Source organism: Mustela nivalis (assembly GCF_964662115.1).
Source record: "Mustela nivalis genome assembly, chromosome: 2".
Classification (NCBI taxonomy): Eukaryota; Metazoa; Chordata; class Mammalia; order Carnivora; family Mustelidae; genus Mustela; species Mustela nivalis.
This window is the reverse complement of record NC_139021.1, coordinates 64,728,663-64,872,841: the sequence shown is the minus strand read 5'-3', so window position 1 is coordinate 64,872,841 and position 144,179 is coordinate 64,728,663.

Genomic DNA, 144,179 nt, shown 5'->3' with positions numbered 1-144,179 from the left:
CTCTCTGCTTGGTGGGAAGCCTGCCTCACCATCTCTCTCTGCCTGCTTCTCTGCCTACTTGTGATCTCTGTCTGTCATATAAATAAATAAAATCTTAAAAAAAAAAAGTCTTGCCCTAAGTGGGGCACCTGCCTGTCTCAGTTGGTGAAGCATGTAATGTTGACCTTGGCATCATGAGTTCAAGCCCTACACTGGGTGTAGAAACGACTTGAATAAATAAACTTAAAAAATTAATAAATGAAATAAAATAGTGCCCTAAGTACCATAATACAGGTAAGGACTGAGTGCTTTAAATGCCTCCCCACTTCCAAGAGAGAGGTATTTAGAGTGGGGAAGTGATCAGCAGCTTCAAAAGAAAGACTTTGTGAGTCTGTTAGATGGATGACAAAGGTCATCTCATTCCTTAGCCACTCAGCCCTCCAGATTTTTCACTACTCAGAGATTTTCTCCAACTAATTCCTTTCCAGTGACACTGATCACCCTGTTAAGATTCTCAGAGAAGTTCCAAAGTGAGGAAGCCTTGTGAAGGTTTCTCTCTCTCTCTGGGCAACCATGCAGCTACTGCTCAGATGAGATATAACTTTATTTGTGCCCACACTTGCACTCAGATTGTTACCGCTTCAGTATATTTCACTGTTTTTTAGGGGGAGATTTATTCCTCCCGTGGGCTTTCTTTTCAGAGAGGTCAGTAAAGAACCAGCTTCCCAGAGAAAAATACTGTACGGCAGTTCCATAATGTGAAGCCCAGGTCTGATTATGCCCTTATTTGAAATAATCTCCAGTGCCTGGAGGAGAAAATCCAGGGTCTTTAATCTGGCATACAGGACCTTCATGGTGAGCACCTGTGTACTCTGCAGCATCCCTTATCAAGAGGACCCCATGCATCAGAGGCCACCAGGCAAGGTGGCCTGTGACCAGAGAAGTCATTGAAGGAGTCAGTGGAAAAGTGATAAGAGCTAATCTACATTTTTCGAAGTTTGTTCTACATTCCCTGAATGGAGCAACTATTGCAGCAAAATCCATGTATACCTCAACGTGCTTCCTTAATACTTTCCTGGAATGAGACAGACCACCAATTAGGAAGCAAAAAAACAGGGAAAGAGAATAAGTAACAACAACAACAAAATGCATATTGTACTTCAAAAAATATACCAAAGAGGGTTCCAGGGTATTTCCTATTACTTCTGTAAAAATGTCAATCTAAAGGTTTGCTATCAGTCTCCTGAGTTACTCCAGTGCCAATCCATTACGTATTCTCTCGACAAATGCTAAATTGGCCAATAGTTTGTAAACATAGCCCTCTCTGTGTCATTGTGCACAGGAGCACCTGGGTGAAAATGTGAATCACTGTAAGTGTTTAGTTATTTCATACTTGTCTGCACCTACTTAAGAAGGGTGCCTTGAAATCGGGGTTTGCTATCATTTTTTTCTCCTTCTGAAAAAAGTTCAGAAAGGCAGCGTGTCGCATGTCACATGTCACATGTCACACACTTAGCTTTTAGGTATCTGGACTACCCCTAGCTAGGTCCCTCCCTCCGTAATCAAGTTCATCAATACCTCTCAAGCCATATGTATGACTATTCACACTCAGGGGGATCAACAGATATGATAAGTAGTCTCGTGTCCATTCAGATCAGATCAGGTCTTGCCATTCAATGAATTAGGAAAAATATTGGGACTTTTCAGAGTCATCTAGATTTGGGAACTGCAGAATAGGGACTATCACTGTTCTACTCACCAGGGCACTTGGCATGGATGTAGCTCCCCCTGGCAAGATAGAGATTCAATGCCAGGGGTCCCTCTCACAGTTCAGCAAGGGAGGTTGGATGGGACAGCATGGGAGGGCAGCTTAGAGGAGGAGCAGGGCTTTACTTCCCATTCCCAAGTTCTGCAATATTAGCAAACACTTTTATAAGAGACTAGTCTTCCTGGCATCAGAACTAGTCCTTTGCCTGTTTCTCTCTGATCCAATTCAGGCTCCTTCCCCTGCGCTGCAGCCTTCCTGCATGGCAGGAAGCTGAGCCCAAGTCCCATTCCCAGGCTCCCTGGCCAACTGACTTCCAGTTAGGGTCAATCAATGGGAATGGCAGGCAGGAGACAGGAAGAAAGGGAGGGGGTTAGAAACTAGGGTATCTATCTCCCTCTATCCCTCTCTTTCTGCTTCAAGGTGGCATCCTGCGCAGCGGCCCAGTCTCCTCGATGGATCCCACCCAGCCCTGTGTGGGACCTGCTCCCACCATGCAGCCCCAATTCCCAGGCTCTGGGAACAGTACCCCTTCCCTTTGTGCCTCTAACTCCAGAAGGAGCTTCCCACTGCTGTTCCATCCCACTCTCAGCTCTTCAGACACGTGTGTGATTCTATGAAAATTTTCCTTGTAGTTTCCTGTATTAAATTCCTTCTATTAGGCTACCTGGTATGTGTCTCTTGACACAGCGCTCACTGACACAGTGTCTACTGTTAACATTGTTACGTTCTGCTTGGATGTCCCAGTGGTGTGGCTGGGTTTTGAGGTGTGCTCAGGGACAGCACCCAGAGACACTCTCCCCTTGCCCCCAAAACACAATGGTTGGCAGAGTTTCCATCTTTAAGTTGTAATTTTAAACCAACTGCAGACAACCCATGAAGGGAACAATCACCCAGCTAAAATACCTACATTACCAGGGAACTGGGCAAAGAGCTGATAAGGTCCACCTCCTGACTATTCCCCCAAATAGAAATAACACATGAAAGAGGGAATAAAGCATATTTCAGCAACTGTGCAAGATCACACTACAAAACTTTAAGCTGGGAGCCCTTTTGTGGTTGTTGATTTCATGCAATTTCTTTGATTTGGTGAAAGGGGAAGGACAAAACAAAACAAACAAACAAACAAACAAAGGAAGCAAGGTAAAGGAGGGAAGGAGAGAGGACAGGGCAGGAAATGCACAGTTTGGGCATAAAAGGAGCCAAGGACTGGTCCCAAAAGGAAACACTGAAAATTACAAGAGAAAGCTCTTATTTTGTTTCCAAGGTTCAAAATAGTTCATGAAAGGGAGGACAATCTTCTCTCTACTGCAAAGTAACCTTGGTAGGCATTATAAATCAGAAGAAGCAAGAATTTAGGGTGAACTTCCTGGAAAAGCTAAGCCTCTGAGGCATGGAAGACAAGTCGACAGGGCCCTGGAGAAACTCTCAATCTTTAGAGGAATCCAGAGAAACAGACATGGAGCAGAACAGCATAGGACATAATGAAGTATGGTGTTTAATAGAGTTTGAGGTTCCAGAAGCCTGAGAACGATACACATGCCTAGGAAAGGCAGGCACAGGGAGGCATCAAACTTGGCTGAGCCTATGCTGAATGACTCATGTATTTTTGTTTTTAAAAAAGGACAATGTCAATCCATTCTCCCAACCCCCTTCCTCTCAGCCACATTAACTTATGGCTACTGGAATCAAGACCTCTCTCTCCACTGAAACATTTGGAGCAGTCAAATGTATACAAAATGATATCTGACCTCACTCCTATGAACCCAGGGAGAGCAAAGAGAAAATATGGAGTGATATTAGGGTAACCAAGTGATCAGCTTCTCCTTCCTGTAATTTTGCCTTAAAATGACACCCTTTTTTACATCAACCTAAATAAGTATGACTTGCATTATCTTCACCCCAGAAAATACAATGAAACATGATGGCATAATGTGAGAAAGAGGAGAAAGGTACCCCAATAAGCAAGGAGAGAAGAAAAATTTGAAACTTTATCCACACGAATATCCTAGGCATATTCCGGGAGAGAAACGAGTATCCCCTCTAGCTCCTAAAATATAAATAATATTTGAATGGGAAAAATATTACTGGGAGTGAGTTTATGAAAGAGTTAATAACATAAAGAATTCCGAGGGGCACCTGGGTGGCTCAGTGGGTTAAACCTCTGCCTTCAGCTCAGGTCATGGTCTCACAATCAAATCCCACATCAGGCTCTCTGTTCAGTGGGAAGCCTGCTTCCGCGCCCCCCCCCCCCAACCTGCCTGCCTCTCTGCCTACTTGTGATCTCTCTCTCTGTCAAATAAATGAATAAAATCTGAAATTAAAAAAAAAAAAAGAATTTCAGAGAAAGACATAGAGAGACAGCAACAGAGAGAGAAGGATAGCAATCGACAAATAATCATCATCCCTTGGGCCATAGGTAGACGTCTGTCCTGCTGTCCCCATTTTTGCAGATATGTTACAATGTCTGTGCATAATGGTGATTCCTCATATAGAAAAATGCTTCAGTCTTTCACATGTTCAACACAATATACTTGAGGATGGTAAGTCAACGTGGGGAGGTGGGAAGAATACCGACATGGGTACAGGAGACCTGGATCTCTATTCCTGCTCAACTTGATGACCTGAAATGCCTTTTCACTTACAGATCCAGATTACAAAACAAAACAAAAATGAAACAAAAAAAGTTTTCAAGATCTCTGATCACAAAGAATTTCAATACTGTTAACGAAAAATAATTACTTTTCCCCAATCTCTGTTACCACGTGAACTTAATATACCCCATGAGAGTGCACACATTTAGTTCAATTCAATTCAGCAGAAATTTATTGAGCATCTACTGCATTCTGAAAACTGTTAAAAGGAGAAGCCATAGTTCCTTCTTCTGAAGAGCTTATAAATGAATTTTATTCCAGGAACAGAACAACAATTCCTGGACAGAACAACAATTTCTTTATTATCTCTGTACTGACAAGCTAGAAACTGAATGAGAATTCAAAGGAATTCTTTGTCTTCTAAAAAGAATATTCAAAAGAATTATATGGAATCATAAACACCAAATATAAGACGGTGGTTACCTCTGGCAGAAGGGAAGGAGATATGATCAGGGAAAGGAGACTTCAACTGTATTTACATGGCTCTATTTCTTAAGCTGAGTGTTCTCAGCTTTTTTGGGTTGCTTTTTTTTCTTCTTTAATCAACTTTTACTCTATTTTTATACTTTTTTGTATGTCTCACATATACTATACTACATTTCAAATCACACATATTACTTTTATGATAAGATTAACTCCTTTTGGGGTGCCTGGGTGGCTCAGTAGGTTAAAGCCTCTGCCTTCAGCTCAGGTCATGATCACAGGGTCCTGGAATTCAGCCCCACATCGGGCTCCCTGCTCGGCGGGGAGCCTGCTTCCAACCACCCCCCCCCCAACCTGCCTCTCTGTCTACTTGTGATCTCTGTCAAATAAATAAATAAAATATTTTTAAAAAATCAACTCCTTTTTGTAAAAATCCTAATTGATTTACCTACAAACATATTCCCCACTCTATCTCATAAGACACTTTTTAAAAAGGGATTCTTGAAATGAGAGGGTCTCTGGCAAGTAAGTTTAGAAGATCTTAATGATTTCAATGAGCTTCCTTGCTTGCTTGCTTTTACTTCTTACTGAAGTTTTAATGTCAGTAAATACCATGTCTTAGCAAGAGTGTGTTATGTTTTTCAATGCTTTTCAAACTTTGGGGGGCACAGAACATTTTCCTTCTGTATGTTCTTTCTTTTAAAATACTCATAACCATCTTGGGGAACCCTAGTGTTCCTTGGAACACAATCTGGAAAATGCTGTATAAAATAATCCATTTCAGTCACATATTGTACACTACAACCACACCCAACTTTGCCTGTCTCCAAACCAATGATGAACCTTCATGCCCACCTATCTTTGCCCACAGTTCTCCCGGTCTGGATCCCTTCAAGACCTGAGAAATTCTTGGTCAACCTTCAGCTTCCAGCTGAAAGGCAATCTCTTCTTTGAAGCTTCCCCCTCCTTTTCCTTTCTTTAGACATAATAAATTACTCTTCTGGAAGCTTCTAGTGCCATGCAGATATTTCCTGTACCGTATCTCACACTGTGGCAGTAATTTATGCGTGAGGCAGAGTGCCTAGATGGCAGAGACGACACCCTTGCTCATGGTACTGTTCATAATGCCAGGCACAAAGCCAGAGCCAGACACAAACTAGGTGCTCAGGCAAGTATGTGTTAAATGGGCATGGAAGTAATGTCTATGCGCATTCCCTGAGTTAGCTTCCTCCATTTCCCAGATAGTCTCAAAGACATATTTGTAACTTTTCAGTCTTTACTAGCAAAAGTGACACTAACAAGAAGAGATACAAACCAATTCAAAGACTGAAAGAGAGACAAACTCTGAGACAAAAACAAGAAGAGGAAAAGAGGGGGAAAGGAAGACTAACTGATGGACCAACAGATCACAGTTGTCCAGTCAAGAACCAGAGACACTGACCAACAGCAAGAGTCAGAAATTGAATCTTGGAGCCAATATACCAAGTTGACTATTTTGCAAGGCTCACTGTAGGTGGTCGACAGGGACTGGGGTTCACCTTGAATGGCCTCATCTGTCTGGGACTGCCCTCCTCTCATTTTTACCCCCTAAACTAAACAACCCATCTTAGCCATCACAAAACTTGTATCATTTTGGCTGTGAGTTGCTCTATTCAGCAAAAATTTTATTTCTGTTTTCCTTTCTCTTTATGAGAATCCCCCACTGGCATTGTAGATTGGTTATATGTTGGGTTCAAATAAAAAAAAAAAAAAATAATAATAATAATAATAAAAACAAGCTGGCAATTTCTCTCCAATAGCATATGCTGCATATTTCATGAAATAGAAACCGGAGGAGTTTTAATGATTCCTGAACCAAAACCTTCCCATATCTGAGAACTAAGTGGAAGAAAAACACAAAGAGCATCTCACAGAAAAAGAAACCCAATCATTTGTTCATTTGCTCTCCAACCTAAGGGAGGTGTTCAAGTCATCAACTGCTGTGTGTGTGTGTGTGTGTATGTTTAACATGGGTTCATATCCTGATATGCATTTCATAGATTGAGTTTAGTGCCAGTTTTCATGGATATAAGTGTACTTATAAGAGGAGGGGTTTTCTTTTCCTATTGGACACATTTTCTTTTCCTATTGGACACATTTTCTTTTCCTATTGGACACATGTTTCAGTACCGAACATCTGACTGGCTCCTGCTCCCAGTCTGGCAACATTCCCCTTGCTTCAAGGTTTGTTTATATTTCAGGCTACTTCCCTATCCTGGTATGGGAGGCAATCTGGCCCAGAGGAAAAAACAGTGGAAGAGGAACCCAAGAATTCTGGGTTCCAATGGTGTCTCTCAGCCATTATGTTTACATGCTTCCTTCAATCTGACTTGTTTTCCAATCTGTAAATGGGGAGAATTGACTATTCTACTACTAGAATCCAATCAATCCAACAGTCATTTTATTTTCCTCAAAACAGTTTCTGAAAAGAGCAATTCCATGGAGAGTTTAGCATTATGTATACTTCCCAATTCTCTTCACAAAGAATGTAAATGTTCAAGGTAATATTTCCAATAAACTAAAAAGACAAAAAAATAACCAACAACAATAAAACCTTTCTCTGAAATCCTGAACTATATCTCTTTCTCCCTATCTTCTGTTTAGGAAAAAAATAAAAATAATAACAGATACTGTTAGGATATTTAGGCCTTGGGATATCAATGACAGAGACCTTTGTATTATGAAAAGGAAGAATCTGGCTTTCATTTGAAGGGTAACACATAGATAAGTAACATTACGTACTCACTGCTGTTCTAAGCACTTGGTGTTAATTCCTATAATGGTCTCCACAGTCATAGGTGGTGGGTACTGTTGTTTTATTATCAAGGACACTAAAGCATGGAGAAGTCAGAGAGGTTGGTCAAGTCCACACCGCTGGCAGGGCTGGAGGAACTAGGGTCTGAACTCAGGCAGTCTAGCACCCAAGTCCAGACTTCTAACTACCTGTTATGCCACCATTCAATTTTAAGAATCTCTGCTTATCACAGTTGGTAACAGACAACCGTAGTAATGCAATTTCTGAATACCTACTTAAAGAATACTTTGACAGCACAGACAGATGTGAACATACTGACCAATACCTATCATGAAGTCCCAAGTGTTCAAAATGTCTATCATCAGCCCAATGCCCTATTGATAACACAATACTCATTTTGTTTTAGCATCTGAACCTTGAGAAAAATCTATAACTTGCTCCTGCCAGAAGTCTATTCCATTGTTCCCTGTTAAGTTTTACAACCACCGCGAGAGATAGCTGGGATCACCCCCCACACAGAGGCAGCAGTGTGCTGCCACACAGGCCCAGGAACCAGAAAGCTTGGATTTAAATCCCAGTTCTAGGGGCACCTGGGTGGCTCAGTTGGTTACCTATCAACTCTTGACTCAGGTCATGATCTCCAGATTGTGAAGATGAGGCCCACATGGGGCTCCATGCTGATAATGGAGCCTGCTTAGGATTGTCTCCTCCTCCCTTGCCCTCTGCCCCTCCCTGCTCATGGGCACTCTAAATAAATAAATAAATAAATAAATAAACAAACAAACAGACCCTAGTTCTATAACTTATTGGCTTTGTGACCTTGGACCAGTTACCACCTCTGTGAGCCCCAGTCTCTTTATCAATCCAAGGGGAACAAAAATACAACTATCAACCTATGGTTACTCAAAGATTATTCATGGTTATTTAAAGATTAAATAAACTAATGCATGCAAAGTGCTTAAAAGGGTACCTGACTCTTAGTAAGTGATCCAAAAAGGTAAACTATTCTTTTTTTTTTTATTTTTTATTAATAGAAGAGGTGATTTACCAAACATCACATAGTCAGGATTCCATCATGGCCTTCCAACGCCAAATATCCTCTCTCCTTAGCAGGACTCCATCCTCTGACCAAAAACTACCATTCCCATGAAGTCCTGTTATCTGTCAAAGGGCCCAGAGAGATAGTTTTCCCTATCAAATTGTTGGAAGAACATACAAAGTAGATAATACTGTCCTTGCTTTGCAAATAACAAAACGGAAGTTCTGAGAGGTCAAGAGATTTATCCTCAATTAACTCACCCAGTGCATGTGCTTCACAGTAAGCCCTAAATAATTCTGAAAGTTCCTGACAACAGCTTTCAATGTGGGCAATTTTTTAAAGTGCCATCTAAAAGATATAAACTGTGATGTTCTTGCTTTGTTAGTTTTAGTAGTTTGAGAGAGGGATTAAATTCCTGCAAAAACCAAAATGTTTGACTTGAGTGAATTATCAAAATGAAATGCTGCTTCAATTAGATTCTTCATCTGCCTGGAGGGTGGCTCCAGGCATCCATATATCCACCAAATGCAATTTTTAGGAAGGGTCCTATCAGGTACCAAGCCAACCCCCATCCCTTTAAGGGAAATGACTTTGGAGGGCAGAGGGGAGTGAAGTAGCAGATTCCTCTCTGGCCTGGGGAAGAGAACAGAACAGTAAGTGATGGCATCTCTTCCCTGCAGCCTCCTACAGTGGTGTGTCTTGCAAATGAAACATACTGTGAAACAGCTTGTGAGATGAGCTTCATCAACAATAAGTAATTTTTATCCAGATTCTATTGTTGAATACAATGAACATGATTAAATGTTTCAAATATGCCTACTCAGACCTTAAGCAAACCATCAAGAAAAGAAAAAAGAAAAAAAAAAACCTAGTAAAAATCATCCCCTAAATCTGCTTTAGGAGGAGATTTAATTGCCAACTTGATGCTTAGAACTGAATTCCTACTTGACAGTGGCACTGCTCCCAAGAAAACTGTAGCAACACATTTGCACTTCTCACCGTGGCCTCTGCTCTCATCCCTGCCAATCCCCTGAGAGTCAGCAAATAGTTACAATGTCAGTCTTTCAAATCACTGCATTTAGAACTTCCCAAACCTTTAAGAGGGCCTCTGTGTATGGAAAAGAACAATAGCACTTCAAAAGCTATGTCTGCGAGTTCTTCAATACTCCATTTGAATGCTGGGGTTTCAATCAAGGACATCAGCAGACAATTTCTGATTGTTAAGAAGTTGACTTTTACACAGTTCTGATTAGGTTGCCGCGGGCGAAAGGGAAAGGGTCAAAGCTTTCAGCCTTGGCTTTCACAAAGTAGCCAGTGTTTTTCTTACCCGCCCAGCGCCCGGACAGAAAAGCTCTTCCTAAAGGATCTAAGTCCAGGCGTGCCTGAGTCTCCAAACTTACCCGCCAGGCACCGACCCACGTGGGCACGCAACCACGCTCGCCTACAGTTGCCGGAGCTCACGGATGCCGGCGCTGGGTCGGCGCCCGTTCGCTGAGCGCCCCCGGCCTCCCCACCCGCATCCCATTCCTTCAGACTCTCCCAACCCAGGCAGACGTGCCCTGGCAGACCCCCAACAATGAGGACTTGTGTGGTGCAGTTGGGGGTGGCGGGTAGTTTAGAGTGAAACATACACAATCTGGCGGGTCCCGGAGCAAGCAACGCAGGAGCCAAGTGGCATCAGCCTCTCCATGCAGATTTCCCTTGCGCCGACTAGCTCTTCCCCCACCCGGTCAGGTCACCAGCACCACCAAGGGAGGGGGGCGGGGAGGGACGGGCGCCTTAAAAAGTGCAGAGAAAAGACTCGCCCTCCCACCAAGGGTCACAATAATACTCTGCCAGACGGGGACGGAATCAGCCGGGGAAGGAGGGTCCCGGCAGCAGCAACCACCTCCGTTTTGAAATTTACTTTGTACACTCATCCCAAGGCTCCCTTCCGACGAACGACACAATCTCCCCCATCTCTGTCTCCCTGCGTCCAGATTCTCTCGGCGGTTGAGCCCTCCGATAGCGCTTTTTAGGAGCCGAACCACGGGGATTTTAAAGTTTCCCCAGTAGGAGAAAAAAAAGAAAAAGAAAGAAAGCAAAAACAAAACAAAAGCCCTGAGTTCTGGTTCCCAGGCACAGCATCCAGTCTGGAACCTAAACCAAGGGGGCGGGCCAGGGAGGAGAGCCATCGGGGCTGCGGGGAGCCTGGGGAATGGGACAGGGGGGAGCAGCACAGAACGGAGTCCACGGAGGACTCGGGAACGGCTTGGGTCCGGGGAGACGCGGGGTCCAGCTCTGAGGGTGTTTGCGAAAAGGTAGGGGTTATAGGAGAAACCCGCTTGTTCGACGGTTGCGGGCAGAGCCGTAGCTCTACAGATGAGTGGGGAAGAGGGTCCGGCCGCGGGAAGCCGCTCGAGAGGCCGGGAGATGGGCTCCGGAGCAATGGGGAGGTTTTGGAGTGGAAGGGAGGGCTCAAAGGTGGATAGAACCGGGTTCGCGGCAGGGAGGAGGGAGCAGCCGGTCTCGGAGAGAGACGAGTGTTTGGGGTGAGGACGTCTGGAAAGAAGACGCGCGCGGTCAGAAGGAGACTAGGGGTGGTCAGGGAGAGCCAAAAGGAAGGAGGAGAGGTCGCTCCTTTTCTCCCAGCAGAAAGAGGGAGCGGGCGGAAAACTGCTGTCGCCATCCCCGCAACACCCCAGCCAAACTCCCACGACGGGCGCGCCCAGGAGCCCTCTTCTGCGCCCGGAGCCCCAAGCGGTGGCGTCTGGCACCCGGTTCCCCTCTCCCCCCGGCACCTGCTGGCGCTGAACTCAGAGCTGCGCCGGGCCCCACCGCGACTCACCTCCGCTCGCGGACAGCATCCTCCTCCGCTGTCGCAGCCGCGCTGGAAGCGGCTCCCCATGCACGGCGGGCGACACACTCAGGCGCGCTCTCCAGCCTGGGAAAGCCCCGGCGAGCGCCGCGCAGGGTCCATTCTCCCCAGGAGCCACCAGCCTGCGTCAGCGCCGGGGGAGGAGACGGCCGCCCGCGCAGCCCCGACTCCTCCCGCGGCCTCCGCCCCATCCGCCCCCGCGCCCGCCCAGCGCAGGGCAACCTAGCTCACCTGCTGGCTCCCCTCGCTGCCTCTCCGCCGCCTGGCCGCCGGGCCGCTCGCCTGCGGCGCGCCCTCGCCCGGGGCCTTGCCTCTCCGGCTCCGGCTGCGGCTCCGGCACTCGCCCCCGCTCTCGCCCGGACGCTGTCCGCGGCGCCTGAGCGCGCTCCGCGAGCTTAGCCGAGTCATGGCGGCGGCGGGGTGGAGGAGGCAGAAGGAGCGAACAAGCGAGCGGGTGCGCCTCGATTCGCGGTCGCGCCTCTGGAGCCCCTGCGCTCACTCCGCATCCCGGTGCGGAAGGAGGCGAGCGGAGCCGAGGGCTTGGGGTCCCCTACAGGGCTTGGGGTCTCCCCCCCAGCCGCATCGCGCCGAGCGGGGGAGGGAGGGAAAGGGTCAAAGCTTTCAGCCTCGGCTGAAAGTAGCCAGTGTTTTTCGCCACCGTCCCCACCGACCACAGCGCCCTCCCGACCTGCCTCATTTTTCCCTAGGGTCTACTCTTATCCAAGCCTCCAAACTTCTCACGCATTCCCAAGGGTAGAGCGACCGCGGGTGAGAGCCAGAGGCGGGTTCGGCGAGGGCCCGCTGCCCCCTCGCTCCTTCGCGGGAGGGGCCGCTAGCTCCCAGCGGCCAACCCTGGTTAGGCAGACCCGCGTCTCCACTGAGGCTCCACTGGGCGAGAAGGGAGAAGGCTTGCATCGCTCCCGTGGCCCTCAGTCCTAGGAAGGGGCTCAAGCCCCTGAAGGTATGCGGGCTGGTCTGCTCGCCCACTCGCGTTCTTAGAATGCTCGGCAGAAGACAATCTGCAGATTCAGTTCGAACACGCGGCCTGCAAGGGAGAAGGCCCCAGCCAGTAAACAGTTGCTCCCTCCTTCTGGTCCTAGTTGCACAGAAGACTGTTTTGGTCTGAAAGTCTTGTATCCTGAGATTGGGTTTAACTCCAGTAAATGTCTGGTATGGTATAACCTGTCTCCAGACGCCGGAATGCCAGGTGTGGGAGAGAGAAAAAAACCCGATCAAGGGCTGCCCATGGGAACAGGGCCAAGAAAGGAAGAAAAGACAGGGAACAGTTCCTCAAAAAATTGATTTTTTTATTCTTTTGAGGGGCCACACTCCTGTCCTCCAGCTGTATAATAAAAAAGCTAATGTGGCAGATTTGGGTTTTGGGGTTTTTTTCCCCTCATAGCTTCTGTCACTCACCCATGAAAATTTAATGAAGCATTTAGGATCATTACCCCCAGGGTCAATGGGCTAAAAATATTTAGCCTAATGCACTCCTTGTGGAGCCAATACGTCCATTGCTGGTACATACAAAGTCATCGAGAAACCCTCGCTTTCTGCATAAAATTCACGACCCATTAAACTTATTCCGTAATAACAGCTTCTGTACAAATGGAAGTTTGAAGGGAATGCAGGACGCTGAGTTGGCCAAGTAATAGAAATGGAAGAGGTTCATGTAAAACTCTCTCTATATTCAATGTTGAATAAGGTCAACTACAGAAACTGGGCAAATCCCCATTACATCCAACAGGGGCAATAAGCCACAGCTGTTCCCAAGTCCAGGCTAGAAGAAAGTGTAACAGAAAGACAGTAAGTGCACACAAGCTGCTCACCAAGAACTTGGTGAAGACACTAATATTCTTCTGGGTTAAACCCCAAACCAAGTCTTAAAGCACTATTTTGAGTTATTGTAGTAAACATATCAAGAAAGAACATACCTAAGTAGGTGTTGTTTTTCTTCTCTTTACATAACAATGTCCTTTCTACTAAGTGTGGCATAAAGAAAAAAATCAATAAACATTTCTTTACCATCTACTCTGAGAAACCGCAAAGCAAAGATGTATGCATTTTGTATTATGTTCCAGGCACTGTGCTGGGTGCTTTCCATACATTAACTCATTTAATCTTCATGGCAGCCCAGTGAGAGAAGTATAGCTTTTAACATATACTGGATAGACTGCCCACTTTGAAATCTGATGGGCCTGAATCACCTTCGACAAGCTACTCACCTTTCTGCACTCCAACATTCCTTACTCTGCTATGGTGTTAGCTTCATGAGACACCTGCTTCATGAGATCAGAGCAGGTCTTAAGAGAGATAATGCAGTAGACATAGCTAGCACCAAAGGAATCACCTAGTAAACATTGGTTGTCCTCCTAGAATAATGCCAAAATAGTTCATTTTTTTTAAAGATTTTATTTATTTATTTGACAGAGAGAAATCACAAGTAGACGGAGAGGCAGGCAGAGAGAGAGAGAGAGAGGGAAGGAGGCTCCTGCTGAGCAGAGAGCCCGATGCGGGACCTGATCCCAGGACCCTGAGATCATGACCTGAGCCGAAGGCAGCAGCTTAACCCACTGAGCCACCCAGGCGCCCCCAAAATAGTTCATTTTAAATCAACAAGCATCTATGCCATTCCTTTTATATATCAGACTCTGTGCTATGCAATGGGAATGATGATAAATCAGAAACAGACTCTGCCTTTCAGGAGCTGTGAGTCAACTGAATAAAAAAGCAAGGGCATGGGCAGGTGGATGGGCACAAAGGAGTTTTATTGAACTTCACATAATTCATCCTGATGCACCTGATTCTCGAGCTAAACAGAGGAGCAGCCTGTATGAGTTACTGTTTGAAACTGACCTAGGATTAAAAGTAAAACCAAATGTCAAAAATCATCAATTCAGTTACCAGAAATTACTCCTCCTGTGAAAGAAATGGAAAGTAGCTCATTTTGTGTAGTATATATTATTTAAAACTAAGTTTATTCCTGCAATTTTTTCTAATAAATAAATAAATTCGGGCCATAAGCTCTGAGGGTTTCAAACACAAATTATTACATAGCCACTGTTTATTAAATGGTTTCTAGTGCTTGCATATGCCAGGAATACACTAATATTCTATATACATAAAGCTCTCAAATTAATAAGATTTTGACTAATGCTCAGTAGGAACATTTCCACCCAGCTTACTAGAGACATCATGTGTTCAAAGTATACCAGTATATAGAATGCACAAAATTTCGAAGGTTAATACCTAAAGTAAATGAGCCTTGCACAGGCCCTTTCATTCAAGTTCATGTTAACACTCCGATTCTATTCCTTTACTCAAAAAGTGTTTGCTGATTGTTTACTCCATACCAGGCACAATGCTTGGCATTGACAAAGAAAGAAAACAAAAAGCAAACAAAACTCATTCTCAAACAACTCAGAGGCACACGAAGGCCATACATCATTATGCTGCATTCTGATCCATGCTATGGTAGTGTTAAGTACAGCATGCTAGGGGAAGATCAGATAGGGGCATTTAACACAGAGTTGGACATTAGGAAGACTTCAGGAAGGAAGTGATATCATCTCGAAAGATGACCAAATGAAGCAGGGAAAGGTATTTCAGGACAAGAAAAGAGAATGGACAAATACCCTCATGGAGGTAGAGGGTAGATATAGTTAACTATATAGAGGGAAGCAATGTAAACAAATTTTAAAGGGTCTTGTTTGCCATATTAAGGACTTTGGAATTTACTGTGAAAGGGCTCAGATTTTTTAAAAAGCAAGAAAAAATATTTTGCAATCCTTACATTAGCCACATTTCAGATATGTTTCTTACACACCCTGGACTCAAGCAAGATTTTCAATTGCTATTTCTCTTCTGAAGGTTAAAAAAGACAAGAAATTTCTGTAAGTCTTCATCAAAACAGAAGCTCCTTTCTTTTATGATGCTGGCCTTTCTTGATTCCAGGGAAACGTTGTGTGGCAGTATTATGACTAAACTTGACTCTGGTTTACAGTTGCTATAAATAGCCCTCCTTTTATTTCTCCAAGGAGGCTGTGGAGGGGACTAGTGGCACTACAATTGTATTTATGCTACCAATCTGCTCTTTTTGGCTAAATGCATAGTAGAAACAAAGTGCAGAGCTGAAACAATCATCAAAAGGCTCTTATGGGGACGCCTGGGTGGCTCAGTTGGTTGGACAACTGCCTTCGGCTCAGGTCATGATCCTGGAGTCCCGGGATCAAGTCCAGCATCAGGCTCCCAGCTCCATGGGGAGTCTGCTTCTCTCTCTGACCTTCTCCTCATTAATGCTCTCTCTCACTGTCTCTCTCTCAAGTAAATAAATAAAATCTTAAAAAAAAAAAAAGGCTCTTATGTTCCAACACAAATCCCAATTTTTTTTTTCAATCATAAAATGGAGCATAAGTGGATGTTAGTGATTGAAAATAGGAGGAGCCTGGACGCTATCAGAAAGACCAAGTTTCCGGAGCCTATGGAGTATGAGATCAGGGAAGAATCAGAATGCTAAAAGATACAATGCCATGTAGCTTGTGGCTACAATATTCAAGTTATGACAGATGCTTGGTTTTTTGGCCTCTCTGCAGCCATTGCCCCTTCATTAGTAAACACCACCCAAATTTTGTTGGGGAACCATTTCCTACACTCAGTGATTTGGTTTCCATTTAATTTTGGGAGAGTTGACCCAACCTTGAACTCCAGGGAGAAACAGGTGCAACACATCAATGGCCACAATTCAGGGATGGTCCAATAGACCTGTGTACTTTTGCTAGAGCAACTAGGGAAAATGCTTTCTCCTTACTGCTATTCTAAACTGGAAAGATGGTAAGCCTGTAGCTCTAAGAACCCATTTCATAAGAAAAGCCTTCAGAGATCAGGAAAACACAGATCAAAACCACAATGAGATACCACCTCACATGAGTCAGAATGGCTAAAATGAACAAGTCAGGAAAAAAACAGGTATTGGTGAGGATGTAGAGAAAGAGGAACCCTCGTACACTGTTGGTGGGAACATAAACCGGTGCAGCCACTCTTGAAAACAGTATGGAGTTTCCTTAAAAATTTAAAAATAGGCTCACTCTATGACCCAGCAAATGCACTACTAGGTATTTGCCCAAAGGATACAAACATAGTGATTCAAAGGGGCACTTGCACTCCAATATTTATAGCAGCAATGTCCATAAGGGCCAAAATATGCAAAGAGCCCAGATGTTCATCAAAGGGTGAAGAGATAAAGAAAATGTGGGATATAAATACAAAGGAATATTACTCAGCCATCAAAAAGAATGAAAACTTGCCATTTGCAACAGTGTGGATAGAGCTAGAGGATATTATGCAAAGTGTGATAAGTCAGTCACTCATATGTAGAACTGAGGAAACAAAACAGATAACATAGTCAAAGGAAGGAAAAATAACGTGAAAATAGAGAGGAAGGCAAACCATAAGAGACTCTGAAATCTAGGAAACAAACTGATGGTTGCTAAAGGGAAGGTTGGGGGGGTAACTGGGCAATGGGCATTAAGGAGGGCACTTGATGGAATGAGCTCTGGGCGTTATATGCAACTAAAGAATCACTAAATTCTAAGCAGGGAACTGGTGATGCAGTGTATGTGAACTACTTAAATGAAGTACTGAACTACTACTTAAATGAAGAATTAAAAAAAAAAAAAGAAAAGAAAAGAAAAAGAAAATCCTTAACAAAGAAGAAAACAGACTAAGGTGATAAAAATAGAGATGTATGAGGAAACTCGAAGAATGTTTGGTTTAGTCATGCCTAAAGCTAACTATCATCCCCCCATCCAGATTTTTCAATATGAGCCAAAATACCCCCTCTATTACTTAAGTCAGTTTGGGTTAGTTTTTTTTTTTTTTTCACTTTTGACGAAAAGAATACTAATATACCATGTATTGTATTAGGAACTTTCTATATTTAAATCCAATTTAATACTTAAAGAATACCAAAAAGCTATTTGTATATTTTTATACTTAGCCTTGTTCTGAGAAATACATGAATTTACATTTTATAGGTTAAAATAAACTCAGGTTAAATCATTCCCAAAGTTACATAGTTAGACCATTGGAAAATTAAAAATTTAAATGTTATTTATAAAAGCATGTCTCAAAGTAGGAGTAAATTGAACAAAAGTCATCCAAGATTTCGGCCCAAAACAGAAATTTTTGATGAAAACAATTAAAGAAAACCCAAATAAATGGAGAACCGTACCATGTTCACGGTTTACAAAACTCAACATTGAGGTCAATTCTCCCCCAAATTTAACTACACATTTAGTACCAATCCCAAAAAATCCCACCCTTTTTTTTTTTTTTCAAGAAATTGACAAGATAAATCTAAAATGTATGTGAGAATGCAAAGAGACTTAGAATAGCCAAAACAATCCTGAGGAAGAAAAGCAAAATTAGAGAGCTTATCCTACCTTATTTCAAGAATTACTACAAAGCTACAATAATCAAGACAGTACAGTCTTAGCATTAGGGATAGATAAAGTGATCAATGGAACAGAATAGAGAAACAGAAATAGGCCAACATATATGTGGCCAATTGATACACACACACACACACACACACATATATATATATATATATATATATATATATATATATATATACATATATATATTTTACAAAGTTGTCATCACAATGCCTTGAGGAAAGAAATGTCTTTAAAGTATGGTTTTGCAACAAATGGACAAAGATATGGAAAAAAATTAACCTCAGTCCCTTCCTTCCACCATGTATAGAACAATATACAATCACTAAAATAGTAAAGATTTTAGAAAAGAACTATAAAAGGATCCTCTTAGGTTTTAGGTATGCACAGATTTCTCAGAAAAAAAATTCATTGAACATAAAAGAAAATATAATAAATTAGACTTTATAAAAATTTAAGACATGTGATGATCATAAGACAGTATTAAGGAAATTAATGGTAAACTAAAAGCCCAGAGAAAATATTCAAAATACATATCTGACAAAGGGCTTAAATCCAGAAAATATAAACAAATCCTATCAATTAATAATAAAAAGATAAGCAACCTAATCAAAATGGACAAAATGGTTGAACAGACACTTTGCTAAAAATAAAAAAGAAAGAAAGATATATTGAATATAGCCAATAGGCACACGAGAAGGTGTGTGTCATCTCTGATCATAAAGAATATGCAAATAAACCATAATGAGATATCACTTCACACCCATTAAAATTTCTAAAATTTTGGAAGCCTGACAACATTCAATTTTGGTGAGGACATAGAACTCTCATATGTTTCCAGTGGAAGTGTACAATGGTGTGGTCATGTTGAAAAACTTATCAAGTTAAAGATACATCTACTCTTTGGGCATTTATAGATGTTGCACTCCTAAGTATTTACCTCTGAGAAATAAAATAAGTACATACACGCACACTTAATACACACACATACACACAAACACATATGCTAGAAAGTTATATACTTCTAATAGGTCCAAGTGGAAACCACACAAATGTCTTTCCACAGGAGGATAAGTCATACAGTGGAATACTACTATACTAATATGCAAGAAACAAAATAGACTACTCATGAGTACAGCAACATGGACCAATCTTTAAAAAATATTAAATGAAAGAAACCAGACATTATTATGATTCCTTCTATAGGAAGATCAAGAACATTATTATGATTCCTTCTATAAGAAGATCAATAACATTATTATGGTTCCTTCTATAGGAGGATCAAGAACAGGGAAATTAAATGTATGATAAGAAAAATCAGAACACTGGCTGCCTCTGTGGAGAGGGATTGTCTGGAAAGGGGCACAAGGCACTTCCTGGATTAATAGAATATACTCTTTCTTTAATGTAGTGTTGGTTACATAGGCAAATACATTTGCCAAAATTGGCCAAATTACTCTTAATATCTATGCATTGCAGGTAAAAAAAAAAAAACCTATGCATTGCAATATAAGTTAATTTCATCCTTTTAAAAATTTAAGAGATCAAGTGCAGAGAAAGTGGAGCAGCCCATCAGACCCCACAGTCCTCATGGGGACCACTCCATGATGGCCCAACACAGATGTTTGTGATAATGTTGCAAGTTCTAAATGAAATTTTATACCTCAACAAAAAGAGTGCTCTATGTTATGTAAGGCACAACCAAAGCAATGAATGAGAGAGAGAGAGAGAGAGAGAGAGAGAGTGTGTGTGTGTGTGTGTGTTTTAAGTATGCCTTTTTTAAAATGGACATATAATGTAGTATTTGTTTCAGGGGCACAGATCTGTGATTCATCAGTCTTACCCAATTCACAGCACTCAGCACAGCACCTACCCTCCCCAATGTGCATCCACCAACCACCCCATCCCCTCCAGGAACCCTCAGTTTGTTTCCTGAGATTAAGAGTCTCTTATGGTTTGTCTCCCTCTCTTGTTTCATCTAAGTATCCTTTAAAGTACATTAATGAAAGAATGGTTAGGCCAAAATAGAGTACCTTCACCACCACTGCCCCCTACATACACAGAATGAAAGTACTGTCCAGCAATGCTGTGGGTGTCACCAAAAGGTAAAGGATTTCCTGCCAGAGGAGTTAAGCAAACGTAGGTTGGATGATGGTTTAGCAGAAATGGGATAGGCACATTTAAGCTTCGGATTGTGGAAGTGAATGGAGGAATGGAATCTTGAGCCATAAGACTTTTAAGTTGACCTTTGAAACCCCAACAGTTGATGATTCCTTGAAGAGTTCTCAAAAAACTCAGAAACCACAGTTATACTTCAAATGGTTCTCTTCTCTCCTGTCCCAGAAAGACGATAAAGGCTATATAAAACTCTCTACTGGAAGGTCTATGCTGTGTGGTTGAATTTGTATGAAAACCTCACAAGGAAAAAGTCACCACTCTTTCCTGGAAACTTACTGATGGAAATCACACTTTATAAAATATATTTTTTAAATAAAAAGAATGTAATTGCTCACTGAATTGTAATATGAATGCAAATTAACTTACTGTAATTATACTGTGCAATCTTCTACTTTAAAAACTTAGAAAATGGAAGAGACCTGATAAGTAATTTGAGCTGTAATTCTTCATTGTGGTCCTTCATTATGCAATGGTTACCATAAGCAATTTGTTCTGTTTTAATGTAAAATGTTTTTCTTCATACCTTCACACTGGCAGGACTCAAATGAGTCCATTCAGTACAGACAGATACCCATCCCGCCCCCCACAAGTACATTGTAGAAATAAATGAGATAAAATTAATATAGCACAAGGGAATTTATGAAAGATTCTTAATATATTTTCCCTTGGAACCTTTAGCACGTTAAGTGTCTCTCCATCCTATGTCCTCCATGTGTTTTAAACAATCAGGGAATTCCTAACTAAATAGGAGTCAGATGACCAGCATTCATGCTTTAATGGCAAGGCTTGGGTAGAGAAATAAAGAAATTGGGTTTAGTCTCAGCTCTGCCACTAATTAATTGTGTCACCTTCCTCATGCTGACCCTCATTTTGCTCATATGTAAATCAGAAGGCTGGACTAGGTGATTTCCAGCTTCCATCCCAGCCCTTATAATCTAAGACGGCCCTGTAGTCGTTCTTTGCTTTGCATTGTTTAAGCAACATGAGTGACAGTAAATGAATTTCTTATTTAAAATGAATGACTGTCTGGATGAACCACAAGCCCTGTGGTGCAGTCATTCATTGCTAAAGGATATCTAATGCAAAGATCATCTGTGATGATGCAAATGTAAAAAAATAATAATTACCTGTTTTCATGCTAATAATAATTTGCATGTGTAGTTCTTTCAGTGTGGTTCCTGTTATCTGCAAGGTGAAAAGATAGAGAGCTGGGGATCTCATTAAGCAGCAGCACAGTATAGTGGAAAGAGAGGCAGATAGAACTTGGAATCACGAGACTTTGGTTTGGCATTTCCTTTGGCTAATAACCATACCAGGCCCCAGGAATTTCATCTCTTAGAATGGATGCCCTCAGCTAATTTCTTGGGCATTGTTAAGATAAAGCACACAATGAATGGGAAAGTCATTTGGTCACCTGTATTTGTAAATGTCTTATTTAATCCTTCCAGCAACCGTGTGAAGTAGGTGCTCCTCTCATCTCTATTTTTCAGCATACATACACATACACACTCACACATATACACATTCACACACACACACATCTCTCTCTCTCTCTCTCTCTCTCTCTCACACACACACACACACACACAAAAGTAAAAGAAAGAGAAGTTAAATAACTTGTTCAGGGTCATACAATCCATGACACGTGTCTGTCCTTTCTATTCAGAAGGGATAGTAATATACTTTCATCTATGAATTCCCATAGACAGGTAACTTTGTTTTGTCTCAACATACATGATCCTCTTACAGAAAGGGAACAAGTACATCTTTGTGCAACCAACAGTACTGTGAACCTCTATTCCTCAGCTATAAAATGGCAATGAAAGTACCTATGTTTCTCTAAAGGATACTCTTTAGTTCCTTCTTTGGCTCTCATCCCACCCATACCCAGACCATTTCTCCCTTCCTGAAAACCCAGTTCCAATTTGGAGAAGTGTGTGATTTCTCAGAAGCTGTCTTCAGCTTCAGCTCTGGATAAGAGCATGTGACCTGAGACCAAAAAAAAAAAAAAAAAAATCCTGTAGACCAGGACACAGCAGTGTATGCTTCTAAAGGGAATGGGTCGTATAATTAAGCTGGATCCAAAGAGCTCAAAGCAGAGAGACCAAAAAGAACTCATCCTGTCATATCATGGAGTCACTCTCTAAAGTCAGCACTGCATTAACAATAGCAGGAGCCACAATGTCCTTTTGATTATCTAAGCCAACATTGTTTATAGTTTCTGTTACTTCTGCCCAAACCACATCATCAATGTAATGAGGTAGTGAATGATAAATTGCAAAGGCTACACAATCATAAAATTTAGCAATGGTGATTATGACAACAATGACATGATGACTGGGAGAAGAGGAACACCTTTCAACAAACATGGCTCTGGAATTTCCCATAGATCAGAAATTTCCTTCAGGGGTTAAAGACAAAAGTAGTTCATTTTTCTACGTTTCAATCTAGATTCATTTTATAATCTTCTTCTAGCAGGGCACTCCTATATATTCCTGATCAAACCACAAAGATGATGGGTCTCTTCCTGACCACACCTTCTCCATGCTTGCCTCCATTCCCTCACTCAGGCTGCTTCTTACTCCTGGATGACTCCTCCCTATTCCCACGGACTGAAATCCTTCCCAATGTGTAGGACCTAGTCTAAACGAAGCCTCCCCCCATCATTCTCTCTTCTGCTTCCTTTATATATTGTTCCTACTTAAATCCTGGTCCCTACCATGCGTTATGGGATAACCCATAAGGACTATAATCTCTTAGAGTAGATGCTAAGCTCCTTATAAACAGCAGAGAGAGAGAGAGAGAGAGAGAGAGAGATGTATGTGACACCTGTCACTGCACAAATTTCAAGGGTGATTCAGCTGGTGTGGTTGTAATTCCACCATTGAACAATCATCAATCAAAACCATATAAACAGCACCTTATGAAGAGATGGAAAGTCTTTATAATTAGGAATGCTTAGACTTCAATCTAACTGGAAGTTACAAAAAAAAAAAAAGACAGGAGAGTGGATAACAGAGGAAGGAAGGGAAGAAGGAAGGAAGGAAGGAAGGAAGGAAGGAAGGAAGGAAGACAGGCAGGCATGCATCCCTGTCTGGTTCCAGGTACTGTCACTTGTCTCATCTCCATTATTGAATCCCATTAAGAATCCCTCTCCTATGGGCATCTGTTTAATGCCTGTTCCCCCAACAGACTAAAAGCCATCACTATACCTTCCCTGTGCCTCATTGAACTATAACCAGCCCTTTCCCCATCCTTGTCAATGTACATCCAACATGTAACTCAAATCCCTTCACTTCCATCATCTCTCCTGCTATCATCCTGGACCCAGCCGCATCCATCTCTGGCCTCGAACCATCCTTTGCCCTGTTTTTACTCTTGCTTCCCTGAAACACAAATATTAGCTGCAGTAACATTCTAAAAATATAATTCAGGTATTCTTTCTTAAAACACATTAATGATGCCAAGACTTTTCAGAAGTCTTGATAAAGGCTTTCAAATCCCTCCATCATATGACCTAGCCTCAACTCACTCCACTCTGCCCCTGCTCATTATACTCCAGCAACAGTGGGCTTCATTCACTTCTACAAACCCCCATATAAAGGCCTTTCCAAGTAATGTTCTGTCTGCTTGGAATGGTATCTCCCCATGTCGCCAACAGCTTCTACCTAGGCCTCACCTCCTACATATTCACCAGTGCTAGCTTAACTGTCCCTTGTTTAATGGTCTGACCTTACTCCCAGCCGTAATGAGTTTCCTTGGTTAAAATCTTTCAAGGCACCTGTAATTTCCCTCCACAGACCTAATTACAATGTAAAACTATTAATGTACAACAATATAGAAAGTATAATTACATTTTATAATAATATTATGGCTTAATGTCTATTTCCCCTCATAGACTATAAGCTCCATAAGGATAGAATGACGCTTTTATTTGTTGTTTTTGTGTTTGGTCACTGTAGTGGGTTGGATGGTGGCTCCCCAAGATATATGTCCGTGACTCAGTCCCCAGATCTATGAGTGTTACCTTATTTGGAAAAAATCTTTGCTGTCTTTGTATCTCAAGTTAGGATGTTGAGATGAGAAGAGAATCCAGGACAAGGGTGCCTGGGTGGCTCAGTCAGTTAAGTGTCTGGCTCTTAATTTCAGCTCAGGTCGTGATCTCAGGGTTGTGAGATGGAGCCCCATTTGACTCTGCACTCTGCAGGAAGTCTGCTTCTTTCCTTTTCTCTGCCCTGTCCCTTGCTTGTGATCATTCTTTCTCACTCCCTAATACGTAAATTAATAAATCTTAAAAAAAAAAAAAAGATAATCCAGGATTATACAGGTGGGTCCTAAATCAAATTAAAAGTATCCTTGTAAGACACACACAATGGAGACATAGAGGAGAGGAGGCAATGTGACCAGACGGTCAAGGACGGGAGTGATGCGGCAATAAGCTGAGAAACAGCTAACAGCAGAAGAAACTGGAAGAGGCAAGGAACGGATTCCTCCCTAAAGACTTCATAGGGAGCCCAGCTGTGTGGAGACCTCCATGTTAGACTTTGGGCTCCAGAACTAGGAGAGGATAAACACCTGTTGTTCTAAGTTACCAAATTTGTGGCACCTTGTTATAGCAGCTCTATGGCACTAATATTTTTGTATTTCTAGGACACAGATAATTCTGTATTGGATATATTGCTGAGGGCTGATCGGGGAGTACATGCAGAATGAACAAGCGAGTTTTCATAGAGCAAAAGTTATAAATGTCCAGCATTATATACCAGATTTTTCCACAGTGAACAGAGCACACTTGGTGCTCAAATTATTTATTAAATTTCATTTAATTTGATTTCATTTTATAAGAAATACAGGTGTATGAAATTTTTAAAGCTTAAATATGCAAGAGAAACAAAGATATACTAGGCAATATTCTCATTTTTATAAATGAAAACTATAGAATTGAGGAAGATTATCTGACTTACACGAGGTCACACAGCAGGTTCAGGCTGAAGGAAATGGCATTTATTTATATAATTCCTATACCATTCCTATTCCTATATACTAGACTATCTTTCTTAAGTACAATTATATTATTCTAATTAAAATCATTTGCTATGTTGCTGCTGTCTTTAGTCAAAGACCCCAGCATTCATTGTCCTTAAACTAGTTAGTATGTGTAGGTCTGCACTGATAATGAAATAAATGTTGAACTAAATCCCAAGAATTATAAGATAAAATTTTTATCCATTCAAATTCCAAGGAATCCATGAGGGAATAGCAACATTAGATAGACATTTACTATTACATTTTACTTGATTTAATTATGATTTCATTATTGGCATTCAAATATTTAAGCGGCTTATCAGGCATTATCTCTTCATTTAAGAATTTACCCCAAAATATATTAAAATGCATAGAGTAAACCAATGCACTTGAATACTAAGGTTTTTCCCACTTAATTTCTGACTTAGGGGTAACTCCACTCAAGGAGTCTCTAATGATTACAGTTTAATGCTTTCTCATATTTTATGTATGCATGACAGAAAAGACCTCATATATTTCTGTTAATACAAAAAGAGTATCTTGAATCACTTCTAGTGGTTCCCACTATGTGGGAACCCAAAATAGAGCTCTGGAAATCAGCATTGCTGGATTTATTTCATTGGTCTAATTGTATGATCTTGGGCAACTGACATGACCTTTGTGCGTATCACTCACTGACCATTCGCTATCTAGCTACTCAGGCTCTAATTCCATTACTGTTAATGCCACATCATTTAATTCCCAAACACATGCTCTTTTTAGTCACTGTGTCCCCAGTTGTTCTGTCCTCCCTGACATGCCATGAATATCCGTCTATACCTGTCAGGAAAACTGCACAATGATTGTGAGAACCTGGTGTGTTCTTTCCTTTGGATTTACCATATGTGACTAAATTTGGAGACTCCTGTCATAGTCGGAGGACTCCCCAAGGTCATTTACCAAAGGTCCAGCTGCAAATTGATTTTTAATTACACACACCTATGTAAGTTTTAACCATTATACTTTTAAGTATCCTTGGAACTGGAGCCCACATCTTCTCTGGAATATATTTTTCTGAACGATCATGTCTGTTTTCATTTATAAAGCTCATATTTTTATTCATTCGTATGTTCATTTGTCTAAAAACAAAACAAAACCCAAGTATTTTTTCCCTGTGAATGATGCGCTGTGCTAGGCGCCGATGGTAAGGAAATGAAAGACTAGTTCCATTCCCAAGTAACTCACAGAACAATGGGACAGAAAGATAAGTAAACAGGTAGTTTTTTAAAATCTTGCCCTAACCTCTGCCTTTGGCTCGGGTCATGATCTCAGTGTCCTGGGATTGAGCCCCGCATAGGGCTCTCTGCTTGGTGGGAAGCCTGCCTCACCATCTCTCTCTGCCTGCTTCTCTGCCTACTTGTGATCTCTGTCTGTCATATAAATAAATAAAATCTTAAAAAAAAAAAGTCTTGCCCTAAGTGGGGCACCTGCCTGTCTCAGTTGGTGAAGCATGTAATGTTGACCTTGGCATCATGAGTTCAAGCCCTACACTGGGTGTAGAAACGACTTGAATAAATAAACTTAAAAAATTAATAAATGAAATAAAATAGTGCCCTAAGTACCATAATACAGGTAAGGACTGAGTGCTTTAAATGCCTCCCCACTTCCAAGAGAGAGGTATTTAGAGTGGGGAAGTGATCAGCAGCTTCAAAAGAAAGACTTTGTGAGTCTGTTAGATGGATGACAAAGGTCATCTCATTCCTTAGCCACTCAGCCCTCCAGATTTTTCACTACTCAGAGATTTTCTCCAACTAATTCCTTTCCAGTGACACTGATCACCCTGTTAAGATTCTCAGAGAAGTTCCAAAGTGAGGAAGCCTTGTGAAGGTTTCTCTCTCTCTCTGGGCAACCATGCAGCTACTGCTCAGATGAGATATAACTTTATTTGTGCCCACACTTGCACTCAGATTGTTACCGCTTCAGTATATTTCACTGTTTTTTAGGGGGAGATTTATTCCTCCCGTGGGCTTTCTTTTCAGAGAGGTCAGTAAAGAACCAGCTTCCCAGAGAAAAATACTGTACGGCAGTTCCATAATGTGAAGCCCAGGTCTGATTATGCCCTTATTTGAAATAATCTCCAGTGCCTGGAGGAGAAAATCCAGGGTCTTTAATCTGGCATACAGGACCTTCATGGTGAGCACCTGTGTACTCTGCAGCATCCCTTATCAAGAGGACCCCATGCATCAGAGGCCACCAGGCAAGGTGGCCTGTGACCAGAGAAGTCATTGAAGGAGTCAGTGGAAAAGTGATAAGAGCTAATCTACATTTTTCGAAGTTTGTTCTACATTCCCTGAATGGAGCAACTATTGCAGCAAAATCCATGTATACCTCAACGTGCTTCCTTAATACTTTCCTGGAATGAGACAGACCACCAATTAGGAAGCAAAAAAACAGGGAAAGAGAATAAGTAACAACAACAACAAAATGCATATTGTACTTCAAAAAATATACCAAAGAGGGTTCCAGGGTATTTCCTATTACTTCTGTAAAAATGTCAATCTAAAGGTTTGCTATCAGTCTCCTGAGTTACTCCAGTGCCAATCCATTACGTATTCTCTCGACAAATGCTAAATTGGCCAATAGTTTGTAAACATAGCCCTCTCTGTGTCATTGTGCACAGGAGCACCTGGGTGAAAATGTGAATCACTGTAAGTGTTTAGTTATTTCATACTTGTCTGCACCTACTTAAGAAGGGTGCCTTGAAATCGGGGTTTGCTATCATTTTTTTCTCCTTCTGAAAAAAGTTCAGAAAGGCAGCGTGTCGCATGTCACATGTCACATGTCACACACTTAGCTTTTAGGTATCTGGACTACCCCTAGCTAGGTCCCTCCCTCCGTAATCAAGTTCATCAATACCTCTCAAGCCATATGTATGACTATTCACACTCAGGGGGATCAACAGATATGATAAGTAGTCTCGTGTCCATTCAGATCAGATCAGGTCTTGCCATTCAATGAATTAGGAAAAATATTGGGACTTTTCAGAGTCATCTAGATTTGGGAACTGCAGAATAGGGACTATCACTGTTCTACTCACCAGGGCACTTGGCATGGATGTAGCTCCCCCTGGCAAGATAGAGATTCAATGCCAGGGGTCCCTCTCACAGTTCAGCAAGGGAGGTTGGATGGGACAGCATGGGAGGGCAGCTTAGAGGAGGAGCAGGGCTTTACTTCCCATTCCCAAGTTCTGCAATATTAGCAAACACTTTTATAAGAGACTAGTCTTCCTGGCATCAGAACTAGTCCTTTGCCTGTTTCTCTCTGATCCAATTCAGGCTCCTTCCCCTGCGCTGCAGCCTTCCTGCATGGCAGGAAGCTGAGCCCAAGTCCCATTCCCAGGCTCCCTGGCCAACTGACTTCCAGTTAGGGTCAATCAATGGGAATGGCAGGCAGGAGACAGGAAGAAAGGGAGGGGGTTAGAAACTAGGGTATCTATCTCCCTCTATCCCTCTCTTTCTGCTTCAAGGTGGCATCCTGCGCAGCGGCCCAGTCTCCTCGATGGATCCCACCCAGCCCTGTGTGGGACCTGCTCCCACCATGCAGCCCCAATTCCCAGGCTCTGGGAACAGTACCCCTTCCCTTTGTGCCTCTAACTCCAGAAGGAGCTTCCCACTGCTGTTCCATCCCACTCTCAGCTCTTCAGACACGTGTGTGATTCTATGAAAATTTTCCTTGTAGTTTCCTGTATTAAATTCCTTCTATTAGGCTACCTGGTATGTGTCTCTTGACACAGCGCTCACTGACACAGTGTCTACTGTTAACATTGTTACGTTCTGCTTGGATGTCCCAGTGGTGTGGCTGGGTTTTGAGGTGTGCTCAGGGACAGCACCCAGAGACACTCTCCCCTTGCCCCCAAAACACAATGGTTGGCAGAGTTTCCATCTTTAAGTTGTAATTTTAAACCAACTGCAGACAACCCATGAAGGGAACAATCACCCAGCTAAAATACCTACATTACCAGGGAACTGGGCAAAGAGCTGATAAGGTCCACCTCCTGACTATTCCCCCAAATAGAAATAACACATGAAAGAGGGAATAAAGCATATTTCAGCAACTGTGCAAGATCACACTACAAAACTTTAAGCTGGGAGCCCTTTTGTGGTTGTTGATTTCATGCAATTTCTTTGATTTGGTGAAAGGGGAAGGACAAAACAAAACAAACAAACAAACAAACAAAGGAAGCAAGGTAAAGGAGGGAAGGAGAGAGGACAGGGCAGGAAATGCACAGTTTGGGCATAAAAGGAGCCAAGGACTGGTCCCAAAAGGAAACACTGAAAATTACAAGAGAAAGCTCTTATTTTGTTTCCAAGGTTCAAAATAGTTCATGAAAGGGAGGACAATCTTCTCTCTACTGCAAAGTAACCTTGGTAGGCATTATAAATCAGAAGAAGCAAGAATTTAGGGTGAACTTCCTGGAAAAGCTAAGCCTCTGAGGCATGGAAGACAAGTCGACAGGGCCCTGGAGAAACTCTCAATCTTTAGAGGAATCCAGAGAAACAGACATGGAGCAGAACAGCATAGGACATAATGAAGTATGGTGTTTAATAGAGTTTGAGGTTCCAGAAGCCTGAGAACGATACACATGCCTAGGAAAGGCAGGCACAGGGAGGCATCAAACTTGGCTGAGCCTATGCTGAATGACTCATGTATTTTTGTTTTTAAAAAAGGACAATGTCAATCCATTCTCCCAACCCCCTTCCTCTCAGCCACATTAACTTATGGCTACTGGAATCAAGACCTCTCTCTCCACTGAAACATTTGGAGCAGTCAAATGTATACAAAATGATATCTGACCTCACTCCTATGAACCCAGGGAGAGCAAAGAGAAAATATGGAGTGATATTAGGGTAACCAAGTGATCAGCTTCTCCTTCCTGTAATTTTGCCTTAAAATGACACCCTTTTTTACATCAACCTAAATAAGTATGACTTGCATTATCTTCACCCCAGAAAATACAATGAAACATGATGGCATAATGTGAGAAAGAGGAGAAAGGTACCCCAATAAGCAAGGAGAGAAGAAAAATTTGAAACTTTATCCACACGAATATCCTAGGCATATTCCGGGAGAGAAACGAGTATCCCCTCTAGCTCCTAAAATATAAATAATATTTGAATGGGAAAAATATTACTGGGAGTGAGTTTATGAAAGAGTTAATAACATAAAGAATTCCGAGGGGCACCTGGGTGGCTCAGTGGGTTAAACCTCTGCCTTCAGCTCAGGTCATGGTCTCACAATCAAATCCCACATCAGGCTCTCTGTTCAGTGGGAAGCCTGCTTCCGCGCCCCCCCCCCAACCTGCCTGCCTCTCTGCCTACTTGTGATCTCTCTCTCTGTCAAATAAATGAATAAAATCTGAAATTAAAAAAAAAAAAAGAATTTCAGAGAAAGACATAGAGAGACAGCAACAGAGAGAGAAGGATAGCAATCGACAAATAATCATCATCCCTTGGGCCATAGGTAGACGTCTGTCCTGCTGTCCCCATTTTTGCAGATATGTTACAATGTCTGTGCATAATGGTGATTCCTCATATAGAAAAATGCTTCAGTCTTTCACATGTTCAACACAATATACTTGAGGATGGTAAGTCAACGTGGGGAGGTGGGAAGAATACCGACATGGGTACAGGAGACCTGGATCTCTATTCCTGCTCAACTTGATGACCTGAAATGCCTTTTCACTTACAGATCCAGATTACAAAACAAAACAAAAATGAAACAAAAAAAGTTTTCAAGATCTCTGATCACAAAGAATTTCAATACTGTTAACGAAAAATAATTACTTTTCCCCAATCTCTGTTACCACGTGAACTTAATATACCCCATGAGAGTGCACACATTTAGTTCAATTCAATTCAGCAGAAATTTATTGAGCATCTACTGCATTCTGAAAACTGTTAAAAGGAGAAGCCATAGTTCCTTCTTCTGAAGAGCTTATAAATGAATTTTATTCCAGGAACAGAACAACAATTCCTGGACAGAACAACAATTTCTTTATTATCTCTGTACTGACAAGCTAGAAACTGAATGAGAATTCAAAGGAATTCTTTGTCTTCTAAAAAGAATATTCAAAAGAATTATATGGAATCATAAACACCAAATATAAGACGGTGGTTACCTCTGGCAGAAGGGAAGGAGATATGATCAGGGAAAGGAGACTTCAACTGTATTTACATGGCTCTATTTCTTAAGCTGAGTGTTCTCAGCTTTTTTGGGTTGCTTTTTTTTCTTCTTTAATCAACTTTTACTCTATTTTTATACTTTTTTGTATGTCTCACATATACTATACTACATTTCAAATCACACATATTACTTTTATGATAAGATTACTCCTTTTGGGGCGCCTGGGTGGCTCAGTAGGTTAAAGCCTCTGCCTTCAGCTCAGGTCATGATCACAGGGTCCTGGAATTCAGCCCCACATCGGGCTCCCTGCTCGGCGGGGAGCCTGCTTCCAACCACCCCCCCCCAACCTGCCTCTCTGTCTACTTGTGATCTCTGTCAAATAAATAAATAAAATATTTTTAAAAAATCAACTCCTTTTTGTAAAAATCCTAATTGATTTACCTACAAACACATTCCCCACTCTATCTCATAAGACACTTTTTAAAAAGGGATTCTTGAAATGAGAGGGTCTCTGGCAAGTAAGTTTAGAAGATCTTAATGATTTCAATGAGCTTCCTTGCTTGCTTGCTTTTACTTCTTACTGAAGTTTTAATGTCAGTAAATACCATGTCTTAGCAAGAGTGTGTTATGTTTTTCAATGCTTTTCAAACTTTGGGGGGCACAGAACATTTTCCTTCTGTATGTTCTTTCTTTTAAAATACTCATAACCATCTTGGGGAACCCTAGTGTTCCTTGGAACACAATCTGGAAAATGCTGTATAAAATAATCCATTTCAGTCACATATTGTACACTACAACCACACCCAACTTTGCCTGTCTCCAAACCAATGATGAACCTTCATGCCCACCTATCTTTGCCCACAGTTCTCCCGGTCTGGATCCCTTCAAGACCTGAGAAATTCTTGGTCAACCTTCAGCTTCCAGCTGAAAGGCAATCTCTTCTTTGAAGCTTCCCCCTCCTTTTCCTTTCTTTAGACATAATAAATTACTCTTCTGGAAGCTTCTAGTGCCATGCAGATATTTCCTGTACCGTATCTCACACTGTGGCAGTAATTTATGCGTGAGGCAGAGTGCCTAGATGGCAGAGACGACACCCTTGCTCATGGTACTGTTCATAATGCCAGGCACAAAGCCAGAGCCAGACACAAACTAGGTGCTCAGGCAAGTATGTGTTAAATGGGCATGGAAGTAATGTCTATGCGCATTCCCTGAGTTAGCTTCCTCCATTTCCCAGATAGTCTCAAAGACATATTTGTAACTTTTCAGTCTTTACTAGCAAAAGTGACACTAACAAGAAGAGATACAAACCAATTCAAAGACTGAAAGAGAGACAAACTCTGAGACAAAAACAAGAAGAGGAAAAGAGGGGGAAAGGAAGACTAACTGATGGACCAACAGATCACAGTTGTCCAGTCAAGAACCAGAGACACTGACCAACAGCAAGAGTCAGAAATTGAATCTTGGAGCCAATATACCAAGTTGACTATTTTGCAAGGCTCACTGTAGGTGGTCGACAGGGACTGGGGTTCACCTTGAATGGCCTCATCTGTCTGGGACTGCCCTCCTCTCATTTTTACCCCCTAAACTAAACAACCCATCTTAGCCATCACAAAACTTGTATCATTTTGGCTGTGAGTTGCTCTATTCAGCAAAAATTTTATTTCTGTTTTCCTTTCTCTTTATGAGAATCCCCCACTGGCATTGTAGATTGGTTATATGTTGGGTTCAAATAAAAAAAAAAATAATAATAATAATAATAATAATAATAATAATAAAAACAAGCTGGCAATTTCTCTCCAATAGCATATGCTGCATATTTCATGAAATAGAAACCGGAGGAGTTTTAATGATTCCTGAACCAAAACCTTCCCATATCTGAGAACTAAGTGGAAGAAAAACACAAAGAGCATCTCACAGAAAAAGAAACCCAATCATTTGTTCATTTGCTCTCCAACCTAAGGGAGGTGTTCAAGTCATCAACTGCTGTGTGTGTGTGTGTGTGTATGTTTAACATGGGTTCATATCCTGATATGCATTTCATAGATTGAGTTTAGTGCCAGTTTTCATGGATATAAGTGTACTTATAAGAGGAGGGGTTTTCTTTTCCTATTGGACACATTTTCTTTTCCTATTGGACACATGTTTCAGTACCGAACATCTGACTGGCTCCTGCTCCCAGTCTGGCAACATTCCCCTTGCTTCAAGGTTTGTTTATATTTCAGGCTACTTCCCTATCCTGGTATGGGAGGCAATCTGGCCCAGAGGAAAAAACAGTGGAAGAGGAACCCAAGAATTCTGGGTTCCAATGGTGTCTCTCAGCCATTATGTTTACATGCTTCCTTCAATCTGACTTGTTTTCCAATCTGTAAATGGGGAGAATTGACTATTCTACTACTAGAATCCAATCAATCCAACAGTCATTTTATTTTCCTCAAAACAGTTTCTGAAAAGAGCAATTCCATGGAGAGTTTAGCATTATGTATACTTCCCAATTCTCTTCACAAAGAATGTAAATGTTCAAGGTAATATTTCCAATAAACTAAAAAGACAAAAAAATAACCAACAACAATAAAACCTTTCTCTGAAATCCTGAACTATATCTCTTTCTCCCTATCTTCTGTTTAGGAAAAAAATAAAAATAATAACAGATACTGTTAGGATATTTAGGCCTTGGGATATCAATGACAGAGACCTTTGTATTATGAAAAGGAAGAATCTGGCTTTCATTTGAAGGGTAACACATAGATAAGTAACATTACGTACTCACTGCTGTTCTAAGCACTTGGTGTTAATTCCTATAATGGTCTCCACAGTCATAGGTGGTGGGTACTGTTGTTTTATTATCAAGGACACTAAAGCATGGAGAAGTCAGAGAGGTTGGTCAAGTCCACACCGCTGGCAGGGCTGGAGGAACTAGGGTCTGAACTCAGGCAGTCTAGCACCCAAGTCCAGACTTCTAACTACCTGTTATGCCACCATTCAATTTTAAGAATCTCTGCTTATCACAGTTGGTAACAGACAACCGTAGTAATGCAATTTCTGAATACCTACTTAAAGAATACTTTGACAGCACAGACAGATGTGAACATACTGACCAATACCTATCATGAAGTCCCAAGTGTTCAAAATGTCTATCATCAGCCCAATGCCCTATTGATAACACAATACTCATTTTGTTTTAGCATCTGAACCTTGAGAAAAATCTATAACTTGCTCCTGCCAGAAGTCTATTCCATTGTTCCCTGTTAAGTTTTACAACCACCGCGAGAGATAGCTGGGATCACCCCCCACACAGAGGCAGCAGTGTGCTGCCACACAGGCCCAGGAACCAGAAAGCTTGGATTTAAATCCCAGTTCTAGGGGCACCTGGGTGGCTCAGTTGGTTACCTATCAACTCTTGACTCAGGTCATGATCTCCAGATTGTGAAGATGAGGCCCACATGGGGCTCCATGCTGATAATGGAGCCTGCTTAGGATTGTCTCCTCCTCCCTTGCCCTCTGCCCCTCCCTGCTCATGGGCACTCTAAATAAATAAATAAATAAATAAATAAACAAACAAACAGACCCTAGTTCTATAACTTATTGGCTTTGTGACCTTGGACCAGTTACCACCTCTGTGAGCCCCAGTCTCTTTATCAATCCAAGGGGAACAAAAATACAACTATCAACCTATGGTTACTCAAAGATTATTCATGGTTATTTAAAGATTAAATAAACTAATGCATGCAAAGTGCTTAAAAGGGTACCTGACTCTTAGTAAGTGATCCAAAAAGGTAAACTATTCTTTTTTTTTTTTATTTTTTATTAATAGAAGAGGTGATTTACCAAACATCACATAGTCAGGATTCCATCATGGCCTTCCAACGCCAAATATCCTCTCTCCTTAGCAGGACTCCATCCTCTGACCAAAAACTACCATTCCCATGAAGTCCTGTTATCTGTCAAAGGGCCCAGAGAGATAGTTTTCCCTATCAAATTGTTGGAAGAACATACAAAGTAGATAATACTGTCCTTGCTTTGCAAATAACAAAACGGAAGTTCTGAGAGGTCAAGAGATTTATCCTCAATTAACTCACCCAGTGCATGTGCTTCACAGTAAGCCCTAAATAATTCTGAAAGTTCCTGACAACAGCTTTCAATGTGGGCAATTTTTTAAAGTGCCATCTAAAAGATATAAACTGTGATGTTCTTGCTTTGTTAGTTTTAGTAGTTTGAGAGAGGGATTAAATTCCTGCAAAAACCAAAATGTTTGACTTGAGTGAATTATCAAAATGAAATGCTGCTTCAATTAGATTCTTCATCTGCCTGGAGGGTGGCTCCAGGCATCCATATATCCACCAAATGCAATTTTTAGGAAGGGTCCTATCAGGTACCAAGCCAACCCCCATCCCTTTAAGGGAAATGACTTTGGAGGGCAGAGGGGAGTGAAGTAGCAGATTCCTCTCTGGCCTGGGGAAGAGAACAGAACAGTAAGTGATGGCATCTCTTCCCTGCAGCCTCCTACAGTGGTGTGTCTTGCAAATGAAACATACTGTGAAACAGCTTGTGAGATGAGCTTCATCAACAATAAGTAATTTTTATCCAGATTCTATTGTTGAATACAATGAACATGATTAAATGTTTCAAATATGCCTACTCAGACCTTAAGCAAACCATCAAGAAAAGAAAAAAGAAAAAAAAAAACCTAGTAAAAATCATCCCCTAAATCTGCTTTAGGAGGAGATTTAATTGCCAACTTGATGCTTAGAACTGAATTCCTACTTGACAGTGGCACTGCTCCCAAGAAAACTGTAGCAACACATTTGCACTTCTCACCGTGGCCTCTGCTCTCATCCCTGCCAATCCCCTGAGAGTCAGCAAATAGTTACAATGTCAGTCTTTCAAATCACTGCATTTAGAACTTCCCAAACCTTTAAGAGGGCCTCTGTGTATGGAAAAGAACAATAGCACTTCAAAAGCTATGTCTGCGAGTTCTTCAATACTCCATTTGAATGCTGGGGTTTCAATCAAGGACATCAGCAGACAATTTCTGATTGTTAAGAAGTTGACTTTTACACAGTTCTGATTAGGTTGCCGCGGGCGAAAGGGAAAGGGTCAAAGCTTTCAGCCTTGGCTTTCACAAAGTAGCCAGTGTTTTTCTTACCCGCCCAGCGCCCGGACAGAAAAGCTCTTCCTAAAGGATCTAAGTCCAGGCGTGCCTGAGTCTCCAAACTTACCCGCCAGGCACCGACCCACGTGGGCACGCAACCACGCTCGCCTACAGTTGCCGGAGCTCACGGATGCCGGCGCTGGGTCGGCGCCCGTTCGCTGAGCGCCCCCGGCCTCCCCACCCGCATCCCATTCCTTCAGACTCTCCCAACCCAGGCAGACGTGCCCTGGCAGACCCCCAACAATGAGGACTTGTGTGGTGCAGTTGGGGGTGGCGGGTAGTTTAGAGTGAAACATACACAATCTGGCGGGTCCCGGAGCAAGCAACGCAGGAGCCAAGTGGCATCAGCCTCTCCATGCAGATTTCCCTTGCGCCGACTAGCTCTTCCCCCACCCGGTCAGGTCACCAGCACCACCAAGGGAGGGGGGCGGGGAGGGACGGGCGCCTTAAAAAGTGCAGAGAAAAGACTCGCCCTCCCACCAAGGGTCACAATAATACTCTGCCAGACGGGGACGGAATCAGCCGGGGAAGGAGGGTCCCGGCAGCAGCAACCACCTCCGTTTTGAAATTTACTTTGTACACTCATCCCAAGGCTCCCTTCCGACGAACGACACAATCTCCCCCATCTCTGTCTCCCTGCGTCCAGATTCTCTCGGCGGTTGAGCCCTCCGATAGCGCTTTTTAGGAGCCGAACCACGGGGATTTTAAAGTTTCCCCAGTAGGAGAAAAAAAAGAAAAAGAAAGAAAGCAAAAACAAAACAAAAGCCCTGAGTTCTGGTTCCCAGGCACAGCATCCAGTCTGGAACCTAAACCAAGGGGGCGGGCCAGGGAGGAGAGCCATCGGGGCTGCGGGGAGCCTGGGGAATGGGACAGGGGGGAGCAGCACAGAACGGAGTCCACGGAGGACTCGGGAACGGCTTGGGTCCGGGGAGACGCGGGGTCCAGCTCTGAGGGTGTTTGCGAAAAGGTAGGGGTTATAGGAGAAACCCGCTTGTTCGACGGTTGCGGGCAGAGCCGTAGCTCTACAGATGAGTGGGGAAGAGGGTCCGGCCGCGGGAAGCCGCTCGAGAGGCCGGGAGATGGGCTCCGGAGCAATGGGGAGGTTTTGGAGTGGAAGGGAGGGCTCAAAGGTGGATAGAACCGGGTTCGCGGCAGGGAGGAGGGAGCAGCCGGTCTCGGAGAGAGACGAGTGTTTGGGGTGAGGACGTCTGGAAAGAAGACGCGCGCGGTCAGAAGGAGACTAGGGGTGGTCAGGGAGAGCCAAAAGGAAGGAGGAGAGGTCGCTCCTTTTCTCCCAGCAGAAAGAGGGAGCGGGCGGAAAACTGCTGTCGCCATCCCCGCAACACCCCAGCCAAACTCCCACGACGGGCGCGCCCAGGAGCCCTCTTCTGCGCCCGGAGCCCCAAGCGGTGGCGTCTGGCACCCGGTTCCCCTCTCCCCCCGGCACCTGCTGGCGCTGAACTCAGAGCTGCGCCGGGCCCCACCGCGACTCACCTCCGCTCGCGGACAGCATCCTCCTCCGCTGTCGCAGCCGCGCTGGAAGCGGCTCCCCATGCACGGCGGGCGACACACTCAGGCGCGCTCTCCAGCCTGGGAAAGCCCCGGCGAGCGCCGCGCAGGGTCCATTCTCCCCAGGAGCCACCAGCCTGCGTCAGCGCCGGGGGAGGAGACGGCCGCCCGCGCAGCCCCGACTCCTCCCGCGGCCTCCGCCCCATCCGCCCCCGCGCCCGCCCAGCGCAGGGCAACCTAGCTCACCTGCTGGCTCCCCTCCCTGCCTCTCCGCCGCCTGGCCGCCGGGCCGCTCGCCTGCGGCGCGCCCTCGCCCGGGGCCTTGCCTCTCCGGCTCCGGCTGCGGCTCCGGCACTCGCCCCCGCTCTCGCCCGGACGCTGTCCGCGGCGCCTGAGCGCGCTCCGCGAGCTTAGCCGAGTCATAGCGGCGGCGGGGTGGAGGAGGCAGAAGGAGCGAACAAGCGAGCGGGTGCGCCTCGATTCGCGGTCGCGCCTCTGGAGCCCCTGCGCTCACTCCGCATCCCGGTGCGGAAGGAGGCGAGCGGAGCCGAGGGCTTGGGGTCCCCTACAGGGCTTGGGGTCTCCCCCCCAGCCGCATCGCGCCGAGCGGGGGAGGGAGGGAAAGGGTCAAAGCTTTCAGCCTCGGCTGAAAGTAGCCAGTGTTTTTCGCCACCGTCCCCACCGACCACAGCGCCCTCCCGACCTGCCTCATTTTTCCCTAGGGTCTACTCTTATCCAAGCCTCCAAACTTCTCACGCATTCCCAAGGGTAGAGCGACCGCGGGTGAGAGCCAGAGGCGGGTTCGGCGAGGGCCCGCTGCCCCCTCGCTCCTTCGCGGGAGGGGCCGCTAGCTCCCAGCGGCCAACCCTGGTTAGGCAGACCCGCGTCTCCACTGAGGCTCCACTGGGCGAGAAGGGAGAAGGCTTGCATCGCTCCCGTGGCCCTCAGTCCTAGGAAGGGGCTCAAGCCCCTGAAGGTATGCGGGCTGGTCTGCTCGCCCACTCGCGTTCTTAGAATGCTCGGCAGAAGACAATCTGCAGATTCAGTTCGAACACGCGGCCTGCAAGGGAGAAGGCCCCAGCCAGTAAACAGTTGCTCCCTCCTTCTGGTCCTAGTTGCACAGAAGACTGTTTTGGTCTGAAAGTCTTGTATCCTGAGATTGGGTTTAACTCCAGTAAATGTCTGGTATGGTATAACCTGTCTCCAGACGCCGGAATGCCAGGTGTGGGAGAGAGAAAAAAACCCGATCAAGGGCTGCCCATGGGAACAGGGCCAAGAAAGGAAGAAAAGACAGGGAACAGTTCCTCAAAAAATTGAATTTTTTATTCTTTTGAGGGGCCACACTCCTGTCCTCCAGCTGTATAATAAAAAAGCTAATGTGGCAGATTTGGGTTTTGGGGTTTTTTTCCCCTCATAGCTTCTGTCACTCACCCTTGAAAATTTAATGAAGCATTTAGGATCATTACCCCCAGGGTCAATGGGCTAAAAATATTTAGCCTAATGCACTCCTTGTGGAGCCAATACGTCCATTGCTGGTACATACAAAGTCATCGAGAAACCCTCGCTTTCTGCATAAAATTCACGACCCATTAAACTTATTCCGTAATAACAGCTTCTGTACAAATGGAAGTTTGAAGGGAATGCAGGACGCTGAGTTGGCCAAGTAATAGAAATGGAAGAGGTTCATGTAAAACTCTCTCTATATTCAATGTTGAATAAGGTCAACTACAGAAACTGGGCAAATCCCCATTACATCCAACAGGGGCAATAAGCCACAGCTGTTCCCAAGTCCAGGCTAGAAGAAAGTGTAACAGAAAGACAGTAAGTGCACACAAGCTGCTCACCAAGAACTTGGTGAAGACACTAATATTCTTCTGGGTTAAACCCCAAACCAAGTCTTAAAGCACTATTTTGAGTTATTGTAGTAAACATATCAAGAAAGAACATACCTAAGTAGGTGTTGTTTTTCTTCTCTTTACATAACAATGTCCTTTCTACTAAGTGTGGCATAAAGAAAAAAAATCAATAAACATTTCTTTACCATCTACTCTGAGAAACCGCAAAGCAAAGATGTATGCATTTTGTATTATGTTCCAGGCACTGTGCTGGGTGCTTTCCATACATTAACTCATTTAATCTTCATGGCAGCCCAGTGAGAGAAGTATAGCTTTTAACATATACTGGATAGACTGCCCACTTTGAAATCTGATGGGCCTGAATCACCTTCGACAAGCTACTCACCTTTCTGCACTCCAACATTCCTTACTCTGCTATGGTGTTAGCTTCATGAGACACCTGCTTCATGAGATCAGAGCAGGTCTTAAGAGAGATAATGCAGTAGACATAGCTAGCACCAAAGGAATCACCTAGTAAACATTGGTTGTCCTCCTAGAATAATGCCAAAATAGTTCATTTTTTTTAAAGATTTTATTTATTTATTTGACAGAGAGAAATCACAAGTAGACGGAGAGGCAGGCAGAGAGAGAGAGAGAGAGGGAAGGAGGCTCCTGCTGAGCAGAGAGCCCGATGCGGGACCTGATCCCAGGACCCTGAGATCATGACCTGAGCCGAAGGCAGCAGCTTAACCCACTGAGCCACCCAGGCGCCCCCAAAATAGTTCATTTTAAATCAACAAGCATCTATGCCATTCCTTTTATATATCAGACTCTGTGCTATGCAATGGGAATGATGATAAATCAGAAACAGACTCTGCCTTTCAGGAGCTGTGAGTCAACTGAATAAAAAAGCAAGGGCATGGGCAGGTGGATGGGCACAAAGGAGTTTTATTGAACTTCACATAATTCATCCTGATGCACCTGATTCTCGAGCTAAACAGAGGAGCAGCCTGTATGAGTTACTGTTTGAAACTGACCTAGGATTAAAAGTAAAACCAAATGTCAAAAATCATCAATTCAGTTACCAGAAATTACTCCTCCTGTGAAAGAAATGGAAAGTAGCTCATTTTGTGTAGTATATATTATTTAAAACTAAGTTTATTCCTGCAATTTTTTCTAATAAATAAATAAATTCGGGCCATAAGCTCTGAGGGTTTCAAACACAAATTATTACATAGCCACTGTTTATTAAATGGTTTCTAGTGCTTGCATATGCCAGGAATACACTAATATTCTATATACATAAAGCTCTCAAATTAATAAGATTTTGACTAATGCTCAGTAGGAACATTTCCACCCAGCTTACTAGAGACATCATGTGTTCAAAGTATACCAGTATATAGAATGCACAAAATTTCGAAGGTTAATACCTAAAGTAAATGAGCCTTGCACAGGCCCTTTCATTCAAGTTCATGTTAACACTCCGATTCTATTCCTTTACTCAAAAAGTGTTTGCTGATTGTTTACTCCATACCAGGCACAATGCTTGGCATTGACAAAGAAAGAAAACAAAAAGCAAACAAAACTCATTCTCAAACAACTCAGAGGCACACGAAGGCCATACATCATTATGCTGCATTCTGATCCATGCTATGGTAGTGTTAAGTACAGCATGCTAGGGGAAGATCAGATAGGGGCATTTAACACAGAGTTGGACATTAGGAAGACTTCAGGAAGGAAGTGATATCATCTCGAAAGATGACCAAATGAAGCAGGGAAAGGTATTTCAGGACAAGAAAAGAGAATGGACAAATACCCTCATGGAGGTAGAGGGTAGATATAGTTAACTATATAGAGGGAAGCAATGTAAACAAATTTTAAAGGGTCTTGTTTGCCATATTAAGGACTTTGGAATTTACTGTGAAAGGGCTCAGATTTTTTAAAAAGCAAGAAAAAATATTTTGCAATCCTTACATTAGCCACATTTCAGATATGTTTCTTACACACCCTGGACTCAAGCAAGATTTTCAATTGCTATTTCTCTTCTGAAGGTTAAAAAAGACAAGAAATTTCTGTAAGTCTTCATCAAAACAGAAGCTCCTTTCTTTTATGATGCTGGCCTTTCTTGATTCCAGGGAAACGTTGTGTGGCAGTATTATGACTAAACTTGACTCTGGTTTACAGTTGCTATAAATAGCCCTCCTTTTATTTCTCCAAGGAGGCTGTGGAGGGGACTAGTGGCACTACAATTGTATTTATGCTACCAATCTGCTCTTTTTGGCTAAATGCATAGTAGAAACAAAGTGCAGAGCTGAAACAATCATCAAAAGGCTCTTATGGGGACGCCTGGGTGGCTCAGTTGGTTGGACAACTGCCTTCGGCTCAGGTCATGATCCTGGAGTCCCGGGATCAAGTCCAGCATCAGGCTCCCAGCTCCATGGGGAGTCTGCTTCTCTCTCTGACCTTCTCCTCATTAATGCTCTCTCTCACTGTCTCTCTCTCAAGTAAATAAATAAAATCTTAAAAAAAAAAAAGGCTCTTATGTTCCAACACAAATCCCAATTTTTTTTTTCAATCATAAAATGGAGCATAAGTGGATGTTAGTGATTGAAAATAGGAGGAGCCTGGACGCTATCAGAAAGACCAAGTTTCCGGAGCCTATGGAGTATGAGATCAGGGAAGAATCAGAATGCTAAAAGATACAATGCCATGTAGCTTGTGGCTACAATATTCAAGTTATGACAGATGCTTGGTTTTTTGGCCTCTCTGCAGCCATTGCCCCTTCATTAGTAAACACCACCCAAATTTTGTTGGGGAACCATTTCCTACACTCAGTGATTTGGTTTCCATTTAATTTTGGGAGAGTTGACCCAAACTTGAACTCCAGGGAGAAACAGGTGCAACACATCAATGGCCACAATTCAGGGATGGTCCAATAGACCTGTGTACTTTTGCTAGAGCAACTAGGGAAAATGCTTTCTCCTTACTGCTATTCTAAACTGGAAAGATGGTAAGCCTGTAGCTCTAAGAACCCATTTCATAAGAAAAGCCTTCAGAGATCAGGAAAACACAGATCAAAACCACAATGAGATACCACCTCACATGAGTCAGAATGGCTAAAATGAACAAGTCAGGAAAAAAACAGGTATTGGTGAGGATGTAGAGAAAGAGGAACCCTCGTACACTGTTGGTGGGAACATAAACCGGTGCAGCCACTCTTGAAAACAGTATGGAGTTTCCTTAAAAATTTAAAAATAGGCTCACTCTATGACCCAGCAAATGCACTACTAGGTATTTGCCCAAAGGATACAAACATAGTGATTCAAAGGGGCACTTGCACTCCAATATTTATAGCAGCAATGTCCATAAGGGCCAAAATATGCAAAGAGCCCAGATGTTCATCAAAGGGTGAAGAGATAAAGAAAATGTGGGATATAAATACAAAGGAATATTACTCAGCCATCAAAAAGAATGAAAACTTGCCATTTGCAACAGTGTGGATAGAGCTAGAGGATATTATGCAAAGTGTGATAAGTCAGTCACTCATATGTAGAACTGAGGAAACAAAACAGATAACATAGTCAAAGGAAGGAAAAATAACGTGAAAATAGAGAGGAAGGCAAACCATAAGAGACTCTGAAATCTAGGAAACAAACTGATGGTTGCTAAAGGGAAGGTTGGGGGGGTAACTGGGCAATGGGCATTAAGGAGGGCACTTGATGGAATGAGCTCTGGGCGTTATATGCAACTAAAGAATCACTAAATTCTAAGCAGGGAACTGGTGATGCAGTGTATGTGAACTACTTAAATGAAGTACTGAACTACTACTTAAATGAAGAATTAAAAAAAAAAAAGAAAAGAAAAGAAAAAGAAAATCCTTAACAAAGAAGAAAACAGACTAAGGTGATAAAAATAGAGATGTATGAGGAAACTCGAAGAATGTTTGGTTTAGTCATGCCTAAAGCTAACTATCATCCCCCCATCCAGATTTTTCAATATGAGCCAAAATACCCCCTCTATTACTTAAGTCAGTTTGGGTTAGTTTTTTTTTTTTTTTCACTTTTGACGAAAAGAATACTAATATACCATGTATTGTATTAGGAACTTTCTATATTTAAATCCAATTTAATACTTAAAGAATACCAAAAAGCTATTTGTATATTTTTATACTTAGCCTTGTTCTGAGAAATACATGAATTTACATTTTATAGGTTAAAATAAACTCAGGTTAAATCATTCCCAAAGTTACATAGTTAGACCATTGGAAAATTAAAAATTTAAATGTTATTTATAAAAGCATGTCTCAAAGTAGGAGTAAATTGAACAAAAGTCATCCAAGATTTCGGCCCAAAACAGAAATTTTTGATGAAAACAATTAAAGAAAACCCAAATAAATGGAGAACCGTACCATGTTCACGGTTTACAAAACTCAACATTGAGGTCAATTCTCCCCCAAATTTAACTACACATTTAGTACAAATCCCAAAAAATCCCACCCTTTTTTTTTTCAAGAAATTGACAAGATAAATCTAAAATGTATGTGAGAATGCAAAGAGACTTAGAATAGCCAAAACAATCCTGAGGAAGAAAAGCAAAATTAGAGAGCTTATCCTACCTTATTTCAAGAATTACTACAAAGCTACAATAATCAAGACAGTACAGTCTTAGCATTAGGGATAGATAAAGTGATCAATGGAACAGAATAGAGAAACAGAAATAGGCCAACATATATGTGGCCAATTGATACACACACACACACACACACACACACACATATATATATATATATATATATATATATATACATATATATATTTTACAAAGTTGTCATCACAATGCCTTGAGGAAAGAAATGTCTTTAAAGTATGGTTTTGCAACAAATGGACAAAGATATGGAAAAAAATTAACCTCAGTCCCTTCCTTCCACCATGTATAGAACAATATACAATCACTAAAATAGTAAAGATTTTAGAAAAGAACTATAAAAGGATCCTCTTAGGTTTTAGGTATGCACAGATTTCTCAGAAAAAAAATTCATTGAACATAAAAGAAAATATAATAAATTAGACTTTATAAAAATTTAAGACATGTGATGATCATAAGACAGTATTAAGGAAATTAATGGTAAACTAAAAGCCCAGAGAAAATATTCAAAATACATATCTGACAAAGGGCTTAAATCCAGAAAATATAAACAAATCCTATCAATTAATAATAAAAAGATAAGCAACCTAATCAAAATGGACAAAATGGTTGAACAGACACTTTGCTAAAAATAAAAAAGAAAGAAAGATATATTGAATATAGCCAATAGGCACACGAGAAGGTGTGTGTCATCTCTGATCATAAAGAATATGCAAATAAACCATAATGAGATATCACTTCACACCCATTAAAATTTCTAAAATTTTGGAAGCCTGACAACATTCAATTTTGGTGAGGACATAGAACTCTCATATGTTTCCAGTGGAAGTGTACAATGGTGTGGTCATGTTGAAAAACTTATCAAGTTAAAGATACATCTACTCTTTGGGCATTTATAGATGTTGCACTCCTAAGTATTTACCTCTGAGAAATAAAATAAGTACATACACGCACACTTAATACACACACATACACACAAACACATATGCTAGAAAGTTATATACTTCTAATAGGTCCAAGTGGAAACCACACAAATGTCTTTCCACAGGAGGATAAGTCATACAGTGGAATACTACTATACTAATATGCAAGAAACAAAATAGACTACTCATGAGTACAGCAACATGGACCAATCTTTAAAAAATATTAAATGAAAGAAACCAGACATTATTATGATTCCTTCTATAGGAAGATCAAGAACATTATTATGATTCCTTCTATAAGAAGATCAATAACATTATTATGGTTCCTTCTATAGGAGGATCAAGAACAGGGAAATTAAATGTATGATAAGAAAAATCAGAACACTGGCTGCCTCTGTGGAGAGGGATTGTCTGGAAAGGGGCACAAGGCACTTCCTGGATTAATAGAATATACTCTTTCTTTAATGTAGTGTTGGTTACATAGGCAAATACATTTGCCAAAATTGGCCAAATTACTCTTAATATCTATGCATTGCAGGTAAAAAAAAAAAAACCTATGCATTGCAATATAAGTTAATTTCATCCTTTTAAAAATTTAAGAGATCAAGTGCAGAGAAAGTGGAGCAGCCCATCAGACCCCACAGTCCTCATGGGGACCACTCCATGATGGCCCAACACAGATGTTTGTGATAATGTTGCAAGTTCTAAATGAAATTTTATACCTCAACAAAAAGAGTGCTCTATGTTATGTAAGGCACAACCAAAGCAATGAATGAGAGAGAGAGAGAGAGAGAGAGAGAGAGTGTGTGTGTGTGTGTGTGTGTTTTAAGTATGCCTTTTTTAAAATGGACATATAATGTAGTATTTGTTTCAGGGGCACAGATCTGTGATTCATCAGTCTTACCCAATTCACAGCACTCAGCACAGCACCTACCCTCCCCAATGTGCATCCACCAACCACCCCATCCCCTCCAGGAACCCTCAGTTTGTTTCCTGAGATTAAGAGTCTCTTATGGTTTGTCTCCCTCTCTTGTTTCATCTAAGTATCCTTTAAAGTACATTAATGAAAGAATGGTTAGGCCAAAATAGAGTACCTTCACCACCACTGCCCCCTACATACACAGAATGAAAGTACTGTCCAGCAATGCTGTGGGTGTCACCAAAAGGTAAAGGATTTCCTGCCAGAGGAGTTAAGCAAACGTAGGTTGGATGATGGTTTAGCAGAAATGGGATAGGCACATTTAAGCTTCGGATTGTGGAAGTGAATGGAGGAATGGAATCTTGAGCCATAAGACTTTTAAGTTGACCTTTGAAACCCCAACAGTTGATGATTCCTTGAAGAGTTCTCAAAAAACTCAGAAACCACAGTTATACTTCAAATGGTTCTCTTCTCTCCTGTCCCAGAAAGACGATAAAGGCTATATAAAACTCTCTACTGGAAGGTCTATGCTGTGTGGTTGGATTTGTATGAAAACCTCACAAGGAAAAAGTCACCACTCTTTCCTGGAAACTTACTGATGGAAATCACACTTTATAAAATATATTTTTTAAATAAAAAGAATGTAATTGCTCACTGAATTGTAATATGAATGCAAATTAACTTACTGTAATTATACTGTGCAATCTTCTACTTTAAAAACTTAGAAAATGGAAGAGACCTGATAAGTAATTTGAGCTGTAATTCTTCATTGTGGTCCTTCATTATGCAATGGTTACCATAAGCAATTTGTTCTGTTTTAATGTAAAATGTTTTTCTTCATACCTTCACACTGGCAGGACTCAAATGAGTCCATTCAGTACAGACAGATACCCATCCCGCCCCCCACAAGTACATTGTAGAAATAAATGAGATAAAATTAATATAGCACAAGGGAATTTATGAAAGATTCTTAATATATTTTCCCTTGGAACCTTTAGCACGTTAAGTGTCTCTCCATCCTATGTCCTCCATGTGTTTTAAACAATCAGGGAATTCCTAACTAAATAGGAGTCAGATGACCAGCATTCATGCTTTAATGGCAAGGCTTGGGTAGAGAAATAAAGAAATTGGGTTTAGTCTCAGCTCTGCCACTAATTAATTGTGTCACCTTCCTCATGCTGACCCTCATTTTGCTCATATGTAAATCAGAAGGCTGGACTAGGTGATTTCCAGCTTCCATCCCAGCCCTTATAATCTAAGACGGCCCTGTAGTCGTTCTTTGCTTTGCATTGTTTAAGCAACATGAGTGACAGTAAATGAATTTCTTATTTAAAATGAATGACTGTCTGGATGAACCACAAGCCCTGTGGTGCAGTCATTCATTGCTAAAGGATATCTAATGCAAAGATCATCTGTGATGATGCAAATGTAAAAAAATAATAATTACCTGTTTTCATGCTAATAATAATTTGCATGTGTAGTTCTTTCAGTGTGGTTCCTGTTATCTGCAAGGTGAAAAGATAGAGAGCTGGGGATCTCATTAAGCAGCAGCACAGTATAGTGGAAAGAGAGGCAGATAGAACTTGGAATCACGAGACTTTGGTTTGGCATTTCCTTTGGCTAATAACCATACCAGGCCCCAGGAATTTCATCTCTTAGAATGGATGCCCTCAGCTAATTTCTTGGGCATTGTTAAGATAAAGCACACAATGAATGGGAAAGTCATTTGGTCACCTGTATTTGTAAATGTCTTATTTAATCCTTCCAGCAACCGTGTGAAGTAGGTGCTCCTCTCATCTCTATTTTTCAGCATACATACACATACACACTCACACATATACACATTCACACACACACACACATCTCTCTCTCTCTCTCTCTCTCTCTCTCACACACACACACACACACACACACACACAAAAGTAAAAGAAAGAGAAGTTAAATAACTTGTTCAGGGTCATACAATCCATGACACGTGTCTGTCCTTTCTATTCAGAAGGGATAGTAATATACTTTCATCTATGAATTCCCATAGACAAGTAACTTTGTTTTGTCTCAACATACATGATCCTCTTACAGAAAGGGAACAAGTACATCTTTGTGCAACCAACAGTACTGTGAACCTCTATTCCTCAGCTATAAAATGGCAATGAAAGTACCTATGTTTCTCTAAAGGATACTCTTTAGTTCCTTCTTTGGCTCTCATCCCACCCATACCCAGACCATTTCTCCCTTCCTGAAAACCCAGTTCCAATTTGGAGAAGTGTGTGATTTCTCAGAAGCTGTCTTCAGCTTCAGCTCTGGATAAGAGCATGTGACCTGAGACCAAAAAAAAAAAAAAAATCCTGTAGACCAGGACACAGCAGTGTATGCTTCTAAAGGGAATGGGTCTTATAATTAAGCTGGATCCAAAGAGCTCAAAGCAGAGAGACCAAAAAGAACTCATCCTGTCATATCATGGAGTCACTGTCTAAAGTCAGCACTGCATTAACAATAGCAGGAGCCACAATGTCCTTTTGATTATCTAAGCCAACATTGTTTATAGTTTCTGTTACTTCTGCCCAAACCACATCATCAATGTAATGAGGTAGTGAATGATAAATTGCAAAGGCTACACAATCATAAAATTTAGCAATGGTGATTATGACAACAATGACATGATGACTGGGAGAAGAGGAACACCTTTCAACAAACATGGCTCTGGAATTTCCCATAGATCAGAAATTTCCTTCAGGGGTTAAAGACAAAAGTAGTTCATTTTTCTACGTTTCAATCTAGATTCATTTTATAATCTTCTTCTAGCAGGGCACTCCTATATATTCCTGATCAAACCACAAAGATGATGGGTCTCTTCCTGACCACACCTTCTCCATGCTTGCCTCCATTCCCTCACTCAGGCTGCTTCTTACTCCTGGATGACTCCTCCCTATTCCCACGGACTGAAATCCTTCCCAATGTGTAGGACCTAGTCTAAACGAAGCCTCCCCCCATCATTCTCTCTTCTGCTTCCTTTATATATTGTTCCTACTTAAATCCTGATCCCTACCATGCGTTATGGGATAACCCATAAGGACTATAATCTCTTAGAGTAGATGCTAAGCTCCTTATAAACAGCAGAGAGAGAGAGAGAGAGAGAGAGAGATGTATGTGACACCTGTCACTGCACAAATTTCAAGGGTGATTCAGCTGGTGTGGTTGTAATTCCACCATTGAACAATCATCAATCAAAACCATATAAACAGCACCTTATGAAGAGATGGAAAGTCTTTATAATTAGGAATGCTTAGACTTCAATCTAACTGGAAGTTACCAAAAAAAAGACAGGAGAGTGGATAACAGAGGAAGGAAGGAAGAAGGAAGGAAGGAAGGAAGGAAGGAAGGAAGGAAGGAAGGAAGGAAGGAAGGAAGACAGGCAGGCATGCATTCCTGTCTGGTTCCAGGTGCTGTCACTTGTCTCATCTCCATTATTGAATCCCATTAAGAATCCCTCTCCTATGGGCATCTGTTTAATGCCTGTTCCCCCAACAGACTAAAAGCCATCACTATACCTTCCCTGTGCCTCATTGAACTATAACCAGCCCTTTCCCCATCCTTGTCAATGTACATCCAACATGTAACTCAAATCCCTTCACTTCCATCATCTCTCCTGCTATCATCCTGGACCCAGCCGCATCCATCTCTGGCCTCGAACCATCCTTTGCCCTGTTTTTACTCTTGCTTCCCTGAAACACAAATATTAGCTGCAGTAACATTCTAAAAATATAATTCAGGTATTCTTTCTTAAAACACATTAATGATGCCAAGACTTTTCAGAAGTCTTGATAAAGGCTTTCAAATCCCTCCATCATATGACCTAGCCTCAACTCACTCCACTCTGCCCCTGCTCATTATACTCCAGCAACAGTGGGCTTCATTCACTTCTACAAACCCCCATATAAAGGCCTTTCCAAGTAATGTTCTGTCTGCTTGGAATGGTATCTCCCCATGTCGCCAACAGCTTCTACCTAGGCCTCACCTCCTACATATTCACCAGTGCTAGCTTAACTGTCCCTTGTTTAATGGTCTGACCTTACTCCCAGCTGTAATGAGTTTCCTTGGTTAAAATCTTTCAAGGCACCTGTAATTTCCCTCCACAGACCTAATTACAATGTAAAACTATTAATGTACAACAATATAGAAAGTATAATTACATTTTATAATAATATTATGGCTTACTGTCTATTTCCCCTCATAGACTATAAGCTCCATAAGGATAGAATGACGCTTTTATTTGTTGTTTTTGTGTTTGGTCACTGTAGTGGGTTGGATGGTGGCTCCCCAAGATATATGTCCGTGACTCAGTCCCCAGATCTATGAGTGTTACCTTATTTGGAAAAAATCTTTGCTGTCTTTGTATCTCAAGTTAGGATGTTGAGATGAGAAGAGAATCCAGGACAAGGGTGCCTGGGTGGCTCAGTCAGTTAAGTGTCCGGCTCTTAATTTCAGCTCAGGTCGTGATCTCAGGGTTGTGAGATGGAGCCCCATTTGACTCTGCACTCTGCAGGAAGTCTGCTTCTTTCCTTTTCTCTGCCCTGTCCCTTGCTTGTGATCATTCTTTCTCACTCCCTAATACGTAAATTAATAAATCTTAAAAAAAAAAAAAAAAGATAATCCAGGATTATACAGGTGGGTCCTAAATCAAATTAAAAGTATCCTTGTAAGACACACACAATGGAGACATAGAGGAGAGGAGGCAATGTGACCAGACGGTCAAGGACGGGAGTGATGCGGCAATAAGCTGAGAAACAGCTAACAGCAGAAGAAACTGGAAGAGGCAAGGAACGGATTCCTCCCTAAAGACTTCATAGGGAGCCCAGCTGTGTGGAGACCTCCATGTTAGACTTTGGGCTCCAGAACTAGGAGAGGATAAACACCTGTTGTTCTAAGTTACCAAATTTGTGGCACCTTGTTATAGCAGCTCTATGGCACTAATATTTTTGTATTTCTAGGACACAGATAATTCTGTATTGGATATATTGCTGAGGGCTGATCGGGGAGTACATGCAGAATGAACAAGCGAGTTTTCATAGAGCAAAAGTTATAAATGTCCAGCATTATATACCAGATTTTTCCACAGTGAACAGAGCACACTTGGTGCTCAAATTATTTATTAAATTTCATTTAATTTGATTTCATTTTATAAGAAATACAGGTGTATGAAATTTTTAAAGCTTAAATATGCAAGAGAAACAAAGATATACTAGGCAATATTCTCATTTTTATAAATGAAAACTATAGAATTGAGGAAGATTATCTGACTTACACGAGGTCACACAGCAGGTTCAGGCTGAAGGAAATGGCATTTATTTATATAATTCCTATACCATTCCTATTCCTATATACTAGACTATCTTTCTTAAGTACAATTATATTATTCTAATTAAAATCATTTGCTATGTTGCTGCTGTCTTTAGTCAAAGACCCCAGCATTCATTGTCCTTAAACTAGTTAGTATGTGTAGGTCTGCACTGATAATGAAATAAATGTTGAACTAAATCCCAAGAATTATAAGATAAAATTTTTATCCATTCAAATTCCAAGGAATCCATGAGGGAATAGCAACATTAGATAGACATTTACTATTACATTTTACTTGATTTAATTATGATTTCATTATTGGCATTCAAATATTTAAGCGGCTTATCAGGCATTATCTCTTCATTTAAGAATTTACCCCAAAATATATTAAAATGCATAGAGTAAACCAATGCACTTGAATACTAAGGTTTTTCCCACTTAATTTCTGACTTAGGGGTAACTCCACTCAAGGAGTCTCTAATGATTACAGTTTAATGCTTTCTCATATTTTATGTATGCATGACAGAAAAGACCTCATATATTTCTGTTAATACAAAAAGAGTATCTTGAATCACTTCTAGTGGTTCCCACTATGTGGGAACCCAAAATAGAGCTCTGGAAATCAGCATTGCTGGATTTATTTCATTGGTCTAATTGTATGATCTTGGGCAACTGACATGACCTTTGTGCGTATCACTCACTGACCATTCGCTATCTAGCTACTCAGGCTCTAATTCCATTACTGTTAATGCCACATCATTTAATTCCCAAACACATGCTCTTTTTAGTCACTGTGTCCCCAGTTGTTCTGTCCTCCCTGACATGCCATGAATATCCGTCTATACCTGTCAGGAAAACTGCACAATGATTGTGAGAACCTGGTGTGTTCTTTCCTTTGGATTTACCATATGTGACTAAATTTGGAGACTCCTGTCATAGTCGGAGGACTCCCCAAGGTCATTTACCAAAGGTCCAGCTGCAAATTGATTTTTAATTACACACACCTATGTAAGTTTTAACCATTATACTTTTAAGTATCCTTGGAACTGGAGCCCACATCTTCTCTGGAATATATTTTTCTGAACGATCATGTCTGTTTTCATTTATAAAGCTCATATTTTTATTCATTCGTATGTTCATTTGTCTAAAAACAAAACAAAACCCAAGTATTTTTTCCCTGTGAATGATGCGCTGTGCTAGGCGCCGATGGTAAGGAAATGAAAGACTAGTTCCATTCCCAAGTAACTCACAGAACAATGGGACAGAAAGATAAGTAAACAGGTAGTTTTTTAAAATCTTGCCCTAACCTCTGCCTTTGGCTCGGGTCATGATCTCAGTGTCCTGGGATTGAGCCCCGCATAGGGCTCTCTGCTTGGTGGGAAGCCTGCCTCACCATCTCTCTCTGCCTGCTTCTCTGCCTACTTGTGATCTCTGTCTGTCATATAAATAAATAAAATCTTAAAAAAAAAAAGTCTTGCCCTAAGTGGGGCACCTGCCTGTCTCAGTTGGTGAAGCATGTAATGTTGACCTTGGCATCATGAGTTCAAGCCCTACACTGGGTGTAGAAACGACTTGAATAAATAAACTTAAAAAATTAATAAATGAAATAAAATAGTGCCCTAAGTACCATAATACAGGTAAGGACTGAGTGCTTTAAATGCCTCCCCACTTCCAAGAGAGAGGTATTTAGAGTGGGGAAGTGATCAGCAGCTTCAAAAGAAAGACTTTGTGAGTCTGTTAGATGGATGACAAAGGTCATCTCATTCCTTAGCCACTCAGCCCTCCAGATTTTTCACTACTCAGAGATTTTCTCCAACTAATTCCTTTCCAGTGACACTGATCACCCTGTTAAGATTCTCAGAGAAGTTCCAAAGTGAGGAAGCCTTGTGAAGGTTTCTCTCTCTCTCTGGGCAACCATGCAGCTACTGCTCAGATGAGATATAACTTTATTTGTGCCCACACTTGCACTCAGATTGTTACCGCTTCAGTATATTTCACTGTTTTTTAGGGGGAGATTTATTCCTCCTGTGGGCTTTCTTTTCAGAGAGGTCAGTAAAGAACCAGCTTCCCAGAGAAAAATACTGTACGGCAGTTCCATAATGTGAAGCCCAGGTCTGATTATGCCCTTATTTGAAATAATCTCCAGTGCCTGGAGGAGAAAATCCAGGGTCTTTAATCTGGCATACAGGACCTTCATGGTGAGCACCTGTGTACTCTGCAGCATCCCTTATCAAGAGGACCCCATGCATCAGAGGCCACCAGGCAAGGTGGCCTGTGACCAGAGAAGTCATTGAAGGAGTCAGTGGAAAAGTGATAAGAGCTAATCTACATTTTTCGAAGTTTGTTCTACATTCCCTGAATGGAGCAACTATTGCAGCAAAATCCATGTATACCTCAACGTGCTTCCTTAATACTTTCCTGGAATGAGACAGACCACCAATTAGGAAGCAAAAAAACAGGGAAAGAGAATAAGTAACAACAACAACAAAATGCATATTGTACTTCAAAAAATATACCAAAGAGGGTTCCAGGGTATTTCCTATTACTTCTGTAAAAATGTCAATCTAAAGGTTTGCTATCAGTCTCCTGAGTTACTCCAGTGCCAATCCATTACGTATTCTCTCGACAAATGCTAAATTGGCCAATAGTTTGTAAACATAGCCCTCTCTGTGTCATTGTGCACAGGAGCACCTGGGTGAAAATGTGAATCACTGTAAGTGTTTAGTTATTTCATACTTGTCTGCACCTACTTAAGAAGGGTGCCTTGAAATCGGGGTTTGCTATCATTTTTTTCTCCTTCTGAAAAAAGTTCAGAAAGGCAGCGTGTCGCATGTCACATGTCACATGTCACACACTTAGCTTTTAGGTATCTGGACTACCCCTAGCTAGGTCCCTCCCTCCGTAATCAAGTTCATCAATACCTCTCAAGCCATATGTATGACTATTCACACTCAGGGGGATCAACAGATATGATAAGTAGTCTCGTGTCCATTCAGATCAGATCAGGTCTTGCCATTCAATGAATTAGGAAAAATATTGGGACTTTTCAGAGTCATCTAGATTTGGGAACTGCAGAATAGGGACTATCACTGTTCTACTCACCAGGGCACTTGGCATGGATGTAGCTCCCCCTGGCAAGATAGAGATTCAATGCCAGGGGTCCCTCTCACAGTTCAGCAAGGGAGGTTGGATGGGACAGCATGGGAGGGCAGCTTAGAGGAGGAGCAGGGCTTTACTTCCCATTCCCAAGTTCTGCAATATTAGCAAACACTTTTATAAGAGACTAGTCTTCCTGGCATCAGAACTAGTCCTTTGCCTGTTTCTCTCTGATCCAATTCAGGCTCCTTCCCCTGCGCTGCAGCCTTCCTGCATGGCAGGAAGCTGAGCCCAAGTCCCATTCCCAGGCTCCCTGGCCAACTGACTTCCAGTTAGGGTCAATCAATGGGAATGGCAGGCAGGAGACAGGAAGAAAGGGAGGGGGTTAGAAACTAGGGTATCTATCTCCCTCTATCCCTCTCTTTCTGCTTCAAGGTGGCATCCTGCGCAGCGGCCCAGTCTCCTCGATGGATCCCACCCAGCCCTGTGTGGGACCTGCTCCCACCATGCAGCCCCAATTCCCAGGCTCTGGGAACAGTACCCCTTCCCTTTGTGCCTCTAACTCCAGAAGGAGCTTCCCACTGCTGTTCCATCCCACTCTCAGCTCTTCAGACACGTGTGTGATTCTATGAAAATTTTCCTTGTAGTTTCCTGTATTAAATTCCTTCTATTAGGCTACCTGGTATGTGTCTCTTGACACAGCGCTCACTGACACAGTGTCTACTGTTAACATTGTTACGTTCTGCTTGGATGTCCCAGTGGTGTGGCTGGGTTTTGAGGTGTGCTCAGGGACAGCACCCAGAGACACTCTCCCCTTGCCCCCAAAACACAATGGTTGGCAGAGTTTCCATCTTTAAGTTGTAATTTTAAACCAACTGCAGACAACCCATGAAGGGAACAATCACCCAGCTAAAATACCTACATTACCAGGGAACTGGGCAAAGAGCTGATAAGGTCCACCTCCTGACTATTCCCCCAAATAGAAATAACACATGAAAGAGGGAATAAAGCATATTTCAGCAACTGTGCAAGATCACACTACAAAACTTTAAGCTGGGAGCCCTTTTGTGGTTGTTGATTTCATGCAATTTCTTTGATTTGGTGAAAGGGGAAGGACAAAACAAAACAAACAAACAAACAAACAAAGGAAGCAAGGTAAAGGAGGGAAGGAGAGAGGACAGGGCAGGAAATGCACAGTTTGGGCATAAAAGGAGCCAAGGACTGGTCCCAAAAGGAAACACTGAAAATTACAAGAGAAAGCTCTTATTTTGTTTCCAAGGTTCAAAATAGTTCATGAAAGGGAGGACAATCTTCTCTCTACTGCAAAGTAACCTTGGTAGGCATTATAAATCAGAAGAAGCAAGAATTTAGGGTGAACTTCCTGGAAAAGCTAAGCCTCTGAGGCATGGAAGACAAGTCGACAGGGCCCTGGAGAAACTCTCAATCTTTAGAGGAATCCAGAGAAACAGACATGGAGCAGAACAGCATAGGACATAATGAAGTATGGTGTTTAATAGAGTTTGAGGTTCCAGAAGCCTGAGAACGATACACATGCCTAGGAAAGGCAGGCACAGGGAGGCATCAAACTTGGCTGAGCCTATGCTGAATGACTCATGTATTTTTGTTTTTAAAAAAGGACAATGTCAATCCATTCTCCCAACCCCCTTCCTCTCAGCCACATTAACTTATGGCTACTGGAATCAAGACCTCTCTCTCCACTGAAACATTTGGAGCAGTCAAATGTATACAAAATGATATCTGACCTCACTCCTATGAACCCAGGGAGAGCAAAGAGAAAATATGGAGTGATATTAGGGTAACCAAGTGATCAGCTTCTCCTTCCTGTAATTTTGCCTTAAAATGACACCCTTTTTTACATCAACCTAAATAAGTATGACTTGCATTATCTTCACCCCAGAAAATACAATGAAACATGATGGCATAATGTGAGAAAGAGGAGAAAGGTACCCCAATAAGCAAGGAGAGAAGAAAAATTTGAAACTTTATCCACACGAATATCCTAGGCATATTCCGGGAGAGAAACGAGTATCCCCTCTAGCTCCTAAAATATAAATAATATTTGAATGGGAAAAATATTACTGGGAGTGAGTTTATGAAAGAGTTAATAACATAAAGAATTCCGAGGGGCACCTGGGTGGCTCAGTGGGTTAAACCTCTGCCTTCAGCTCAGGTCATGGTCTCACAATCAAATCCCACATCAGGCTCTCTGTTCAGTGGGAAGCCTGCTTCCGCGCCCCCCCCCCCCAACCTGCCTGCCTCTCTGCCTACTTGTGATCTCTCTCTCTGTCAAATAAATGAATAAAATCTGAAATTAAAAAAAAAAAAAGAATTTCAGAGAAAGACATAGAGAGACAGCAACAGAGAGAGAAGGATAGCAATCGACAAATAATCATCATCCCTTGGGCCATAGGTAGACGTCTGTCCTGCTGTCCCCATTTTTGCAGATATGTTACAATGTCTGTGCATAATGGTGATTCCTCATATAGAAAAATGCTTCAGTCTTTCACATGTTCAACACAATATACTTGAGGATGGTAAGTCAACGTGGGGAGGTGGGAAGAATACCGACATGGGTACAGGAGACCTGGATCTCTATTCCTGCTCAACTTGATGACCTGAAATGCCTTTTCACTTACAGATCCAGATTACAAAACAAAACAAAAATGAAACAAAAAAAGTTTTCAAGATCTCTGATCACAAAGAATTTCAATACTGTTAACGAAAAATAATTACTTTTCCCCAATCTCTGTTACCACGTGAACTTAATATACCCCATGAGAGTGCACACATTTAGTTCAATTCAATTCAGCAGAAATTTATTGAGCATCTACTGCATTCTGAAAACTGTTAAAAGGAGAAGCCATAGTTCCTTCTTCTGAAGAGCTTATAAATGAATTTTATTCCAGGAACAGAACAACAATTCCTGGACAGAACAACAATTTCTTTATTATCTCTGTACTGACAAGCTAGAAACTGAATGAGAATTCAAAGGAATTCTTTGTCTTCTAAAAAGAATATTCAAAAGAATTATATGGAATCATAAACACCAAATATAAGACGGTGGTTACCTCTGGCAGAAGGGAAGGAGATATGATCAGGGAAAGGAGACTTCAACTGTATTTACATGGCTCTATTTCTTAAGCTGAGTGTTCTCAGCTTTTTTGGGTTGCTTTTTTTTCTTCTTTAATCAACTTTTACTCTATTTTTATACTTTTTTGTATGTCTCACATATACTATACTACATTTCAAATCACACATATTACTTTTATGATAAGATTAACTCCTTTTGGGGTGCCTGGGTGGCTCAGTAGGTTAAAGCCTCTGCCTTCAGCTCAGGTCATGATCACAGGGTCCTGGAATTCAGCCCCACATCGGGCTCCCTGCTCGGCGGGGAGCCTGCTTCCAACCACCCCCCCCCCAACCTGCCTCTCTGTCTACTTGTGATCTCTGTCAAATAAATAAATAAAATATTTTTAAAAAATCAACTCCTTTTTGTAAAAATCCTAATTGATTTACCTACAAACATATTCCCCACTCTATCTCATAAGACACTTTTTAAAAAGGGATTCTTGAAATGAGAGGGTCTCTGGCAAGTAAGTTTAGAAGATCTTAATGATTTCAATGAGCTTCCTTGCTTGCTTGCTTTTACTTCTTACTGAAGTTTTAATGTCAGTAAATACCATGTCTTAGCAAGAGTGTGTTATGTTTTTCAATGCTTTTCAAACTTTGGGGGGCACAGAACATTTTCCTTCTGTATGTTCTTTCTTTTAAAATACTCATAACCATCTTGGGGAACCCTAGTGTTCCTTGGAACACAATCTGGAAAATGCTGTATAAAATAATCCATTTCAGTCACATATTGTACACTACAACCACACCCAACTTTGCCTGTCTCCAAACCAATGATGAACCTTCATGCCCACCTATCTTTGCCCACAGTTCTCCCGGTCTGGATCCCTTCAAGACCTGAGAAATTCTTGGTCAACCTTCAGCTTCCAGCTGAAAGGCAATCTCTTCTTTGAAGCTTCCCCCTCCTTTTCCTTTCTTTAGACATAATAAATTACTCTTCTGGAAGCTTCTAGTGCCATGCAGATATTTCCTGTACCGTATCTCACACTGTGGCAGTAATTTATGCGTGAGGCAGAGTGCCTAGATGGCAGAGACGACACCCTTGCTCATGGTACTGTTCATAATGCCAGGCACAAAGCCAGAGCCAGACACAAACTAGGTGCTCAGGCAAGTATGTGTTAAATGGGCATGGAAGTAATGTCTATGCGCATTCCCTGAGTTAGCTTCCTCCATTTCCCAGATAGTCTCAAAGACATATTTGTAACTTTTCAGTCTTTACTAGCAAAAGTGACACTAACAAGAAGAGATACAAACCAATTCAAAGACTGAAAGAGAGACAAACTCTGAGACAAAAACAAGAAGAGGAAAAGAGGGGGAAAGGAAGACTAACTGATGGACCAACAGATCACAGTTGTCCAGTCAAGAACCAGAGACACTGACCAACAGCAAGAGTCAGAAATTGAATCTTGGAGCCAATATACCAAGTTGACTATTTTGCAAGGCTCACTGTAGGTGGTCGACAGGGACTGGGGTTCACCTTGAATGGCCTCATCTGTCTGGGACTGCCCTCCTCTCATTTTTACCCCCTAAACTAAACAACCCATCTTAGCCATCACAAAACTTGTATCATTTTGGCTGTGAGTTGCTCTATTCAGCAAAAATTTTATTTCTGTTTTCCTTTCTCTTTATGAGAATCCCCCACTGGCATTGTAGATTGGTTATATGTTGGGTTCAAATAAAAAAAAAAATAATAATAATAATAATAATAATAAAAACAAGCTGGCAATTTCTCTCCAATAGCATATGCTGCATATTTCATGAAATAGAAACCGGAGGAGTTTTAATGATTCCTGAACCAAAACCTTCCCATATCTGAGAACTAAGTGGAAGAAAAACACAAAGAGCATCTCACAGAAAAAGAAACCCAATCATTTGTTCATTTGCTCTCCAACCTAAGGGAGGTGTTCAAGTCATCAACTGCTGTGTGTGTGTGTGTGTGTATGTTTAACATGGGTTCATATCCTGATATGCATTTCATAGATTGAGTTTAGTGCCAGTTTTCATGGATATAAGTGTACTTATAAGAGGAGGGGTTTTCTTTTCCTATTGGACACATTTTCTTTTCCTATTGGACACATTTTCTTTTCCTATTGGACACATGTTTCAGTACCGAACATCTGACTGGCTCCTGCTCCCAGTCTGGCAACATTCCCCTTGCTTCAAGGTTTGTTTATATTTCAGGCTACTTCCCTATCCTGGTATGGGAGGCAATCTGGCCCAGAGGAAAAAACAGTGGAAGAGGAACCCAAGAATTCTGGGTTCCAATGGTGTCTCTCAGCCATTATGTTTACATGCTTCCTTCAATCTGACTTGTTTTCCAATCTGTAAATGGGGAGAATTGACTATTCTACTACTAGAATCCAATCAATCCAACAGTCATTTTATTTTCCTCAAAACAGTTTCTGAAAAGAGCAATTCCATGGAGAGTTTAGCATTATGTATACTTCCCAATTCTCTTCACAAAGAATGTAAATGTTCAAGGTAATATTTCCAATAAACTAAAAAGACAAAAAAATAACCAACAACAATAAAACCTTTCTCTGAAATCCTGAACTATATCTCTTTCTCCCTATCTTCTGTTTAGGAAAAAAATAAAAATAATAACAGATACTGTTAGGATATTTAGGCCTTGGGATATCAATGACAGAGACCTTTGTATTATGAAAAGGAAGAATCTGGCTTTCATTTGAAGGGTAACACATAGATAAGTAACATTACGTACTCACTGCTGTTCTAAGCACTTGGTGTTAATTCCTATAATGGTCTCCACAGTCATAGGTGGTGGGTACTGTTGTTTTATTATCAAGGACACTAAAGCATGGAGAAGTCAGAGAGGTTGGTCAAGTCCACACCGCTGGCAGGGCTGGAGGAACTAGGGTCTGAACTCAGGCAGTCTAGCACCCAAGTCCAGACTTCTAACTACCTGTTATGCCACCATTCAATTTTAAGAATCTCTGCTTATCACAGTTGGTAACAGACAACCGTAGTAATGCAATTTCTGAATACCTACTTAAAGAATACTTTGACAGCACAGACAGATGTGAACATACTGACCAATACCTATCATGAAGTCCCAAGTGTTCAAAATGTCTATCATCAGCCCAATGCCCTATTGATAACACAATACTCATTTTGTTTTAGCATCTGAACCTTGAGAAAAATCTATAACTTGCTCCTGCCAGAAGTCTATTCCATTGTTCCCTGTTAAGTTTTACAACCACCGCGAGAGATAGCTGGGATCACCCCCCACACAGAGGCAGCAGTGTGCTGCCACACAGGCCCAGGAACCAGAAAGCTTGGATTTAAATCCCAGTTCTAGGGGCACCTGGGTGGCTCAGTTGGTTACCTATCAACTCTTGACTCAGGTCATGATCTCCAGATTGTGAAGATGAGGCCCACATGGGGCTCCATGCTGATAATGGAGCCTGCTTAGGATTGTCTCCTCCTCCCTTGCCCTCTGCCCCTCCCTGCTCATGGGCACTCTAAATAAATAAATAAATAAATAAACAAACAAACAGACCCTAGTTCTATAACTTATTGGCTTTGTGACCTTGGACCAGTTACCACCTCTGTGAGCCCCAGTCTCTTTATCAATCCAAGGGGAACAAAAATACAACTATCAACCTATGGTTACTCAAAGATTATTCATGGTTATTTAAAGATTAAATAAACTAATGCATGCAAAGTGCTTAAAAGGGTACCTGACTCTTAGTAAGTGATCCAAAAAGGTAAACTATTCTTTTTTTTTTTTTATTTTTTATTAATAGAAGAGGTGATTTACCAAACATCACATAGTCAGGATTCCATCATGGCCTTCCAACGCCAAATATCCTCTCTCCTTAGCAGGACTCCATCCTCTGACCAAAAACTACCATTCCCATGAAGTCCTGTTATCTGTCAAAGGGCCCAGAGAGATAGTTTTCCCTATCAAATTGTTGGAAGAACATACAAAGTAGATAATACTGTCCTTGCTTTGCAAATAACAAAACGGAAGTTCTGAGAGGTCAAGAGATTTATCCTCAATTAACTCACCCAGTGCATGTGCTTCACAGTAAGCCCTAAATAATTCTGAAAGTTCCTGACAACAGCTTTCAATGTGGGCAATTTTTTAAAGTGCCATCTAAAAGATATAAACTGTGATGTTCTTGCTTTGTTAGTTTTAGTAGTTTGAGAGAGGGATTAAATTCCTGCAAAAACCAAAATGTTTGACTTGAGTGAATTATCAAAATGAAATGCTGCTTCAATTAGATTCTTCATCTGCCTGGAGGGTGGCTCCAGGCATCCATATATCCACCAAATGCAATTTTTAGGAAGGGTCCTATCAGGTACCAAGCCAACCCCCATCCCTTTAAGGGAAATGACTTTGGAGGGCAGAGGGGAGTGAAGTAGCAGATTCCTCTCTGGCCTGGGGAAGAGAACAGAACAGTAAGTGATGGCATCTCTTCCCTGCAGCCTCCTACAGTGGTGTGTCTTGCAAATGAAACATACTGTGAAACAGCTTGTGAGATGAGCTTCATCAACAATAAGTAATTTTTATCCAGATTCTATTGTTGAATACAATGAACATGATTAAATGTTTCAAATATGCCTACTCAGACCTTAAGCAAACCATCAAGAAAAGAAAAAAGAAAAAAAAAAACCTAGTAAAAATCATCCCCTAAATCTGCTTTAGGAGGAGATTTAATTGCCAACTTGATGCTTAGAACTGAATTCCTACTTGACAGTGGCACTGCTCCCAAGAAAACTGTAGCAACACATTTGCACTTCTCACCGTGGCCTCTGCTCTCATCCCTGCCAATCCCCTGAGAGTCAGCAAATAGTTACAATGTCAGTCTTTCAAATCACTGCATTTAGAACTTCCCAAACCTTTAAGAGGGCCTCTGTGTATGGAAAAGAACAATAGCACTTCAAAAGCTATGTCTGCGAGTTCTTCAATACTCCATTTGAATGCTGGGGTTTCAATCAAGGACATCAGCAGACAATTTCTGATTGTTAAGAAGTTGACTTTTACACAGTTCTGATTAGGTTGCCGCGGGCGAAAGGGAAAGGGTCAAAGCTTTCAGCCTTGGCTTTCACAAAGTAGCCAGTGTTTTTCTTACCCGCCCAGCGCCCGGACAGAAAAGCTCTTCCTAAAGGATCTAAGTCCAGGCGTGCCTGAGTCTCCAAACTTACCCGCCAGGCACCGACCCACGTGGGCACGCAACCACGCTCGCCTACAGTTGCCGGAGCTCACGGATGCCGGCGCTGGGTCGGCGCCCGTTCGCTGAGCGCCCCCGGCCTCCCCACCCGCATCCCATTCCTTCAGACTCTCCCAACCCAGGCAGACGTGCCCTGGCAGACCCCCAACAATGAGGACTTGTGTGGTGCAGTTGGGGGTGGCGGGTAGTTTAGAGTGAAACATACACAATCTGGCGGGTCCCGGAGCAAGCAACGCAGGAGCCAAGTGGCATCAGCCTCTCCATGCAGATTTCCCTTGCGCCGACTAGCTCTTCCCCCACCCGGTCAGGTCACCAGCACCACCAAGGGAGGGGGGCGGGGAGGGACGGGCGCCTTAAAAAGTGCAGAGAAAAGACTCGCCCTCCCACCAAGGGTCACAATAATACTCTGCCGGACGGGGACGGAATCAGCCGGGGAAGGAGGGTCCCGGCAGCAGCAACCACCTCCGTTTTGAAATTTACTTTGTACACTCATCCCAAGGCTCCCTTCCGACGAACGACACAATCTCCCCCATCTCTGTCTCCCTGCGTCCAGATTCTCTCGGCGGTTGAGCCCTCCGATAGCGCTTTTTAGGAGCCGAACCACGGGGATTTTAAAGTTTCCCCAGTAGGAGAAAAAAAAGAAAAAGAAAGAAAGCAAAAACAAAACAAAAGCCCTGAGTTCTGGTTCCCAGGCACAGCATCCAGTCTGGAACCTAAACCAAGGGGGCGGGCCAGGGAGGAGAGCCATCGGGGCTGCGGGGAGCCTGGGGAATGGGACAGGGGGGAGCAGCACAGAACGGAGTCCACGGAGGACTCGGGAACGGCTTGGGTCCGGGGAGACGCGGGGTCCAGCTCTGAGGGTGTTTGCGAAAAGGTAGGGGTTATAGGAGAAACCCGCTTGTTCGACGGTTGCGGGCAGAGCCGTAGCTCTACAGATGAGTGGGGAAGAGGGTCCGGCCGCGGGAAGCCGCTCGAGAGGCCGGGAGATGGGCTCCGGAGCAATGGGGAGGTTTTGGAGTGGAAGGGAGGGCTCAAAGGTGGATAGAACCGGGTTCGCGGCAGGGAGGAGGGAGCAGCCGGTCTCGGAGAGAGACGAGTGTTTGGGGTGAGGACGTCTGGAAAGAAGACGCGCGCGGTCAGAAGGAGACTAGGGGTGGTCAGGGAGAGCCAAAAGGAAGGAGGAGAGGTCGCTCCTTTTCTCCCAGCAGAAAGAGGGAGCGGGCGGAAAACTGCTGTCGCCATCCCCGCAACACCCCAGCCAAACTCCCACGACGGGCGCGCCCAGGAGCCCTCTTCTGCGCCCGGAGCCCCAAGCGGTGGCGTCTGGCACCCGGTTCCCCTCTCCCCCCGGCACCTGCTGGCGCTGAACTCAGAGCTGCGCCGGGCCCCACCGCGACTCACCTCCGCTCGCGGACAGCATCCTCCTCCGCTGTCGCAGCCGCGCTGGAAGCGGCTCCCCATGCACGGCGGGCGACACACTCAGGCGCGCTCTCCAGCCTGGGAAAGCCCCGGCGAGCGCCGCGCAGGGTCCATTCTCCCCAGGAGCCACCAGCCTGCGTCAGCGCCGGGGGAGGAGACGGCCGCCCGCGCAGCCCCGACTCCTCCCGCGGCCTCCGCCCCATCCGCCCCCGCGCCCGCCCAGCGCAGGGCAACCTAGCTCACCTGCTGGCTCCCCTCGCTGCCTCTCCGCCGCCTGGCCGCCGGGCCGCTCGCCTGCGGCGCGCCCTCGCCCGGGGCCTTGCCTCTCCGGCTCCGGCTGCGGCTCCGGCACTCGCCCCCGCTCTCGCCCGGACGCTGTCCGCGGCGCCTGAGCGCGCTCCGCGAGCTTAGCCGAGTCATGGCGGCGGCGGGGTGGAGGAGGCAGAAGGAGCGAACAAGCGAGCGGGTGCGCCTCGATTCGCGGTCGCGCCTCTGGAGCCCCTGCGCTCACTCCGCATCCCGGTGCGGAAGGAGGCGAGCGGAGCCGAGGGCTTGGGGTCCCCTACAGGGCTTGGGGTCTCCCCCCCAGCCGCATCGCGCCGAGCGGGGGAGGGAGGGAAAGGGTCAAAGCTTTCAGCCTCGGCTGAAAGTAGCCAGTGTTTTTCGCCACCGTCCCCACCGACCACAGCGCCCTCCCGACCTGCCTCATTTTTCCCTAGGGTCTACTCTTATCCAAGCCTCCAAACTTCTCACGCATTCCCAAGGGTAGAGCGACCGCGGGTGAGAGCCAGAGGCGGGTTCGGCGAGGGCCCGCTGCCCCCTCGCTCCTTCGCGGGAGGGGCCGCTAGCTCCCAGCGGCCAACCCTGGTTAGGCAGACCCGCGTCTCCACTGAGGCTCCACTGGGCGAGAAGGGAGAAGGCTTGCATCGCTCCCGTGGCCCTCAGTCCTAGGAAGGGGCTCAAGCCCCTGAAGGTATGCGGGCTGGTCTGCTCGCCCACTCGCGTTCTTAGAATGCTCGGCAGAAGACAATCTGCAGATTCAGTTCGAACACGCGGCCTGCAAGGGAGAAGGCCCCAGCCAGTAAACAGTTGCTCCCTCCTTCTGGTCCTAGTTGCACAGAAGACTGTTTTGGTCTGAAAGTCTTGTATCCTGAGATTGGGTTTAACTCCAGTAAATGTCTGGTATGGTATAACCTGTCTCCAGACGCCGGAATGCCAGGTGTGGGAGAGAGAAAAAAACCCGATCAAGGGCTGCCCATGGGAACAGGGCCAAGAAAGGAAGAAAAGACAGGGAACAGTTCCTCAAAAAATTGATTTTTTTATTCTTTTGAGGGGCCACACTCCTGTCCTCCAGCTGTATAATAAAAAAGCTAATGTGGCAGATTTGGGTTTTGGGGTTTTTTTCCCCTCATAGCTTCTGTCACTCACCCATGAAAATTTAATGAAGCATTTAGGATCATTACCCCCAGGGTCAATGGGCTAAAAATATTTAGCCTAATGCACTCCTTGTGGAGCCAATACGTCCATTGCTGGTACATACAAAGTCATCGAGAAACCCTCGCTTTCTGCATAAAATTCACGACCCATTAAACTTATTCCGTAATAACAGCTTCTGTACAAATGGAAGTTTGAAGGGAATGCAGGACGCTGAGTTGGCCAAGTAATAGAAATGGAAGAGGTTCATGTAAAACTCTCTCTATATTCAATGTTGAATAAGGTCAACTACAGAAACTGGGCAAATCCCCATTACATCCAACAGGGGCAATAAGCCACAGCTGTTCCCAAGTCCAGGCTAGAAGAAAGTGTAACAGAAAGACAGTAAGTGCACACAAGCTGCTCACCAAGAACTTGGTGAAGACACTAATATTCTTCTGGGTTAAACCCCAAACCAAGTCTTAAAGCACTATTTTGAGTTATTGTAGTAAACATATCAAGAAAGAACATACCTAAGTAGGTGTTGTTTTTCTTCTCTTTACATAACAATGTCCTTTCTACTAAGTGTGGCATAAAGAAAAAAAATCAATAAACATTTCTTTACCATCTACTCTGAGAAACCGCAAAGCAAAGATGTATGCATTTTGTATTATGTTCCAGGCACTGTGCTGGGTGCTTTCCATACATTAACTCATTTAATCTTCATGGCAGCCCAGTGAGAGAAGTATAGCTTTTAACATATACTGGATAGACTGCCCACTTTGAAATCTGATGGGCCTGAATCACCTTCAACAAGCTACTCACCTTTCTGCACTCCAACATTCCTTACTCTGCTATGGTGTTAGCTTCATGAGACACCTGCTTCATGAGATCAGAGCAGGTCTTAAGAGAGATAATGCAGTAGACATAGCTAGCACCAAAGGAATCACCTAGTAAACATTGGTTGTCCTCCTAGAATAATGCCAAAATAGTTCATTTTTTTTAAAGATTTTATTTATTTATTTGACAGAGAGAAATCACAAGTAGACGGAGAGGCAGGCAGAGAGAGAGAGAGAGAGGGAAGGAGGCTCCTGCTGAGCAGAGAGCCCGATGCGGGACCTGATCCCAGGACCCTGAGATCATGACCTGAGCCGAAGGCAGCAGCTTAACCCACTGAGCCACCCAGGCGCCCCCAAAATAGTTCATTTTAAATCAACAAGCATCTATGCCATTCCTTTTATATATCAGACTCTGTGCTATGCAATGGGAATGATGATAAATCAGAAACAGACTCTGCCTTTCAGGAGCTGTGAGTCAACTGAATAAAAAAGCAAGGGCATGGGCAGGTGGATGGGCACAAAGGAGTTTTATTGAACTTCACATAATTCATCCTGATGCACCTGATTCTCGAGCTAAACAGAGGAGCAGCCTGTATGAGTTACTGTTTGAAACTGACCTAGGATTAAAAGTAAAACCAAATGTCAAAAATCATCAATTCAGTTACCAGAAATTACTCCTCCTGTGAAAGAAATGGAAAGTAGCTCATTTTGTGTAGTATATATTATTTAAAACTAAGTTTATTCCTGCAATTTTTTCTAATAAATAAATAAATTCGGGCCATAAGCTCTGAGGGTTTCAAACACAAATTATTACATAGCCACTGTTTATTAAATGGTTTCTAGTGCTTGCATATGCCAGGAATACACTAATATTCTATATACATAAAGCTCTCAAATTAATAAGATTTTGACTAATGCTCAGTAGGAACATTTCCACCCAGCTTACTAGAGACATCATGTGTTCAAAGTATACCAGTATATAGAATGCACAAAATTTCGAAGGTTAATACCTAAAGTAAATGAGCCTTGCACAGGCCCTTTCATTCAAGTTCATGTTAACACTCCGATTCTATTCCTTTACTCAAAAAGTGTTTGCTGATTGTTTACTCCATACCAGGCACAATGCTTGGCATTGACAAAGAAAGAAAACAAAAAGCAAACAAAACTCATTCTCAAACAACTCAGAGGCACACGAAGGCCATACATCATTATGCTGCATTCTGATCCATGCTATGGTAGTGTTAAGTACAGCATGCTAGGGGAAGATCAGATAGGGGCATTTAACACAGAGTTGGACATTAGGAAGACTTCAGGAAGGAAGTGATATCATCTCGAAAGATGACCAAATGAAGCAGGGAAAGGTATTTCAGGACAAGAAAAGAGAATGGACAAATACCCTCATGGAGGTAGAGGGTAGATATAGTTAACTATATAGAGGGAAGCAATGTAAACAAATTTTAAAGGGTCTTGTTTGCCATATTAAGGACTTTGGAATTTACTGTGAAAGGGCTCAGATTTTTTAAAAAGCAAGAAAAAATATTTTGCAATCCTTACATTAGCCACATTTCAGATATGTTTCTTACACACCCTGGACTCAAGCAAGATTTTCAATTGCTATTTCTCTTCTGAAGGTTAAAAAAGACAAGAAATTTCTGTAAGTCTTCATCAAAACAGAAGCTCCTTTCTTTTATGATGCTGGCCTTTCTTGATTCCAGGGAAACGTTGTGTGGCAGTATTATGACTAAACTTGACTCTGGTTTACAGTTGCTATAAATAGCCCTCCTTTTATTTCTCCAAGGAGGCTGTGGAGGGGACTAGTGGCACTACAATTGTATTTATGCTACCAATCTGCTCTTTTTGGCTAAATGCATAGTAGAAACAAAGTGCAGAGCTGAAACAATCATCAAAAGGCTCTTATGGGGACGCCTGGGTGGCTCAGTTGGTTGGACAACTGCCTTCGGCTCAGGTCATGATCCTGGAGTCCCGGGATCAAGTCCAGCATCAGGCTCCCAGCTCCATGGGGAGTCTGCTTCTCTCTCTGACCTTCTCCTCATTAATGCTCTCTCTCACTGTCTCTCTCTCAAGTAAATAAATAAAATCTTAAAAAAAAAAAAGGCTCTTATGTTCCAACACAAATCCCAATTTTTTTTTTCAATCATAAAATGGAGCATAAGTGGATGTTAGTGATTGAAAATAGGAGGAGCCTGGACGCTATCAGAAAGACCAAGTTTCCGGAGCCTATGGAGTATGAGATCAGGGAAGAATCAGAATGCTAAAAGATACAATGCCATGTAGCTTGTGGCTACAATATTCAAGTTATGACAGATGCTTGGTTTTTTGGCCTCTCTGCAGCCATTGCCCCTTCATTAGTAAACACCACCCAAATTTTGTTGGGGAACCATTTCCTACACTCAGTGATTTGGTTTCCATTTAATTTTGGGAGAGTTGACCCAACCTTGAACTCCAGGGAGAAACAGGTGCAACACATCAATGGCCACAATTCAGGGATGGTCCAATAGACCTGTGTACTTTTGCTAGAGCAACTAGGGAAAATGCTTTCTCCTTACTGCTATTCTAAACTGGAAAGATGGTAAGCCTGTAGCTCTAAGAACCCATTTCATAAGAAAAGCCTTCAGAGATCAGGAAAACACAGATCAAAACCACAATGAGATACCACCTCACATGAGTCAGAATGGCTAAAATGAACAAGTCAGGAAAAAAACAGGTATTGGTGAGGATGTAGAGAAAGAGGAACCCTCGTACACTGTTGGTGGGAACATAAACCGGTGCAGCCACTCTTGAAAACAGTATGGAGTTTCCTTAAAAATTTAAAAATAGGCTCACTCTATGACCCAGCAAATGCACTACTAGGTATTTGCCCAAAGGATACAAACATAGTGATTCAAAGGGGCACTTGCACTCCAATATTTATAGCAGCAATGTCCATAAGGGCCAAAATATGCAAAGAGCCCAGATGTTCATCAAAGGGTGAAGAGATAAAGAAAATGTGGGATATAAATACAAAGGAATATTACTCAGCCATCAAAAAGAATGAAAACTTGCCATTTGCAACAGTGTGGATAGAGCTAGAGGATATTATGCAAAGTGTGATAAGTCAGTCACTCATATGTAGAACTGAGGAAACAAAACAGATAACATAGTCAAAGGAAGGAAAAATAACGTGAAAATAGAGAGGAAGGCAAACCATAAGAGACTCTGAAATCTAGGAAACAAACTGATGGTTGCTAAAGGGAAGGTTGGGGGGGTAACTGGGCAATGGGCATTAAGGAGGGCACTTGATGGAATGAGCTCTGGGCGTTATATGCAACTAAAGAATCACTAAATTCTAAGCAGGGAACTGGTGATGCAGTGTATGTGAACTACTTAAATGAAGTACTGAACTACTACTTAAATGAAGAATTAAAAAAAAAAAGAAAAGAAAAGAAAAAGAAAATCCTTAACAAAGAAGAAAACAGACTAAGGTGATAAAAATAGAGATGTATGAGGAAACTCGAAGAATGTTTGGTTTAGTCATGCCTAAAGCTAACTATCATCCCCCCATCCAGATTTTTCAATATGAGCCAAAATACCCCCTCTATTACTTAAGTCAGTTTGGGTTAGTTTTTTTTTTTTTTTTCACTTTTGACGAAAAGAATACTAATATACCACGTATTGTATTAGGAACTTTCTATATTTAAATCCAATTTAATACTTAAAGAATACCAAAAAGCTATTTGTATATTTTTATACTTAGCCTTGTTCTGAGAAATACATGAATTTACATTTTATAGGTTAAAATAAACTCAGGTTAAATCATTCCCAAAGTTACATAGTTAGACCATTGGAAAATTAAAAATTTAAATGTTATTTATAAAAGCATGTCTCAAAGTAGGAGTAAATTGAACAAAAGTCATCCAAGATTTCGGCCCAAAACAGAAATTTTTGATGAAAACAATTAAAGAAAACCCAAATAAATGGAGAACCGTACCATGTTCACGGTTTACAAAACTCAACATTGAGGTCAATTCTCCCCCAAATTTAACTACACATTTAGTACAAATCCCAAAAAATCCCACCCTTTTTTTTTTTTTTCAAGAAATTGACAAGATAAATCTAAAATGTATGTGAGAATGCAAAGAGACTTAGAATAGCCAAAACAATCCTGAGGAAGAAAAGCAAAATTAGAGAGCTTATCCTACCTTATTTCAAGAATTACTACAAAGCTACAATAATCAAGACAGTACAGTCTTAGCATTAGGGATAGATAAAGTGATCAATGGAACAGAATAGAGAAACAGAAATAGGCCAACATATATGTGGCCAATTGATACACACACACACACACACACATATATATATATATATATATATATATATACATATATATATTTTACAAAGTTGTCATCACAATGCCTTGAGGAAAGAAATGTCTTTAAAGTATGGTTTTGCAACAAATGGACAAAGATATGGAAAAAAATTAACCTCAGTCCCTTCCTTCCACCATGTATAGAACAATATACAATCACTAAAATAGTAAAGATTTTAGAAAAGAACTATAAAAGGATCCTCTTAGGTTTTAGGTATGCACAGATTTCTCAGAAAAAAAATTCATTGAACATAAAAGAAAATATAATAAATTAGACTTTATAAAAATTTAAGACATGTGATGATCATAAGACAGTATTAAGGAAATTAATGGTAAACTAAAAGCCCAGAGAAAATATTCAAAATACATATCTGACAAAGGGCTTAAATCCAGAAAATATAAACAAATCCTATCAATTAATAATAAAAAGATAAGCAACCTAATCAAAATGGACAAAATGGTTGAACAGACACTTTGCTAAAAATAAAAAAGAAAGAAAGATATATTGAATATAGCCAATAGGCACACGAGAAGGTGTGTGTCATCTCTGATCATAAAGAATATGCAAATAAACCATAATGAGATATCACTTCACACCCATTAAAATTTCTAAAATTTTGGAAGCCTGACAACATTCAATTTTGGTGAGGACATAGAACTCTCATATGTTTCCAGTGGAAGTGTACAATGGTGTGGTCATGTTGAAAAACTTATCAAGTTAAAGATACATCTACTCTTTGGGCATTTATAGATGTTGCACTCCTAAGTATTTACCTCTGAGAAATAAAATAAGTACATACACGCACACTTAATACACACACATACACACAAACACATATGCTAGAAAGTTATATACTTCTAATAGGTCCAAGTGGAAACCACACAAATGTCTTTCCACAGGAGGATAAGTCATACAGTGGAATACTACTATACTAATATGCAAGAAACAAAATAGACTACTCATGAGTACAGCAACATGGACCAATCTTTAAAAAATATTAAATGAAAGAAACCAGACATTATTATGATTCCTTCTATAGGAAGATCAAGAACATTATTATGATTCCTTCTATAAGAAGATCAATAACATTATTATGGTTCCTTCTATAGGAGGATCAAGAACAGGGAAATTAAATGTATGATAAGAAAAATCAGAACACTGGCTGCCTCTGTGGAGAGGGATTGTCTGGAAAGGGGCACAAGGCACTTCCTGGATTAATAGAATATACTCTTTCTTTAATGTAGTGTTGGTTACATAGGCAAATACATTTGCCAAAATTGGCCAAATTACTCTTAATATCTATGCATTGCAGGTAAAAAAAAAAAACCTATGCATTGCAATATAAGTTAATTTCATCCTTTTAAAAATTTAAGAGATCAAGTGCAGAGAAAGTGGAGCAGCCCATCAGACCCCACAGTCCTCATGGGGACCACTCCATGATGGCCCAACACAGATGTTTGTGATAATGTTGCAAGTTCTAAATGAAATTTTATACCTCAACAAAAAGAGTGCTCTATGTTATGTAAGGCACAACCAAAGCAATGAATGAGAGAGAGAGAGAGAGAGAGAGAGAGAGAGAGTGTGTGTGTGTGTGTTTTAAGTATGCCTTTTTTAAAATGGACATATAATGTAGTATTTGTTTCAGGGGCACAGATCTGTGATTCATCAGTCTTACCCAATTCACAGCACTCAGCACAGCACCTACCCTCCCCAATGTGCATCCACCAACCACCCCATCCCCTCCAGGAACCCTCAGTTTGTTTCCTGAGATTAAGAGTCTCTTATGGTTTGTCTCCCTCTCTTGTTTCATCTAAGTATCCTTTAAAGTACATTAATGAAAGAATGGTTAGGCCAAAATAGAGTACCTTCACCACCACTGCCCCCTACATACACAGAATGAAAGTACTGTCCAGCAATGCTGTGGGTGTCACCAAAAGGTAAAGGATTTCCTGCCAGAGGAGTTAAGCAAACGTAGGTTGGATGATGGTTTAGCAGAAATGGGATAGGCACATTTAAGCTTCGGATTGTGGAAGTGAATGGAGGAATGGAATCTTGAGCCATAAGACTTTTAAGTTGACCTTTGAAACCCCAACAGTTGATGATTCCTTGAAGAGTTCTCAAAAAACTCAGAAACCACAGTTATACTTCAAATGGTTCTCTTCTCTCCTGTCCCAGAAAGACGATAAAGGCTATATAAAACTCTCTACTGGAAGGTCTATGCTGTGTGGTTGGATTTGTATGAAAACCTCACAAGGAAAAAGTCACCACTCTTTCCTGGAAACTTACTGATGGAAATCACACTTTATAAAATATATTTTTTAAATAAAAAGAATGTAATTGCTCACTGAATTGTAATATGAATGCAAATTAACTTACTGTAATTATACTGTGCAATCTTCTACTTTAAAAACTTAGAAAATGGAAGAGACCTGATAAGTAATTTGAGCTGTAATTCTTCATTGTGGTCCTTCATTATGCAATGGTTACCATAAGCAATTTGTTCTGTTTTAATGTAAAATGTTTTTCTTCATACCTTCACACTGGCAGGACTCAAATGAGTCCATTCAGTACAGACAGATACCCATCCCGCCCCCCACAAGTACATTGTAGAAATAAATGAGATAAAATTAATATAGCACAAGGGAATTTATGAAAGATTCTTAATATATTTTCCCTTGGAACCTTTAGCACGTTAAGTGTCTCTCCATCCTATGTCCTCCATGTGTTTTAAACAATCAGGGAATTCCTAACTAAATAGGAGTCAGATGACCAGCATTCATGCTTTAATGGCAAGGCTTGGGTAGAGAAATAAAGAAATTGGGTTTAGTCTCAGCTCTGCCACTAATTAATTGTGTCACCTTCCTCATGCTGACCCTCATTTTGCTCATATGTAAATCAGAAGGCTGGACTAGGTGATTTCCAGCTTCCATCCCAGCCCTTATAATCTAAGACGGCCCTGTAGTCGTTCTTTGCTTTGCATTGTTTAAGCAACATGAGTGACAGTAAATGAATTTCTTATTTAAAATGAATGACTGTCTGGATGAACCACAAGCCCTGTGGTGCAGTCATTCATTGCTAAAGGATATCTAATGCAAAGATCATCTGTGATGATGCAAATGTAAAAAAATAATAATTACCTGTTTTCATGCTAATAATAATTTGCATGTGTAGTTCTTTCAGTGTGGTTCCTGTTATCTGCAAGGTGAAAAGATAGAGAGCTGGGGATCTCATTAAGCAGCAGCACAGTATAGTGGAAAGAGAGGCAGATAGAACTTGGAATCACGAGACTTTGGTTTGGCATTTCCTTTGGCTAATAACCATACCAGGCCCCAGGAATTTCATCTCTTAGAATGGATGCCCTCGGCTAATTTCTTGGGCATTGTTAAGATAAAGCACACAATGAATGGGAAAGTCATTTGGTCACCTGTATTTGTAAATGTCTTATTTAATCCTTCCAGCAACCGTGTGAAGTAGGTGCTCCTCTCATCTCTATTTTTCAGCATACATACACATACACACTCACACATATACACATTCACACACACACACATCTCTCTCTCTCTCTCTCTCTCTCACACACACACACACACACACACACAAAAGTAAAAGAAAGAGAAGTTAAATAACTTGTTCAGGGTCATACAATCCATGACACGTGTCTGTCCTTTCTATTCAGAAGGGATAGTAATATACTTTCATCTATGAATTCCCATAGACAGGTAACTTTGTTTTGTCTCAACATACATGATCCTCTTACAGAAAGGGAACAAGTACATCTTTGTGCAACCAACAGTACTGTGAACCTCTATTCCTCAGCTATAAAATGGCAATGAAAGTACCTATGTTTCTCTAAAGGATACTCTTTAGTTCCTTCTTTGGCTCTCATCCCACCCATACCCAGACCATTTCTCCCTTCCTGAAAACCCAGTTCCAATTTGGAGAAGTGTGTGATTTCTCAGAAGCTGTCTTCAGCTTCAGCTCTGGATAAGAGCATGTGACCTGAGACCAAAAAAAAAAAAAAAAAATCCTGTAGACCAGGACACAGCAGTGTATGCTTCTAAAGGGAATGGGTCGTATAATTAAGCTGGATCCAAAGAGCTCAAAGCAGAGAGACCAAAAAGAACTCATCCTGTCATATCATGGAGTCACTGTCTAAAGTCAGCACTGCATTAACAATAGCAGGAGCCACAATGTCCTTTTGATTATCTAAGCCAACATTGTTTATAGTTTCTGTTACTTCTGCCCAAACCACATCATCAATGTAATGAGGTAGTGAATGATAAATTGCAAAGGCTATACAATCATAAAATTTAGCAATGGTGATTATGACAACAATGACATGATGACTGGGAGAAGAGGAACACCTTTCAACAAACATGGCTCTGGAATTTCCCATAGATCAGAAATTTCCTTCAGGGGTTAAAGACAAAAGTAGTTCATTTTTCTACGTTTCAATCTAGATTCATTTTATAATCTTCTTCTAGCAGGGCACTCCTATATATTCCTGATCAAACCACAAAGATGATGGGTCTCTTCCTGACCACACCTTCTCCATGCTTGCCTCCATTCCCTCACTCAGGCTGCTTCTTACTCCTGGATGACTCCTCCCTATTCCCACGGACTGAAATCCTTCCCAATGTGTAGGACCTAGTCTAAACGAAGCCTCCCCCCATCATTCTCTCTTCTGCTTCCTTTATATATTGTTCCTACTTAAATCCTGATCCCTACCATGCGTTATGGGATAACCCATAAGGACTATAATCTCTTAGAGTAGATGCTAAGCTCCTTATAAACAGCAGAGAGAGAGAGAGAGAGAGAGAGAGAGAGAGAGAGATGTATGTGACACCTGTCACTGCACAAATTTCAAGGGTGATTCAGCTGGTGTGGTTGTAATTCCACCATTGAACAATCATCAATCAAAACCATATAAACAGCACCTTATGAAGAGATGGAAAGTCTTTATAATTAGGAATGCTTAGACTTCAATCTAACTGGAAGTTACCAAAAAAAAGACAGGAGAGTGGATAACAGAGGAAGGAAGGGAAGAAGGAAGGAAGGAAGGAAGGAAGGAAGGAAGGAAGGAAGGAAGGAAGACAGGCAGGCATGCATCCCTGTCTGGTTCCAGGTGCTGTCACTTGTCTCATCTCCATTATTGAATCCCATTAAGAATCCCTCTCCTATGGGCATCTGTTTAATGCCTGTTCCCCCAACAGACTAAAAGCCATCACTATACCTTCCCTGTGCCTCATTGAACTATAACCAGCCCTTTCCCCATCCTTGTCAATGTACATCCAACATGTAACTCAAATCCCTTCACTTCCATCATCTCTCCTGCTATCATCCTGGACCCAGCCGCATCCATCTCTGGCCTCGAACCATCCTTTGCCCTGTTTTTACTCTTGCTTCCCTGAAACACAAATATTAGCTGCAGTAACATTCTAAAAATATAATTCAGGTATTCTTTCTTAAAACACATTAATGATGCCAAGACTTTTCAGAAGTCTTGATAAAGGCTTTCAAATCCCTCCATCATATGACCTAGCCTCAACTCACTCCACTCTGCCCCTGCTCATTATACTCCAGCAACAGTGGGCTTCATTCACTTCTACAAACCCCCATATAAAGGCCTTTCCAAGTAATGTTCTGTCTGCTTGGAATGGTATCTCCCCATGTCGCCAACAGCTTCTACCTAGGCCTCACCTCCTACATATTCACCAGTGCTAGCTTAACTGTCCCTTGTTTAATGGTCTGACCTTACTCCCAGCCGTAATGAGTTTCCTTGGTTAAAATCTTTCAAGGCACCTGTAATTTCCCTCCACAGACCTAATTACAATGTAAAACTATTAATGTACAACAATATAGAAAGTATAATTACATTTTATAATAATATTATGGCTTAATGTCTATTTCCCCTCATAGACTATAAGCTCCATAAGGATAGAATGACGCTTTTATTTGTTGTTTTTGTGTTTGGTCACTGTAGTGGGTTGGATGGTGGCTCCCCAAGATATATGTCCGTGACTCAGTCCCCAGATCTATGAGTGTTACCTTATTTGGAAAAAATCTTTGCTGTCTTTGTATCTCAAGTTAGGATGTTGAGATGAGAAGAGAATCCAGGACAAGGGTGCCTGGGTGGCTCAGTCAGTTAAGTGTCCGGCTCTTAATTTCAGCTCAGGTCGTGATCTCAGGGTTGTGAGATGGAGCCCCATTTGACTCTGCACTCTGCAGGAAGTCTGCTTCTTTCCTTTTCTCTGCCCTGTCCCTTGCTTGTGATCATTCTTTCTCACTCCCTAATACGTAAATTAATAAATCTTAAAAAAAAAAAAAAAAGATAATCCAGGATTATACAGGTGGGTCCTAAATCAAATTAAAAGTATCCTTGTAAGACACACACAATGGAGACATAGAGGAGAGGAGGCAATGTGACCAGACGGTCAAGGACGGGAGTGATGCGGCAATAAGCTGAGAAACAGCTAACAGCAGAAGAAACTGGAAGAGGCAAGGAACGGATTCCTCCCTAAAGACTTCATAGGGAGCCCAGCTGTGTGGAGACCTCCATGTTAGACTTTGGGCTCCAGAACTAGGAGAGGATAAACACCTGTTGTTCTAAGTTACCAAATTTGTGGCACCTTGTTATAGCAGCTCTATGGCACTAATATTTTTGTATTTCTAGGACACAGATAATTCTGTATTGGATATATTGCTGAGGGCTGATCGGGGAGTACATGCAGAATGAACAAGCGAGTTTTCATAGAGCAAAAGTTATAAATGTCCAGCATTATATACCAGATTTTTCCACAGTGAACAGAGCACACTTGGTGCTCAAATTATTTATTAAATTTCATTTAATTTGATTTCATTTTATAAGAAATACAGGTGTATGAAATTTTTAAAGCTTAAATATGCAAGAGAAACAAAGATATACTAGGCAATATTCTCATTTTTATAAATGAAAACTATAGAATTGAGGAAGATTATCTGACTTACACGAGGTCACACAGCAGGTTCAGGCTGAAGGAAATGGCATTTATTTATATAATTCCTATACCATTCCTATTCCTATATACTAGACTATCTTTCTTAAGTACAATTATATTATTCTAATTAAAATCATTTGCTATGTTGCTGCTGTCTTTAGTCAAAGACCCCAGCATTCATTGTCCTTAAACTAGTTAGTATGTGTAGGTCTGCACTGATAATGAAATAAATGTTGAACTAAATCCCAAGAATTATAAGATAAAATTTTTATCCATTCAAATTCCAAGGAATCCATGAGGGAATAGCAACATTAGATAGACATTTACTATTACATTTTACTTGATTTAATTATGATTTCATTATTGGCATTCAAATATTTAAGCGGCTTATCAGGCATTATCTCTTCATTTAAGAATTTACCCCAAAATATATTAAAATGCATAGAGTAAACCAATGCACTTGAATACTAAGGTTTTTCCCACTTAATTTCTGACTTAGGGGTAACTCCACTCAAGGAGTCTCTAATGATTACAGTTTAATGCTTTCTCATATTTTATGTATGCATGACAGAAAAGACCTCATATATTTCTGTTAATACAAAAAGAGTATCTTGAATCACTTCTAGTGGTTCCCACTATGTGGGAACCCAAAATAGAGCTCTGGAAATCAGCATTGCTGGATTTATTTCATTGGTCTAATTGTATGATCTTGGGCAACTGACATGACCTTTGTGCGTATCACTCACTGACCATTCGCTATCTAGCTACTCAGGCTCTAATTCCATTACTGTTAATGCCACATCATTTAATTCCCAAACACATGCTCTTTTTAGTCACTGTGTCCCCAGTTGTTCTGTCCTCCCTGACATGCCATGAATATCCGTCTATACCTGTCAGGAAAACTGCACAATGATTGTGAGAACCTGGTGTGTTCTTTCCTTTGGATTTACCATATGTGACTAAATTTGGAGACTCCTGTCATAGTCGGAGGACTCCCCAAGGTCATTTACCAAAGGTCCAGCTGCAAATTGATTTTTAATTACACACACCTATGTAAGTTTTAACCATTATACTTTTAAGTATCCTTGGAACTGGAGCCCACATCTTCTCTGGAATATATTTTTCTGAACGATCATGTCTGTTTTCATTTATAAAGCTCATATTTTTATTCATTCGTATGTTCATTTGTCTAAAAACAAAACAAAACCCAAGTATTTTTTCCCTGTGAATGATGCGCTGTGCTAGGCGCCGATGGTAAGGAAATGAAAGACTAGTTCCATTCCCAAGTAACTCACAGAACAATGGGACAGAAAGATAAGTAAACAGGTAGTTTTTTAAAATCTTGCCCTAACCTCTGCCTTTGGCTCGGGTCATGATCTCAGTGTCCTGGGATTGAGCCCCGCATAGGGCTCTCTGCTTGGTGGGAAGCCTGCCTCACCATCTCTCTCTGCCTGCTTCTCTGCCTACTTGTGATCTCTGTCTGTCATATAAATAAATAAAATCTTAAAAAAAAAAAGTCTTGCCCTAAGTGGGGCACCTGCCTGTCTCAGTTGGTGAAGCATGTAATGTTGACCTTGGCATCATGAGTTCAAGCCCTACACTGGGTGTAGAAACGACTTGAATAAATAAACTTAAAAAATTAATAAATGAAATAAAATAGTGCCCTAAGTACCATAATACAGGTAAGGACTGAGTGCTTTAAATGCCTCCCCACTTCCAAGAGAGAGGTATTTAGAGTGGGGAAGTGATCAGCAGCTTCAAAAGAAAGACTTTGTGAGTCTGTTAGATGGATGACAAAGGTCATCTCATTCCTTAGCCACTCAGCCCTCCAGATTTTTCACTACTCAGAGATTTTCTCCAACTAATTCCTTTCCAGTGACACTGATCACCCTGTTAAGATTCTCAGAGAAGTTCCAAAGTGAGGAAGCCTTGTGAAGGTTTCTCTCTCTCTCTGGGCAACCATGCAGCTACTGCTCAGATGAGATATAACTTTATTTGTGCCCACACTTGCACTCAGATTGTTACCGCTTCAGTATATTTCACTGTTTTTTAGGGGGAGATTTATTCCTCCTGTGGGCTTTCTTTTCAGAGAGGTCAGTAAAGAACCAGCTTCCCAGAGAAAAATACTGTACGGCAGTTCCATAATGTGAAGCCCAGGTCTGATTATGCCCTTATTTGAAATAATCTCCAGTGCCTGGAGGAGAAAATCCAGGGTCTTTAATCTGGCATACAGGACCTTCATGGTGAGCACCTGTGTACTCTGCAGCATCCCTTATCAAGAGGACCCCATGCATCAGAGGCCACCAGGCAAGGTGGCCTGTGACCAGAGAAGTCATTGAAGGAGTCAGTGGAAAAGTGATAAGAGCTAATCTACATTTTTCGAAGTTTGTTCTACATTCCCTGAATGGAGCAACTATTGCAGCAAAATCCATGTATACCTCAACGTGCTTCCTTAATACTTTCCTGGAATGAGACAGACCACCAATTAGGAAGCAAAAAAACAGGGAAAGAGAATAAGTAACAACAACAACAAAATGCATATTGTACTTCAAAAAATATACCAAAGAGGGTTCCAGGGTATTTCCTATTACTTCTGTAAAAATGTCAATCTAAAGGTTTGCTATCAGTCTCCTGAGTTACTCCAGTGCCAATCCATTACGTATTCTCTCGACAAATGCTAAATTGGCCAATAGTTTGTAAACATAGCCCTCTCTGTGTCATTGTGCACAGGAGCACCTGGGTGAAAATGTGAATCACTGTAAGTGTTTAGTTATTTCATACTTGTCTGCACCTACTTAAGAAGGGTGCCTTGAAATCGGGGTTTGCTATCATTTTTTTCTCCTTCTGAAAAAAGTTCAGAAAGGCAGCGTGTCGCATGTCACATGTCACATGTCACACACTTAGCTTTTAGGTATCTGGACTACCCCTAGCTAGGTCCCTCCCTCCGTAATCAAGTTCATCAATACCTCTCAAGCCATATGTATGACTATTCACACTCAGGGGGATCAACAGATATGATAAGTAGTCTCGTGTCCATTCAGATCAGATCAGGTCTTGCCATTCAATGAATTAGGAAAAATATTGGGACTTTTCAGAGTCATCTAGATTTGGGAACTGCAGAATAGGGACTATCACTGTTCTACTCACCAGGGCACTTGGCATGGATGTAGCTCCCCCTGGCAAGATAGAGATTCAATGCCAGGGGTCCCTCTCACAGTTCAGCAAGGGAGGTTGGATGGGACAGCATGGGAGGGCAGCTTAGAGGAGGAGCAGGGCTTTACTTCCCATTCCCAAGTTCTGCAATATTAGCAAACACTTTTATAAGAGACTAGTCTTCCTGGCATCAGAACTAGTCCTTTGCCTGTTTCTCTCTGATCCAATTCAGGCTCCTTCCCCTGCGCTGCAGCCTTCCTGCATGGCAGGAAGCTGAGCCCAAGTCCCATTCCCAGGCTCCCTGGCCAACTGACTTCCAGTTAGGGTCAATCAATGGGAATGGCAGGCAGGAGACAGGAAGAAAGGGAGGGGGTTAGAAACTAGGGTATCTATCTCCCTCTATCCCTCTCTTTCTGCTTCAAGGTGGCATCCTGCGCAGCGGCCCAGTCTCCTCGATGGATCCCACCCAGCCCTGTGTGGGACCTGCTCCCACCATGCAGCCCCAATTCCCAGGCTCTGGGAACAGTACCCCTTCCCTTTGTGCCTCTAACTCCAGAAGGAGCTTCCCACTGCTGTTCCATCCCACTCTCAGCTCTTCAGACACGTGTGTGATTCTATGAAAATTTTCCTTGTAGTTTCCTGTATTAAATTCCTTCTATTAGGCTACCTGGTATGTGTCTCTTGACACAGCGCTCACTGACACAGTGTCTACTGTTAACATTGTTACGTTCTGCTTGGATGTCCCAGTGGTGTGGCTGGGTTTTGAGGTGTGCTCAGGGACAGCACCCAGAGACACTCTCCCCTTGCCCCCAAAACACAATGGTTGGCAGAGTTTCCATCTTTAAGTTGTAATTTTAAACCAACTGCAGACAACCCATGAAGGGAACAATCACCCAGCTAAAATACCTACATTACCAGGGAACTGGGCAAAGAGCTGATAAGGTCCACCTCCTGACTATTCCCCCAAATAGAAATAACACATGAAAGAGGGAATAAAGCATATTTCAGCAACTGTGCAAGATCACACTACAAAACTTTAAGCTGGGAGCCCTTTTGTGGTTGTTGATTTCATGCAATTTCTTTGATTTGGTGAAAGGGGAAGGACAAAACAAAACAAACAAACAAACAAACAAAGGAAGCAAGGTAAAGGAGGGAAGGAGAGAGGACAGGGCAGGAAATGCACAGTTTGGGCATAAAAGGAGCCAAGGACTGGTCCCAAAAGGAAACACTGAAAATTACAAGAGAAAGCTCTTATTTTGTTTCCAAGGTTCAAAATAGTTCATGAAAGGGAGGACAATCTTCTCTCTACTGCAAAGTAACCTTGGTAGGCATTATAAATCAGAAGAAGCAAGAATTTAGGGTGAACTTCCTGGAAAAGCTAAGCCTCTGAGGCATGGAAGACAAGTCGACAGGGCCCTGGAGAAACTCTCAATCTTTAGAGGAATCGAGAGAAACAGACATGGAGCAGAACAGCATAGGACATAATGAAGTATGGTGTTTAATAGAGTTTGAGGTTCCAGAAGCCTGAGAACGATACACATGCCTAGGAAAGGCAGGCACAGGGAGGCATCAAACTTGGCTGAGCCTATGCTGAATGACTCATGTATTTTTGTTTTTAAAAAAGGACAATGTCAATCCATTCTCCCAACCCCCTTCCTCTCAGCCACATTAACTTATGGCTACTGGAATCAAGACCTCTCTCTCCACTGAAACATTTGGAGCAGTCAAATGTATACAAAATGATATCTGACCTCACTCCTATGAACCCAGGGAGAGCAAAGAGAAAATATGGAGTGATATTAGGGTAACCAAGTGATCAGCTTCTCCTTCCTGTAATTTTGCCTTAAAATGACACCCTTTTTTACATCAACCTAAATAAGTATGACTTGCATTATCTTCACCCCAGAAAATACAATGAAACATGATGGCATAATGTGAGAAAGAGGAGAAAGGTACCCCAATAAGCAAGGAGAGAAGAAAAATTTGAAACTTTATCCACACGAATATCCTAGGCATATTCCGGGAGAGAAACGAGTATCCCCTCTAGCTCCTAAAATATAAATAATATTTGAATGGGAAAAATATTACTGGGAGTGAGTTTATGAAAGAGTTAATAACATAAAGAATTCCGAGGGGCACCTGGGTGGCTCAGTGGGTTAAACCTCTGCCTTCAGCTCAGGTCATGGTCTCACAATCAAATCCCACATCAGGCTCTCTGTTCAGTGGGAAGCCTGCTTCCGCGCCCCCCCCCCCCCAACCTGCCTGCCTCTCTGCCTACTTGTGATCTCTCTCTCTGTCAAATAAATGAATAAAATCTGAAATTAAAAAAAAAAAAGAATTTCAGAGAAAGACATAGAGAGACAGCAACAGAGAGAGAAGGATAGCAATCGACAAATAATCATCATCCCTTGGGCCATAGGTAGACGTCTGTCCTGCTGTCCCCATTTTTGCAGATATGTTACAATGTCTGTGCATAATGGTGATTCCTCATATAGAAAAATGCTTCAGTCTTTCACATGTTCAACACAATATACTTGAGGATGGTAAGTCAACGTGGGGAGGTGGGAAGAATACCGACATGGGTACAGGAGACCTGGATCTCTATTCCTGCTCAACTTGATGACCTGAAATGCCTTTTCACTTACAGATCCAGATTACAAAACAAAACAAAAATGAAACAAAAAAAGTTTTCAAGATCTCTGATCACAAAGAATTTCAATACTGTTAACGAAAAATAATTACTTTTCCCCAATCTCTGTTACCACGTGAACTTAATATACCCCATGAGAGTGCACACATTTAGTTCAATTCAATTCAGCAGAAATTTATTGAGCATCTACTGCATTCTGAAAACTGTTAAAAGGAGAAGCCATAGTTCCTTCTTCTGAAGAGCTTATAAATGAATTTTATTCCAGGAACAGAACAACAATTCCTGGACAGAACAACAATTTCTTTATTATCTCTGTACTGACAAGCTAGAAACTGAATGAGAATTCAAAGGAATTCTTTGTCTTCTAAAAAGAATATTCAAAAGAATTATATGGAATCATAAACACCAAATATAAGACGGTGGTTACCTCTGGCAGAAGGGAAGGAGATATGATCAGGGAAAGGAGACTTCAACTGTATTTACATGGCTCTATTTCTTAAGCTGAGTGTTCTCAGCTTTTTTGGGTTGCTTTTTTTTCTTCTTTAATCAACTTTTACTCTATTTTTATACTTTTTTGTATGTCTCACATATACTATACTACATTTCAAATCACACATATTACTTTTATGATAAGATTAACTCCTTTTGGGGTGCCTGGGTGGCTCAGTAGGTTAAAGCCTCTGCCTTCAGCTCAGGTCATGATCACAGGGTCCTGGAATTCAGCCCCACATCGGGCTCCCTGCTCGGCGGGGAGCCTGCTTCCAACCACCCCCCCCCCAACCTGCCTCTCTGTCTACTTGTGATCTCTGTCAAATAAATAAATAAAATATTTTTAAAAAATCAACTCCTTTTTGTAAAAATCCTAATTGATTTACCTACAAACATATTCCCCACTCTATCTCATAAGACACTTTTTAAAAAGGGATTCTTGAAATGAGAGGGTCTCTGGCAAGTAAGTTTAGAAGATCTTAATGATTTCAATGAGCTTCCTTGCTTGCTTGCTTTTACTTCTTACTGAAGTTTTAATGTCAGTAAATACCATGTCTTAGCAAGAGTGTGTTATGTTTTTCAATGCTTTTCAAACTTTGGGGGGCACAGAACATTTTCCTTCTGTATGTTCTTTCTTTTAAAATACTCATAACCATCTTGGGGAACCCTAGTGTTCCTTGGAACACAATCTGGAAAATGCTGTATAAAATAATCCATTTCAGTCACATATTGTACACTACAACCACACCCAACTTTGCCTGTCTCCAAACCAATGATGAACCTTCATGCCCACCTATCTTTGCCCACAGTTCTCCCGGTCTGGATCCCTTCAAGACCTGAGAAATTCTTGGTCAACCTTCAGCTTCCAGCTGAAAGGCAATCTCTTCTTTGAAGCTTCCCCCTCCTTTTCCTTTCTTTAGACATAATAAATTACTCTTCTGGAAGCTTCTAGTGCCATGCAGATATTTCCTGTACCGTATCTCACACTGTGGCAGTAATTTATGCGTGAGGCAGAGTGCCTAGATGGCAGAGACGACACCCTTGCTCATGGTACTGTTCATAATGCCAGGCACAAAGCCAGAGCCAGACACAAACTAGGTGCTCAGGCAAGTATGTGTTAAATGGGCATGGAAGTAATGTCTATGCGCATTCCCTGAGTTAGCTTCCTCCATTTCCCAGATAGTCTCAAAGACATATTTGTAACTTTTCAGTCTTTACTAGCAAAAGTGACACTAACAAGAAGAGATACAAACCAATTCAAAGACTGAAAGAGAGACAAACTCTGAGACAAAAACAAGAAGAGGAAAAGAGGGGGAAAGGAAGACTAACTGATGGACCAACAGATCACAGTTGTCCAGTCAAGAACCAGAGACACTGACCAACAGCAAGAGTCAGAAATTGAATCTTGGAGCCAATATACCAAGTTGACTATTTTGCAAGGCTCACTGTAGGTGGTCGACAGGGACTGGGGTTCACCTTGAATGGCCTCATCTGTCTGGGACTGCCCTCCTCTCATTTTTACCCCCTAAACTAAACAACCCATCTTAGCCATCACAAAACTTGTATCATTTTGGCTGTGAGTTGCTCTATTCAGCAAAAATTTTATTTCTGTTTTCCTTTCTCTTTATGAGAATCCCCCACTGGCATTGTAGATTGGTTATATGTTGGGTTCAAATAAAAAAAAAAATAATAATAATAATAATAATAATAAAAACAAGCTGGCAATTTCTCTCCAATAGCATATGCTGCATATTTCATGAAATAGAAACCGGAGGAGTTTTAATGATTCCTGAACCAAAACCTTCCCATATCTGAGAACTAAGTGGAAGAAAAACACAAAGAGCATCTCACAGAAAAAGAAACCCAATCATTTGTTCATTTGCTCTCCAACCTAAGGGAGGTGTTCAAGTCATCAACTGCTGTGTGTGTGTGTGTGTGTATGTTTAACATGGGTTCATATCCTGATATGCATTTCATAGATTGAGTTTAGTGCCAGTTTTCATGGATATAAGTGTACTTATAAGAGGAGGGGTTTTCTTTTCCTATTGGACACATTTTCTTTTCCTATTGGACACATTTTCTTTTCCTATTGGACACATGTTTCAGTACCGAACATCTGACTGGCTCCTGCTCCCAGTCTGGCAACATTCCCCTTGCTTCAAGGTTTGTTTATATTTCAGGCTACTTCCCTATCCTGGTATGGGAGGCAATCTGGCCCAGAGGAAAAAACAGTGGAAGAGGAACCCAAGAATTCTGGGTTCCAATGGTGTCTCTCAGCCATTATGTTTACATGCTTCCTTCAATCTGACTTGTTTTCCAATCTGTAAATGGGGAGAATTGACTATTCTACTACTAGAATCCAATCAATCCAACAGTCATTTTATTTTCCTCAAAACAGTTTCTGAAAAGAGCAATTCCATGGAGAGTTTAGCATTATGTATACTTCCCAATTCTCTTCACAAAGAATGTAAATGTTCAAGGTAATATTTCCAATAAACTAAAAAGACAAAAAAATAACCAACAACAATAAAACCTTTCTCTGAAATCCTGAACTATATCTCTTTCTCCCTATCTTCTGTTTAGGAAAAAAATAAAAATAATAACAGATACTGTTAGGATATTTAGGCCTTGGGATATCAATGACAGAGACCTTTGTATTATGAAAAGGAAGAATCTGGCTTTCATTTGAAGGGTAACACATAGATAAGTAACATTACGTACTCACTGCTGTTCTAAGCACTTGGTGTTAATTCCTATAATGGTCTCCACAGTCATAGGTGGTGGGTACTGTTGTTTTATTATCAAGGACACTAAAGCATGGAGAAGTCAGAGAGGTTGGTCAAGTCCACACCGCTGGCAGGGCTGGAGGAACTAGGGTCTGAACTCAGGCAGTCTAGCACCCAAGTCCAGACTTCTAACTACCTGTTATGCCACCATTCAATTTTAAGAATCTCTGCTTATCACAGTTGGTAACAGACAACCGTAGTAATGCAATTTCTGAATACCTACTTAAAGAATACTTTGACAGCACAGACAGATGTGAACATACTGACCAATACCTATCATGAAGTCCCAAGTGTTCAAAATGTCTATCATCAGCCCAATGCCCTATTGATAACACAATACTCATTTTGTTTTAGCATCTGAACCTTGAGAAAAATCTATAACTTGCTCCTGCCAGAAGTCTATTCCATTGTTCCCTGTTAAGTTTTACAACCACCGCGAGAGATAGCTGGGATCACCCCCCACACAGAGGCAGCAGTGTGCTGCCACACAGGCCCAGGAACCAGAAAGCTTGGATTTAAATCCCAGTTCTAGGGGCACCTGGGTGGCTCAGTTGGTTACCTATCAACTCTTGACTCAGGTCATGATCTCCAGATTGTGAAGATGAGGCCCACATGGGGCTCCATGCTGATAATGGAGCCTGCTTAGGATTGTCTCCTCCTCCCTTGCCCTCTGCCCCTCCCTGCTCATGGGCACTCTAAATAAATAAATAAATAAATAAACAAACAAACAGACCCTAGTTCTATAACTTATTGGCTTTGTGACCTTGGACCAGTTACCACCTCTGTGAGCCCCAGTCTCTTTATCAATCCAAGGGGAACAAAAATACAACTATCAACCTATGGTTACTCAAAGATTATTCATGGTTATTTAAAGATTAAATAAACTAATGCATGCAAAGTGCTTAAAAGGGTACCTGACTCTTAGTAAGTGATCCAAAAAGGTAAACTATTCTTTTTTTTTTTTTATTTTTTATTAATAGAAGAGGTGATTTACCAAACATCACATAGTCAGGATTCCATCATGGCCTTCCAACGCCAAATATCCTCTCTCCTTAGCAGGACTCCATCCTCTGACCAAAAACTACCATTCCCATGAAGTCCTGTTATCTGTCAAAGGGCCCAGAGAGATAGTTTTCCCTATCAAATTGTTGGAAGAACATACAAAGTAGATAATACTGTCCTTGCTTTGCAAATAACAAAACGGAAGTTCTGAGAGGTCAAGAGATTTATCCTCAATTAACTCACCCAGTGCATGTGCTTCACAGTAAGCCCTAAATAATTCTGAAAGTTCCTGACAACAGCTTTCAATGTGGGCAATTTTTTAAAGTGCCATCTAAAAGATATAAACTGTGATGTTCTTGCTTTGTTAGTTTTAGTAGTTTGAGAGAGGGATTAAATTCCTGCAAAAACCAAAATGTTTGACTTGAGTGAATTATCAAAATGAAATGCTGCTTCAATTAGATTCTTCATCTGCCTGGAGGGTGGCTCCAGGCATCCATATATCCACCAAATGCAATTTTTAGGAAGGGTCCTATCAGGTACCAAGCCAACCCCCATCCCTTTAAGGGAAATGACTTTGGAGGGCAGAGGGGAGTGAAGTAGCAGATTCCTCTCTGGCCTGGGGAAGAGAACAGAACAGTAAGTGATGGCATCTCTTCCCTGCAGCCTCCTACAGTGGTGTGTCTTGCAAATGAAACATACTGTGAAACAGCTTGTGAGATGAGCTTCATCAACAATAAGTAATTTTTATCCAGATTCTATTGTTGAATACAATGAACATGATTAAATGTTTCAAATATGCCTACTCAGACCTTAAGCAAACCATCAAGAAAAGAAAAAAGAAAAAAAAAAACCTAGTAAAAATCATCCCCTAAATCTGCTTTAGGAGGAGATTTAATTGCCAACTTGATGCTTAGAACTGAATTCCTACTTGACAGTGGCACTGCTCCCAAGAAAACTGTAGCAACACATTTGCACTTCTCACCGTGGCCTCTGCTCTCATCCCTGCCAATCCCCTGAGAGTCAGCAAATAGTTACAATGTCAGTCTTTCAAATCACTGCATTTAGAACTTCCCAAACCTTTAAGAGGGCCTCTGTGTATGGAAAAGAACAATAGCACTTCAAAAGCTATGTCTGCGAGTTCTTCAATACTCCATTTGAATGCTGGGGTTTCAATCAAGGACATCAGCAGACAATTTCTGATTGTTAAGAAGTTGACTTTTACACAGTTCTGATTAGGTTGCCGCGGGCGAAAGGGAAAGGGTCAAAGCTTTCAGCCTTGGCTTTCACAAAGTAGCCAGTGTTTTTCTTACCCGCCCAGCGCCCGGACAGAAAAGCTCTTCCTAAAGGATCTAAGTCCAGGCGTGCCTGAGTCTCCAAACTTACCCGCCAGGCACCGACCCACGTGGGCACGCAACCACGCTCGCCTACAGTTGCCGGAGCTCACGGATGCCGGCGCTGGGTCGGCGCCCGTTCGCTGAGCGCCCCCGGCCTCCCCACCCGCATCCCATTCCTTCAGACTCTCCCAACCCAGGCAGACGTGCCCTGGCAGACCCCCAACAATGAGGACTTGTGTGGTGCAGTTGGGGGTGGCGGGTAGTTTAGAGTGAAACATACACAATCTGGCGGGTCCCGGAGCAAGCAACGCAGGAGCCAAGTGGCATCAGCCTCTCCATGCAGATTTCCCTTGCGCCGACTAGCTCTTCCCCCACCCGGTCAGGTCACCAGCACCACCAAGGGAGGGGGGCGGGGAGGGACGGGCGCCTTAAAAAGTGCAGAGAAAAGACTCGCCCTCCCACCAAGGGTCACAATAATACTCTGCCGGACGGGGACGGAATCAGCCGGGGAAGGAGGGTCCCGGCAGCAGCAACCACCTCCGTTTTGAAATTTACTTTGTACACTCATCCCAAGGCTCCCTTCCGACGAACGACACAATCTCCCCCATCTCTGTCTCCCTGCGTCCAGATTCTCTCGGCGGTTGAGCCCTCCGATAGCGCTTTTTAGGAGCCGAACCACGGGGATTTTAAAGTTTCCCCAGTAGGAGAAAAAAAAGAAAAAGAAAGAAAGCAAAAACAAAACAAAAGCCCTGAGTTCTGGTTCCCAGGCACAGCATCCAGTCTGGAACCTAAACCAAGGGGGCGGGCCAGGGAGGAGAGCCATCGGGGCTGCGGGGAGCCTGGGGAATGGGACAGGGGGGAGCAGCACAGAACGGAGTCCACGGAGGACTCGGGAACGGCTTGGGTCCGGGGAGACGCGGGGTCCAGCTCTGAGGGTGTTTGCGAAAAGGTAGGGGTTATAGGAGAAACCCGCTTGTTCGACGGTTGCGGGCAGAGCCGTAGCTCTACAGATGAGTGGGGAAGAGGGTCCGGCCGCGGGAAGCCGCTCGAGAGGCCGGGAGATGGGCTCCGGAGCAATGGGGAGGTTTTGGAGTGGAAGGGAGGGCTCAAAGGTGGATAGAACCGGGTTCGCGGCAGGGAGGAGGGAGCAGCCGGTCTCGGAGAGAGACGAGTGTTTGGGGTGAGGACGTCTGGAAAGAAGACGCGCGCGGTCAGAAGGAGACTAGGGGTGGTCAGGGAGAGCCAAAAGGAAGGAGGAGAGGTCGCTCCTTTTCTCCCAGCAGAAAGAGGGAGCGGGCGGAAAACTGCTGTCGCCATCCCCGCAACACCCCAGCCAAACTCCCACGACGGGCGCGCCCAGGAGCCCTCTTCTGCGCCCGGAGCCCCAAGCGGTGGCGTCTGGCACCCGGTTCCCCTCTCCCCCCGGCACCTGCTGGCGCTGAACTCAGAGCTGCGCCGGGCCCCACCGCGACTCACCTCCGCTCGCGGACAGCATCCTCCTCCGCTGTCGCAGCCGCGCTGGAAGCGGCTCCCCATGCACGGCGGGCGACACACTCAGGCGCGCTCTCCAGCCTGGGAAAGCCCCGGCGAGCGCCGCGCAGGGTCCATTCTCCCCAGGAGCCACCAGCCTGCGTCAGCGCCGGGGGAGGAGACGGCCGCCCGCGCAGCCCCGACTCCTCCCGCGGCCTCCGCCCCATCCGCCCCCGCGCCCGCCCAGCGCAGGGCAACCTAGCTCACCTGCTGGCTCCCCTCGCTGCCTCTCCGCCGCCTGGCCGCCGGGCCGCTCGCCTGCGGCGCGCCCTCGCCCGGGGCCTTGCCTCTCCGGCTCCGGCTGCGGCTCCGGCACTCGCCCCCGCTCTCGCCCGGACGCTGTCCGCGGCGCCTGAGCGCGCTCCGCGAGCTTAGCCGAGTCATGGCGGCGGCGGGGTGGAGGAGGCAGAAGGAGCGAACAAGCGAGCGGGTGCGCCTCGATTCGCGGTCGCGCCTCTGGAGCCCCTGCGCTCACTCCGCATCCCGGTGCGGAAGGAGGCGAGCGGAGCCGAGGGCTTGGGGTCCCCTACAGGGCTTGGGGTCTCCCCCCCAGCCGCATCGCGCCGAGCGGGGGAGGGAGGGAAAGGGTCAAAGCTTTCAGCCTCGGCTGAAAGTAGCCAGTGTTTTTCGCCACCGTCCCCACCGACCACAGCGCCCTCCCGACCTGCCTCATTTTTCCCTAGGGTCTACTCTTATCCAAGCCTCCAAACTTCTCACGCATTCCCAAGGGTAGAGCGACCGCGGGTGAGAGCCAGAGGCGGGTTCGGCGAGGGCCCGCTGCCCCCTCGCTCCTTCGCGGGAGGGGCCGCTAGCTCCCAGCGGCCAACCCTGGTTAGGCAGACCCGCGTCTCCACTGAGGCTCCACTGGGCGAGAAGGGAGAAGGCTTGCATCGCTCCCGTGGCCCTCAGTCCTAGGAAGGGGCTCAAGCCCCTGAAGGTATGCGGGCTGGTCTGCTCGCCCACTCGCGTTCTTAGAATGCTCGGCAGAAGACAATCTGCAGATTCAGTTCGAACACGCGGCCTGCAAGGGAGAAGGCCCCAGCCAGTAAACAGTTGCTCCCTCCTTCTGGTCCTAGTTGCACAGAAGACTGTTTTGGTCTGAAAGTCTTGTATCCTGAGATTGGGTTTAACTCCAGTAAATGTCTGGTATGGTATAACCTGTCTCCAGACGCCGGAATGCCAGGTGTGGGAGAGAGAAAAAAACCCGATCAAGGGCTGCCCATGGGAACAGGGCCAAGAAAGGAAGAAAAGACAGGGAACAGTTCCTCAAAAAATTGAATTTTTTATTCTTTTGAGGGGCCACACTCCTGTCCTCCAGCTGTATAATAAAAAAGCTAATGTGGCAGATTTGGGTTTTGGGGTTTTTTTCCCCTCATAGCTTCTGTCACTCACCCATGAAAATTTAATGAAGCATTTAGGATCATTACCCCCAGGGTCAATGGGCTAAAAATATTTAGCCTAATGCACTCCTTGTGGAGCCAATACGTCCATTGCTGGTACATACAAAGTCATCGAGAAACCCTCGCTTTCTGCATAAAATTCACGACCCATTAAACTTATTCCGTAATAACAGCTTCTGTACAAATGGAAGTTTGAAGGGAATGCAGGACGCTGAGTTGGCCAAGTAATAGAAATGGAAGAGGTTCATGTAAAACTCTCTCTATATTCAATGTTGAATAAGGTCAACTACAGAAACTGGGCAAATCCCCATTACATCCAACAGGGGCAATAAGCCACAGCTGTTCCCAAGTCCAGGCTAGAAGAAAGTGTAACAGAAAGACAGTAAGTGCACACAAGCTGCTCACCAAGAACTTGGTGAAGACACTAATATTCTTCTGGGTTAAACCCCAAACCAAGTCTTAAAGCACTATTTTGAGTTATTGTAGTAAACATATCAAGAAAGAACATACCTAAGTAGGTGTTGTTTTTCTTCTCTTTACATAACAATGTCCTTTCTACTAAGTGTGGCATAAAGAAAAAAAATCAATAAACATTTCTTTACCATCTACTCTGAGAAACCGCAAAGCAAAGATGTATGCATTTTGTATTATGTTCCAGGCACTGTGCTGGGTGCTTTCCATACATTAACTCATTTAATCTTCATGGCAGCCCAGTGAGAGAAGTATAGCTTTTAACATATACTGGATAGACTGCCCACTTTGAAATCTGATGGGCCTGAATCACCTTCGACAAGCTACTCACCTTTCTGCACTCCAACATTCCTTACTCTGCTATGGTGTTAGCTTCATGAGACACCTGCTTCATGAGATCAGAGCAGGTCTTAAGAGAGATAATGCAGTAGACATAGCTAGCACCAAAGGAATCACCTAGTAAACATTGGTTGTCCTCCTAGAATAATGCCAAAATAGTTCATTTTTTTTAAAGATTTTATTTATTTATTTGACAGAGAGAAATCACAAGTAGACGGAGAGGCAGGCAGAGAGAGAGAGAGAGAGGGAAGGAGGCTCCTGCTGAGCAGAGAGCCCGATGCGGGACCTGATCCCAGGACCCTGAGATCATGACCTGAGCCGAAGGCAGCAGCTTAACCCACTGAGCCACCCAGGCGCCCCCAAAATAGTTCATTTTAAATCAACAAGCATCTATGCCATTCCTTTTATATATCAGACTCTGTGCTATGCAATGGGAATGATGATAAATCAGAAACAGACTCTGCCTTTCAGGAGCTGTGAGTCAACTGAATAAAAAAGCAAGGGCATGGGCAGGTGGATGGGCACAAAGGAGTTTTATTGAACTTCACATAATTCATCCTGATGCACCTGATTCTCGAGCTAAACAGAGGAGCAGCCTGTATGAGTTACTGTTTGAAACTGACCTAGGATTAAAAGTAAAACCAAATGTCAAAAATCATCAATTCAGTTACCAGAAATTACTCCTCCTGTGAAAGAAATGGAAAGTAGCTCATTTTGTGTAGTATATATTATTTAAAACTAAGTTTATTCCTGCAATTTTTTCTAATAAATAAATAAATTCGGGCCATAAGCTCTGAGGGTTTCAAACACAAATTATTACATAGCCACTGTTTATTAAATGGTTTCTAGTGCTTGCATATGCCAGGAATACACTAATATTCTATATACATAAAGCTCTCAAATTAATAAGATTTTGACTAATGCTCAGTAGGAACATTTCCACCCAGCTTACTAGAGACATCATGTGTTCAAAGTATACCAGTATATAGAATGCACAAAATTTCGAAGGTTAATACCTAAAGTAAATGAGCCTTGCACAGGCCCTTTCATTCAAGTTCATGTTAACACTCCGATTCTATTCCTTTACTCAAAAAGTGTTTGCTGATTGTTTACTCCATACCAGGCACAATGCTTGGCATTGACAAAGAAAGAAAACAAAAAGCAAACAAAACTCATTCTCAAACAACTCAGAGGCACACGAAGGCCATACATCATTATGCTGCATTCTGATCCATGCTATGGTAGTGTTAAGTACAGCATGCTAGGGGAAGATCAGATAGGGGCATTTAACACAGAGTTGGACATTAGGAAGACTTCAGGAAGGAAGTGATATCATCTCGAAAGATGACCAAATGAAGCAGGGAAAGGTATTTCAGGACAAGAAAAGAGAATGGACAAATACCCTCATGGAGGTAGAGGGTAGATATAGTTAACTATATAGAGGGAAGCAATGTAAACAAATTTTAAAGGGTCTTGTTTGCCATATTAAGGACTTTGGAATTTACTGTGAAAGGGCTCAGATTTTTTAAAAAGCAAGAAAAAATATTTTGCAATCCTTACATTAGCCACATTTCAGATATGTTTCTTACACACCCTGGACTCAAGCAAGATTTTCAATTGCTATTTCTCTTCTGAAGGTTAAAAAAGACAAGAAATTTCTGTAAGTCTTCATCAAAACAGAAGCTCCTTTCTTTTATGATGCTGGCCTTTCTTGATTCCAGGGAAACGTTGTGTGGCAGTATTATGACTAAACTTGACTCTGGTTTACAGTTGCTATAAATAGCCCTCCTTTTATTTCTCCAAGGAGGCTGTGGAGGGGACTAGTGGCACTACAATTGTATTTATGCTACCAATCTGCTCTTTTTGGCTAAATGCATAGTAGAAACAAAGTGCAGAGCTGAAACAATCATCAAAAGGCTCTTATGGGGACGCCTGGGTGGCTCAGTTGGTTGGACAACTGCCTTCGGCTCAGGTCATGATCCTGGAGTCCCGGGATCAAGTCCAGCATCAGGCTCCCAGCTCCATGGGGAGTCTGCTTCTCTCTCTGACCTTCTCCTCATTAATGCTCTCTCTCACTGTCTCTCTCTCAAGTAAATAAATAAAATCTTAAAAAAAAAAAAAAGGCTCTTATGTTCCAACACAAATCCCAATTTTTTTTTTCAATCATAAAATGGAGCATAAGTGGATGTTAGTGATTGAAAATAGGAGGAGCCTGGACGCTATCAGAAAGACCAAGTTTCCGGAGCCTATGGAGTATGAGATCAGGGAAGAATCAGAATGCTAAAAGATACAATGCCATGTAGCTTGTGGCTACAATATTCAAGTTATGACAGATGCTTGGTTTTTTGGCCTCTCTGCAGCCATTGCCCCTTCATTAGTAAACACCACCCAAATTTTGTTGGGGAACCATTTCCTACACTCAGTGATTTGGTTTCCATTTAATTTTGGGAGAGTTGACCCAACCTTGAACTCCAGGGAGAAACAGGTGCAACACATCAATGGCCACAATTCAGGGATGGTCCAATAGACCTGTGTACTTTTGCTAGAGCAACTAGGGAAAATGCTTTCTCCTTACTGCTATTCTAAACTGGAAAGATGGTAAGCCTGTAGCTCTAAGAACCCATTTCATAAGAAAAGCCTTCAGAGATCAGGAAAACACAGATCAAAACCACAATGAGATACCACCTCACATGAGTCAGAATGGCTAAAATGAACAAGTCAGGAAAAAAACAGGTATTGGTGAGGATGTAGAGAAAGAGGAACCCTCGTACACTGTTGGTGGGAACATAAACCGGTGCAGCCACTCTTGAAAACAGTATGGAGTTTCCTTAAAAATTTAAAAATAGGCTCACTCTATGACCCAGCAAATGCACTACTAGGTATTTGCCCAAAGGATACAAACATAGTGATTCAAAGGGGCACTTGCACTCCAATATTTATAGCAGCAATGTCCATAAGGGCCAAAATATGCAAAGAGCCCAGATGTTCATCAAAGGGTGAAGAGATAAAGAAAATGTGGGATATAAATACAAAGGAATATTACTCAGCCATCAAAAAGAATGAAAACTTGCCATTTGCAACAGTGTGGATAGAGCTAGAGGATATTATGCAAAGTGTGATAAGTCAGTCACTCATATGTAGAACTGAGGAAACAAAACAGATAACATAGTCAAAGGAAGGAAAAATAACGTGAAAATAGAGAGGAAGGCAAACCATAAGAGACTCTGAAATCTAGGAAACAAACTGATGGTTGCTAAAGGGAAGGTTGGGGGGGTAACTGGGCAATGGGCATTAAGGAGGGCACTTGATGGAATGAGCTCTGGGCGTTATATGCAACTAAAGAATCACTAAATTCTAAGCAGGGAACTGGTGATGCAGTGTATGTGAACTACTTAAATGAAGTACTGAACTACTACTTAAATGAAGAATTAAAAAAAAAAAAGAAAAGAAAAGAAAAAGAAAATCCTTAACAAAGAAGAAAACAGACTAAGGTGATAAAAATAGAGATGTATGAGGAAACTCGAAGAATGTTTGGTTTAGTCATGCCTAAAGCTAACTATCATCCCCCCATCCAGATTTTTCAATATGAGCCAAAATACCCCCTCTATTACTTAAGTCAGTTTGGGTTAGTTTTTTTTTTTTTTTCACTTTTGACGAAAAGAATACTAATATACCACGTATTGTATTAGGAACTTTCTATATTTAAATCCAATTTAATACTTAAAGAATACCAAAAAGCTATTTGTATATTTTTATACTTAGCCTTGTTCTGAGAAATACATGAATTTACATTTTATAGGTTAAAATAAACTCAGGTTAAATCATTCCCAAAGTTACATAGTTAGACCATTGGAAAATTAAAAATTTAAATGTTATTTATAAAAGCATGTCTCAAAGTAGGAGTAAATTGAACAAAAGTCATCCAAGATTTCGGCCCAAAACAGAAATTTTTGATGAAAACAATTAAAGAAAACCCAAATAAATGGAGAACCGTACCATGTTCACGGTTTACAAAACTCAACATTGAGGTCAATTCTCCCCCAAATTTAACTACACATTTAGTACAAATCCCAAAAAATCCCACCCTTTTTTTTTTCAAGAAATTGACAAGATAAATCTAAAATGTATGTGAGAATGCAAAGAGACTTAGAATAGCCAAAACAATCCTGAGGAAGAAAAGCAAAATTAGAGAGCTTATCCTACCTTATTTCAAGAATTACTACAAAGCTACAATAATCAAGACAGTACAGTCTTAGCATTAGGGATAGATAAAGTGATCAATGGAACAGAATAGAGAAACAGAAATAGGCCAACATATATGTGGCCAATTGATACACACACACACACACACACACACACACATATATATATATATATATATATATACATATATATATTTTACAAAGTTGTCATCACAATGCCTTGAGGAAAGAAATGTCTTTAAAGTATGGTTTTGCAACAAATGGACAAAGATATGGAAAAAAATTAACCTCAGTCCCTTCCTTCCACCATGTATAGAACAATATACAATCACTAAAATAGTAAAGATTTTAGAAAAGAACTATAAAAGGATCCTCTTAGGTTTTAGGTATGCACAGATTTCTCAGAAAAAAAATTCATTGAACATAAAAGAAAATATAATAAATTAGACTTTATAAAAATTTAAGACATGTGATGATCATAAGACAGTATTAAGGAAATTAATGGTAAACTAAAAGCCCAGAGAAAATATTCAAAATACATATCTGACAAAGGGCTTAAATCCAGAAAATATAAACAAATCCTATCAATTAATAATAAAAAGATAAGCAACCTAATCAAAATGGACAAAATGGTTGAACAGACACTTTGCTAAAAATAAAAAAGAAAGAAAGATATATTGAATATAGCCAATAGGCACACGAGAAGGTGTGTGTCATCTCTGATCATAAAGAATATGCAAATAAACCATAATGAGATATCACTTCACACCCATTAAAATTTCTAAAATTTTGGAAGCCTGACAACATTCAATTTTGGTGAGGACATAGAACTCTCATATGTTTCCAGTGGAAGTGTACAATGGTGTGGTCATGTTGAAAAACTTATCAAGTTAAATATACATCTACTCTTTGGGCATTTATAGATGTTGCACTCCTAAGTATTTACCTCTGAGAAATAAAATAAGTACATACACGCACACTTAATACACACACATACACACAAACACATATGCTAGAAAGTTATATACTTCTAATAGGTCCAAGTGGAAACCACACAAATGTCTTTCCACAGGAGGATAAGTCATACAGTGGAATACTACTATACTAATATGCAAGAAACAAAATAGACTACTCATGAGTACAGCAACATGGACCAATCTTTAAAAAATATTAAATGAAAGAAACCAGACATTATTATGATTCCTTCTATAGGAAGATCAAGAACATTATTATGATTCCTTCTATAAGAAGATCAATAACATTATTATGGTTCCTTCTATAGGAGGATCAAGAACAGGGAAATTAAATGTATGATAAGAAAAATCAGAACACTGGCTGCCTCTGTGGAGAGGGATTGTCTGGAAAGGGGCACAAGGCACTTCCTGGATTAATAGAATATACTCTTTCTTTAATGTAGTGTTGGTTACATAGGCAAATACATTTGCCAAAATTGGCCAAATTACTCTTAATATCTATGCATTGCAGGTAAAAAAAAAAAAAACCTATGCATTGCAATATAAGTTAATTTCATCCTTTTAAAAATTTAAGAGATCAAGTGCAGAGAAAGTGGAGCAGCCCATCAGACCCCACAGTCCTCATGGGGACCACTCCATGATGGCCCAACACAGATGTTTGTGATAATGTTGCAAGTTCTAAATGAAATTTTATACCTCAACAAAAAGAGTGCTCTATGTTATGTAAGGCACAACCAAAGCAATGAATGAGAGAGAGAGAGAGAGAGAGAGAGAGAGAGTGTGTGTGTGTGTGTGTGTGTGTTTTAAGTATGCCTTTTTTAAAATGGACATATAATGTAGTATTTGTTTCAGGGGCACAGATCTGTGATTCATCAGTCTTACCCAATTCACAGCACTCAGCACAGCACCTACCCTCCCCAATGTGCATCCACCAACCACCCCATCCCCTCCAGGAACCCTCAGTTTGTTTCCTGAGATTAAGAGTCTCTTATGGTTTGTCTCCCTCTCTTGTTTCATCTAAGTATCCTTTAAAGTACATTAATGAAAGAATGGTTAGGCCAAAATAGAGTACCTTCACCACCACTGCCCCCTACATACACAGAATGAAAGTACTGTCCAGCAATGCTGTGGGTGTCACCAAAAGGTAAAGGATTTCCTGCCAGAGGAGTTAAGCAAACGTAGGTTGGATGATGGTTTAGCAGAAATGGGATAGGCACATTTAAGCTTCGGATTGTGGAAGTGAATGGAGGAATGGAATCTTGAGCCATAAGACTTTTAAGTTGACCTTTGAAACCCCAACAGTTGATGATTCCTTGAAGAGTTCTCAAAAAACTCAGAAACCACAGTTATACTTCAAATGGTTCTCTTCTCTCCTGTCCCAGAAAGACGATAAAGGCTATATAAAACTCTCTACTGGAAGGTCTATGCTGTGTGGTTGAATTTGTATGAAAACCTCACAAGGAAAAAGTCACCACTCTTTCCTGGAAACTTACTGATGGAAATCACACTTTATAAAATATATTTTTTAAATAAAAAGAATGTAATTGCTCACTGAATTGTAATATGAATGCAAATTAACTTACTGTAATTATACTGTGCAATCTTCTACTTTAAAAACTTAGAAAATGGAAGAGACCTGATAAGTAATTTGAGCTGTAATTCTTCATTGTGGTCCTTCATTATGCAATGGTTACCATAAGCAATTTGTTCTGTTTTAATGTAAAATGTTTTTCTTCATACCTTCACACTGGCAGGACTCAAATGAGTCCATTCAGTACAGACAGATACCCATCCCGCCCCCCACAAGTACATTGTAGAAATAAATGAGATAAAATTAATATAGCACAAGGGAATTTATGAAAGATTCTTAATATATTTTCCCTTGGAACCTTTAGCACGTTAAGTGTCTCTCCATCCTATGTCCTCCATGTGTTTTAAACAATCAGGGAATTCCTAACTAAATAGGAGTCAGATGACCAGCATTCATGCTTTAATGGCAAGGCTTGGGTAGAGAAATAAAGAAATTGGGTTTAGTCTCAGCTCTGCCACTAATTAATTGTGTCACCTTCCTCATGCTGACCCTCATTTTGCTCATATGTAAATCAGAAGGCTGGACTAGGTGATTTCCAGCTTCCATCCCAGCCCTTATAATCTAAGACGGCCCTGTAGTCGTTCTTTGCTTTGCATTGTTTAAGCAACATGAGTGACAGTAAATGAATTTCTTATTTAAAATGAATGACTGTCTGGATGAACCACAAGCCCTGTGGTGCAGTCATTCATTGCTAAAGGATATCTAATGCAAAGATCATCTGTGATGATGCAAATGTAAAAAAATAATAATTACCTGTTTTCATGCTAATAATAATTTGCATGTGTAGTTCTTTCAGTGTGGTTCCTGTTATCTGCAAGGTGAAAAGATAGAGAGCTGGGGATCTCATTAAGCAGCAGCACAGTATAGTGGAAAGAGAGGCAGATAGAACTTGGAATCACGAGACTTTGGTTTGGCATTTCCTTTGGCTAATAACCATACCAGGCCCCAGGAATTTCATCTCTTAGAATGGATGCCCTCAGCTAATTTCTTGGGCATTGTTAAGATAAAGCACACAATGAATGGGAAAGTCATTTGGTCACCTGTATTTGTAAATGTCTTATTTAATCCTTCCAGCAACCGTGTGAAGTAGGTGCTCCTCTCATCTCTATTTTTCAGCATACATACACATACACACTCACACATATACACATTCACACACACACACATCTCTCTCTCTCTCTCTCTCTCACACACACACACACACACACACACACAAAAGTAAAAGAAAGAGAAGTTAAATAACTTGTTCAGGGTCATACAATCCATGACACGTGTCTGTCCTTTCTATTCAGAAGGGATAGTAATATACTTTCATCTATGAATTCCCATAGACAGGTAACTTTGTTTTGTCTCAACATACATGATCCTCTTACAGAAAGGGAACAAGTACATCTTTGTGCAACCAACAGTACTGTGAACCTCTATTCCTCAGCTATAAAATGGCAATGAAAGTACCTATGTTTCTCTAAAGGATACTCTTTAGTTCCTTCTTTGGCTCTCATCCCACCCATACCCAGACCATTTCTCCCTTCCTGAAAACCCAGTTCCAATTTGGAGAAGTGTGTGATTTCTCAGAAGCTGTCTTCAGCTTCAGCTCTGGATAAGAGCATGTGACCTGAGACCAAAAAAAAAAAAAAAAAATCCTGTAGACCAGGACACAGCAGTGTATGCTTCTAAAGGGAATGGGTCATATAATTAAGCTGGATCCAAAGAGCTCAAAGCAGAGAGACCAAAAAGAACTCATCCTGTCATATCATGGAGTCACTCTCTAAAGTCAGCACTGCATTAACAATAGCAGGAGCCACAATGTCCTTTTGATTATCTAAGCCAACATTGTTTATAGTTTCTGTTACTTCTGCCCAAACCACATCATCAATGTAATGAGGTAGTGAATGATAAATTGCAAAGGCTACACAATCATAAAATTTAGCAATGGTGATTATGACAACAATGACATGATGACTGGGAGAAGAGGAACACCTTTCAACAAACATGGCTCTGGAATTTCCCATAGATCAGAAATTTCCTTCAGGGGTTAAAGACAAAAGTAGTTCATTTTTCTACGTTTCAATCTAGATTCATTTTATAATCTTCTTCTAGCAGGGCACTCCTATATATTCCTGATCAAACCACAAAGATGATGGGTCTCTTCCTGACCACACCTTCTCCATGCTTGCCTCCATTCCCTCACTCAGGCTGCTTCTTACTCCTGGATGACTCCTCCCTATTCCCACGGACTGAAATCCTTCCCAATGTGTAGGACCTAGTCTAAACGAAGCCTCCCCCCATCATTCTCTCTTCTGCTTCCTTTATATATTGTTCCTACTTAAATCCTGGTCCCTACCATGCGTTATGGGATAACCCATAAGGACTATAATCTCTTAGAGTAGATGCTAAGCTCCTTATAAACAGCAGAGAGAGAGAGAGAGAGAGAGAGAGATGTATGTGACACCTGTCACTGCACAAATTTCAAGGGTGATTCAGCTGGTGTGGTTGTAATTCCACCATTGAACAATCATCAATCAAAACCATATAAACAGCACCTTATGAAGAGATGGAAAGTCTTTATAATTAGGAATGCTTAGACTTCAATCTAACTGGAAGTTACAAAAAAAAAAAAGACAGGAGAGTGGATAACAGAGGAAGGAAGGGAAGAAGGAAGGAAGGAAGGAAGGAAGGAAGGAAGGAAGGAAGGAAGGAAGACAGGCAGGCATGCATCCCTGTCTGGTTCCAGGTGCTGTCACTTGTCTCATCTCCATTATTGAATCCCATTAAGAATCCCTCTCCTATGGGCATCTGTTTAATGCCTGTTCCCCCAACAGACTAAAAGCCATCACTATACCTTCCCTGTGCCTCATTGAACTATAACCAGCCCTTTCCCCATCCTTGTCAATGTACATCCAACATGTAACTCAAATCCCTTCACTTCCATCATCTCTCCTGCTATCATCCTGGACCCAGCCGCATCCATCTCTGGCCTCGAACCATCCTTTGCCCTGTTTTTACTCTTGCTTCCCTGAAACACAAATATTAGCTGCAGTAACATTCTAAAAATATAATTCAGGTATTCTTTCTTAAAACACATTAATGATGCCAAGACTTTTCAGAAGTCTTGATAAAGGCTTTCAAATCCCTCCATCATATGACCTAGCCTCAACTCACTCCACTCTGCCCCTGCTCATTATACTCCAGCAACAGTGGGCTTCATTCACTTCTACAAACCCCCATATAAAGGCCTTTCCAAGTAATGTTCTGTCTGCTTGGAATGGTATCTCCCCATGTCGCCAACAGCTTCTACCTAGGCCTCACCTCCTACATATTCACCAGTGCTAGCTTAACTGTCCCTTGTTTAATGGTCTGACCTTACTCCCAGCCGTAATGAGTTTCCTTGGTTAAAATCTTTCAAGGCACCTGTAATTTCCCTCCACAGACCTAATTACAATGTAAAACTATTAATGTACAACAATATAGAAAGTATAATTACATTTTATAATAATATTATGGCTTAATGTCTATTTCCCCTCATAGACTATAAGCTCCATAAGGATAGAATGACGCTTTTATTTGTTGTTTTTGTGTTTGGTCACTGTAGTGGGTTGGATGGTGGCTCCCCAAGATATATGTCCGTGACTCAGTCCCCAGATCTATGAGTGTTACCTTATTTGGAAAAAATCTTTGCTGTCTTTGTATCTCAAGTTAGGATGTTGAGATGAGAAGAGAATCCAGGACAAGGGTGCCTGGGTGGCTCAGTCAGTTAAGTGTCCGGCTCTTAATTTCAGCTCAGGTCGTGATCTCAGGGTTGTGAGATGGAGCCCCATTTGACTCTGCACTCTGCAGGAAGTCTGCTTCTTTCCTTTTCTCTGCCCTGTCCCTTGCTTGTGATCATTCTTTCTCACTCCCTAATACGTAAATTAATAAATCTTAAAAAAAAAAAAAAGATAATCCAGGATTATACAGGTGGGTCCTAAATCAAATTAAAAGTATCCTTGTAAGACACACACAATGGAGACATAGAGGAGAGGAGGCAATGTGACCAGACGGTCAAGGACGGGAGTGATGCGGCAATAAGCTGAGAAACAGCTAACAGCAGAAGAAACTGGAAGAGGCAAGGAACGGATTCCTCCCTAAAGACTTCATAGGGAGCCCAGCTGTGTGGAGACCTCCATGTTAGACTTTGGGCTCCAGAACTAGGAGAGGATAAACACCTGTTGTTCTAAGTTACCAAATTTGTGGCACCTTGTTATAGCAGCTCTATGGCACTAATATTTTTGTATTTCTAGGACACAGATAATTCTGTATTGGATATATTGCTGAGGGCTGATCGGGGAGTACATGCAGAATGAACAAGCGAGTTTTCATAGAGCAAAAGTTATAAATGTCCAGCATTATATACCAGATTTTTCCACAGTGAACAGAGCACACTTGGTGCTCAAATTATTTATTAAATTTCATTTAATTTGATTTCATTTTATAAGAAATACAGGTGTATGAAATTTTTAAAGCTTAAATATGCAAGAGAAACAAAGATATACTAGGCAATATTCTCATTTTTATAAATGAAAACTATAGAATTGAGGAAGATTATCTGACTTACACGAGGTCACACAGCAGGTTCAGGCTGAAGGAAATGGCATTTATTTATATAATTCCTATACCATTCCTATTCCTATATACTAGACTATCTTTCTTAAGTACAATTATATTATTCTAATTAAAATCATTTGCTATGTTGCTGCTGTCTTTAGTCAAAGACCCCAGCATTCATTGTCCTTAAACTAGTTAGTATGTGTAGGTCTGCACTGATAATGAAATAAATGTTGAACTAAATCCCAAGAATTATAAGATAAAATTTTTATCCATTCAAATTCCAAGGAATCCATGAGGGAATAGCAACATTAGATAGACATTTACTATTACATTTTACTTGATTTAATTATGATTTCATTATTGGCATTCAAATATTTAAGCGGCTTATCAGGCATTATCTCTTCATTTAAGAATTTACCCCAAAATATATTAAAATGCATAGAGTAAACCAATGCACTTGAATACTAAGGTTTTTCCCACTTAATTTCTGACTTAGGGGTAACTCCACTCAAGGAGTCTCTAATGATTACAGTTTAATGCTTTCTCATATTTTATGTATGCATGACAGAAAAGACCTCATATATTTCTGTTAATACAAAAAGAGTATCTTGAATCACTTCTAGTGGTTCCCACTATGTGGGAACCCAAAATAGAGCTCTGGAAATCAGCATTGCTGGATTTATTTCATTGGTCTAATTGTATGATCTTGGGCAACTGACATGACCTTTGTGCGTATCACTCACTGACCATTCGCTATCTAGCTACTCAGGCTCTAATTCCATTACTGTTAATGCCACATCATTTAATTCCCAAACACATGCTCTTTTTAGTCACTGTGTCCCCAGTTGTTCTGTCCTCCCTGACATGCCATGAATATCCGTCTATACCTGTCAGGAAAACTGCACAATGATTGTGAGAACCTGGTGTGTTCTTTCCTTTGGATTTACCATATGTGACTAAATTTGGAGACTCCTGTCATAGTCGGAGGACTCCCCAAGGTCATTTACCAAAGGTCCAGCTGCAAATTGATTTTTAATTACACACACCTATGTAAGTTTTAACCATTATACTTTTAAGTATCCTTGGAACTGGAGCCCACATCTTCTCTGGAATATATTTTTCTGAACGATCATGTCTGTTTTCATTTATAAAGCTCATATTTTTATTCATTCGTATGTTCATTTGTCTAAAAACAAAACAAAACCCAAGTATTTTTTCCCTGTGAATGATGCGCTGTGCTAGGCGCCGATGGTAAGGAAATGAAAGACTAGTTCCATTCCCAAGTAACTCACAGAACAATGGGACAGAAAGATAAGTAAACAGGTAGTTTTTTAAAATCTTGCCCTAACCTCTGCCTTTGGCTCGGGTCATGATCTCAGTGTCCTGGGATTGAGCCCCGCATAGGGCTCTCTGCTTGGTGGGAAGCCTGCCTCACCATCTCTCTCTGCCTGCTTCTCTGCCTACTTGTGATCTCTGTCTGTCATATAAATAAATAAAATCTTAAAAAAAAAAAGTCTTGCCCTAAGTGGGGCACCTGCCTGTCTCAGTTGGTGAAGCATGTAATGTTGACCTTGGCATCATGAGTTCAAGCCCTACACTGGGTGTAGAAACGACTTGAATAAATAAACTTAAAAAATTAATAAATGAAATAAAATAGTGCCCTAAGTACCATAATACAGGTAAGGACTGAGTGCTTTAAATGCCTCCCCACTTCCAAGAGAGAGGTATTTAGAGTGGGGAAGTGATCAGCAGCTTCAAAAGAAAGACTTTGTGAGTCTGTTAGATGGATGACAAAGGTCATCTCATTCCTTAGCCACTCAGCCCTCCAGATTTTTCACTACTCAGAGATTTTCTCCAACTAATTCCTTTCCAGTGACACTGATCACCCTGTTAAGATTCTCAGAGAAGTTCCAAAGTGAGGAAGCCTTGTGAAGGTTTCTCTCTCTCTCTGGGCAACCATGCAGCTACTGCTCAGATGAGATATAACTTTATTTGTGCCCACACTTGCACTCAGATTGTTACCGCTTCAGTATATTTCACTGTTTTTTAGGGGGAGATTTATTCCTCCTGTGGGCTTTCTTTTCAGAGAGGTCAGTAAAGAACCAGCTTCCCAGAGAAAAATACTGTACGGCAGTTCCATAATGTGAAGCCCAGGTCTGATTATGCCCTTATTTGAAATAATCTCCAGTGCCTGGAGGAGAAAATCCAGGGTCTTTAATCTGGCATACAGGACCTTCATGGTGAGCACCTGTGTACTCTGCAGCATCCCTTATCAAGAGGACCCCATGCATCAGAGGCCACCAGGCAAGGTGGCCTGTGACCAGAGAAGTCATTGAAGGAGTCAGTGGAAAAGTGATAAGAGCTAATCTACATTTTTCGAAGTTTGTTCTACATTCCCTGAATGGAGCAACTATTGCAGCAAAATCCATGTATACCTCAACGTGCTTCCTTAATACTTTCCTGGAATGAGACAGACCACCAATTAGGAAGCAAAAAAACAGGGAAAGAGAATAAGTAACAACAACAACAAAATGCATATTGTACTTCAAAAAATATACCAAAGAGGGTTCCAGGGTATTTCCTATTACTTCTGTAAAAATGTCAATCTAAAGGTTTGCTATCAGTCTCCTGAGTTACTCCAGTGCCAATCCATTACGTATTCTCTCGACAAATGCTAAATTGGCCAATAGTTTGTAAACATAGCCCTCTCTGTGTCATTGTGCACAGGAGCACCTGGGTGAAAATGTGAATCACTGTAAGTGTTTAGTTATTTCATACTTGTCTGCACCTACTTAAGAAGGGTGCCTTGAAATCGGGGTTTGCTATCATTTTTTTCTCCTTCTGAAAAAATAAAATACAAAGCACAGGCAGGATTCTACTTTTCTGTGGCAATATAAGAACACGCAGGTATCACATTCAAGTCATGAGTAAGCACGAACTCTCCCGGATCCCTACGGCGGCCATGTCAGCTGGAGTCCCAGGCCCTTCTTTAGCATCTTAGTTTCTTTGGGACCTGATTGTGTAAGCAGTTCCCAGGCAGAGGGTGGGAAATGCAAACCAGTTTAAGAAGTGATACATACTACTCTTCTCCATGAGGCAATAAACTAGTTATATGAAAAACACTCTCCAGCAATTTGAAGAGTTAGATTCAAAATAACCCAACCTGTAGCTAATAACATTTGAGTGTTGTACAATTATATTAAAAAAATAATCACTGGATTTGTCTCCTTGTATGAATGAATTAATTCAATAGATATTTATTGAGTATCTATTAGACACAACAAAAACAAACTGCTGTCTAAGAAATTAGATGTCATCCTTGCCTTCAAGGAGCAGAGTATTTCCATTTATTCTGAGGTCTTAGTCGCATAAAGTAAAAACCAATACGGGACACAGGTTGACCTGTCTTATTCCTTCATGCTATCAAGCCAACTCCACGTACATACACACACTATATTGAAAACACTGATTAGGAATTAGCTGCACACTGTTATTGTCCCCAGTTCTAAATCAGTAAGCTTCATGTACTTTGTGTTCCAAAATTTTGCTTATGTCCTAATTTTCCCACTTCTGTCTTTAAGGCTCATTTATACAGGAACTTTTATTTTCCTCAACCTCTGACTAGGAATTTGATTCCTCCCAAGCAACAGCAGCTTCTCTTGTCTTGGATAAACATCTTGCCTTCTGGTGTGGGGTCTGGAGGCTTTGGTGGGCTCATGAGGGAAGGGGCAACTCTCCCCCCGACCCACCAGGTTATATCCAGTCCTCATCTAACATCAACATAACCCTGCATTTCAAAAGAGCAATGCGTTCATGTAAGAAATATGACCAACCATGAATCCAAAGGCAGGATTCTACTTTTCTGTGGCAATATAAGAACACGCAGGTATCACATTCAAGTCATGAGTAAGCACGAACTCTCCCGGATCCCTACGGCGGCCATGTCAGCTGGAGTCCCAGGCCCTTCTTTAGCATCTTAGTTTCTTTGGGACCTGATTGTGTAAGCAGTTCCCAGGCAGAGGGTGGATTGTTTAGGTGCCTTAAGAGATTCTTTTTCAATCTGACTGATGGCTGTGAAATTCTTTTCAAATATGTCGTTTAGTGTCTTTCTCTCTCTCTCTCTCTCTCTTTTTTTTACTCAGCTTATGAAAATGTGATATATTTGACATGACTTGCTGTATCTGTTAGGTTGATGTTATTGATTCTAGAATTATTTAGTGTTAAATATATGACAGGCTTTGTAGTCAACCACTGGGAATACAAAAGCCAACTGGACAGCTGTGGTCCCTTCCTTTAGGAAGCTTACCATCCTGTGGCGAGGCACATTTAATAATTCAGGTTCACGGATATATCTCAGGCAGTGTTTCACTAAGGGCTTCTAGTAGAGGTCTCTAAACAGAAACCGTTAGAGCTCCTTATGCTCTTGAAATTCTTTCAGTAAGAGAAACATGTTTGTGGGCACCTGGGTGGCTCCGTTGTTAAGCATCTAACTTCGCTTCAGATCATGATCCCAGGGTCCTGGGATCAAGCCCCACTTTGGACTCCCTGCTTGGCAGGGAGCCTCCTTCTCCTTCTCCCTCTGCCACTCCCCCTGCTTGTGTTCTGTCTCTCTGTCAAATAAATACATTTTTAAAAATCCTTAAAAAAAATAAGAGAAACATGTTTGTGATTATTCAGCTGAAAGATAATGACTGAAAGGCAAACAAATAAAGGAGGAGGCCACATGGCTCATTGGCTTGAATTCATACTGAAGTGGAAATGACTGACACTGGATATTAGTTCTTGAATAAAGCTCTTGATGGAGAAAAGGTAAAGAGGAAGGTACAATAGGTTATTAAATTAGGGGAATCATGGTGTTATGAGTGGGGAGAAATTACCTACCAAATAATCTCGCTTATGGTGAGTCCTTTGAGTATATATTTGATGAAAAGAATTCTAAGTTCAGATTGTTCTTTGGGCTCAATCACTTCACTTTGGACTCTGAAAAAGGCCTGTAATTTCTCTGAGATTTAAATTATTGTTATTAAAAGGGGATAACAAAGTTTGTCCCAACACCTCAGAAATTTGGGGGGAAAGTAATATTGATCATAGGCTATACACATGTAAGGTGTTAATAAGGCAGGAAAATTGTTATACTGCACTGGAAACCTCAAATTACATCTAAAAGATGAATGAAACAAGTGTAAGCTGGGACACTGATTTTAAAGTAATTATATATACATACATCTTTGTTGGTCCAGTAATAAAGTTCTACTCTCAGACTTTAAAACAATGAACTTTAATTTACCTGAAGCCATAGTTTCAGTTCATAATAACTAATGATTCCTTTATGCCTTTCAAAGGAATTATTGTGTCACAGGGCTTATCTCACACTTTTGAAATAAACATATTCCAGTAGGATTGGCTGATTTCTATTGTCCAATTGTTCCACAGTTAACATATGAGATCTATATTTCACTTAAAGTACCATAACACTTTTTAAGCAGTTATGTTTTGGTATTGCTTTGTTGGTAAGGAGGTATTGCTTTGTTGTTTTCTACTAGCCATGATTTAATTGTGGGTCATGAAATCCAATGGACCCATCGTGTCCTCAGGCCAACATTCATTACAAGTCCCCTTCTTGCCTTAGGATGGATCGGATAATTCTAGACCCCAGACTCCACCAGGACCACCAGCTTCAAGACATGTCTCTGCCTTCACCCCATTTTGGTGGCTCTCCCACATGCCCTCTTGTCTGCTCTCAGTCCTTGCTGAGAGGTTAATTTACTGAGGTTCAAAGAAGTTAAACTTCTGCCCACAGACACAGGGAAAAAGGTGAACCTCTAAGATTTGAACTTACATTTCTTTTTTTTTAAATTTTTTTAAAGATTTTATTTATCTATTTGACAGAGAGAGATTACAAGTAGGCAGAGAGGCAGGCAGAGAGAGAGAGAGAGAGGAGGAAGCAGGCTCCCTGCTGAGCAGAGAGCCTGATGCGGGACTCGATCCCAGGACCCTGAGATTATGACCTGAGCCGAAGGCAGCGGCTTAACCCACTGAGCCACCCAGGCTCCCCTGAACTTACATTTCTAAGGCACCAAAGCTCATATGTATTCTTTCTATTGCATCCTGCTGATTTGCAGAACATCTGATTTCTCCACAGTGAGACTCTTTTTTAGTGGGAGAGACCTGGGTTATAGTATTCTATTAAAAAAAAAAAAAAGCCTATGTTAAAAGATGTTTTGTGATGTGTAAGACAAAGAAGGCTATTTAAATTGAAATCATTTTCCTAGTATCCAAGATCTCTAAATCTCATGCACATTGAATTAACACTAACAAGGGTCTAACAGCATTGATGCTCTGTTTGGATAATTAAATTCTTAGAAAATCATTCCACATTGGAGGGAGAAACGAAGGGCACAGTGAGTTCAGTCTTAATTCAAAGTCACTTATACATTGTTACTTGCTGTTTCCAGGCCTTCACAGAATCAGCAGGGAGGATTTGATATTAAAAATGACAGTTTCTCTCTTTCTCTTTCTATACCCCCCCCTTTCTGGCCAAATTCTTAGGGTGGGGGGAATGGTAGAATTGTCAACGGGAATTCTTCCTAAACTGTCCCTTGACTTTGGCATCTATCGTATATAGAATATTCAGGCTATCTTGCATCCTGAAGTGGAAGCCCTAGCAATATCCTTTCTTTCAAAACTGTGTCCCAATTTATATGTATGAAGTGCTTGATAGTTTACAAAGCCCTTTTCCCATTCATTATTGCATGTGACTCTCAGAAGCACCTGTAGATAGTACCTTCTTCTGTGTCATCATCCAAAGAAAAAGTGGCTGGCTGTCCATAGGCCTCATGAAGTAGCATTTATGTTGGTTACATTTTACATCCTAAACTAACATTTGACCCTGAGACTTTGAGTTGTAAAATAAATTTGCCATACCCAAGAAGTGAGTCAGCTTGGGAGTACTGACTCACAGTAACAAACCTCACAAGAGGCCGAGGATGGCACTGAATTCGCACTGAAGATTTTATGGTGGGAAACAGAACTACCCATGGGTGATAACTGTTACAGTGGCATGAGTAGGGCACTTTGTTCTGGGATAGTGACATTATCAGAAGGTGGTTTGATTTTCAAGATGAGAAAGCAGAAGCTCAGAGACATGAACTAACTTCCCGTCAGCCAAGAAGGTGGTAAGCGATGAAAACAACTTGAACCCTCCATCTCCATCCTAGGGACAGAGGCCGCACTGGGGTAAGGGGGTGGCTGGTGGCCCTTGAGCCATGCCCTGTCCCCTTCCTGGGAAATCCTTCGATGAGCACCATGGATCTTATCCTCTAGTCTCTCTTCATGTCTTTCTGTGATTGATCCCCACCCTTGGCTTAGTAAGGTGTCATTTCAGCTTTGTTCTGGTGTAGGAGGGTGATTCTTTTGCTTTAAAGATTTATTTATTTGAGAGAGAGAGAGAGAGTGGGAGGGGGGCAGAGGGAGAAAATCTCAAGCAGACTCCTGCTGAGTGTGAAGCCCAAGAGTGGGGCTCCATTCCACAACACCAAAATGAGGAGTCACACACTTAATGGACTGAGCCACCCAGGCACCCTGTGATTCTTTTGTTTTAAAGCAACTTTGTATATTTCTACTTTGATCTTATAGGCATTGGTATAGCTTGGACCCTCTGACAGTAAAGTCTGTCAGCCAAGGTGGCACCAACAAGGCCCTCTGTATACCAGGATATAACTCTTTCCAGTAGCTGAGGCAGCAATTACTCTTTAAAAGACTTTCTTTAAAAGACTTTACTTATTTATTTGAGAGAAAGAGAATGGGAGAGAGAGAAGAACATGAGGGAGAAGCGTCAGAGGAAGAAACAGACTCCCTGCTGAGCAAGGAACCCAATGCGGGACTTGACACTGGGACTCCAGAATCATGACCTGAGCTGAAGGCAGCTCTTTATTTTTTTTTAAAGATTTTATTTATTTATTTATTTGACAGACAGAGATCACAAGTAGGCAGAGAGGCAGGCAGAGAGAGAGGAGGAAGCAGGCTCCCCATGGAGCAGAGAGCCCAATGCGGGGCTCTATCCCAGGACCCAGGATCATGACCTGAGCTGAAGGCAGAGGCTTTAACCCACTGATCCACCCAGGCACCTCTAGACATCAATGTCTTGTCTGTTGCATGCATCAGTGTGTTTTCAAGGCCTGGCCCAGAGTAGGCATTCAATAAACATGGAACGGGGGGCAGGAGGGAAGAGGGATAGAAGGAAGGATGGAAGGAAGCAAGGAAGAAAGGAAGAAATGGAGGAGGGGTGGAAGGAAATAAATATTGTAGACGTTAAAGTAAACTGGTAGAATTTGGGACTTGATTGCCTGAGAAGGAGTTAGAGAGCAGGGAGAGAAGCTAAGAAGACACAGACCTGGGCCATCAAGAGTCCTGTTGTCTGGGAGATGAAATTTCTGTCTATGAATATTGATCATTGGTTTACAGGGGGTGTTCTTCTAAGAAATGGGAAAGGTTTCCAATTATTGTTTATTCCAGAGTTCAAATTCAGTTCCATCACTGGAATTAGAATCAAGGAAAAAGTTTAACCATATACAAACTTTCTGTATTTGTATCTGAAAAAATTTGCCACAGTGCTTTTGAATAGGACTCAAGGAAATGGCTCCTGGCCAGTAAACCATGAAAAGAAATCTATTCTGTTTCACCACTGAATCATCCACACATTTGTATTTTGGAGTTACAAGAGCCTCATGGTTTTTTTTTTTTTAATTTTTTATTTCTTTTCAGTGTAACAGTATTCATTGTTTTTGCACCATACCCAGTGCTCCACGCAATCCGTGCCCTCCCTAATACCCACTACCTGGTTCCCCCAACCTCCTACCCCCCGCCACTTCAAAACCCTCAGATTGTTTTTCAGAGTCCTTAGTCTTTCACGATTCACCTCCCCTTCCAATTTCCCTCAACTCCCTTCTCCTCTCCATCTCCCCTTGTCCTCCATGTTATTTCTTATGCTCCACAAATAAGTGAAACCATATGATAATTGACTTTCTCTGCTTGACTTATTTCACTCAGCATAATCTCTTTCAGGCCCGTCCATGTTGATACAAAAATTGGGTATTCATCCTTTCTGATGGAGGCATAATACTCCATAGTGTATATGGACCACATCTTCCTTATCCATTCGTCCATTGAAGGGCATCTTGGTTCTTTCCACAGTTTGGCAACCGTGGCCATTGCTGCCATAAACATTGGGGAACAGGTGGCCCTTCTTTTCACTGTATCTTCAGGGTAAAGCCTCACATTGTTTTACTAAAACTTGCCCTGCAGTATATTGTCGGAAAGTATCATGGACCTTGGTAGGCTTGTGAACCTTGGTAGGCTTGCTACTCTGGAAGAAGGTCAGAGAGTAGGATGAATACCTTGAACTCCAACTTTATAATCTAATTTCTTCGAGTCTTCAGACCTGTTTTTATAAAAAAAATAACCAAAAAAAAAAAAAGTCAAGCGACAGAAATCAATTTTCTCATTTAATCAGCTTCTTTGTTAATTCAACCATAAATTATGTGCTAGAGAAATCTAATTACATTGTATATGAATCTTGTGTAATTTGCATTAATTACAACCTAAGATGTAAGTGCATTATGTGCTATTGTATGTATTTTTTGCTTATCTCATAAAAAACAGTTATGGCTGCCTATGGCAGACATGACTTATTTCTCTAAACACACTAAAGAAGAAAAACAAACTCTTACTGATTAGTTTAGGAAGTGGTGTATTTTGGAAAAGATCATCTTTTTTAACTCTACTAGTTCTTGAATCGGTGCTAAAGCAGCTCCTCCCAGATTTGCACAGAAGGAGAATCTTGCAGCCCGCAAGAGAGAACACCTACGAACCAGTTACAATGCTTATTGGAAACCTCTTGTAAAATGCTCATGGGCCAGGGTCACCATGCCCAGTCTTGACTGATATTTTCTAGACCCTTAGACTGATAGTAAATGTGGCTCCTATTCTTCCCCGTTTTATAGCCACAGGACTAATTCCCAACTGTCTTGGTAGGTACAATTATAAGGGGGAATGAGATAACTCTCATGAACCTAGAGAATAATGTGCTGAGGATGGTAATTAGGTATGTAGGTAGGAGGAAAATTCACTTCACCTATAGCTAGAGATTCCATTATATGATATTCTGTTCATTTTTCTTAATTTTTAATTTTTAATTCTTCTTTTCCCCAACATGGGGTTTGAACTCATGATCCTGAGATCAAAAGTTAGGCACTTAACTGACTGAGTCACCCAGGAATCCATCTGTTGATTCTTTTACTCATTTAACAAACCTTTACTGTATGCCTATCATGCACTAAGAACAAAGTTGAACACTGAGAATTCTAAAATGAGTAAATAAAAAATTCTCTTTCTTCAAAGAGGTCATTTGGTAGAGGAGGCAGAATATATTCAAATTATGTCAATATTCTGTTGCAAGTGCTTTAATAAAGATGTGTGAAAAGAACATTAATTGATACAAAGGAGGGAGAGGACAGCATTGTCTAGGAGAGGGGAGGACAATTAGGGAAGAAGGAGAGATGCAGAGCTGGGTATTGAAAGATGAAAGGGAATCATAATCCAGAGGAAGACTCAAGGAGATTTCAGGTCAAGGGAAAAGCATGTTCCAAGATTAGGACAATTGTTTGGTATGTGCAAGAAACTACAAGCAGTTTTAGGGAGTACCAGTGATAAGATTAGATAGGAATAAATGGATGAGTTCATGGAACAGCCAAATTCTACTATGTATATATATATCAGATGCTTCTGTCTGTCTGGTTGCCTGTCTGTCTATCTACCTACCTACCTTCTTATCTAGTGTGTATATATAATTTAATTCCCATAAGCCCGAGGTTGTAATATTTATAATCCCAAATTTATAGATAAGGAAACTGAGACACACGTGGCTATCCAAAGCCACATAGCTGGGAATTAACAGCAACAAAATGTACAGAATCTGATTCTAGACTCTTGTCTCTTCATCATTACATGAGAGTCTGGGCTTTATCTTTAGGCTATGGTAAAGAGTTTCAAAGAGAGGAATAGCATGGCAAGAGTAGGCTTTACAAAGGTTCTTCAAACCCTAGTGTGGAGAATGGATTAAAGAAGGGCATCTGTATGTGCAAAACCACCTAGCAGACCAGGGTTCGTCATCAAGGCAATATAACAAAGACTGAAACTACTACAAGGGACATGATTTCTCCAGCACAGAAAGGTAATTGGCCAAAGGTGAAATAACCAGCTCAGCTAGGATTAAAGAGTGGGGTTTGGACTTTGCTCTACCATCTTACCCAATTCACAGTCCTGTATATTATGGCATTAAGAGAAAATACCCTCTATTCTAACATGCAGCTGGGGCCCAGACTCACAGAACTCAGAGCTGGAAGAAAGCTTAGGTTGATTCGGTACCTCTGTCCTCTCCAGTTAGGAATTCCTTATAAAGCATCACTGTCAAATGATGTTCTATTCTTTGCCTGAAGTTATTAGCAAAAAATGTCTTTAGAATGATTAACAGCATTTACTCAGTAAACATTTATTGAGCACCTACTGTGGTCAAGGCATTATTTTTGATGCTGTGGATACAATAAACAAAAGCAAACAGGGCCTTGAGGAACTTAAAACCTAATATTAAAACCTGTTTCCCTATGATATCCACCTATGGTAACTAGTTCTGTTTCCTAGAATTATAAAAGTAAGCTGTTCTCTTATGTACTGTAGCATTTCAAATACTGAAAGATTTGAAAGCTCTCAAGGGTTTCTTAGTTTTCTTCTTTCCTAAGATAAACATTTAGTTTCTTCAACAGTTTCTCATATAAGGCAGTCAAATCTGCTAATAACTACTCAGTTTGCATGACTAAATTCCTAAGCATTACTGAAAAAAAAATACAGCATCTCTCACTATTAGCAGAGTCCAAGACTGACACAGAAATCAAATCAGTTATAATTTGAAAGATTACAGATGTTAGTGGCTTTGAGATATCTGACCATCAGAAACGGATGCTGGATTAGAATTCAAATCATAAATTTAAAATAAAAATTCCACAATACATTTGCATGTATGCTTAATATTAAAACAAAGTTATTATATAAATTTAAAAATCAGAAGCCTCTGGTTTAAAAATACTATTAAAAAAGTAGTTGGGGAAATCTTCTCTCAACCTTCCAAATAAGACAAAAAATCCAAAAACTCATAAAAGCCCATCAATAACCACTGTTAAGATAGTGACACGTTATTCAAGCATTGCTCATTCACAATAAGCATTGAACAGTTGGAAAATGCAATCAATGTTCCAATTATATCATCTGATCCTAAAAAGAATGTGATTTAGCTCTTCCCAGCTATCTCTATTCTAAAAGTAAGATCTGTTTCAACTTGAAAACAGGGAAGACATCATTTTCCTAAGTGGGTTCCACTTTTGAAAGAGAAAAATAGAACCCAGAGAGCTCTTCCTAACTTTCCATATTAGCATTCTTTTTTTTTTTTATAACCACTGTAAACTGGAATTGCCAGAATTTAAAAGGCAAACAAACAAACAAACAAAAAGAAATCAGGATGATCATGTTCATGGGAGTGCAGTGAATCCGAGGAGGCATGACTTCCACAAGTAAAGCTATGAATTGCTAAAGAAGATAGCGGAGGACACAAGGAATCCTGTAGCAGTGAATCCTGAACACAGTTGTCATGTATACTTTGATCAGAGCATCAGGGATCTTTGAGAGGTGGGCAAAGAGGAAAGAACCTGTTTCAGTTCAGCATGAAACAAATGTGTGGTAGACACGAGAATTGTAAGAACTCTAAGAATCAAGGCGCCATCTGCCATAGATCTGTTAAAGAAATCTGACCAGCATGTCAGTGGACAGAAATTGGGGTCAAGGGCAATCCACACACTGCATTTATTGGCAAACAGTAGGTCTGAATAGATCTCTTCTATTAAAGGGTGATTAGATGGCAAACAACAAAATCACCATGGGGACTGTACAAAAAATGCTATAGAATAAGGAAAAGGGAATTGTGTATTCATAAGACTTCTGAAAATTATCTACTGCAGGAACTTCAGAAGAAATAATTTCAGAAATCTATTTGGCATCACTCAATGCTTGCAAGTTGGTGTGATCTCCAGGAAACCAGAACCAAACGCCACAAGAAAGAAGGATGGGAGTAGACTAAAAATGTTAACAAAATTAAAGCTTTTGCAGAAGTAGTGAAGAATAGAAAGATATTGAGAGAAAATGGGATTTATGATGAAGAAGACAGATTTGGAAAACTCTCAGAGGAGAAAAGGGACAAAACCAGATCAAAATAATTAAAAGAGAGTAGAGATGGAAGACAGTAAAGAAAATTCCAATCTTATAGGATGGTCTGAGGAGCAAAGTAGAACAATTGAAACAGAAGTAATAATCAAAGATATAACTGAGGAAAACTTTCCTGAGAGTAAAACAAAAAGCAAAAGGATATCCGATTTAAGCCCATAAATTAGAAAAGCTTGCTGTATTTTAGGCAAAATCAGTTAACCACAGAATCACACCTATGTAGAACCTGAAAAAAATGGTGGTTTGCACTGTTTCACTAATAAATTGTGGTAAATATTTTGGTGTTTGTGTGTGTATGTGTGTGCATTCTTCTTCCAGGGAGGTATTTCATAGATAAGTCTATTTACATACATTTATATGTAGCACATATGTATTCAGACTATACATATTTGTGTAGCTTGCTTTTTAAATTAACAATGTATCACAAATATTTCCTAATGCCCCTAAGTGTTATAAAATATTTTTAGAGTAGTCCATCATATCCTGAGTTATTTAACTAATGCTTTCTTGTTGGTCACTTAAATCAGTTTAAATCTTCATGATTATAGACATAATTATTAGAATTATGTATTAGAAACATTAAAAAAAGGTTCTGTATTAGAAACTTTACTATAAACAACCACATTTCTGTTTACTCCTATGAGACCAATTGACGAACTTAAATTGCTAGATCAAATGATACAAAGTATAATTTTAAATTGGAAATTTAAAACTCATAAGCATTCCTTGACCAAGCAGAAAACTCCAATTTCCTTCAAGATGACCACCTGCAGATTAGCCTCAGCCTTCTCTTTAATACTTCAAGTCAGAGGACAATGAAAGAAAACCCACAGAGTTCTCAGAATAAAAAGTTGCAACCCAAGATTTTTATGCTGTTCTATCTTCACATGCATAGGCAAAAGGAAGATGTATAAGAGCTCAAATAATATGCCACTATGTACCTCGATTAAAAAAAAAAAAATCCTTGGGTGCATGGGTGTCTCAGTTGGTTAAGCAATTGCTTTCGGCTCAGGTCATGATCCTGGAGTCCTAGAATCAAGTCCCACATTGGGCTCCCTGCTCGGCAGGGTGTCTGCTTCTCCTGATGACCTCTGTCTCTCACTCTCTCTCTCTCAAATAAAAAACAAAACCTTTAAAAAAAATCCTTGAAGATGAATTACCAATCCTTACTGACTTCAAAATACATTGAATATGAGGTCTGGGAATGAGAAGTTTTGGTTTAAAAGAATTCCGGGGCACCTGGGTGGCTCAGTGGGTTAAAGCCTCTGCCTTCAGTTCAGGTCATGATCCCAGGGTCCTGGGATCGGACCCCACATTGGGCTCTCTGCTCCGTGGGGACCCTGATTCCTCCTCTCTCTCTGCCTACCTCTCTGCCTACTTGTGATCTCTGTCTGTCAAATGAATAAATAAAATCTTAAAAAAAAAATAAAAGAATAAAAGAAGAGTTTCTTATTTTCCCATTCTGAGATTCTATCATAAGCAAATAATCTAAAATTTGGACAGTGATTTATAAACTATAAAGACCATTTCAGGATTATTAAGCAAAATAATAATCCAATAATAATTGGAAATAATCTAAATATGTAACAAGAGTTAGAAATAACTGGGGGACTAAATGATGTATTATGTGTTTATAAACCTTTTTAGCAACATGGGAAAATACAAAATAAAGTTAAATAATATTAAAAGCAAAACATGATTCAGATTTATAGAGATAGAATGATCTACCTGTGCAAAGGAAAATCAAAATCAATGTTTAAAAAAACTAGAAAAAGACCAAACTCATAATAAGTTGCCTGTGGGATGTCTAGGTGGCTAGTTGGTGAAGTGTCTAACTTGGTTTTGGGTCAGGACATGAACTCTGGGTTGTGAGATCGAGACCCACATCGGGCTCCACACTCAGCGGGGCATCTCCTTGGGATTCCCTTCCTCTCCTCTGCTCCTCCCCAGCTTGTGTTCTCTCTCTTTCTCTCTAAGATGCATAAAGAAATCTTAAAAAAAAAAAATTAGGTTTCCTCTCATGAGTGCAGTTTGAATGTTTTTCCATTTCTTTTTACTCTTTTGAATTTCCAAATTTTATGTAATGAGTATCAATTTTGAAATCCCAAGAGAAATACAGAAGTCAAAAAGTTTTGATGAAGTACCTTTAACTGCCCAAAGTGATAGTGAGACTTAAATATTATAAAATTAATTTTTGTAAAGTACTATAAACCCATTACCAAAATAAATGATTTTATATTATATTCTCTTTCAATCAATCTGTAAACATTTTTCTGTCTGTAATATAGTCTATGCACAATTTTAAATTCTTTATTTTTTTGCTTGGCATTATTTCCTAAAGACATATGCATGTTTCTACTTGGAGAGGTATCACAGTTGGTATGTTATTATAGTCAATCACCCCATCACATGTACACCCTAAAATTTATAAAACCATTCTCCTATTGTGGGTCATTTAGGTCTTGGCTGTTTGACACAATGAGCAAATGCCAAGGCTTTGTACTCAGAGCTCTTCTTTTTTATAATTTCCTTGGGATGTTCTCCAGAATTGTAATCATTGTACGAAATTACGCACATGATTCTTTTTATGGCTTTGGTGTGTATTCTCAGATCACTCTCCAGGATGCATGGAGTTTATGTAGTCTTAATACTCTCCTACAGGGAAAAAAATGAATGGAAGAAAAGGCCATTGTATTTCTTGGACATTAAACTAGAGGAAACCTTGGAGATCAGCCATCTAGGGCAATTCTCATTTTACAGGAAGAAATAGAAATTCAGAGGACTCAAAGCGAGCTTCATATTGAACATCAAACTTAGCTCTCTTGACTATAGAGCCCCTCTCATGCCTCTGTTTTGAAGTATTCTTTCTCCTTTCTCATCCCTCTCTCTGGAGTGAGAGATAAAGAAAAAAAAAATGTGTTTATTTTGGTTTAAGGCAGCAGAGGAATAGGAAAGTGCTTTGGATCAAATCCTTGCTCTGCCACGTAAAACTCTCACCATGTTGCTTCATCTTTCTGGCACTCAGTTTTCTAATCTGTAAAATGGGGATCCTAAGACTATGTGCACCATACAGGGTGGTTGTTGGGATTATAGATAATATGTGGGGGGCTACCACTAGCTCATGTGCCACGCTGAGGGTTAGGAGGGAAAAATCACTCTCTCTGAAAAGCTGTACCAAGGCTCGAGTACACAAGTCCTTGAGTGGACTGTATATTTGGGGCAGTTAGAAAAAGGTGCTCCTTCCTCCAGGGTGTGCAGCCCACACAGGGCACACGATGTGGGGAGCACTACATAACATGATGCCAGCACACGTTCACTCCTTTGTTCTAGAACCTTTGTGTTGAGCGACAAAACCTGCACACCCTTACAGTAAGGCCCGGTACATGTGGCCATCAGTTTTTCTTATTCTCATTATTATTGGAAAGGAGAAGACAATTTCCTTGGGACACTCACCCCATCTATCCTATCCCCACAGAAGTGAAGATAGAGAGAACTTCTTGGCAAGCAAGAGCTGAACATGGGGCTGAATCTCACTGCCGTGAAAGCCATGAAGGCCAAATGTGAACACCGACCTTCATTAATTCAAGCTTTGTACTTCTGCTAAGGAGCTAGTTTGCCTGATGCATCTTCTCTCCCTAATTTGGCCTGTTTGGGTAACAAAGCTCCCAGCAATCTAAACCTCATTTGACGCACCTGTGAGCAATTCGTTATATTAATATAACAGCAAGGGAGGAGCAGAGACACTAATAAATAGACTTTAGCTGCCAGGACTCCTTGTCTCAGCCGAGCTGGTCCTTTCCGTCTCTCCCCCTTCCATGCCCAGCCAGCTCCCTGCCTCACTGGGAAGGTCCTGCAGGCCACGGGGAGGGTGTATCTCCAGCTGTCAGTGCCCATCTCTGGTCAGAGTCTGGTGCATCCACTAATTGTCTTTTTTCAAGCTCTACAGGATTTTCATCTTACCTGATTTGAAAAACTTGCTCTTAGTTAGAAGTGGAACACAAGCGTTGCTAACTAAGGTCGCTTGGAACAGTATTTGGTAACTCTCCTCATGGCTGAAACTCCATTTATCAAAGAGAATCTGTACTGCAGCAACACAGAGAGTGATTGGTCAAAGTCTTTATTTTGTTGACTCTCAGCACTTCTGTGCTATCCTAATGTTGGAGTGCATTTTCCCTTTTCCATCACCTCAGAGGATACCAACATATGTTTCATATTGCTTGATTTTAACACTTTTTCAAAACCACGGGTCTTTTTTCTTTTTTTCTGCCAACACAACCCTCTCAGCTTTAAAGTACGTAGTTCTGGAAACGGACATCAATCCCCAGGTGTTCCAACATGACGCCCGGGACTCCTTTCACCAATGCTCCCCCAGTATGCCACCCCTGGCTTTCTCTCCTGGGCTTCTCCCCCTCTTCACATCTTAGGCTCCACGCTCTAGCAGGGAAAGGAAATTGCAGCTCTTCACAGATGTCATGCTCTTCCCTGCCCTTGTGGGTTTGTCCCAGCAGTACCCTCTGCCAGGAATGCCCCCAATCCCACAACAGCTCGATTTGCCTCTTACTCATCCCTCACATTCTGCTCAACATTGGATTAATTATTCCTCATCTGTGTTCCCCCTGCATACCTTTATCATTAAATTAATTCTCTTCTATAATTATGTTTCTCTACCCTTCCCCTCCCACCAAAGTATGAGTTCCATAAATGCTGGGACTGGTCTAAACTTATTTATATCCTCAGTGGATGAATAAAGCCATGTAAAGCTTTGGGCTGGGGGGCGGAGGAAGGAATACATAAAGATAACAGACAGTCAGACTTGGTCATGTCTAGTGCAAGTGAGAAGAACACGGGCCCAAGGCCAGACCTCCTTGTCAACTACTGGCCATGTGTGATTAGACAAGTTACTTCATCTCTCTAGGCCTTTTGTTTTTTAGCCCACAAAAAATGCTGGGTGATCTGTGGAGCTCCAGGGATTCTGGTGGAGTGAGGGGTGCCCACAAATGAGATGGACATAACAAAATGTCAGTACCTTCCTTCCTCAATTCAGCTTTATATGAAGAATGGATTCTAGGTCTTTAAAGGTTGGCCTACGAAAATAGTTAGCAGCGACTCAAAACTCCCAGATGCTTTATGTGTATTAACTTATTGCCCTCCTATGAGAGGGTAGTATTCGTTCCCATTTTTAAATGAGGAGCTAAAGCACAGAGAAGTCAGAGAACATGCAGATAGACACAAAGCCCAGGAGTGATGGAGATAAGATCTGAATTCAGAAGAAGGGGACTCTCGGGTCTAATATTTGGTGGTTTTATTATTAAACTAATGGCCTAGCATGTACCTAAAAAAAATAGCTATGTATGTAATGTAGTATTTAAAAGTCCTAAGCCAGAGATGCAAAGCTGGAGGGCCTAACAACAGAGACCAGGGGGAGCTATAATCAATTGGCTTGACAGATTCAAGAAGGCTGCTGGAGGATGAAAAACTTTAACAGAACCTCCAAATGAGAGTGGGGTCCAGATGAATGGAAAAGTGAGGGAGTATCATTAAAGCTAGGTTAGAGGGAATATAAAATTAAAATGGATATCACTCCCAAGTCCAAAGGTAGCGTGGGCTTCGTAATCTATCATGAAGAGGTACCATCCCCTCTTGGCCTTGCATACCCAGGACATAGTCGGGCCTGAGTACCAGTTGCACCATTTACTGATTGTGCTACACTGGATAGCTCCCCTGGCTGCGATGAGCCTCAGTCTTCCCATCTTTAGCACAGAGTTAATGACAGTGGATTGTGAGACAATATATAGTTTATAATAATGTGCAAAGGTGCCAAGGTTGTAGCTATCTTTGGACATATTTTAAATATCTTCAAAAATATCCATATTGTAAAAAATGAGTACATATAATTCTTGAAATAATAATAAGGATTTTTATTTGGGAGGGGTCTTGGATATTTACTATCATGCAATAGAGTTTAGCTGCACAGTTTTCTCTCAAGGGAGGCATGGGGAAGAAATGCAATGCCCAAAATTTGTGCTCTGAGGCGCGAGGGAAGGTTGCTAGGGTGAGTGAGCTTTTTATTCCTCTGCTGTTCCAAACATCTGGCAGCCTGGGGAAGCAGTTTTTTTTTTTTTAATTTTTATTTAAATTGCAGTGTAGTTTACATACAATCTAATATTAGTTTTAGGTGTACCGTATAGTGATTCAACACTTCCAACATCACCCCGAGCTCATCACAAGTGCCCTCCTTAATCCCCATCACCTGTTTCACTTATCCCCCACCCACCTCCCTTTTGGTCACCATCAGCTTGTTCTCTATGGTTAAAAGTGTGTTTCTTGGTTTGCCTTTTTCTCCCTATGCTCATTTGTTTAGTTTCTTAAATTCCACATGTGAGTGAGACCGACATATTTCACTTAGCATAATACTCTCTAGCTCTACCCGTGTTGCTGCAAATAGAGATTTCATTCTTTTTTAGGGCTGGATAATATTATATATATATTATATATATATATAATGTATCATATATATTTTATATAATATATTATATATATAATATATTCACAATATATTCATAAATAATATATGCAATATATACATATGTGTGTGTGTGTGTGTATGGCTATTTCCATAATTTGGTTATTGTAAATAATGCTGCTATAAACATCAGGGTGCACATAACCCTTTGTATTAGTATTTTTGGTCTATGGCAATACCATCCTAAACATACCCGATCTTGTCTGAATTAGTATTTTTTATATTCTTTGGGTAAATAACCATTCATGCAATTGCTAGATTATAGGGTAGTTTTATTTTTTACTTTTTCAGGAACTCCCATACTGTTTTCCCAGTGGCTACCACCCGTTTGCTTTCCCACCAGCAGTGCAAGATCTCCACATCTTCACCAATACGTGTTGTTTCTTGTGTTGTTGATTTTAACCATTCTGACTGGTAGGAAATGATATCTCATTGTGGTTTTGATTTTCATTTCCCTGATGATGTGATGCTGAATATCTTTTCAAGTGTCCGTTGGCTATCTGGATGTCTCCTTTGGAAAAATGTCTATTCATGTCTTCCTGGGGCAGCAGTGTTCTAATAGCCCTTAAAAAGTATCTTAGGGGGGCACCTGGGTGGCTCAGTGGGTTAAAGTCTATGCCTTTGGCTCAGGTCATGATCCAAGTACCCTGGGATCAAGCCCCACATCAGGCTCTCTGCTCAGCAGTGAACCTGCTTCCTCCTCTCTCTCTCTCTGCCTGCCTCTCTGTCAAATAAATAAATAAAATCTCTTTTAAAAAAGTATCTTAGAGACTAAATTCAACAGCTACTCTTTGAATTTCCTGTAGCATTTAGCTTAGCACCAAGATCTTAAAGGATTCTATTCTACTCTACTCTATTACTTCTATCTTCTTCTATTTATTCATTCATCCATGAAACATTTATTGAGAAACTACTTTGTGCCAGGCACTACATTATGTGTGTGGATACAGAAATAAATAAGACATAGCACTTGTCTGCAAAGAATGATAGTTTTGAGTCAGATACAGACATATAAACAACAAATGTTTGCTACACATTGGAGAGCTTCAGATGTACAACACAGGCTATACTCTAACTGTAAAGAAAGTCTGGCATACAAGATTGGGTGAAAACCACAGGCAGCCCAGCCACCCTGATCTCAAATTTTTCTCAGTTCCTCAATCAATGAATAAATACTAGCTTATTGTCCATGTGGACTTATCAAGAAATACGTGTCAATGATTTCCATGAACCGTCCAGTTAATCCTTACAACACTATTACATGGGTTTTACCATTTTGCCCATTTTATTTATTTTTCATTCCTTCATTTCAGAGATGAGGAAACTGAGCCCTCGAAAAGTTTAGCAGCTTGCCCAGGGTCATTTGCCATGCCCTCATTCACCTTTGAACCCCCTTTTTACTATTGTCCTCTCCGTCTAGAAAATGCCACCTCCCTGTTCTTTACTGCTTCTCTCTCACTCACTCTCCCCCATCCCAATTCCTGGATTCCTTCTAACTCAGTTAAAAAAAATCACTTTCTCAAAATAGCTGTCTTTGATCTTTGACTATATTAACTTCTTGTAGCACATGTACTGGGCAATCCTGTGTTATCACCATGTACTGGGATTGCCTGAGGAATGCTCCTCTCCTCCGCCCAATGTAATCTCCAGGAAGGCCATTTGCCTCAGGTTTGTTTTCATTCATTAGTATTTTCCAAGAGGCCAGAAAAGGGCTTAGCAAGTAGAAGGTTTCAATAAATATTTTTCAAATGAAAGCAAGGGGAGAAAAGAGATATATGAGACACTCCACACAGCCATCACAACCAAAAGATCACCCAAGATCTCCAGTGAGAAATTCTTCCTGGGGTCTTATCATACTGGTTCCCCAAATGGGGAGAAAGACAGTCGATTGGTGAGCTGCACACCAGCTATCTTAGGCAAGTTGACATTTGTTGTGAGGCAGGGAATTGCTCTTAGCACAATATTTCCTGAGAGGAGCAGGTAAATATTGAGACAAGATGCACATCAAGTTTTTTCTGTGAACCACTGTACAATAATCAATTCTGGAGATAACAAAGGCATTTGTTAACAGTCCCATCTCCTTTTTCAAAGCTCAGCTCTAAGGCTGGCAATGTTACAAAGCTCAAGAAAAGAAGTATTGTTAGCAGATGCCAACCACTTGTCAGAGGAAAAATCCAAAAGAAACTATGCAATACCTCAGCTTTTTTACACACAGATAGGATTTCTGTCCTCCAGTTCATCAAAATTCCTAATGGAGTGGCTGCAGAAATGGAAAGTGAGAGTTTTACAAGCAGACTAAATAAGGAAAACAAAAACAAACAAACAAACAAACAAACAAACAAAAAAACCCTCAGCCCGGCAGAAAAACCTACTTGTACAGTCCTCTGGTTTTCAGGTTATTCTTGCACGAACAAGAGTTTATGGCTGGGCACATAGATTCCCCTGCATCAGAGTATTTGGATGCAAAATGTGTTGTTATTATTAATATTTTGGGGGGGATTGTCTGGGCTAGATTTTGAGAGCAAAACTTTGTTTTATTCACTTTTGTACCTATGCCTCTCTGGGGAGCACATAGAAGACACCCAGTGTATATTCCTTGAGCCAATGAATGGCTGACATGAATAAACATTTGGGGAGTGAAGCCAGGACAGCCCTCTTTGGAAGAGCAACATAAATTATTCTTGGATGGATTTCTGTAGAATTTCTATTACACACTTTTGGAACTTGTCTATGCAAGCAGATTAATATAGTTTGTAAAGACTCTTTTCAAAAGATAGGATCAGAATTAGGGATAGATTTTTATTTTTACTCTCTCCACAGCGAAGATGCTTTTTGTTTTGTACTAAAATTGGTCTGATGAAGCCCAGTTGCTTCGGAATCGCACTGAGCACCCCAGCAGGAGCTTAATATATGTGTGTGGGCAGAAGGGATGAATGAATGGATGGATGGGTAGCTCTTCCCCTTGTCTTGGCTTCCCTAAGTCAGTGTCTGAGACAGCAGAGAAGGAACCTCAGTGGAAAGACTGGGTTGAAGTAGGCACACACATCACCCTTCATACCTTTGGCAGGAGTGACTACTCCTGATTTAAAGAGCCAGAGGACAGAACTTCATTAAGTCTCCGTGTTTTATATTCCAGCTGACATCACTATGCACAAAGGTATGTTCTGGGAAGTTGATGAAACACTGTGGGGGACTTACCTAAATGTTCTCTGTATCTCCAGTGAGCCAGGGGGCTGTAAGACCCTTGCCAAAGGACAAAGCCTGGACAATTGTTCTGGGCCTCCTGACATATTGATTACATTGCCAACCTTTGGAGCCACTGTCAGGAGGATCTGACTCTACAGTTATCTCCTATCCTTGAGTTGCAACTACATTAAGCCTGAAAGAATATCCCAAGCCTCCCTTATGTGTTTGAACCATTCAACTATCTTATAAAGCAAACAGATTGGAGTTTGCAATTTTCGCGGGCACATTAAAGAAATAGGACTCATTTTTTTTCAATGTCTACTGAACTGAAGTCTTTCTTCTTTGGCTTCATCCAGTCTCCCTATTTTCTATATGTTTGATCTTTTCCCTTTCTGTTTTTGAGCATTAGGGAACTTCAAACTATAGTTTGGAAAAAAAAAATATGTACATACATATATATAGAGAGAGATAGATTCATATTTCATGTACATATATTTATATATGTGAATATATATATTTCATGTACATATATTTTTTCATATATATATGAATATATATATATTTAATGTACATATATTTTTTTCCCAAACTATAGTTCTGACATTAGGTATGAGACTGTGGGAAAAGAACCTCAGTCCTCTGACCCCACCTGGTCATCCAAAAAGTGGAAATAATGAACCTGTGCTTCAGAGCCTATGGGAGGATCCCATTCCTTAATGGTCTACTGCCAAACCTAAATGTTTATGCATTGGTTTTCCACTGCTGCATAACAAATTGCCATCTATTTACCAGCTTAAAACAACACCCATTTATCCTCTCATATTTTTGCAGGTAAGAAGTCAGCAGGCTTGGCTGGGTCCTCTACTTAGGGGCTCACAAGCCCAAAGTCAGGGTGTCAAAGACCAGATGGGTTCTTATCTGGAGGTTCTGGAAGAATCAGCCTCCAGGCTCATTCAGGGTGTTGGCAGACTTTAGTTCCATGTGGTTGTAGGATCAAGGTCCCTGTTTCCTTGCTGGCTGTCAGCAGGGCACTGCTCTCAGTCCCTAAGGCTCTCTGCTTTCATTCTCCTATGACCCTCTCCACCCGCTGCTTAGCAAAATGGTGCCTTGACTTCTCCCATTTGAAATCTCTTCAGTTTCTTTTGCCACAAGCCACAGAAAACCCTGCTTTTAAAGAGCTTTGTAGTTAGATTAGACTCGCCAGATAATCTATCTTTTGTCATATAACGTGATATAACCATGAGAGTCCAAGCTCACCATATTCATGGGTTCCATCTTCACTCAGGAGGAAATTGCATCAGGACAAGGGCCACTGGAAGTCATTCTTAGAATTCTGAACATGACTGCATCAGAATCACCTTGGAGCTTTTTAAAGGAACAGAATTCTTAAACAATAGAACACCTATCTCTAAATACTTATAAATCTAGAACAAATTTTAATAATTATTTCCTCATCATTAAAAGAAAAAAAAACAATATTTTGACATCTGCTTACAAACTTAAGCCAAGGATAATTTTGAACAGTTCAAGTTCTGAAATAAACAATTCATAATCTTCAAAACTTATTTTTTAAAATAAAGAGTGCAATTTTTTCCATAACCTTATGTTTTCGAAGAGAAATGTCTTCATCTGAAGTTTCTCCTTAAGAATAACTAATTACAGAGAAGGAGGAGTCAAGATGGCGGCGAAGTAGCAGGCTGAGACTACTTCAGCTAGCCGGAGATCAGCTAGATAGCTTATCTAAAGATTGCAAACACCTGAAAATCAATCGGCAGATCGAAGAGAAGAACAGCAATTCTGGAAACAGAAAAACAACCACTTTCTGAAAGGTAGGACCGGCGGAGAAGTGAATCCAAAGCGACGGGAAGATAGACCCCGGGGGGAGGGGCCGGCTCCCGTCAAGCAGCGCAGCAGCGGCGCACAAAATCACGACTTTTAAAAGTCTGTTCCGCTGAGGGACATCGCTCCAGAGGCTACCCGGGGCGAAGCCAACCCAGGGTCAGCGTGGCCTCAGGTCCCGCAGGGTCACAGAAGGATCGGGGGTGTCTGAGTGTCGCAGTGCTTGCGGGTATTGGAACGGGAAAGCCGGCTGCAGAGACAGAGCCGACAGTAAGCTCACACCTCGGTGTTACCTTGAACCGGACGCAAGCTCGGTGAGCTCGGAGCGCGGCCGGAGGTCAGGCAGACGGGAGTAACTGGGCGCTGTTCTCTGAGGGCGCACTGAGGAGTGGGGCCCTGGGCTCTCGGCTCCTCGGGGCCAGAGACTAGGAGGCCGCCATTTGTATTCCCGACCTCCGGAACTCTACGGAAAGCGCTCAGGGAACAAAAGCTCCTGAAAGCAAACCCGAGCGGATTACTCACCCCGGCCCATGGAAAGGGCGGTGTAATTCCGCGTGGGGCAAAGACACTTGAGAATCACTACACCTGGCCTCTCCCCCAGAAGATCAACAAGAAATCCAGCCAAGACCAAGTTCACCTACCAAGGAGTGTGGTTTCAATACCAAGGAGAGCAGCAGAATTCCAGAGGAGGAGAAAGCCAAGCACGGAACTCATGGCTTTTTCCCTGTGATTTTTTTTAGTCTTCCAGGTAATTTAATTTTTTCTTTTTCATTTTGCGTTTTTTTTTTCTTGCCTTTGGGTAAAATTTTTTTTGTAACTTTTACCTTTTTCTTTTTTAACGTTTTTTAACTAGTTTATCTAATATATATATTTTTTCTTTTTTATATTTTTCTTATGTGTTTTCTTTTTTTAAAATTCTTTTCTTTTCTTTTCTTTTTTCTTTTTTATTTCTGTCTTCCTTTTTGAACTTCTTTTTATCCCCTTTCTCCCCCTTCACAATTTGGGATCTCTTCTAATTTGGTTAAAGCATATTTTCCTGGGGTTGTTGCCACCCTTTTAGTATTTTACTTGCTCCTTCATATACTCTTATCTGGACAAAATGACAAGACGGAAAAATTCAACGCAAAAAAAAGAGAACAAGAGGCAGTACCGAAGGATAGGGACCTAATCAATACAGACATTGGTAATATGTCAGATCTAGAGTTCAGAATGACAATTCTCAAGGTTCTAGCCAGGCTCAAAAAAGGCATGGAAGATATGAGAGAAACCCTCTCGAGAGATATAAAAGCCCATTCTGGAGAAATAAAAGAACAAAAATCTAACCAAGTTGAAATCAAAAAAGCGATTAATGAGGTGCAATAAAAAATGGAGGCTCTCTCTGCTAGGATAAATGAGACAGAAGAAAGAATTAGTGATATAGAAGACCAAATGACAGAGAATAAAGAAGCTGAGCAAAAGAGGGTCAAACAGCTACTGGACCACGAGGGGAGAATTCGAGAGATAAGTGACACCATACAACAAAACAACATTAGAATAATTGGGATTCCAGAAGAAGAAGAAAGAGAGAGGGGAGCAGATGGTATACTGGAGAGAATTATTGGGGAGAATTTCCCCAATATGGCAAAGGGAACGAGCATCAAAATTCAGGAGGTTCAGAAACGCCCCTCAAAATCAATAAGAATAGGCCAACACCCCGTCACCTAATAGTAAAATTTACAAGTCTCAGTGACAAAGAGAAAATCCTGAAAGCAGCCCTGGAAAAGAAGTCTGTAACATACAATGGTAAAAATATTAGATTGGCAGCTGACCTATCCACAGAGACCTGGCAGGCCAGAAAGAGCTGGCATGAAATTTTCAGAGCACTAAACGAGAAAAACATGCAGCCAAGAATACTATATCCAGCTAGGCTTTCATTGAAAATAGAAGGAGAGATTAAAAGCTTCCAGGACAAACAAAAACTGAAAGAATTTGCAAACACCAAACCAGCTCTACAGGAAATATTGAAAGGGGTCCTCTAAGCAAAGAGAGAGGCTACAAGTGGTAGATGAGAAAGGAACAGAGACCATATACAGTAACAGTCACCTGACAGGCAATACAATGGCACTAAATTCATATCTCTCAATAGTTACCCTGAATGTTAATGGGCTAAATGCCCCTGTCAAGAGACACAGGGTATCAGAATGGATAAAAAAAACAAAACCCATCTATATGTTGCCTCCAAGAAACTCATTTTAAGCCCGAAGACACCTCCAGATTTAAAGTGAGGGGGTGGAAAAGAATTTACCATGCTAATGGACATCAGAAGAAAGCAGGAGTGGCAATCCTTATATCAGATCAATTAGATTTTAAGCCAAAGACTATAATAAGAGATCAGGAAGGACACTATATCATACTCAAAGGGTCTGCCCAACAGGAAGATTTAACCATTTTAAATATCTATGCCCCCAACGTGGGAGCAGCCAACTATATAAACCAATTAATAACAAAATCAAAGAAACACATCAACAATAATACAATAATAGTAGGGGACTTTAACACTCCCCTCACTGAAATGGACAGATCATCCAAGCCAAAGATCAGCAAGGAAATAAAGGCCTTAAACAAAACACTGGACCAGATGGACATCACAGATATATTCAGAACATTTCATCCCAAAGCAACAGAATACACATTCTTCTCTAGTGCACATGGAACATTCTCCAGAATAGATCACATCCTCGGTCCTAAATCAGGACTCAACCAGTATCAAAAGATTGAGATCATTCCCTGCATATTTTCAGACCACAATGCTCTAAAGCTAGAACTCAACCACAAAAGGAAGTTTGGAAAGAACCCAAATACATGCAGACTAAACAGCATCCTTCTAAAGAATGAATGGGTCAACCGGGAAATTAAAGAAGAATTGAAAAAAATCATGGAAACAAATGATAATGAAAATACAACAGTTCAAAATCTGTGGGGCACAACAAAGGCAGTCCTGAGAGGAAAATATATAGCGGTACAAGCCTTTCTCAAGAAACAAGAAACGTCTCAGGTACACAACCTAACCCTACACCTAAAGGAGCTGCAGAAAGAACAAGAAAGAAACCCTAAGCCCAGCAGGAGAAGAGAAATCATAAAGATCAGAGCAGAAATCAATGAAATAGAAACCAAAAAGACAATAGAACAAATCAACGAAACTAGGAGCTGGTTCTTTGAAATAATTAATAAAATTGATAAACCCCTGGCCCGACTTATCAAAAAGAAAAGAGAAAGGACCCAAATAAATAAAATCATGAATGAAAGAGGAGAGATCACAACTAACACCAAAGAAATACAAACTATTATAAGAACATACTATGAGCAACTCTACGGCAATAAATTTGACAATCTGGAAGAAATGGATGCATTCCTAGAAACATATAAACTACCACAACTAAACCAGGAAGAAGTAGAAAGCCTGAACAGACCCATAACCAGTAAGGAGATTGAAACAGTCATTAAAAATCTCCAAACAAACAAAAGCCCAGGGCCAGACGGCTTCCCGGGGGAATTCTACCAAACATTAAAGAAGAACTAATTCCTATTCTCCTGAAACTGTTCCAAAAAATAGAAATGGAAGGAAAACTTCCAAACTCATTTAATGAGGCCAGCATCACCTTGATCCCAAAACCAGACCAGGATCCCATCAAAAAAGAGAGCTATAGACCAATATCCTTGATGAACACAGATGCGAAAATACTCAACAAAATACTAGCTAATAGGATTCAACAATACATTAAAAGGATTATTCACCACAACCAAGTGGGATTTATTCCAGGGCTGCAAGGTTGGTTCAACATCCGCAAATCAGTCAATGTGATACAACACATCAATAAAAGAAAGAACAAGAGCCATATGATACTCTCAATAGATGCTGAAAAAGCATTTGACAAAGTACAGCATCCCTTCCTGATCAAAACTCTTCAAAGTGTAGGGATAGAGGGCATATACCTCAATATCATCAAAGCCATCTATGAAAAACCCACCGCAAATATCATTCTCAATGGAGAAAAACTGAAAGCTTTTCCGCTAAGGTCAGGAACACGGCAGGGATGTCCCTTATCACCACTGCTATTCAACATAGTACTAGAGGTCCTAGCCTCAGCAATCAGACAACAAAAGGAAATTAAAGGCATCCAAATCGGCAAAGAAGAAGTCAAATTATCACTCTTCGCAGATGATATGATACTATATGTGGAAACCCAAAAGACTCCACTCCAAAACTGCTAGGACTTATACAGGAATTCAGTAAATTGTCAGGATATAAAATCAATGCGCAGAAATCAGTTGCATTTCTCTACACCAACAGCAAGACAGAAGAAAGAGAAATTAAGGAGTCCATCCCATTTACAATTGCATCCAAAACCATAAGATACCTAGGAATATACCTAACCAAAGAGGCACAGAATCTATACTCAGAAAACTATAAAGTACTCATGAAAGAAATTGAGGAAGACACAAAGAAATGGAAAAATGTTCCATGCTCCTGGATTGGAAGAATAAATATTGTGAAAATGTCTATGCTACCTAAAGCAATCTACACATTTAATGCAATTCCTATCAAAGTACCATCCATCTTTTTCAAAGAAATGGAGCAAATAATTCTAAAATTTATATGGAACCAGAAAAGACCTCGAATAGCCAAAGGGATATTGAAAAAGAAAGCCAACGTTGGTGGCATCACAATTCCGGACTTCAAGCTCTATTACAAAGCGGTCATCATCAAGACAGCATGATACTGGCACAAAAACAGACCCATAGATCAATAGAACAGAATAGAGAGCCCAGAAATAGACCCTCAACTCTATGGTCAACTAATCTTCGACAAAGCAGGAAAGAATGTCCAATGGAAAAAAGACAGCCTCTTCAATAAATGGTGCTGGGAAAATTGGACGGCCACATGCAGAAAAATGAAATTGGACCATTTCCTTACACCACACACAAAAATAGACTCAAAGTGGATGACGGACCTCAATGTGCGAAAGGAATCCATCAAAATCCTTGAGGAGAACACGGGCAGCAACCTCTTCGACCTCAGCCGCAGCAACATCTTCCTAGGAACAACGCAAAAGGCAAGGGAAGCAAGGGCAAAAATGAACTATTGGGATTTCATCAAGATCAAAAGCTTTTGCACAGCAAAGGAAACAGTTAACAAAATCAAAAGACAACTGACAGAATGGGAGAAGATATTTGCAAACGACATATCAGATAAAGGACTAGTGTCCAGAATCTATAAAGTACTTAGCAAACTCAACACCCAAAGAACAAATAATCCAATCAAGAAATGGGCAGAGGACATGAACAGACATTTCTGCAAAGAAGACATCCAGATTGCCAACAGACACATGAAAAAGTGCTCCATATCACTCTGCATCAGGGAAATACAAATCAAAACCACAATGCGATATCACCTCACACCAGTCAGAATGGCTAAAATCAACAAGTCAGGAAATGACAGATGCTGGCGAGGATGTGGAGAAAGGGGAACACTCCTACACTGTTGGTGGGAATGCAAGCTGGTGCAACCTCTCTGGAAAACAGCATGGAGGTTCCTCAAAATGTTGAAAATAGAACTGCCCTATGACCCAGCAATTGCACTACTGGGTATTTACCCTAAAGATACAAACGTAGTGATCCAAAGGGGCACGTGTACTCGAATGTTTATAGCAGCAATGTCCACAATATCCAAACTATGGAAAGAACCTAGATGTCCATCAACAGATGAATGGATCAAGAAGATGTGGTATATATACACAATGGAATACTATGCAGCCATCAAAAGAAATGAAATCTTGCCATTTGCGACAACATGGATGGAACTAGAGCATATCATGCTTAGCGAAATAAGTCAATCAGAGAAAGACAACTATCATATCATCTCCCTGATATGAGGAAGTGGTGATGCAACATGGGGGCTTAAGTGGGTACGAGAAGAATAAATGAAAGAAGATGGGATTGGGAGGGAGACAAACCATAAGTGACTCTTAATCTCAGAAAACAAACTGAGGGTTGCTGGGGGGAGGGGGTTTGGGAGAAGGGGGTGGTATTATGGACATTGGGGAGGGTATGTGTTTTGGTGAGTGCTGTGAAGTTTGTAAACCTGGTGATTCACAGACCTGTACCCCTGGGGATAAAAATATATGTTTATAAAAAATAAAAAATTATATTAAAAAAAAAAAGCTGTTTATAGGGCACCTGGGTGGCTCAGTGGATTAAGCCGCTGCCTTCGGCTCAAGTCATGATCTCAGGGTCCTGGGATGGAGTCCCACATCGGGCTCTCTGCTCAGCAGAAAGTCTGCTTCCTCCTCTCTCTCTCTGCCTGCCTTCTGTCTACTTGTGATTTCTCTCTGTCAAATAAATAAATAAAATCTTTAAAAAAAAAGCTGTTTATAATTAATGTTCCTTAATCTTAGGTATTATTTAGAAAGGGTCAATATCTGACCAAATCAGATTTGAAGCAATGTTCCTTAAATTATAAAACTCTTTATTTTTTTAAACACTTTATTTTTCCAAGTTCTTAAACACTTCTCAGCCTGTAGGTTTGTTGAATAAATAAATACTAAGAAAATGTTCATCATACTTCTCAGCTGAGACTAATTAATGCACATGTACAAAAATGAGAAATTTATACATGAAAATTAAGCAAAACCAGGATATTAAGTTGATGGGTGCAGGTTGTATCTTAAGACCTGTGTTTATGATATCATGATACCCTCATCTCTGCTGAACCACAGACCACAGAGATGACAAACAAACTGGAGAGATGTCCTTGATATGACCTTTAGATCAATAAGACATTCCTGCACCTGCAGCTTAGTTTAGTGTCACAAAGAAGAGTATATACCAGTTTCAGAAGAGTACCACAAAGAGCTTGTATAGATCAATGCAGGTCCTGTCTGTGGAAAGACCAGTCCCTCCCCAAAAGAATCTACATGCCTTCTTTTCACAGAGCTTAATGCGTTGCTCATATTGTCTTTTCAGTATCTCTGTCCTTGACTAGAGCTTCCCTTAATGAGAATAAAGAACAGTGAAGACAGCATAATTTGTAACAGAAGTTTGCTAGTTTAAAAAGTTGAGGAAGGGCCCCTGGGTGGCTCAGTGGGTTAAGCCGCTGCCTTCGGCTCAGGTCATGATCTCAGGGTCCTGGGATCGAGTCCCGCATCGGGCTCTCTGCTCAGCAGGGAGCCTGCTTCCTCCTCTCTCTCTCTGCTTGCCTCTCTGCCTACTTGTGATCTCTCTCTGTCAAATAAATAAATAAAAAATCTTTAAAAAAAAAGTTGAGGAAGATTCATATTAAAAATTCCAGATTTGGGGGGTGCCTGGGTGGCTCAGTGGGTTAAAGCCTCTGCCTTTGGATCAGGTCATGATCTCAGGGTCCTGGGATTGAGCCCTGCATCGGGCTCTCTACTCAGCCCGGAGCCTGCTTCCTTCTCTCTCTCTGCCTGCTTCTCTGCATACTTGTGTTCTCTATCTGATAAATACATACAATCTTTAAATAAATCAATAAATTTTAAAAATTAAAATTCCAGATTTTTTAGAGTACCTCTTAAAACATCAGATGTGCTAACTATACTTGGGGCCACACACCTGCCTGGCAGCAATTGGCTGAAGCAGAGGGGTGCTGCCCTCCTTGCGCTCCCCAGTCCTTACCATTCCCTAGTGTTTGCCCCTGATCAGCTTTGGCCATTTTTGTTCCCTGCCTTACCTCATGAGCATTTTATTCGAACCCTTTGGTTTAAGTGTGAGAACTCTGCTATTAGACTACCCAGATTTAAATCCCAACACTTCCTAGTTGTATGACCCTGGGCATATTACTTTCTTCCCTCTCCTTGCTCTTTTGTTTTCTCCTTGAAAAGTTATAATAATTTTCACTACTTTATAGAGTTGTTGGGGAAATTAAAAATAACATGGACATCAAGTACAGAGGCCAGTGAATCCATAAATGTACTTATTATTAAGGAAAACACACAGACACACACGAGTGGGGCTAGATTAAACCCCCTCTGCCCCACTGCATTAGATGTGTAGAGCTACCTCAGAGGCTTTCAGCCTTAGGCCAAGGGAACATGGGCCACAGCCCCAGTAGCACAATCTGGATAGGCTGCTGGGGATCTTGAGTGAGGTGGACCCAGGTTGAAACTCAGTGCATTGTATCAGTTATGGCTGGCATTCTCCTCGAAGTCCCGGGACCGTTCTTATACCTAGCTATACTTTACAGTCACCTGCGGAGAGTCTCAAAACTAAAGAAAACAATGCCCAAGCCCTACACCAAACCAAGCAAGTCAGATCTATTGAAGTGGATCTAGATATATCTTTAAAGCTCCCTAGGTGATTCTAATGTACAGACAGGCTTGAGAACCACTGTTCCATGGCACAGAGAGCACCAGCCCTCCCCAGCCATGTCTAGGACTCTCAAAAGATCCAAGACAGGGGTTCACATTTTTAAAAATGAGCAGCTTAGGAAGCATTAAAATCCAGAAATTACTGATTCATCTGGCAGAAAATATTCATTTTGTAAACATGTCTGCATTTTGGATTAAGTGAGTTACATTTTTTAAAAATAGGAAGATCATTGTTTGCGACTGTGGTATTTCATCAAGTGTATCCCCACACAAATGTGTGGATACACTTAAATGCCTCTTTTAAGTGCATTCCACAGACTGAGGGAAAAGAATTTTGAGTTTTCGGAAGGTGACTGAATTTAGCAATACCACATTAAGTAATTAAAGGTTGGCATATAAAGCTAGTTTTACTTAATAGTGAGACAACTTTAAATTTTTATAAAGAAGTCATAGCTTTCTACTTAAAAATAACAAAATCATCAATAGTTTTGCAGGAAATATAGAGCAACATCATTAAAATGTTGCTAATATATGTGTAAGTTCTATGCTAATTTGGCTAAACAGTTTAAATGCTTATCAAACTACATGTATAGAAAATAAAATATTAGTATTATTCTTTAGCAGTCTTTAATTAGATCTGAAAATTTTTAATTATTAAAATATCTAAGATTTAGATGTTTTTAAGATAGATTTAAAGATCATTCTTAGGCAAAATTTAGGTTGAGAGATAACTAATTTGGAGAAAACTCTATTTTGAGGAAATCTAATATTCTTTGTAGTCACTAAATTAGGATGCCACGTATATTTAAATGTAAATTTAGATGTGCCCCACTTATTTTAGCATAAATCTTTTAAATCAAATATTAACACTTTTTGAATTTCTTTTTCCATATCTGTATCTCATGTACTAATTTCCTTCTCCTTTCCCCCAAACAAAGTTACAAACCCAGATCTCTATAGGATAGGGAAATCACACAAAACAGCAAAGTAGTGGCAGGCAGTCAGGTCCCCAGGCAGAGGCCACAAAACAGCAGCCTGGAAATCTGGTCCATACACATGAATGGTTTGCTTCTTTTGCATTTAAAAAATTTGGAAAACTCAGATAAAAATCCTGAATTCCAGCTTATTCTGGAAAAGCAGGAGCTCCTGGAACATTGGGGTCATAGTCTTTAGCAAGAGTTGACTGGACGTGAGTATCGCTGCCCCTTTGGATGGGGCACAGACTCCCTCCACCTGACCAGTTATCACCACCTGCTTGTTATGTATGCGTTGCCTGCTTTACCTCTGGAAGCTTCTGAGTTTCCAACAAAAGGATAAACTAATCAAGTAAGAGACCTCAAACTCAGGCCCAAGACTCCACAACCAAGGTAGGGGCCTAGAAGACAAAAAAAAAAAAGAGTGGTGGGCAACAACCCTGGGAAACAAAGAAGACACACAAAGTCTACTATACATATTTTGGGGAGTCAGGAGATGGTGTGGTTCAATGGAAAGAAAAGAGTGGGGGAACATCTGTGCTTGAATCATGGGCTCTCCCACTATCATTGGTGGGACCTTGGGTGGAGCTTGCCCTCTGTGGATAATGGGCTACCAATTTCTCTCTGAGTGAAGAGTCACTAGGGTGATGAGTGCACCGTGTCATGCACATTCAGGGCTTAGGAGATGTAGGGAGTAGTAGGCGAAAGAACATTGGATTTGGTAGCAAAATCTGGCTTTGAATCCCAGCTGTACTCCACCATCTCCGTGAGCTTCAGTTTCCTCCTTGGAGGCAACATTCCTGGAGTAAGGACAGAAGGGTTGCCAGGAGAATGTCTGCTATGGAGTGCATTGACTTTCACCAAACCTCTATCATCATCAGTCCTACTTCTCTGATTCCAGTCCTTGTCCCACTGCAGGGGGAAGTGAAGGAGCCCTGGCTAGAACTGAGGCCAGGCAGATGCTAGGTGGCTGCGGACTCTGTAGCATTTTAGAAATTAAAAAGAATGGGAAGAGAGACAATCCAAAAACTGTATGGCTAGAAGGCAGAAGTGTTCAAATATTTTCTGTGGTATCAGAATGAGGCATCCATGATGTGTGGAGGCAAAAGGTGAACAGGAAGATGGAGGGTGGTCATTCAAATGAAAAAAAGTATCTTTGAGTACCTGCTATTCTGCCTTATGGGACAGCAAAGACATTGGGTATATTTATGTACGTGGGAATAGCCACATGTATACACACACACACACACACACACACACACACTCACATACACACACAAAAAAAATTTCTGGTCCTCCAAAATTCCCAATGAAAAAGACAGACACATTCAAATACCTAATATGAGGCTTGTATTAATAAGAACAGTCTAGAAAGAAGGATGATCGAGTAGGAAAGGAAGAAGTCAAATGCAGGTGGGGAAACTCTGAACAGATGCTTAGAAAAGGTGGAGTTTGAACATCACAGACCAAGAAGGGTTTCCAAAAAGAGGAAGAAATGGGGTATCAAGTATCTTGAAAAGGCAACAATCTGAGGCCAGACCCAAGGGCAGCAGCTACCAGATCTATGTGGGAACAGTCAGTCCAGTGCATGAGAGGAGGGCTTGGGGAACAAGGCAGGAGATGAACTTGAAATATACCTGGAGAGGAACTGTCAGTCTACAACTTCATCCTGGACACATTCATTCTGGACACAGCTTTCCCCAGAGAGAGATAACCTCAGAATCCCTGCAGAAGTACAGCAGGTTGGAAAGAAATAATAAATATCTTAAAGGTGCCCAACCAGGACAGAGGAAAAGAATCGGGCTTTATGATGTCAATAGTGGCTCTGAATTGATCTATTTAGCGTTGTTAGCTAACGGTCTCACTAGCTTACCTTCTGGGGAATGTTGACCAGCTTTACATAGTTCTGGAAAGATGAAGATATTGATAATAAAAGGAGAGCAAACATAAACACATCAGAAATGAGTGATTCTATTCATCTTCAACTTTGGTTTCAGTGACTTCTAAACTCTGACACATTATCTCTATTCCCCTGACCAGAGCTGGAAAGGCCACAGTATCACTTGGATTTCACAGCTTTGCTGTTCTTCTTGGACCCCAGGTTGCTGGCACCGTGTTCCAGAATTTCCTACGGTGCCAGGAACGCAAGCTGGTGCCAGGGATGCAAAGTCAAACCCCTGCCTTTGGAAGGTTACAGAAGGAGAGAAGCAAAATAAATGGAAATCAATGGCTTAAATCCAGTGAGATAAATCAATGCTCCAAGAAGTGTTACAGAGAGCTCAGAGACCAATCCAACTATTGTATCTACATGCTCCCTGCATGCTCAGGCAGTACAGTGTCCTGACAAAGAGCAGAAGCTCAACTCTAAGAGGTGGTTCAAATCCCAGCTGTGCCACTGATCAGCTGGGTGATTCCAGGGCAATCACTTAATCTCTCTGTGCCTCAATGTCCCAACCATAAAAAAGGCAGAATAAGCGAGCCTACCTCATAGGATCACTGTGAGAATTAAAAGAATTTACACACATGTTGCACTTAATACTGTGTGTTGCACACTAAAATATTGTCATTAGTATAACCTGATTAGCCCAAAAGAGAGCCTAGAAAAATGTTAATCTTTCCTGCATTTCTCCTGTCTCCAGTCAAAAGAAGCATTATGAAAATGAACCTTTTTCTCAATATACATTTGCCAACCAAGTGAAATTAACCTTGAACTTCCATCTCCCAAGTGACAGCTGCCTGAGATCTTTCCACCACTACATGAGTCTTGCTATTCATCAAGCTTCCTGAAAGCTTCCAGCAGAGCTGTTCCCTGCAAGAAACCTCATGGTCCTGATAACAGAATTAAAGAGATATCATTCTGGATATTTCTGGTGGGAAGCACTGGTTGTATGCGAGGTTGGAGCAGCTCCACACCCCAGATAAATTGTGGACCATAGCCAAGCCCAAATACCCTGTCCGGACATTGCACTCAAATTGCCTCCAATGGCCTAGCTGCTCCTCTCCCTTCCAAATGTGTGGTCATGCCAGGGAAGAGAGATTCCTTCCCGATTCCCCTTCAGCCGCCTACACTTAGCACCCTCCACAGGATTCTCTGCCTCTGGTTTTGGGATTCTCAGGCTTCACGGTTTAGCAGTGAGAAGCCTGCTGTTCCAGACTAAAACGTTGTTTTCTCATCCCTGAAAAGAAGGAAAAATAAGTTTTGTCAGCACACAAGTAGACTTACTTGTCAGCTACTCTGATCTTGGCATTTAGATCCAAAGTGGTACCTTCTCAATAACTCATCAGGTTTTTAAAAAGATAACTTGGTGGTGCCTGGATGGCTCAGTGGTTAAGCAACTGCCTTTGGCTCAGGTCATGATCCTGGAGTCCCAGGATCAAGTCCAGCATCTGGCTCTCAGCTCCACAGGGAGTCTATTTCTCCCTCTAACCTTCTCCTCTCTCATGCTCTTGCTCACTGTTTCTCTCTCAAATGAATAAATAATATCTTTAAAAAAAGATAACTTGGTAATATCCAACACAAATGTGTCAGTATCAATGGTCAGTATAATCTGAAAACTGTATGTTCAAATTAAAGCAAACATGGCCAGTGGGATTAATATTTACAACATAATATCCAAAAATTAGAAATAACAATTCTTGAAGAAGAAAAATCAAATTTCCCACGATGGTACTTCTTTAACAAAAGCATCGCCTTTATTCTCATCCCTCTAAATAAAAATCTGTTAATTAGCTTGTGGGCAAAGCTGGCCAAATGCTGATGAGTATTCAGGATGCTATTGTGTTTGGCTTTGAAAACAAGTCATGATTAGGAAATCAACATGGGAAGCATACTTCAAACATCCAAAAGCATTTTCTCTGCTTAGCAACTGGCAAGAACTTAGTGTGTTTTCTCTGCTTCTGTGTCATGTTGCTCTGGTCCCTGGAACTATGTGGTGGCTGCAAAAGGAAAGGAGGGGGGGAACAAAACCAAACAAAAAAACTTCTGCGTTGAAACAGCGGCACAAATTTAGCCTGAAAGCTGCTGTGTGGGGACTTGTGCAACCGGGCTCCATGCCCACCAGTTACTAGCCAAGGAAGGGTATGGCGGTGGGGCCCCTCCCGCTCGCAGCACTTGGTTTCCTCCTCACCCCGCAGTGCAGCAAGGGACCTTCAGCATTTCCTCTTCTGGGATGGCTGGGAATTGACTGTTTTTATGAAATGAGCATGACCTAGAAAAGCATTCAGCATGATCCGCTTGTGCACTTGAAAGAGTCCTCAGCTGTACTTCCCATCACAAAGTGTTTGAGCTCCTGTTTATTAAAGCACAGCTTGAACCAGAGGACGCGTCAGTCTTCCAGGTGAACAGCAACAGATCTTTGGCACGGAATCACCACAACTCCCGGCTTGCATTTTTACATGGGAAGTCAGAAGATTAATTTCTTATAAGCTACCAGAAGTAGTTAAATAAATGCAAACTGGAAGGAATGATTGTATTTAATCAGGCATACACTAATAAAAGTACACATATGCAGATATGTATCTATACCTATCAGAATCACACAAGAACACCATGCTCTGGACCAAAGTCCAAACGAAATCTTGAAATTCAATACTACCACCACCACGTTCTGTCGTAAAATGCTTCTCTGTTCAGTCAAAAAAAAAAAAAAAAAAGTCCAAAGATTATTTATTAAAAATGATGTGTTTGACACTGAGCTAGCTTCTGAGGAACCAATGATAAGTCAACAATGATTTCATGAGTTGATGGTCCAGAAGAGGAAACTGATACATATAAAAATATTTGCATTACAGTATGTTCCATGTAAATTTATTTTCAAGGTTCAGAAGTAGATGGAGTATCAGATCTTTCTGAGCATGTAAAGGGTAACATGAAAAGGCTAAGAGACTGATGTCTTAAAGGAGGGTTCTAAAGAAATGGATAGAAATTCTTCAGATAGAGAAGAACTCTTAAGATAGTGGGAACAGCAGAGGTGCTTGAGTGGCTAAATTGGTTAAGCATCTGCCTTCCGCTCAGGCCATGATCTCAGGTTCCTGGGATCAAGTCCTGCATTGGGCTCCCTGCTCAGTTGAAAGCCTGATTCTCCCCTTCTCTCTGCCCCTCCTCCCCCCCATTCATGTGTATGCTCTTTCTGTCAAATAAATAAATAAAATCTTAAAAAAAAAATAGAGAGAACAGCAGGAACAGGAATAAAGATGTGATGACACATATTCCCAAAGCAGGACAGAGCACAGAGGTACACTAATGTACTACTTTACACATATTAACTCAATCCTCATAACAATCCTATGACTTAGGCACTAACATAATCCCCACTTTACAGTTGTGAAAGTTGAAGGAAATAAAATTTGAGTGT